General features: G+C 38.6%; 2 protein-coding genes across 4 annotated transcripts; one reads left to right on the top strand and one right to left on the bottom strand.

Moving 5' to 3' along the window:
• Window positions 1-24279: 24279 nt before the first annotated feature.
• On the top strand, window positions 24280-33182 carry METTL21A (methyltransferase like 21A). Its single transcript, XM_036756257.1, has 4 exons — window positions 24280-24326; window positions 27054-27233; window positions 27638-27749; window positions 31948-33182. The coding sequence occupies exons 2-4, from the start codon at window positions 27090-27092 to the stop codon at window positions 32343-32345; spliced, it is 654 nt and encodes a 217-aa protein (XP_036612152.1). The 5' UTR covers window positions 24280-24326; window positions 27054-27089; the 3' UTR covers window positions 32346-33182.
• A 15520-nt stretch (window positions 33183-48702) lies between these two features.
• Window positions 48703-120154, bottom strand: CREB1 (cAMP responsive element binding protein 1). Of its 3 annotated transcripts, XM_036757885.1 has the most exons (8): window positions 119970-120154; window positions 92341-92462; window positions 89098-89244; window positions 74256-74356; window positions 71152-71294; window positions 67412-67594; window positions 65250-65400; window positions 48703-49190 (listed from the first exon to the last, which is right to left on the bottom strand). In XM_036757885.1, the coding sequence occupies exons 2-8, from the start codon at window positions 92452-92454 to the stop codon at window positions 49046-49048; spliced, it is 984 nt and encodes a 327-aa protein (XP_036613780.1). In that variant the 5' UTR covers window positions 92455-92462; window positions 119970-120154; the 3' UTR covers window positions 48703-49045. The 3 variants fall into 3 exon arrangements, with proteins under 3 accessions (XP_036613780.1, XP_036613782.1, XP_036613781.1); XM_036757886.1 differs by lacking the exons at window positions 48703-49190; window positions 65250-65400 and adding an exon at window positions 66210-66278; XM_036757887.1 differs by lacking the exons at window positions 71152-71294; window positions 74256-74356; window positions 89098-89244; window positions 92341-92462; window positions 119970-120154 and adding an exon at window positions 66216-66278 and having other exon boundaries at window positions 67412-67446.
• Window positions 120155-144179: the final 24025 nt, after the last annotated feature.

The following is a 144179-nucleotide window of genomic DNA, read 5'->3' on the forward strand; positions in this document are numbered from 1 at the left end:
GAAAGGGGGAGGTGTTGGGGGAGGGTGGGAGGGTGGATGGTTTTGTTTGGATGGATGGATGGATGGATGGATGGATGGATGGATGGATGGTGGAGAAATCTATCAAAGAAGTCCCAAAGTGGTGTAGCCAGGTGAGATGTCTGAGATGGGCTTTCTTCTTAAATCTAGGTTTCCACCCTCCAATCAGAAAGGAAGAGGGTGGTGATGACATTTTACAGGATGATGAGATTAACCCAATAATGAATTTCCTGGGTCATGGTAGAGATGACAATCAGAGAAGCCCAAAGTAGTACAGCCAGTTAAGAAATTACCTGCTTGATAAATTGAAAGACTAGTTTGATTCTGAAAATGTGCAAGTGTATGTTTTACATTTTTGTTTCAACCTTTTTCTTGTCTCTAACCAGGCTGAAGAGAGATGCTCTAGGTGAGTGGTGTCAGTCTCAAATAGAAACTGATCTTTGCAGGCAGCACATTGACTTAGAAAACCACAAATTCACATTATCTATGCTGTATTGTATTTTTATTCACTTTGTTAACATTTCCCAATTACATTTTAATCTGCTTCAGGCCACATTTGGGAGTTTTGCTAGTTGCATGGAACCTGGAGGCCTTGAATTTGACACCTCTAGACCTTTGTAGCTGCTCAGTCACATTTCTTTGTTTAAATAAATGAACAAACAAAAAATAAGGAGAGAAAAGGAAATAGAAGAAGAAAAAGAACACTTGAGCAGCTTTGCTTTCTGTCCATTTCCTTTCAGCCTTGTCCCATCCACTTGGACTGTGGTTCTAGCCCTACTTTGATTCTTTTTCATCCAATATAACCCGGGGGGGGGGGGGGAAACCACCTTTTTATTTTTCTTAGCCTCCTATGTACTACTTATCATGCTGTGCTGCTCTTGCCTGGGTCTTCCTGTAGATCTTCCATAGAAGGACCATCCAACATTACTTGGAGCTTTGCCTCATATCCATTGACTTTAGCAGTTACCATTGCTACCCTGAGTCCATTTATCTATCAATCCTAGCTTTTCTCCATATGATCAGCCTGGTCCGCATGCTTTTCTAGTCATAGATCTCTTTGACGGTGTCTTTTATGTCTTTTCATGCATGAAAATCTTTATTGATAATATGCTTCAGATTACTTATACAGCCTGTATGTCTTCATTTTCCTTGGGGGGGAATAATAATTTTGACTCTTTTGAGATTGTATTATTCCATGATTCACAACCCCATAGTATCAACAGAAAAATATAGTTACTATAAAGATGGGTTTAAGTTTCAGGAAAAATTTTGGAATCCTTGAAAGTTCAGTATAATGATGATAATAGGGGCAGCTAGGTGACACAGTGAGTAGAGCACCAGCCCTGGAGTCAGGAGAACCTGAATTCAAATCCAGTCTCAGACACTTGACACACTTAGTAGCTGTGTGACCTTGGGCAAGTCACTTAACCCCAATTGCCCTGCCTTCCCCCCTCCAAAAAAAATGATCATAATAATGATGATGGTGAAGACAATAAAAATAAAGGTAATAATATTTCTATAGTGCTTTAAGGTTTACAAGTGCATATCTCATTTGGTCCTCACAACAATCCTTTGCCAAAATGGAGGTTCTGCAAAGAACTTCCCTATAGGAGAAACCCACAAGAGCAGAGTGAGGAAGCAGCTGAAATATGGTGGCTAAGTCCCAAAAATAATGGTTGGCTGGTCTTGGTTACTCCCTAAAAGGGAGATTCTGGGAAGACCTCATCTGTGAGAGAAGGTGCTAGCAGGAGCAGAGTGTGACAATTGAGGTGGAATGATCTTTGGACTGGAAAGAACAAAATAAAAATACTTAGTAGTGAGTTGATGCAAAAGAAAAGTAAGAAGATAATATGAAAGCACTTAATTGCCCTCGATGAGTTCAACTACTTGGCCTAGACCAGGTTTATTTTTATATACAAAACAAAATAACAACGACAACAAAAACCCTAGCAAATGTGACTGTTAAGTCATTGTTAGTAATCTTTGAAAGATCATAGTGAATTGTAAGAGTGCCTCAGGTTTGAAGTCTGGCTAATGTTATTTTAGTTTTCAAGAAATGGAAGAGAATATAATCTGCCCACCATAGGCCAGTGAGCTTGACTTTAATTCCTAGAAAGAATTTCAGAATGTATTATTAAGGAGATGGTTCGTGAACATGTAGAAATGGGAGCAGTGACCACAAAAAATTCCTCAAGAATTGTTCATGACTGACTAACCCTATTTCCTTTTTTTGGCAGGGTTATTAACCTAGCAGAATAGAGGAGTTATTATTTCCCTAGATTTTAGCAAATAATTTGACCAAGCCTTTCATGATATTCTTATAGAAAAGATGGAGGGATGCGGGCTAAATTGCTGGTTCCCAACATTTTTAGCTCTGTAAACTCCTTTCAAAAAAAAGTTTTGCAAAGCCCTCCTAGTAATTTAATACACTACTCATAGTATTCTTTTAGATTTATTCCTTAAGTGGTTACAATGACAATGATAACTTTTGATCAAAAAAATCTCCAAATTAAATTTTATATCATGATTTATAATGATAAAATAGAAAATTTTATTCTACCTATAATTATGAAAACCCTAAATATAAAATTATAAAACTCTAAAATAATAACAAATACTTATGTATAGAAAAATTAGAAGAAGTAAGAATTGTAAGAAATATGAATTAGAAGTAATCCTGTAAGATGTCATATGCTTACTATTATTGGCAAGACTTCATATTAAATTTCTTTTTTTACAAATTTTGTTAAGTAGAAATAATATTTTAATGAAATAAGTTATAACTTGGAATGTGTTTAACACACTACAGCAATCACATGTACAAACTTAATTTTAACATTGGCCTTTTTTATTTGAACAAAGTTGGCAATATTTTATTCAACAGCAAATAAACACAGTCTTCAATCTGGTTCCACATAGAGTTTATTTCCATATTTTGATTCAAAACAAGAATTAATTGAAAGTGTTCATTCACACACAAATATCTCATGGAAAATTGTAGGAGGATTTTATAAGCTTTCTTGGTGAGAGATGAAAATTCATCTTTTATTTTTAGCCACCAAACCAATTAACAAAAATAAATAGTGAGTTATTATGTAAAATATTTACTTTTCTACTAATGATAAGGACTGTGTTAAATAAGTGTACTTAAAATTCAATTGCATATATTGCTTTATTTAAAAATATTTCTATGTAAATTAACATTTGTAAGGAAAGAATCTCTTCAGATTTGAATTTCTTCTCTTCTACCACTGACATACCAGCTATATGCTCACAGAAACACTACTGAATGATTGAATAGTTCATTTGAAAATACACTCAACAGAATAGTAAAACAAAAAAAAATAGTAAAACAACCACACAATAAATTAAATGGGAAGACAGCCTTAGTAATGCAATGAGGCAATCTAAGATTTGTTTCTGTAGAATGTGATAGTCATTGATGGTTTCAAGATGGCTTGTAATGCTCATGCCCAGCAATCATGATTTTCAAAGAGCCTGAGATTGGTGCTGCAAGAATGCAAACATTCATGACACTTTGATCACATGATTACACAGCTGATGAGGTATGATTACAGAACCAAGGGAAACAGGAGCTACTCTGGTGTGGAGAGCAAATGAGGGCATGTACATGTATCTGAGCATCCAGTGGGAATCAGTTTGCACTCTAATGTTGAATGTCAAACTCTTGTGGTTGTTTGGAAACAATCTGATAACATATTGAGAAACTATTTACAGGTTGTTCTGAGTTAGAAGCAACCAGAGTTTGATGTAATTGCTGCCCAAATACCCAATTCACTGTGCACATGATCATGAAGGTTTTGAATCCCTGCAGACACAAACTAATAATGCTTCAAATATTCACATGCTTGTTGTCACAGATGAAAAATATATTTGTGACACAATTGGGCAATTATTTATTGTATAGGTGTCATTAAACTTTTTTTTGCTTGTTTTCATTCCTTAAACCATCACTGTAAACTCAAGGCATTTGCAAACCATTAAATGGGAATCCTCAGACTACATGATGTTACATGGTGGTTGCATGTCAACTTGGAAAGAGGTTTCCAATGGAAGAAAAAAAAGAAAGGGTGGGGTAGGTTAATTAGCATCTTGCTTCTTACTTTAGTGGGTTCAAATAATTTCCTTTCACTTAATAATACTGACCCTGCCTACCTCACAAGATTATTATAAGGATCAAGTTGAAAGGGCTGCTTTAGGAAGTAATGGATTCTATATCCCTGGGGATCTTCAATCACAGGCTGGTTGATGGTTTTTTTTTTTTAAGAATGTCATGGAGGGGATTTTTGAATGTGTGTGTGTGTGTGTGTGTGTGTGTGTGTGTGTGTGTGTGTATTGGACTAGGTGGTTTCTGAGTAGAGCTATAACCAGCATATAACTGGTCTTTGCACCATGACTCCAGTGTGCCAGGCAGTTTCTTAACTTACTCATTTCACATGACCTACTTCTCCACCCTACCTTAGTCACACACACAAAGATGGTCCTATCCTTAATTTTGCCATCACCCACCAATACTTGACTTCCATGTTCAAGAACTCTGAAATTCCTTTATCTGATAACAATCTATTGTCATTCTACTTCTCCCTCTTTCGTAAAACTCCAAACCCTGTTGTTCATCTGTACTATGATCTACGATCCCTAGAACTTTCACTTCTCTCCCAGGTCATCACCCCTGCACTAGCTATACTTTCTTCCTTCCCAGAGTCCAAGCCTGGATTCAGACCCTTACTAGATGTGTGACTCTGGGCAAGTCTCTTAACCTGTTTGCCTCAGCTTCCTCAACTGAAAAATGGGGATAATAATAGCACCTAACATGGCAGATTGCTGTGAAGATAAAATACTTGTAAAGCACTTAGGACAGTTCCTGGTACATGGTACACGCTACATAAAGGCTTATTCCCTTTCCTTTCCCTTCCTACTTCTCCCCTTTCTTTCCTTTTATTGCCCCATTGGTGAATCAGTTCAATTCTACACTCTCCTCTTCTCTGGAGTCCCTTGACCCCTTATATCACTGATCTTGCCTTGCCAAGCCTCAGCTTTGGATTGTTCCTACCAACCACTATCTTCACTCCTACACACGTGCTGCTGAACAAAAAAGGAGAAAATCAGAAAACTGTGTTGACTAGGTCCACTACAAATTTATGTCCATTACAAATTTATGTTACATAACCTTAACTGGGCTCTCACTGCTGCAAGGCAATCTTTCTTTTTACACTTCTCTAATTAACTCATTATCCTATTTATTGCAACAGCTCTTCCAAACTTTTTATCTCTCCTCAAACTGCCTATGCCCCTTCCCCCTCCCACCTTCTCAGTTGAGAACCTTGCCTCATATTTTATTTAAAAATTGCAGATGTTTGCCAAGACCTCCCTCTTTCCCCCTCCCCCTCATCTCACGTCACCCACACATCTTCTGTTACTATCTCTTCCTCCACCCCGTCTCTGGTGAACTTCTCCTTGCCAAGCCACACCAAACCCTTCTACGTGCACAAGTGGTCCCATTCTAATCTATCTCCTCGAGCATATTGGCCCCTCTGTCATCACCACATTCTTACTTATCTTCAATCTTTCCCTGTCTACTGCCTACAGACATGCCCATGTCTTCCCCATCCTCACAAACCCCACACTGGATCAATCCATCCCCACTAGTTGTGGTCCCATATCTCTCTTCTCTTTTGTGGCTAAACTCCTTGAGAAGGCCATTTACAATAGGTGACTCTACTTCCTTTTTCTCATTCTCTGCTCCACCCTCTACAGTCTGGCTTCCAACCCCATTATTCAAACAAAACTGCTCTCTCCAAAGCTACTAATGCTCTCTTATTGCCAAATACGGTAGCCTTTTCTCAATCCTCCTTCAGCTTTTGACACTGTTGTTTGCCCACTTCTCTTTCACGCTCTCCTCTTTAGGTTATCATGACACTTCTCCACCCTGGTTCTCCTCCTCCCTATCTGACTGACCACTCCTCAGTCTCCTTTGTTGGATCTTTGTCAGGTCATACCACCTAAGGGTGGGTGTCTCCAAGGGGTGTGTCCTGGACCTCTTCTATCATAGACTCTGTGATCCAGTGACTCAGGCCTCTTTGTTCTTCCTTGAACAAGTCACTCCAATCTCCCAACTCTGGATATTTTCACTGTCTGTCTCCCATGCCCAGAAAGTTTTCCCTTCTTGTCTATACCTCCTGGCTTCCTTCAAGTCCCAGCTAAAAGACCACCTCCTACAGGAAGCCTTTCCTGATTCCTCCTAATTATAGTGTCTTCCCTCTGTTGAATATTCCCAATTTCTCCTATATATAGCTTGTTTGAACATAGCTATGCAGCAAAAGAAAGGATCCTATTATGTATTGTTAGGTCCCCTGTGTACAGAGGGATAGCCCTACAGGTATTGAAGGCTGTCACAATACAGCTGGAAGAGGGGCAGAATAGACATCCCCAGCCTCTTCACCTCTCACATTCTTCAAGGGAGATTCCTACCAGGAAGGGAAGCAGGAGGTTGGGGTCTGAGACCACTCCCCTCTCTTAGGTCAGAAGTATAATCTGCTTCCTTAAATATTGTGTCTAGGGGATATGATTGGGTTCCATCTAACTTTAACTTATGATTACTTTGTCTTTTTTTTGGGGGGGGGGCAAGGAGGACCTTATATCCAAGTCTCTACCCTTTTCTAAACAAATATGAATTCCACAATGAATACACTTAGTGAATAGCAAAGGAAACTGATTTATCCAAATAGTCAATAAAACAGAAATCAGAGAAGATATATTTAGGAGGCTATATACATGGCAATATGGAGTGAAGGGGCTCTCCCATTGGCAGTGAGATACCAAGGGGAAATTGAAGCCAATTGGGAATGGGCACCTGATGGAGATTTCTTGCTCCTCTTTTGATTTTCCAGAGTCTTTTTCTTCAGCAACCTGAAGCAGGGTTGGCCTCTTCTATCTTGTTTCTCTGAGCTGGAAGCAAGAAATTCCCAAATGTACCCAAGGCCTGAAGAGCCTGGGTGAGTGGTCCAAGAGGACTGACCCTCCCTTAAAGAGTCCTAAAGAAGGACTGCCTGAGAATGGAAGCCTCGACCACTCTGCCCCACCCCTCATACAGGGACAGTCTTATACCAATGGACTTTGAGACTGGGGTTGTGGTTGTTTGCGTGTTGTCAGCCCTATCTTACCTATGCTCTATAAGAACAAGGGCTCTTTTTACCTTTCTTTGTAAAATACAAACATCTGGAGGGGCATAGTGCACACAGTGCTGGGCCTGGAGTCAAAGACTTGGGTCCAAATCTGGCCTCAGACCCTTGCTCTGTGACCCTGGGCAAGTCACTTAACCTCTGCCTGGCTCCTGTTTCCCCAGTGGTAAAATATGGATAATAACAGCACCTACCTCCCAGAGTTGTTGTGAGAATCAGCTAAGATAATATTTGCCAAGCACTTAGCACGGTACCTGGCACGCAATAGGAAATTAATAAATGCTTGTTCCTTTCTTTCCCCCTCTTCTGTCCTTGTATCCCCATAGCTTAGCACAATGCTTGGCACAAAGTCGGTGTTTTGTAAGTGTGTTGACTGCCAAATCGAAAATGATTTTGTGACATTTGCACATTTCATACTCCCAGGGAAAATTTAACAATCAGATCTTTGGTAGGAGATGGCTCCTCCACACTCCCTCCAGCCAGACCACCTCCTTCCTTTCCCAGGGCTACTGCACCTGCAAGCCCCCGGGCCTCTCTGCGATAAGACTTCTGGCTGCAAACGAAAAATGCCTAGCGCAGCTTCTACCTCTGAGGTCCCTTACAACTCTATGATTCTGTAAATTATCGAGTACTTTGACCCTTACCAGTATGGCCTCAGTGGCCTAATTACAAATTAACACCTTGCTGCCAGGGTGTTTGGGATTCATCTAAGAGATGGATAAAATTAGAAGTATTGAGAAAATACACAAAATACTGGAAAACCCTCCCCAAACCGTTCCTTGTTGTGAAACAAGGCCATTTGGTAGAAGCAGCAGCTTTGGGGAGACTTTTTTTTTTTAAATGAAGAAGGGATGGTTTTTCATTAGCAAAATGAAACAGCTGGATTTTGGCATTTCTATACTTTGGTGTCTTGGTAACTAGATGCTGCTTATTTAGAATAGTGCCGTGTGCCCTGCAAAGTTTGCTCTTGTGATTTTCACTTTGCAATTATGTAATATTAAGAAGGTGATGTGAGAGGCAAAAACTGGCTGAAGATGCATATGACTTTGGTGGATTCTTCATGAATTCTCTTCTGCCCTATTCACCTAAGCTTTTCTAGCCTATTCATCACCAGGGAGTGGCCCTCTAGATCCTCAAGTGTGGCCCTTTGATGGAATCCAAACTTCCCAGAACAAATCCCCTTAATCAAAAGATTTGTTCTGTAAAACTTGGATTCAGTCCAAAGGCCGCACCCAAGGACCTAGAAGGCCACATGTGGCCTTGAGGCCGCAGGTTCCCCACCCCTGAAACCCCATGCCTTAGGGAAAGAAGTCCTAAGCAGTTCAAGAAGCTCTTTATGTGGTAGTTAGGTGGTGTAGTGGATAGAGCATTTGCCTTGGAGTCAAGAGAAACTGAGTTCAAATTAAGCCTCATACACTTACTAGCTGAGTGACCCTAGGTAAGTCACTTAACCCTAGATTTCCTTGAGGAAAACAAAAAAGCTCTTCAATTGGCTTGAGAAATATGCAAAAGAACTATATTTTGTTGTTGAAATTAATCTATTTTTTGTGCACAGGCAAGGTAAACTCTAGAATTTATTTTCTTTCATACTGAATAACGGGTACAAAGTTTGTGCTGAAAGTCAAGGGGTGCAGGGACTGAACCTTTGCCTTTGGCCTTCTGGATATCCTGAAAACCTTGACTCTTAAGATGCTCCTAACCGGTGGCAGCCAGAACCAACCAGACAGTTCGTCTAGTATACCGGCCAATGCCACCCAGCTCACCTTCACAGAGAACTCAGAGAGCTGACTTAGAAATGCCACTGCAAACTTATGGAAGCATAGCAGCTGGAGTGCTGAGCTGAGAGCCCTGCCTCAGACACTCAGTTTCCTCATTGTCATCTCGGTAGGGGTAATAATCCCACTGGCCTCACAGAATTATTGCGATGATCAAATGAGATAATGCACATAAGGTGCTTTGTGAGCCTATACTGGGTCGTCCCACAAGTCCTAGTGCAACTTAAAGCTTTAACAACTTAGGCTTTACTAGCAAAAGCCTCAGACTTTTGGGACATCCCAAATAAAATGTTAGCTGTAAATATTATTAGAATGAAAACTCCATGAGAAAAAGGACTCGGTTTTTTTTCTTTTTCCTTTCTTTGTATCCCAAGTGCTTAGAGGAATGTCTGGCACGTATTCACTCCACACACAAGTGGATCTGGGATCTCAATGAGGGAACTAAGTGATGGACTCGGGAGTCAGAAAGGCTTGAGAACAAATCTGGCCTCAGATGCTTACTTGCTCAGTGACTCTGGGCAAGTCACTTGCCATCTGTTTGCCTCAGTTTCCCCATCTGTAAAATGGGGATAATAATAGCACCTACCTCCCAGGGTTGTTGTGAGGATCAGCTGAGATAACATATATAAGGCACTTTGCAAAGCTTAAACCGATATATGAATGCTAGCTGTTATTGATTTGGGTATCCCTTCTAATGATGCAGATTGTAACCCTTTTATGCCTGCCTGTCCTGTGTGACTTTTGTCTAAGTTTTTCCCAAAGCTCATCACAAGGAGGGAAACAAGCACTTATTAAGCACCTATTATATGCCAGGACTGTGTTAAATATTTTACAAATATTATCTCATTTGAACCTCCCAACAATCCTGGGAGGTAAATGTGGTTATTTAACCCCATTTTACAGTCGAAGAAACTGAGGCAGACAAAAGTTAAGTGACTTGCCCGGGGTCATACAGCTTGTGCCCAAGTCCAGATTTGAACTAAGGTCTTCCTGTCTCCAGGCCCAGCGCTCTATACACTGCCCAGTATGCTAGACAAATTCCTTGCTTTCTCCCAACATTGGGAAGGTACCAGTAGAGTTCCAGAGCCATCCACCTCCTAAACAGTGGATCTAATCCTCTCTATTGCCTCCAGGATAGAACACAAAATGTCATTCAAAGACCTGTACGACTGAGCCCCCTCCTACCTTTCCAGTTTTCTTACACCTTAAACCCAGACACTACTCTTGGATTCAGTGATGCTGGTCTCCTGGCTCTTCCAGGAGTAAGACACTCTTTCTTGGCTCAGGGCACTTTCCAGGAGGGGAACCAGGAGGGGGTGATGGAAGAGCCTCGAAGGTCAGTTTGTTCATTCAGTCTCACTGCAGTTTTTAACTCCTTTTGCCTCTGTGAAAGATCTTGGGAAGCTGCAAGAAGGCAGGGGCGTTGTGTTCTCTCTGGCTGTCCACCATGCTGTCTGCTACTGACCTCATTGACTTCCTTTAAGCCCCAGCTAATCCCTCCTTCTCCAAGAAGCTTTCCTCAAACCCTCCGAATTCTAGTGCCTTGTCTCTGTTGATTATTTCCTATTTATCCTAAACATATCTTGCTTTGTATATATTTATTCCATCCTGTCTCCCCCATTAGACTGTAAGCTCACTTTCAATGCTGTCTCCTCCATTAGATTGCAAGCAGATGAGGAAACTGAGGCAAACAGAGGTTAAGCGACTTCCCCCTAAATGTCTGAAGCTAGATTTGAACTCAGGAATGTGAGTCTTCCTGGTTCTCAGACCAGTCTTTATCCAGCACTACCTAGCTGCTGCCCGGAGTAGTACATGATAGGCACACGATATTTAGTGATTGCTTGATCCCTTGTCCTTACCAACTGCCCAGTCCATCTTCACTTCACTTCTTACAATTCCTTGATGATGTCTTTGACCACCGTTCTTCTTTGAAGTTCGTATTTAGTTACATGTTGCAGCCTGTTCACACCTGCCAAACGGCCTTTTCTCGTCAGAATTTTGTTATGAAAAATAAAGATAAAAGTAATGGTGGAGATGTTTCTGTTAGCAAAATGTTCCATGAAACTAACTGAGGCAGAAGGGCTAAAATAAAGGTAATAAACTGTTCTGTGGATCTCTTCTTCTTCTCCTTCCCAAGCCTGGAATGCTCTCCCTCCTCCTCCTCTCTGCCTCCTGGCTTCCCTTAGTCCACCTTCTGCAAGGAGCCTTTCCCAGTCCTACCTCACCTTAGTGCCTTTCTTGTATTGCCTGTCTCCCATTTATCTGGCACGTGGCTTGTTTGTACATAGTTGTTTGTTGTTCCCCCCCACCCCCCACCCCCACCTTAGATTGTGAGCTCCTTGAGGGCAGGGATTGTCTTTTGCTTTTCGTTGTATTCTCAGTGCTTGGCCCACACAAAGAAAAGCAACATGCTAATAAGTCACATATTATAAAGCCTGGGATCAGCATTGTTAAAGGACAATCCAATTATCAGAACTTCAGTCTTTAGAAGGGCCGTTTTAGTTTGTCCCAGTACAATGAAAAAATTGTTACCCATGAAACTCCATGATGACCAATTTAATTTGAGCAACTTTCTTTATGTAATCAGATGGGACCCCCCCTCCACATCCACTGACCCCCCAAACCTAGCTGACAATGAAGTCTTGCTGGGCTCTGAGCAATCTGGGTTACAGTTCAGTTTAAATGAAACGAGTTTCTTTTTCTTTAATTGCCTGCAATATAATTTACCTCTCTCTCTTTTAAACATTTATTAATTATTTACTATGTGCTAGGCACTGTGCCAAGGGTTAACTAAATCATGATGATGATAATAATAAGCATTTATTATTATTAGAATCAATGATGGATGCCATCTCAGATAACAATAACACTGTGCACATTTATAGAACATAAGTTTTTCAGAGTTCTTTTTTCTTTTCTTTTTCTGAGTATTTTATTTTTTCCCAATCTCATGTAAAAATGACTTTAAACATTCATTTTCTTAAAGAATCTGAGTTCCAAATTCCTTCCCTCTCCCTCCCTTCCTCCTCCCTGAGGGAGTAAGCAATTTGTTACAGGTTATCCATGTGCAATCATGCAAAACATTTCAATATTTGTCATGTTGTGAAAGAAAATACAGGCCAAGAAAAAAAATGGGAAAAAAGTGAAAAATAGTATGCTTCAATCTGCATTCAGACTCCATCAGTTCTTTCTCTGGAGGTGGAGAACATTTTTTATCCTAAGTCCTTTGGACTTGTCTTGGATCACCGTATTTCTGAGAAGGGCTGAGTCGTTCATGGTTGATCATTATACAATCTTGCAATGTAATTTCACCAAGATGGTCCAGCAATGCCACAAGAGCATTTTTTTTTGTATTTTACCTTCATGTAGTGCACACATTCATACTAAAAAGCAGAGACATCACTTTGCTGACAAAGGTCCATATAGTCAAAGCTATGCTCTTTCCAGTAGCAATGTATGGCTGTGAGAGTTGAATTGTAAGGAAAGCTGAGTGCCACAGAATTGGTGCTTTTGAATTGTGGTGCGGGAGAAGACTTTTGAGAGTCCCTGGGAAAGCAAGGAGATCAAATCAGTGATCGACACTTAAAGAACTTAATTCAGACAGTTCATTGGAAGGACAAATAGTGAAGCTGAAGCTTAAATACTTTGGGCACATAATGAGAAGACAGGACTCACTGGAAGAGATTCTGAAATTGAGAAAGATTGAAGGCAAAAGGAAAAGGGGATGGCAGAGAATGAGATGGATAGGTAGTATCAAGGAAGCCACAAACACAAGCTTGAACAGACTTTGAGAGATAGTGGAGGACAGGAAAGCCTGGCATGCTTTGAGTCCATTGGGTTATGAAGAATCTGATGTGACTGAACAACAACATATTACATATACATATGTTGTTCTATATACATATATCCAAGTAGGGTATCTCAAAAAGTGCAGTTCAGTTTAAAGCTATTAAGACTTTTGGGAAACCTTTTAATATATATATTATATGCTAAGGATTATATGATTAAAATAACTAGTTTCATTTACACATGAACCAGCCCACACACAAACTGGGGGACATAATCTGCCTAAGAACAGAGTAAAAAGCTTGATGCAAGGTTCAAAATAGTGACTTTAGTTTTATAAGCAAACAAAAACCCACCCACAGTTATTAACTACAAAAGTAGCTAATTAGAATATGAAGCTGTTATTGAGTTGTTAAAATGGAGTTTTTTTTAAGGTCATGGAATTAAAAATAAAAAGTAAGGCTTTAATTGTCTTATATTTTACCTCAATTAAAATTTTTTCAAAACTATTTGAACTCAAGGCATTTTTTTTTATAATTGGCTTCAATACGGGAACTTGATTTGATTTAAATATTAATTTGACAAAGGTTCTGAGGACATTCTGATAATTTAGTTTTGGTAAGGAGCAATGAGGTCCCCTAGGTAAAATGGTGAAGACTATGGAGGGTCTTAAACATTAAGTATGAGGATTTGATACTTGATCTGATCAGAAACACGGGAAGTTTCTTGTGCAGAGGATCTTCTGTGAAACTCAACAAAGAAAGAAGAAAGGAAATAAGCATTTATTAAGCACTTACTATATGCCAAGTACTGTGCTAGGTGCTGGGGATCTAAATACAAGCAAAAAGAGAAACAATCCCAAGAAGGAGCTTACATCCTCATGGGGGTGGGGGGGGTGGGGGTGGGGAGGCAACACACTCCAGGGAGTTGAAAGGAGGTTGCGGGGGGGGGGGGGGGGGGGGGGGGGGTGCGGTGTAGCAGGAGAGGAAGGAAGGTACCCAGCTCATGGGCATGGCTATGAAGTTCGGAAGCCAGGGAAAGGGTTGGAAGGGCAATGGAAGCCAGCTTGAGTGTCTCCACAAAATGGAGGTCCCAGGAGGAACTTACCAGTGCAAGAAGAGGGGGCACAACTTTAAGTGAGATTTTCCAGGTTGAGAAGGCCCATGGGATGGTTGGAAATTCCAGGACAAGGAGGGCCCAGGTGCTGATGAAAGTTCCAGGATGAGGCGAAATCACTAGACATTCTCTGAGCAGCGACTACATGTAAGGTATGCTGGGGAAGTCTGGACAAACATTTTAGGCATGGTCCCTGCCCTTGTGGAATTTACCACTTAGTAAAGGGATAAGACAGACATATCACTATATTGCACGGTAAGTTTTAGAGAGAATTGGAAAACTAAGTACATGTGAGCGCACAGGACCTCCCATTGTGCTTTCTTACCTTTACTTTTTTTGTCTTCCAAATCATCCTTCCTACCACTATCAGATTATCACAATTCTGTCCATAGGTCTTTGGTGGAACCCTTTAGTAAAGTTCAAACTCCTTTGCCTGGTGTTCATGGCCTTCATGGCCTTCCTTCCTTCCTTTGGAACTGTCCTACCCATCCAGACTTATCTCATCCTATTTCCTGGCGTGTTCCGTGCTCCAGCCAAATTGCTTATCTCATACTCTGGGTCTTCCTGTCCTTTCCCACTCCTGTGCTGTTACCTAGAATGGAATACATGTGGAATGTTTGCCTTCCTTCACCTTCCGTCATCGACTTTTTAAAGCCCAATTAAAATATCAGCGTTTCCTTGCACCTTTCCCTTGGTATCCCAGTGAGCTCTTTGTTTGACAGGTCACTTGTGTATAATTCTCTGTAGGGGCAGCATGGACCAGTGGAGCGACAGCCTGGCCAGGAAGACCTGGGTTCAAGTTCGGTTTCTGCTATCTGGGCTGTGTCACCCTGGACATGTCATCACTTCTCAGTGGTTTAAGTAACCACGTACTCCTAAGTGGTACTGGTAAAGGAAGTTTCCCCACTTGGGAGTTCCCAGCACTAGTGAAGTCACGGGTCCATGCCCTATTGCTATATTTATCTGTATATGTATTTCATCCCTTTTTTATACTTTTTAAAAGTATTATATATTATTTATATATAAAACATTATATATTATTTATGTATAATATTATATATTATTCATATATAATATTATATATTATTTTATATTATATGTTATGTATTATTAGATCATACCATATGCCCCATGGAGGCTTCATCCAATCTTTAAATTCCCCTGATGGCCTGTTCTGGATGAAGTGGATTCTTAATACAAAGGCATTGGATGGAGACCTGGAGCCAGGAAGATCTGAGTTCAAGTGCACCCTCAGATACCGACTGTCTGTGTAACCCTGGGCAAGTCACTTAATCTCCATCTGTTTCAGTTTCTTCAACTAATAGCACCTACTTATCAGGGTTGCTGTGAGGACTGAATGAGATAATTGTGCTGTTTCGTGTAATTGTTTTATCAAAGGAGATATTTGGTTTTTTAAAAATATACTTTATTTTAACATTTGTTTTTAAAAAATTTGAGTTCCAAATTCTCCCTTCCCTTCAGCCCCTCCCCCAGCCATTGAGAAGGTAAGCAATATGATATCAATTACACGTATGAAATTCACGTAAAACATATTTCCATATTAGCCATGTTGCAGGGGGAGAAAGCAAGGAAAATAAAGTAAGCAAAGAAAGTATGTTTCACTCTGCACTCAGAGTTCATCAGCTCTCTCCGGAGGTGGTTAGTATTTTCATCGTGAGTCCTTTGGAATTGTCTCAGATGGTTGTGTTGATTAGAGTAGCTAAGTCTTTCACAGTTGATCATGAGATAATATTTGTAGGGTGCTTAGCATTGTTCCTGGTACGTAGCAGGTGCTTAATAAATGCTCATTCCCTCCCCCTTCCCTCCCCTTGCCACTGGCTGTCAAGAGGGTTGCTGCTATGGAGGGAATCAGCCAAATTGAAAGGAAGAGTTAACAAAAAAAAAAAGGAATATGGCCATTCAGGCTAAAAAGAGTGTGAGATGATATAGCGAGATGTCAAGCAGCAACATCCCGAAGACATTTAGAAATACAGAACCAGAGGATGGGTGTGGATATATTCGAAACCATAATTGTGGGTGAGCTCACTACTAAGGGAATGAATGTAGAGGCAAGAGAATGAAGAAAAGGCAGCCAAGAAGACAGACAACCACATGTTAGTGAGGCTTGAAAAAAAAAAGAAGTAAAACAAGGGGGAAGCCAGTGAAGGAAAAGAGTTGGGGGCGGGGCATCACATAAGAAAATATGATGGTCCTGCTAGTGGTAGCAGGTGGATCAGAGGCCGTAGTAGGAAAGGGAGAGAAGAGGCTTTCTTGCCCAGTCCTCTTATTTTCCAGATGGAGGATGTTGAAGCCAGAGAGGTCAAGTGGCTAACATGAGATCACCCAGCAAATCTATAGCCAAGTCAGCAGATGCTCTGATTCTAAATGTAGGCCTTTTTCATTACAGCACCCCAAAGGTTTTGTGCACTAATGAAAATGATGGAATATAACATAATATAGAATATAAATAATAACATTGGGAATTTGGGGCAAGGGAAAGAAAACTTGACTCAAGAGTCAGGAGGCCTGGGTTCAAGGTCAAGCCCTGCCACTAATACCATCTTTGGTAAAGTCACTGTATGCAAATCTTTGTTTATTAAATTAGAGATTGGATCATTGTGGGGTTCTCTTCCAGCTCAAAAAAAAAAAAAAGAAGTTACAGAGAAAAAAGAAGACAAAACAGGGCAGAAGGAAGGGGAAAGAAAAAAATCTAAATAAAACAAAAAAGTTCCATGGAATATTATTGAGCCATAAGAAATACAAAATACAAAAAGAAAGGAAGAAAAGTGAGGGGGAGGAAGAAGGAAAAGAAGGAAGAAAAAGGAAGGAAGGAAGGAAAAAGGAAGGAAGGAAGGTAGAAAAAAGGGAAGGAAGGAAGAAAGAAAAATAGAAAGAGCCAAAATAACATGGAGGGAAAAAGCAGAACCAAAAGCACAATGTATACAGTGATCTCATCAGTGTAAAAGAAGATAACATTAAACAGCAGTTAGACTTACGTAAATGAAATGAACAATACTGATGCTAACTTGTTAAAGCCTAGGAAGATGGTCTTCATAGCTTCTCTTGACAGCCAATAATAACAGACAGCATGGCAGAGTGGATAGAAGGAATGGGACCTGAAACCAGGAGGCTTGAGTTTGAATCCTGCTCTGACACTATCATGTGATCATAGACAAATCACTTAACCTCTTCAAGCCTCAGTTTCTACATCTTTAAGACAGGGAATAAGTAATACTTAGACTGCCTGCTTTATAGGGTTGTAAAGATGTTTTTAAACCATAAAGGATTTTAGACCCTACAAATATGAATTTATTATTATAGCCAAAGGACATAGTTGCATGCAAAATCATTTCCAACTACTTCTTTTATGTTGTTCAACTGTTTAAGGGTTTTTGTTTTATTTTTGCCAAATTGTTTTATTTTTTTTTCTAATTTTAAAGAAAAAATAAATACATTTTAAAAAATTAAAAACAAATAAAAAATAGCCCAAAGAGATCAGGTCAAAATGAAAGGGTAAGATACCAAAAAAAAAAAAAAACCAAACCAGGAAAAAAATTGAACTCCAATCTACTCACGTGCCCTGGCTGGATGGTCTGATGTCTAGGGCATAGTGTCCTAGGTCCCATCTTCATCTTTCCCCCTTGGCCTACCTTATAGGTTCTGGATTGTTGTTTTTAACTCCAGCATCCTTCCTCATCCTGTTTCTCAACTTCACAGTGAGACTTTCGAGGGACATTAGGATAAGCTTCATGTTGGTCACTCTAGATACTTCTTTCAAGTAAACAGTGGCTTGAGAGAGCTGATTATTAAGTTTTCAGTGTGAGCATTTACACCTTGGAAATTGGCAAATGCTATAAATCAGAGCTCGATTTATTATTTTGTTGATTGTCTGGACTTAAGAAAATGATGGAGAAAATGTTAATAATGCAAGTTCAACTTTAAAATGTATCTTATGTGTACCCCCACCCCATCCCCAGATTTGATTGTCAAATATTTAGCAGCATCCTCTAGGATATGGAATTGTATTGTTGGATCTTGAAATTATAGCAACATTTCAGTTATCTAGAGGACCCTTATTTGGCGACCTGGGGTGGATGGGGTATACCAAGGAGGACTAGCACTTCTGGTGTGAGGGCTTGCCAACACCTTTTCAGGGCTGCTCATCTACCTTCAGTGTCCACCTGACACTCAAATTGCACCTGTGGCTCCAAGAAGCTGCGGCATGTACAGTGGCCACTCCCTGGTAAATTATCTAAGCAGATGGACTAAACCAGGTTGAGGGGAACCAATGAACCTCAAACCCATTGGTGAGTTTGGGGGTGTCTACCCCAAGCATGGGAAGACTTCTCCTGGAAGAATGGGTGGACGAGAACAATTTGTTCCAATGGCCACGAAGGCATTTGAAATAGGCACTATGGAGAGCTTAGAGCCTGGTCACAAATCAAAGATGCCAAGGTGCAGCCACTGCATCCTGGACCATTGCCAGTCATCTTGATTTTGTCCTGTCACTTGACTTCAAAGATTCTGGAAGAGGAATCGAGGCTGAGACTTTGTGCAACTCTGCCTCACTTAAATACCATTCAAGTACAAGTCAAGACAGCCTGGGATGTCACTGGTACTCCTAGAAAACAAAAGGGCAAAGAACAATGTGGCAACTTCAACTATTCAGAATGTAGGTGAAAAAAACAAAGAAGCAAAAAAGGTCCTTGAGCACCTAAAATATAGGTCACTAAGTCATAACCTAAAATAACTTATACTCTTAAGAGTTTTCCTCAGCTCCCTTGCTCACAAGCACTGAACACAGTGCTTGGAGTCAGGAGAGCCCCTGACTCTCTTCCTTTTGATGTTAGCTTTTTGATTCTGGGCAAGTCTTTTAATCTTTCTGGGTCTCAGTCTTTTCACCTGTAAAATTGGAAAGATACCATCTACGCCCAGAGATTTCTATATATGTGCATGTGCACACACACACACACACACACACACACACACACACACACACAGAGTCCTTGGATAGATCTATAATCTTATTGGTATGAGTACTCCCCATCCACTGGTGCTGACTGTAACACATCCTGGGAACTTATCCTTCTTATCCTGGAAAATTATATTGCATGTCCTTGCATAAAAGATCGACCCAATGTCCTGGATACCTACCAATGCAACACTTGGGCTATCCAACTATCTCTTATTCTTTACTCTTGTTACATGAGCATGTCACCTCCCTCCTGGGGTATATATGACTTTGCTGCTGCTGCTGGCAATGACATATATGTGTACGTACATATACATATATACATATCCGTAGAGAAAACTATAATTCCTATTCAAAACTGAGGTCACAAACTATGACTTTTCCTTGCTGTCTTTTGCGGGGGGGCATATTTTTTGATTGTCTTTTGTTTTGAACTAATGTATCCTCTGGACTGGCAAATGTAAATACACTGGTGGGGGCTTGTGTACTATGTCCTTGAAGAGCAGCTGACTTGCCAAGTGCCTCCACTCTGAAGTAGTTTTTCTGGGCTCCCATGTGTTGGGGAGCGTGCCCCAGGTGCTCCATATGAAGTAACAGGTACATCCTTTACATATCTCGTGGGGTTTTGAGAATATTAGTTAATTCTCTTTAAATTCCTTGGCTAGATGTGTGAGGTGGGCACCCTAGTTACATCACTGCTGTGCTATCATTCACTCGTCCGTGAGGGGAGGTAGGGTGGGTTGTTGGAGGCTGTCACTGATTTAATAATTTTGATTTATATCCACTTTTTCCATCTATTCTATATTGGTGCATTCTATAATGCTGGTATTTTACTGTTGCTGTTATGAATTTTTCCCATGGATACATGGTTTAGAATGTTCTATAATTATGCCGCATATAAATGTACTAGAAAGTATACAAGGTTTGAGATGCGAAGACATGGGTTTTCCTTGTGTGATTGACTGAATAAATGAAAAAGTATTTATTAAATGTTTACTACGGACAAAGCACCGCAGATATCAATGCAAAAGTCCCTGCTCTCAAAGAGATCACATTTTAATGGGTGAAATAGTACATATCAATCTTAGTTGCAAGTCAGAAGGAAAGGTCCCATGGTCCTTGGAATGCAAAGTAGATGCTAATATCTCTTCTTTAATGTTATTTCCACAGATAAAATCACATCAGTTTCTATATTGAACCAAGTACTTTCATGATAAGAGCTCCCTTTTCTGGATCTTCTGTAGCTATGGTTACAACATCCTCGGAAGCAGTTGCCAAGCCCCATATCCATAAGGGTTGCTTCCCAGGCTGCTGGCAGTTGGTCAGCAGTTGGTGAAAAGAAAGGTGTGTTACTGCTCTAAATTTAGGATCCGATGGTCCTTTTTTTAATGCTATTTAACCATAACTAGGCCAATATGGCTAAACCCTATCACAGTTGGCACTGCTATGGTTCAAACCTCTCTCCTCAAGCCTACACCACTTCCATTTATTAAGTTAGGATGCTGAAGAGCTGGGAGGGGAAGACAGATGCTGGGGTAGTTGTTTGCATGGGACATTTCCTCCCTATAAGTGCTGGAAGGTTAATCTCTTCACTCTTCCATCTATGATTCCCTATCTCACTCCCTCAAAAGCTTTTCTAGACCTTTTCTTCTCTCCTCAAAATTCTGATTGCTGCATTCAGACTTCACTAAGTGGGCAAGCTGTAGCCCCTGATGGGATTGTTGGTACACTTAGCTTCTTTCTCATTCTTTTTGGTACCTCGGACTGAGCTGAGCAAAGAGCATTCTCAGGGAATCTCTTCCATTCTTCACAATGCTCCTCTTGAGCCCTTTTTTGAGCCCATTCCTGTCTCTCTACTGTTTCAATGATACCCAGGCTCTAAATCTGATTTCATTGATTACAAACAACCTCATTTCCTAGTCAACCCTCAGCCTTGACTTGTTATATTCATTCTCATCACCCTGAGTTCTAGGATAATTCAGCTACAGGTTTGCTTACTTCCTCATGAATTAATTAAATATATTTCATTAATTTGTTAATTCATTAATCTCTCTCAGTCAGCTAAGCTTCACCAGTTCACCTTGCTTCACTTTACTATGTCCTCTCTGGCTTCAACAACCATTTTGCTACCTAGAAGTACTTCTGCCTTGGGACCCCACTGTACTGACTGCTGACTGCCTCTCCCAGACCAATATTTCAGGAACTCCCCAGCTACCATGCTTTCCCTTCACTCTCCAGTCTCTGGCCATGTCTTCCACAGCCTAGCAGAAATATGGCCACACTTTTCCCCTCTTGGATTCTGGAATCATGCATAAATCAACTCTGCCACTGTTCCCTATTTACCTATTGCTCTACTTGCCAGAACAAAGTGCCCCTCCCTGGTCACTAAGTCCTCTAGGCAAGTTGTCTCTCCCATTAGAATGTAAACTTCTTGAGGGTACAGACAGTATTCACTTTCATATTTTACATTTTGCTTTTATATTGTTGCTTTTCACTTAAGGCTTAATAAACACACACTCACACCCCCATTCATTTATTTAATAAATGGGAGAAAGCTCTTTTCTCAATAGCAGTTATTCATATCTCTTTCTAGTAAATTACTTAATCTCTTAGGAATAAGTAAATGTTAAAGTTACTGAGCTTACAATTTGTTAACAGTGAAATCAATAATAAAGATATCAATAATTATTTGCAGAATTTTAGCTATGAAAATAATCACAACCAAGGTCACCTCAAACTAGATACGTGCTGGTATATGTTTAATAACTGTCCCTCAAAAAATGCATGCACAACACATTTTAAAGTTTAATCGGAGTTAATATTTTCTTCTCTTAAAACTGGACACTGGACAAAATCATACAACCCTGATTTGTGGGTTTTGTCAGTTTCCAAGGTGGAAGTACTCATGCTGAAAATTTAACAATTTAACACCTCTGCCTCAAACTCTCATTGTAATGGCAGATCACTTCTGAGAATATACTCCCAAATATTTAACTCATGAAGAATAAATAAGTGAAGTCTCTTTGAAAGAATTTTCTCTATGCTTTTTTAAAAATAAAGATTAAAACAATTTCATCAACATAGAAGTCCTTTTCAGCCTGTCTTCATTAGCTTCTCTTTGGCTGTGATAAGAGAACAGTCCCTTCAATTTCCCTCAAGCTATTAATCTAAACAGTTTCTCTCCAGACTCATTCATCATAAATTTCTCTTTATAAAGGTGCTTAATAATAGTTAAGATAATTCTCCTGTGAAAATTTTTCCTTGCTCTATTTCTTTTGTCTCTCCAGAGTTTCTTTCAGACCATCTTCATTGACTCTCTTCTCAGTTTCTCGGAAACTGTCAGCCCCGACTGCCAAATCCTAAACATTCCATTTGGCTCTTAAAGCTGTAGAAACTGTAGCTATGGCTTCTTTGGGATAGGCTTTTGAAAACAGGGTTATACTTGTATTATAGTTATTGGCACCCAACATTCTCCCATGACTGGTACTGACTCCCTCCACATCGCTGCCTGCTTATTTTCGTACATCTTACAAATCTCCTCCATTAGTGTATATAGGATCCTTAAGGGCAGAGGATATCGTTTTAAAAAATACATTATTTCTGTATTTCCGGTTTTTAGCAGAGGAGGAATATAGTTACTTGGACTCTTTCTCTCTCCTCCTCCTCCTCCCCTTTCTCCTCTTAATACTCATCTGTCCCAGTGTGACCCTAGAAATCTCTCTGTCCTGGGACCCTCCTTTCTTAAAAATCACAATTTTCTTAAGAACTCCAGTCGAACTTCACCCCACTTAAGCCTGGGCTCTTTCTCTTCCTCTATTGGCTGTCTGTACCCCTTTCTAGCTCCTCTTTAGGTCTTATAGACCCCCACTAAAATGCGAGCTCTTTGAAGGTGGGGAGTGTCTTGCTTGCTTGCATTTCCAGCACCTGGAACATAGTAAGCTCTTAATAAAGGCTCTATCAAAATTTTGGACAAACCTAGTGCTGAGGTGGAACTTCCAAAATATTTTTTAAAACCAAAAGAAAGATCCAAAGACTGTTGGGTAGACCCTTCAAAAATAATTTTATTTCTATTAAGCATTTATTTTCTCTCCCTCCCTCTTCCATCTCACGAATGGGAAGGAATAACAAACCCTCGAAATAAAAATGCCTAGTCAAGAAAAACAAATTCCCATATTGACCTTTTTCAAAAAACTGGGGCTTTAAACGGGACCTATTTGTACAGCCCTCCCTCAATTAAATTCAATCCAGCTGCATATCATAGCATCACCTCCCTGATGTCATGGTCCTCTTAGAGAATGAAGGACAAACAACAAAAAACAACAACAAGGAACAAGAATTGGAAACCCAAGGGATGCCCGTCAATTGTGGAATGGCTCAACAAGATGTGGCACATGATTGTAAAGAAATATTATCCCACCATATGAAAAGACCAGCAGAATGGCTTCAGAGTGACGTAAAGTGAAGTGAGCAGAACCAGGAGAACATCGTACACAAGAACAGCAATATTGTTGGATGAAAAACTGTGAATGACTTAGCTATTCTCAGCAATACAATGATCCAGAGACAATCCCAAAGGACTCATGATGAAGCATACTTTCCGCCTTCAGAAACAGAATTGATACTGATTGAATACAGACTGAAGCATGCTATTTTCACTTTCTTTTTTTCTGAGTCTTCTTGTACAAAATGACTAATAAGTAAGTGTTTGACATGATTGCACATGTATAGTCTATATCTGATTGCTTACTCTCTCAGGGAAAGAGGAGGGGAGGGAGGGAGAAATAGAATTTGGAATTCGAAACTTTTTAAAAAATGTTAAAAATTGTTTTAACATGAAATCGGGTGAAATGACGTATGTCTGTATGCATGCATGTATATAAAAACTGGGGCTTCTCACTCAGTGTGTTTAGGACATCCTGTCTCTCAGGGCTCTAGAATTACGGTTGGCCATGGCATTGATCAGAATTCCTGTCTTGCAAAACTGTTCGTGTTTGCAGTTTGGTTCACATCGTTCTTGTTCTGCTTATATGAAAGATTTCTAGGAAGGAATAAACATGACTGGAGGTGCGGAGAACGAAAGCCTAGGGAGCATTCACCCCAATGGCATCACTGGCATCAATCAACTAGATTTATTTAGGGCATTCTATGCTGGGTCCTGGGAATACAAAGCACAGAGGAAACACAGTCCTTGCCCACAAGGAGCTTCCATTCTGATATTTGCGTGGGTTGCCACCAAGGCCGGGGGGAGCCACATTTGTACAGCCGAACCTCTAGATTACAGGCCGGGTGGTTCGGTTCTGTCCAGCTGGCAGGAGCTGCCTGACCCCCTCTGTCGGCCTCATCTCACTGCAAGCCCTGAAACTCCTCCCGGATGCCTGGCCCTTTAAGGCAGACCTAGGGAATACAGTCAGCGCCGGGAGGCGGGGAGAGGAGCCACGCTGGCCGCCCGCGAATCCGGTAAGGAAGCGGGGCGCGGGGGCCCGGCGGCAGCTCCCCGGCCTTCGGCCCCTGCACCCGGGGCCGCCTGCTTGCCCCCAGCCCCTTCCCTTGGACCTGGACTGCGAGCTTGAGCTCAGCCCCGTCCTTTACGCCGCAGGCCGCATGGTGGCCCCAGCCCTTGCACCCGGGCCATATGCTTGACTGTAGCCCCTTCCTTTGGTCATCAGCGGCGTGCTTACATTCAGACCGGTCCCTTGCACCGGGTGCCTCCTGCTTCACCTCAGCCCTTGCACTCAGGGCCCGCATGCTTGCCCCCAGCCCTTGCACTCAGGGCCCGCATGCTTGCCCCCAGCCCTTGCACCCGGGCTGCATGCTTGAACTCCCGCCCTTACGCCCGGCCGTCTGCAGGAGCCCAGGACGGGTTCTGTGCTCTCCGCCCGGTGCTCAGCGGCCCTTAGCTCGTCCGCGCGCGCCGGGGCTGCCCTAGCACCCAGGTTTCTGGGCTCTCGGTCCCGGACGAGCGCCCTCGGTTGGCATAGGGAAGGGGCCTACGGGAGGGGCAGTGGCCTGGAGAAGGCCCTGTGGGTCCGGAGCCGCGCGGGGAGGGGACGTAGAGACCCGGGGCGCTGCCGGGAGCACCGCGGTTCCTGGGGCTCAGGCTTCCGGCTAGGGACCAACACAAACCTCGTGAGATCTGCATTAGAGGGGAGGGCAAAGAGCAGCCCCGGGGGCGGGGCGGCTTGGCCATTAAAATACCTTTTTCCCATTAACATGCCTTTGTCCCAAATATGTTGTCCCTGCCCGAAAACATCATCTTCTGCCCCGGAGTCCCTGTGTCCGGAGACTGAGAGCAGGGTTCCTCCTTGGTCCCCCAGGAATCTGGCTGGCTCATTACTTCCTAAGCCTCCCGCAGTTGTTTGTCTTTACGATGCTGTTGTTCACGTATATTTTCCTGGTTCTTCTCACTTCACTCTGCATCAGTTCATACGAGTCTTCCCAGGTTTTTTTTTTTTTTTTCTGAAACCGTCCCCTTTCATTTCTTTCATTTGTTAATATTCCGTCATGCTAAACTTTTTTTTTACACTAAACATTATTTTTGGTCCATTTTTAACCTTAGGTCAGTCTATCCACATCACTTTGCACATCCCTGGCATTTTTTTCTTTTAATTATATTTATTTATTTTGAGTTTACAACATTCAATTCCTCAAGTTTTTGAGTTTCAAATTTTCTCCCCCTCCCTCTCCCTTCTCCGCCCCCCCCACTAAAGTTGGCATGTAATCCGATATAGCTTCTACATATACCTTCACACTAAACATATGTCACAGTAGTCAAGTTATAAAGAAGAATTATAACCGAACGAACAACGAGAAAGAAGAAACAAAAAATTGCTCCTCATTCAGACTGTGTAATTCTTTTTCTGGATGTTTATTCCTTTTTCCATCGGAGTCTTTTGGAGTTGTCACATTAGAACCTTGCATTGCTAAGAGCCAAGTCTATCAAAGTTAGTCGTCATAGATACCATATGTCTGTAATTGTGTTTAATGTTCTCCTGCTTCTGCTCCCCTCACTCAGCATCAGTTCATATAAGTCATTCCAGGTTATTATAAAGTCTGTGCGCTCCTCATTTCTTATAGCACAATAGTATTCACATACCACAACTTGTTCAGCCATTCCTTAATTGATCGGCACCCCCTTGATTTCCAATTCTTTGCTACCACAAAAAGAGCTGCTATAAATATTTTTGTACATACTTGTGTGATCTCTTCAGGATATAGCCCTCAGAGTGGTATTGCTGAATCAAAGGGTATGCACATTTTTATAGACCTTTGGGCAAAGTTCCAAATTGCTCTCCAGAATGGCTGGATCAGTTCACAACTCTACCAACAGTGCATTAGTGTTCTAATTTTCCAACATCTTCTCCAGTGTTTATAATTTTCCTGTTTTGTCATGTTACCTGGCTTTCTCTTCTGACCCAAGCTATCATATATAAATAGGTATAATAGCCATTCCTAACCAGATTAAAATGTAATGAGGAATATTTAACAAAATAAAAATACAGTGAACTGTAGGTAGCATTCCATTTTAAAACCAAGTCAATATTCTGTGGCCTGCAGGAATCCTTATCCCCTGGATTAGGGACACTTAACATTTGAGTTTAACAGCACTGGCTTAGAACACCAAGACTTCCCCAGGTTCCCACAACCAGTATGTGTCAGGTATGGAACTTGGACCCAGGTCTACCTGGGCTCCAAGGCCCAATCTCCCAGTCCTCCATGCCACAGCCTCTCAGGTGGGATAATAGGGCATATACATTTTCAGAAAGGAATAACGTGATGAAATTATTTCATTTGGCTATATTTAATTTATGACTAGAATTGCTCTAGGGAGGAGAGGTTATTGAGAAGTAACAATGATTTTAAAAAAATGTATCAATAAGACATTTAAAACATAAAATAGAAAAATAAAGTGAATAGCAAAATAGTTAATTTTTGAGGATCCTCAATTTCCAGGGGACTGGAGAGATTTTCTTGAGCACAGAGGGATCCAGATTGTTGGACCGTGAGGGTGAAGAAGAGCCATCTGATGCATTTCCATCTCTCTTTGCATAGATTTCAAACCAGAAACAGACCTTACAGTCTTTGAGTCTTATGCCTCTTTTTTTTTCTTTAAGAAATTCTCTCAATTTGGGTTTGAAGCTGTGATATCCAGGACAGAGCTTTATATAGGATTCTCTTTCATAACAGACTGAAGGCAAATCCTCCAGATGGACTAAAGGCAAAATGGCTCTGGTTCCCTACGACTCGGAAGGAATAGGGATACAGAAATTCCATAAACCTCAGGCCACCTATACGTTTGCAAACCGCGTGATCCATATCCAGCAGGACTGGAAGCAACTGGGTGTGGCAGCCGTGGTATGGGATGCGGTATGTATGCCTCTGGATTCTGTATTTCATTAAAAACAACCAAACGACCCCAAACTTGCCTAAAGCAATTGAGGAAGGGAAGACTTGACGGCTCCCTCATTTGTATTTTAAGGATAAGCCTATAAGGCTGAGCAAGATACAGGTCCTGGTCTTCCCAGGGATGACATTAGACAGCAAATTTAGCAGTAAAATCAGAACCCAGACTCAGTCCCTGAATCAGCAGCTCATTGGCCAGCCTTTCTGACTTTGGCTAATTTTTTTAAAGGAGTTTTTACTAAAGTACTGATTCAAATATGACGTGCCCCAAACCCTTTTCTCTACAATACTAAGGTGGCATGGCTCCCTCGTGCGTGTGTGCGCATGCACATAGTATGGCTCTTAATCTGTCTTCTATTTTGGCCCAGGCCGTGGTTCTCTGTACCTACCTGGAGATGGGGGCTTTCAATCTTCAAGGCTGTTCTGTGGTGGAGCTAGGAGCTGGAACAGGACTAGTGGGCATTGTGGCTGCTTTGTTGGGTAAGTTTGCCCATTTCTTTTAAGTTCTCATGGTATTTAAAGTGAACATAAAAAACAAGGTGTTTATGGCATTCATTGTCTTGATTTGGCCGTTATCTTTTCTCAGGAGTTTTCAATCCACATAAATGGTGTCCTAGAAGATTTAACAGCTTAGAAGTGTTCTAAGACTTGTGGAAGACCCTCTTATTTTCTCACTGGATGTAGGCCAGTAGCAGGTTATTATTATTATTATTATTATTTTGGCCACATCCACAAACTCCTTCAGTAACCACATTCTTCTGACCTTAATAATAAGAGCTAACATTTATGTAGTGCCAGGCACTGTGCCAGGCACATAACAAATATTATCTCATTCGATCCTCACGACAACCCTGGGAGGTGGGTGCTACTTAATTATCCCTCCTTTTATAGATGAGAGAAAACTGACATAAACAGAGTGACTTGCCCAGGGTCACATAGCATCAGAGGCTAGATCTGAACTCAGGTCTTTCTGACTCCAAGCCCAGCCCCCTATCCACTGTGCTACCTCTGCTTCCTTTATCCCTGTTTTATGTAGTTACCATCTTAGGTACAAAATACCCTTTTGATTTTTCCTCCCATACTCTTGCCCTTATCGGATATATATATATTTTTGTGTGTGTGTGTGTGTGGATGTAATGGGGTTAAGTGATTTGCCCAGAGTCACACAGTTTTTAAGTGTCTTAGGTCACATTTGAACTCAGGTCCTCCTGACTCCAGGGCTGTTGCTCTATCCAGGTACCACCTAACTCCCTGCTCTCCTCCCTCCCCACCCCTGTCATTGGACATCTTAAATGATTCTCTTTAAATTTCCTAAATCCTTTCCACTGTGTCCCCTTGCAGAGTTTTTCTGAAATTCTCCTACACCTTCTACCTTTTTCACGGGCATTCCTCCTTTCTTGTCTTAGTAACTGAAATTGGGTTTGCCCTGTTTTGACAGCTTTCCCCAACGGAGGCCTGTTCGTGGCTCCCAGGGATGGGGAATCTTCAGCCTGGAGGCCACATGCAGCTCTCCTCAAGTGCGGCCCTCTGACTGAAACCAAGCAGAGCCACATGTGGCCTCCAGGCTGCAGGTTCTCCAGCCCCGTGTGGAGGGAGGTTTGCCCCATCCAGACTGATGTTCCACCACCATCACTCAGCTGCCTTTCTTTTGAAGGCCTTGCCACATGATTAAATCACATCCACCCTGCCTTTCCCTCTCATTAGCTTTGAATAAAGGATTCACGTTATTTTCATCACTGATGTCAACTCTTAGCTCAAAGTCGTCTTCCAGTCCATCCCTTGAGATTATCCTCAGGGCTTTAACATCCATGCAGATAATCCTTCCATTCATTCTTAAGAGTTGTTTGTTGTTGTGGTTGTTGAGTCATGTCAGTCCTGTCCAACTCTTTGAGGTTTTCTTCGCAAAGATACTGGAGTGGTTTGTTATTTCCCTCTCCATTTCATTTGACAGACGGGAAAACTGTAGCAGACAGAAGTTAAGCGAATTGCCCAGGGTCACACAGCTAGTTTGAACTCAGGTCTTCCTGACTTCAGGCCTGGCACTTTATCCACTGCACCACCTAACTTTCCTCCGATAATAATAGTTTATATTTATTTATATAATGTTTGTAGTTACAGATCACTTTTTTAAAACTAAAAATTTCGATTTAATTTTTTCCCTCCCACCTTCCTAAACCCCAAATAGAAAAAGAAAAAAGAAAACCTTTGTAAAAAATAAGTATGGTCAGGCAGAACAAATAACTCCATTGACCATGTCTAAAAATGTACATCTCATTCCACACGTTGACCTGTCATGTCAATCAGGAAGAGATTAATATTTTCTCTCTTTTTTGAGTCTTTTAAAAATATATTTTATTTATTTTGTTAAATATTTCCCAGTTTCATGTAAAAATTTTTTAGCATTCATTTAAAAACAATTGAGTTCTAAATTCTCCCTCCCTCCCATCTATCCCCTAGGAGAGTATCATTCTTCATCACTGATCTCTTGGAATCATGGCTGATCATTGCATTGACTAGAATTCTTCGGGCTTTCAAAATTTTATGCCCATTACATTCATATGTCATAATTTATTCCATAATTCAGTGCCCAATTAATTGATGGCCACCCCTTTAATTTCCAGTACTTTGCCACTGCAAAAAAGAGCTGCTATAAATATTTGTATATACATATGTATGCTTGTGTGTATATATTTGTATGCACACATATGCATATACATATATACATGCACAAACATATACAGACTCAGGTTGCCTCTTTCCCCTAAAACTTGTTGCCTGTTTTCCTTCACGGTAACTGACCTTGATTGCTGCTCCTTGGCTATCCCCTGACTCCATGTTGGACCTTATCATTCCTTCCTATTGGCTCCATCTCCCGAGATTTAAAATCCAAATAGCCCCTCTTCGATATGAGCTTCTGTTGTTGTATCGCTGCTACTCAAACTGCTCTCCCTTCTCCCTGTGACTTCTAGACCCTTTCTTCATCCCATATCCTAGCCCCTTAGCTCTCTTGTGGGTTCACTTGCTTCCATTCTCATCCTATGAATCTTCACCATGCTCTTGCCAGCACCCTATTTGCATTTCAGGGGTTAGGATTGGCAAGGCGATAAAAATATCATGGACTGTGCAATCTAGAAATCTTGAGATGTATTGACAAAGAGGGAGTGACTCATAAGAGCTTGAGGGGTAATAAATAATAATGATAATGATGATGACCACTAGCATTTCTGTACTACCTACTATGTGCTCAGCTCTTTACAAATATTACCTTATTTGATCCTCACAACAACCCTGGGAGATGGGCACTATCATTGTCATTTTATAGAGGAGAAAGCTTAGGCAAACAGAGGTTGAGTTTTGCTCAGGGTCACACAGCACAAAGTTAGGGAAGGTGTTTTTATTTAAGAAAAGGTAAGGACGGAGTATTTTTTAGGTAGGTGGGAAGGAACCTATACAATCAAGTTTCTTAACCTTTTTCTGTATCATGGCCCCTTTGGCAGCCTGTGGATGCCTTCTCAGAATGATGTTTTTAAATGCATAACATAACATCTATCAGATGACAAAGAAAAATCAGATATGTTGAAATAGTCATTGAAATTTACATATACATGTATACCGATACTTACAAAATATACATATTTTTAAAAGTTCACAAGTCCCGTGCTCATAGTCCCTGCTTTAATACAGTGCTACCATTCCTAAGCTTGCAAATTATTTCACTTTAATTGCATTTTAGGTTGTCTGTTTCCCGAGGACTTTTAGGGAGACTAACTTTATCTTTAAGCACTTACCAAAACACATGTAAGATAGGTTAACAGCCGACACATATGTATGGTAATGTTATCAATGGTAGAATTTTTAGCCGTGAAGAACAACCCATATTTCAAGTGGAATATTAGCTTAGAAGCTTAATGGAATGATAGATTAGAAACCAGGATGGTGGAAGGACATAGAGATAGTGTATAAAGCCCCAGAGTTAGGAAGACCTGAGTTCAAAACTCTCCTCAGATACTTACTAGCTGTGTGACCCTGGGCAAGTCACTTCACTCTGTTTGCCTCAGTTTCCTCATCTGTCAAATGAGCGGGAGAAGGAAATGGCAAACCACCCTAGTATCTCTGCCAAGAAAACCTCAAGGGTTCATAAAGAGTTGGACATGACTGGAATGACTGAACAACAACTAAATGAGATTAGGAGCCCCGTGACAGCAGCCTTCCCTTACCTGAAGGCTGTGATGTGAAAGGGGAGTCAGACTTGTTCTGCTTGGTCCCACAGGGCAGAAGTAGGAGTGATGGGTGGGGGTTGTGGAGAGGCAGATTTAAGTAGGGAAAACTTCCTAACCAAAGTGAGATGGGCTGCCCCCCAGCAGTCAGTCGGAAAGCATTTATTAAGTGCCTGCTGTGTGCTGGGCAACATTCCTAAGCCCTGGCATTTGTTCACAATAATAATGATAGGTAGGTAGAAGGCCTCCTTGTTTTGGTATGGGTTGGACCAAATGGTGCCAAAAGCCCTGACTCAGAAATTCCGTGATTATAAAATGATTCTCCTCTACCATACCTGATTGCTTACCTACCTAGCAGAGAAGCTGTTGGGGACATTACTAATTAATTAGGGGACATTAGTTACTAATTAGTTTGGGGGACATTATTTATCATGAGGCTATTTCTTTTGCCCACATTCTAGGTGCTCACGTGACCATCACAGATCGGAAAATAGCACTAGAATTTCTCAAGTCCAACGTTCAAGCCAACTTGCCTCATGATATACAACCAAAAGCTGTGGTTAAGGAGTTGACTTGGGGGCAAAACTTGGGGACCTTCTTGCCAGGAGAGTTCGACCTGATCCTGGGGGCTGACATCATCTACCTGGAAGAGACTTTTGTGGATCTCCTTCACACCCTGGAGCATCTGTGCAGTGACCGTTCTGTCATCCTTCTGTCTTGCCGCATCCGATATGAACGGGATCACAACTTCTTAAAGATGCTAGCAAAGCGCTTCACTGTGCAGGAGGTTCACTATGACCTTGAGAAGGATGTACACATATATAAAGCACACAGGAGAAGCCACAAGGAGGACCTGTAGAGTATAGTCAGAATTATTTGCCATAGACATACTGTAACATTTATTGTGTTATCTTGTTAGGTGAACACTGGATTATGAACTTAATGTTGTGGCATCATATGTAGCTATCTGTGTCACTATTGAGACAAATTCCTTATCTGGCAATATCTTCTCAGGCAGATCAAAGTCAGAAGAATGAAGCATTTCTGCAGCATCAATCTTGTGATGGAATGCTTCTATGGACAAGTGCTCAGACCCATCTGGATAATGTTGAGGGCTAGGGACTGGACTTGTGATTTATGATTTCAGTGGTGTGACTTCAGTGGCCTCTATAATTTAGTGGACCTATGATTTATGATTTCAGTGCTTATGACTTCCAGAGAAGGTAACTCCCTCTACCAACATAGGTCAGCACCTTTCCTGAAACTTACTGTATTGCAGAGTGCCTTAGAGAACCAAGAAGGGAAATGACCCGGCCAGTGGGTCAGAGGTGGCCCATGAACCCAGGTCATCCTGGCTTTTGGGACAGTTCTGTATGCCAGGCTGCCTCTCCTGTGGATGTGGGAAGGCAGAGTTATACAAATGGCTTAGAATTTACTGTGAAATGTTCAGTGTTTCATATAGAGTTTTCAGAGTGTGAAAGAAATTTGTTTATACATTCCCTACTTGTCTTTGTTGGCCCTGCATGGGTCTTTTCTACTTTTGTCTGGTGGCTGCAATTTGTAATTAGAACATATTATACTTCTAATTTCTAATTTCATTTGCATAAAAATATAATAAAATGATTGAAATAAATATTTTATGTATTTTGAAAAATGAGTTTTTAGCTGAGAAAATAAATCAGTTTTTACCCTTTTATGAACTGCTTGTTGAATTTGTTAGATTCTGATAAAAAGATTATGGTCAATTTTTCACAACCTAAACCTAAACTTTTTTATTAATTCTGTTTTTTTGCATATTTCTGTGGGACCTTTCAAAAAGTACACAGGAGGTCATATTGAAAACCAGAATGTGGTAGTGTAACATAGAGGAGGATGGTTTTGCATTTCATTGATTTGCCCTTTTAAATGTAGAAATTTGATAAAGGGTGAGACTTTATTCATAAATGACAATTTTTAGGTCGTGTGTTTTTTTTTTTAAATGAACAGGGCTAGATGTGGTGGCACCTTCCTGTGTGGTCCCTGCTGCCGGGTTGGGAGGGGGAGGGGGAAGGTTTGAGGATGGTAGACAATTTGAGGTTGGGAGTTTTGAGCAGTAGGGCTCATGCTGACTAGTTGTCCACATCAAGTCTGGGACCAATATAGTGGATCCTCAGAAGCAGGGTGGGACACCAGGCTGCCTAAGGTGGGGACTATGGTCCCAGGTTGAAAAAGTGCAGAGTCTGGGGCTGTGACTGGCCCAAGTGAGATAGGGGAACCCAGGCCTCTTCCCTGAAAAAATAAATGAATTGATAGTAGTTTGACACTTTAAAACTAAAGGCTTATACTTTTTTTTTGGCTTGTACTTTTCCATGAAAAAATATGATCATTTTGGTATGGATAATTTTAGAGAATTAAAAATTGATTTTTATTTACTTGCCAAGTAGAATATACCACAGCAACTGGCAAACTTTTTTTTTGCTTATACGCACTGTGTCTTGAAATGACAAAATTTGTAACTCATGGAAAATCTTTTGTCCTCCCACTAGTTTAAAACAAAGCATTTAACTCATTTAAACATTTTAAAAAATGAGTTTTGTCCACGTGAAATTTATTAATTTTACTATTGTTGTTATAAATTTATTAATGTCCATAAATTAATTTACACCCACAAAACTGCTGTGCTTCCAACTTTATTAGAAATGGAAGTCTCATACCTCTTTTGGGGGGTTCTTTTCTAATTACTTCATCCTCTTTACAGTATTGCCTTAGGTAAAAATATCCATACCCTAATTTCCAAATTTGCAAAGCCTCCACTTTCTGCATAAACTGAAGTTACAAATACTCCATGAAGCGGCTGATCAATTCTTTTGTATGCTGTGGTGACAGCCACAAGGTGGCATTGGTGCCCCACACCTGGGCTCTGAAAAAACTGACTGGCCAGCAGAGCTTTTTTCTTTTCTTTCTTTTTTCCTCCTTCCCTTCTCCCTCCTCCCTCCCTCCCTTCCTTCCTTCTTCCCTCTCTTCCTTTCAAAAAGAGAACACCCTCTTTTGATATGTTGGAATTGGAAATCATTAATTATATGTGTGTGTATGTGTGTAATAATTAAGTAACTTTGGACCGCTCCAGAATGAAAAGATGTTTCAGTGAGGGTCTATACTAGATCTTTTCCTAGGTGGCACCAGTTGGTGACATGGGGAGCTGGGGGAGCTGAGTGTGAATTTCATCAGTTTTCCTATTAACTTGCCCATCTTATCAGATGCTGGAGCCAAAAGAGTCTCTTTCCAATTCAACTAGAAATAAAAAGAAGCCAACTATCGAACAAGGAGACACTGATTTAAAACCACCAGTCAGTCAACAAGCATTTATTACGTGCCTATTACTCACAAGGCATTGTGCTAAGCCCTGGGGATACAAAGAAAGGCAGTTTCTGCCCTCACATTGAAATGGAGGAGACAAGTTATGTACAGTCAATGTCCCTCCCTTGAAAACATTTCAGGACCTAATTCTCTCTAAAGGATCAACCTTTAGAGATGGGAATTAAAATTCAAAATCATCTTGGCACGAGCCTGGATGAGATAAAGACTGGGTAATTAGACCTTGGATAACAGACTGTTTTATGTGTCAGTCGGTGAGTACTTATGAAGTGCCAGGCACAGTGCCTCAGCACAGTTTATGTTCATAAAATACCATAGGAATGTAGTTGTGTAAGGCTCAGGAAAAAATTTAGTGTTTCAGTTCTGTTTCTGTAGTCAAGAGTAAAAAATCTTGTGTCAGAGCACTCTGACTCACTTTCCCTCATAAGAAAAATACCAAGTATTTTCCCTTTATTTTGAAAATGCATTCATTTGTCAAAATCTACCTCCACTTCTAAGGCTCCTATACTTGCTCTGGTCCTGACAATATAGAGCTGCCATCCAAGGGTGAGTTTAGGGAGAAGAGAGCTTAGTTATCTCATTTGCAGAGGGCAGCGGGATCCAAGGTTTGCTGAAAAAGTCTTGAGATCATCTAATTAGATCCCCTCATTTTAAGCAGGAGGAAACTGAGGATCGGGTTAAATGACTTATCTAAGTACACCCAGTTAGTGTCTAAATTGGGATTTGAACTCAGATCTCTTGAATCCAGGTCCAATAAGCCAGATTACACTACTGCTGCATATTATTAGGCACTTGCATGTTTGGTAAATGAATGAATTTAGTGGAAGACTTAAGTTCTTTTGGTGTATGAGCCAGGCACGATGAAAGGATAGAATGAGGAAATGGCAGAAGTTCATGTAAACATTTTAAGGCCTAAAAGATCAAAGTGTGAAAAACAGCCAACCCCCATCCCTACAAAATGTTCACAAAAATAAAATCGATGGCTTCCAGTGCCACTCCTAGACTTTCTCAGATTATGGGCACGAGACACACTATTGATTTGGGCTAAGGCGAGGTAATAATTTTGCAGACAGGCAGAATTTTTTTCCAAATATAGAATAGGTAGTTTTTTTTCCCCCACACAGAAGAGAATGCCAATAATAAAGAATCTTAGAATGATTAGACTAGAAATCAGTTAACCTCATTACCAGTACAATTAGTTGAGAGGTTAATCTTCAAGCCTTCACAGAACACAGGCAGTTTTTAGACTATTAATGAGCCAGTTCACCTTTCACCTCCATGGATCAAACACCAAGCAGGATCATCTTCCCCAGGACCTACCTCTCCAATACTATGTCACAAGCCCGATTCTGCTACTGTGCTGCCATTGCGTCCTCTGGGACCGGCACTCATGGGCATCTAGGATCTTTTGACGTTCAGAAGGTTGATGTCGAGGCAGCCAGGGGCCTCCAGTATAATAAACCTGGCTAATTGAGCCTATACTCCTCATGGGAAGCAGTGGCCAGAGGAAGCTAGGTAGGCAGAATTTTTGATGGGTTGGTTTATAATAAGAAATCATCAAAAGAAACAGGCTTATGTGTGGTAAGCAAGAGGAATCTTTTGTTATACTAAATATTTGGGAAACAGAACGAGAGTAAAGGCCTTAAAACATTAAATGTTATGTAATAACTATTCATAGGCCTAATCATTCTTTCAAATATTAACCTGTTTTTGGATATATGTAAAGGAGTAGATGAGTTCTAAATGAGTACATGAAACATACGGGGAGGGGGTCCTAAAAGTCTTAGTGCAGTGTTTCACTAAGGAAGCACAGAAAGACTTAATGCAGTCTTGCACTAAGACTTTTGGGACAACCTGCATATTTGAGAAGTTAGCTGATTGAGGAGGCAGAAAATAGTCGTTTTCGCCAAACACGTCTTAAAATTTTTTGAGGACAGGGATTATGTCATATATGTCTTTTTGTCTCAGCACTCAGTAAAATACCTTATATATATATTTACAGCTTTGCATTATAGAAGGTACTTTATGAGATACTGTGGATGATACAAACATGATTAGTAGTCACCGCTTCCAGCACACAAGCGTGGACTCTGATTTTCTTCTGTTATTTCCTGCTACCTCAACTTTCCCAGTTTAAAGGTGAGATAAGTAAAACTCCTCTCAGATTTGTGGTTGGAATTTTGAAACATTTTATTAACCTATAACCAAGAGAAGCTCTGGTCCTAATACCCAAAGTTACATTAATAAAGATTTTAAAAAGTTAACAGTCTGTTCACAAAACTGTGCTTCTAGAACTTACAAATAGTAATGGAAGGCTCACAATTCTTTTGTGTCTTTTTGGTAACCTCTTAAAAAAACCAAACATGAGGATACAAAATGATTAGCCAGGCTATCAGATAATGGGAATTGTATACAAATTCAAATTCAATAAACATTTATTGGGAAACTACTATACTCAGGGTCGTTTGCTAGGTACTGGAGTAAGCAAGAACGATACAATGTTTTATAAGACAAGGCCTCTGCCCTCGTGGAGCTCACAATCTAGTCAAATTGGCAGGCATTTATTAAGTGCTTACCATGTGCCAGGCAATACACTAAGTGCTGGGGATATGATCTAGGAGGGAACTATTTCTTAAAGATAAAATCCAAAATAATACTTAGGTGCATAAGAGAGATATGGCTGAATGATGGAATCAGGGAATGGAAGAAGTATTGGTATAACTTGGGTTTTGAGGATCAGGTGGGAATTTGACTGGCAGAGTGTGGGCACAGGTGTGTATTTAGCAGTGGGAGAGGTGGTGGTGTTCCAAACTTAGGGAATAGTGTGTGCAAAGGTAGACAGTGCCAAATGTACACATGGGACGGTGAGCAGTCACATATGGCGTGAGCACTGTAGGCACAAAGACTGGTATGAGATAAAGCTAAGGAGGTTAGGAAGGCATTAGGCTGTGGAGTGTTTTGAATGCCTGGCAATGTCTGAACTCTTCTAAGAGCAAGAGGGAATTTAAAAAGATTTCTGAGTGACTGATAGGACTAGAATTATTGTGGTAGCACTGTAAAGGATGGGTTGGAGGGGTAGAGAATGGAAGTGAAAAGGTTATTGCATGCTGAAGGGAGTGTGGAAAGAGGCACATAGATATACTGTTGGGGGAACTTTGAATTAGTCCAAACATTTTATAAACAATTTAAAATTATGTTAAAAAAAAGAGTTATAAGCATACTCTCTGAAAGGCAGACATTCTAAGAAGGTAAAAGGACAGAAAAATCCCATATAGCTCAAAATATCAATAGCAGTACTTTGGGATGGCCAAGACCTGGAAACAGAGATGATGCCTATTGTTGGGGGAATAGCTAAACAAACTGTGCTACGTGAATGTAATGGGATATTACTGGGCTGAAGGAAGCAACACATATGAACAGCTAACTAGGTGATGGACTGTGAGTCCCAGAAATCTGAGTTCAGATCAGGCCTCTGATACTGTGTAACTCTGGGAAAGACACAATATCCCAGCCTTAAGTTTCCTCATCTGTAAAATAGGGTAACATGTACCTCACAGGATTTTTATAGGGATCAAATAATACATCCAGTTCTTTGGAAACCTTTCAGCACTGTATAAATGCTAGCTAATTCAGAGATGTCTGAGAAGGCTTTTAAAAACTGATTCAGAGCGAAGGAAGTATGCTAAACCAAAGAAATGATACAAAACGACAAAATAAATAGAAACACAGCTGATATATTGGTTAGGGTGATCTTTTTTTCCTCTTCTTGAGTCTTTGTACAAGGGAAGGCTCACTGTATGAGGAAGGAGAAAGGATAGTGTAGTCACAAATGAAGGTAACAAAAACAAAAGATAGTAAAAATAAGATTTCAAAGAAAAAGCTCTTCTAGGAATACAGGCTGGTGATGATGAGTGCTTGTACTAGGACAGTAGTGGGGAGATAGTACCACGATAGCAGATCAGTTCTGAACGTGTGGTCTTTGAGTATTTGTATACCGGTTTCCAAATGTGTGGAATCTATGGAAGGTTGAAGCCCCGTGGCTCTTAAATCTTCATCTATTCCACAGAATGACGTTTAGAGCTGTCTGCTCTCTGGTCCCCATCGACCTTTCCAGTATTAACTCCAAGTACTCCTCTTAAAATGCCCTGAACTAACTGCCATTCTCTGGATGCACCATGCATGCATGTGCCACCACTTTGGTCATAGCTCATGCCCTTCTCTTCACCTGGTATATTCTCTGCCTCATTGACTGCTGAAATCCTACCTATTCTTCAAAGTCCTGCCGAAATGCTCTCTTCTATCAAATTCTCTTAAATTGCCAAACTAAAAGTGAGCTCTGTTCTCTTTGGAGGCATTTAAGGCAATCTGCTTTGTGTTATAGTATACGTGTCATGTGTCCCTTACTAGATTGTATGCTCCTTGTGGAGAGAGAGATTCTTAAATAGCCTCCCTAACTCTGGGGGAAAAAATGTACTTGATATACTTTTAAGTTGAATCAGCATTCTTAACATATTTTCAATTAATACAACAATAAGTCAAGCCCTGGTTTGTAGGCTGCCATTTCCAAGGTGTAAGTGCTCACACCAAAAATTTAACAATAGGGGCCTTTAGTTACACCTCTGTATAATTGGCACTTAATGTTTGCTAGATTCATCTTATCTCCTTGGATACTTCAGTGCTCTTTGCTACACTGACACACGCATCTCCCAGTCCTAGGATTCCCAATCTCTATCTTAGCTGTAGGGCCAATGGGTGGCACAGTGGATAGAGTGGTGGGCCTAGGAGTCAGGAGCTCATCTTTGTGAGTTCAAATCCTGCCGCAGACACTTACTAGCTGTGACCCTTGGCAAGTCCCTTCACCCTATTTGCCTCAGTTGCCTCATCTGTAAAATGAGCTGGAGAAGGAAACGGCAAACCACTCTGGTATCTCTGCCAAGAAAACCCCAAATGAAGAGTTGGACAGGATGGAAAACAACAAAAAATTAGTTGTTATTTCATATAACAATGGCCCTTGCCTTTGCACACCTGGCTCTCCATTCACGTTAGTTTAATGATCCCACTGTCCAAAATGTCCTGCATGTATTCTTATATTGGAGCTTCTTAGGTTGCAATCACCAAAAAAAAAAAAGGTGGGAATCATAGCTCTGTAATTACAATGTAACTATGCAAGGTATGGTAATTAGGAGTTAAACAAACACTTATTGACATTAGTGAAAAAAAAACTCAAAACACTGAAGTATCTATATACTACTGTTCAAGGCACTATAGAGTGAAAAAAAAAACCAAAGTACTTGCCTTCAAGGGGCTTTATCTCTGATGGGGGAAGGAATGTGCTGTGCATCTGGGTAAATAGGAGATTAGACTGGAGACTGGAAGCATGTATAGCTAATTTAAGCAGCTATTCCAATAGTTCAGGAGAGAGATGATGAGGGCCTGAGCTTTGAGGAGCGGCCATGTAAGTAGAGAAAATATAGATATGTCTGATAGATGTGGGGGAGGTAGACCTGATAAAACTTGGCAACTGGCTTGGCTGGAAAATGAGGGGATGAGGTAATAAAGAGCAGTGTGTCGATTTAGACCGGGATGTAATGTGGGGGATGGGAAGTTTGGAGGAGGGAAGAGTTCCATTTTGAACATACACATGAAGGTAGAAATATTCAGCAGAATTTCAGTCACAAGGAGCTAGATTAAAGATAGAGATATAGTTCTCTCTCTTGATCGATTTATTTAGATCACTGAATCCATGAGGACAGATGAGATCACCAAGGGTAGCTGGCACAGTGGGCCACACAGGGCATGAAGTCAGTAAGAACCCAAGTTCAAATCTGACCTCAGACACTCACTAGCTGCGTGACTCCAGGCAACTCAATTGTCCACCTGTATTCTCAACTATAAAATGGGGGGGGGGATAATAATAGTACCTACCTCCCAGAGCTGAGGAGAGGATCAAATAGGATACTTGCAAAGCCCTTAGCCTAATGCCTGGAACAGAGCAGGCACTTAGCAAATGCTTCTTTCCTTCCTTCCTTCCAGGATAAGAAGCAGGACAGATAACTGGAAAACAGCTACACAGAGAACTAAAGATGAATAAATGAATATAGCAAAGTAAATAGAAGGACCAGTTAGACTTTAGAAGTCAGAAGCACCTTGGCAGCCAAGGGAGGACGAAGTATGTTCAAAGAAGGTGGTTAGTGGGCTAAACCACCATGTCTAATATTTAAGGTCTGTCTATTAGAAAGAGGTCTAAGGATTGTTGGTAACTTCAGAGTACTGGGATCAGAAACCAGATTGGAAGGAATTGAAAAATGGAGGACATAAAAAGTCAGTGAGTATAGACAACTTTCTAGGAATTTGGATGTGAAGGTCAAGAGAAGTAGGATGCTAGCTTAAGGAGATGACAGGGTCAGCTTGTAAGATGGAAGGAGCCATAGGCACGTTTATAGGTTGTGGGAGGGAAGCCAGTATAGGAGACAAAGATGAAAGAGAACAGTGGATATAAAGGGTAAGCTCCATGACAGTAGTTCTCAAACTTTTTGGTCTTAGGATCTCTAAAAATTGAGGACCTTAAAGAGCTTTTGTTTATGTGGGTTGTATCTACCAATACTTGCCATGGTGGAAATTAAAATTGATATTTATGAATTCATTTAAAAATAACACTAACGAACCCATTATATAACTTTTGATGAAAAACTGTATTTTCCAAAAACAAAAAAAAAATTAGTGAGAAGAGTGGCATTGTTTGACATATTTTACAAATCTCCGTAATGCCTGGGATTGACAGAAAATACTAGATTTTCATTTTTGCTTCTGCATTCAGTCTGTTTATTTTGGTTGAATTATACATGAAGAAAATCCAGACATAGTTGGGGAAAAAGAGGAGTATTATAATAGGCAGGTAACGCCTTAGTATTATCATAAAAAGTTTTGACCTCATGGATCTACTTGAAAGGGTTTTGGGAACTCAAAAGGTTCATGGACCACATTATGAAAACTGTTGCTCCAGGCTAGGAGATAGCATCATAAGCAAAAATGGAGTGGACAGAGGTCCTCTCACAGATTGCCACCTCTTTTTTCAAAGATTAGAGCAAAGGGAAGAGAAACATGCGGGTAGCCTAAATTTTCTCAGTAAAGTAGATAAGGCTATTTGCTAAGAGGAAAGGAATTGGTGTACCTGGTGCAGGGAATAGTTTCAACAGCCACTGTGATAGTCAAGTCCGAGATGATAATTTGAACCTGTAATAGACCCAGGTGGCATGGTTGTGGTGTTACTCGGCTCAAAAGAAAGCAGAGACTGGGGGTCACTACAGATAAGGATTTGGCAAGCTGTCAATGGAAATCCATTCAAAGGTGGGACAGATGGCTGAAGGGAGAACAGTGAGGCCAGAAAAATAGCTGCAATTACTGAACATCAGTTATTTTCCCTGAAGTTGGACAATTAAAAAAATCTTTAAAACTTTTCCACCTTCTAAAGAAAAAAGATGAAGAAATTATCTTCTATTTGCCCTGTTACTTTAAATTCATGATCATAGAGTAATTGTACTTTTTAAAGGTGCCATCTTAAGAGTATATCTAGTTAGTCCAATCTCCCACGTAATTCCTTCTACGATATTCCTGATGGTCATCATTTCTCTTTCACATACGGTCCATTTAACTTATTAACACCTTTGAATTGATTCAATATAAATTACTATATCCCAGTGGAGAATCTTGTACTTAAAAGATGGGCATGCAATGAAGATTTACCACAGTTTTCTGCTATTATTCTACCCAAGGATTTCTTTTATATGACACTTCTATCAGCATTTTTGCTCACTTAACAAAATGAACAAACATATATATTAAAACTCAAACAATGTTGTATGTCACTACTGTTAAAAATATTTGTGTGTATATCCCACCCCCAAAAAAGAGACTTCTAATAAGCATTTTTAAAAGCATGTTTATGTGACTGCACATAAATGTTGGTGTAAAAAGGGCATTATGACAGTTTATACCACAAAGATTACAGTAAGAAAAAGCACTTCTTTATGACAATTCACAAATTCACAAGGATCACTTTAATATACAAAGCAATTACTACCATTCTGAAACACAAAGCAGCTAATATGTACATAGTGTTAATAAAATGTATTATAACTCAGTACATTTTTTCTTTTACATAAAGCACAAAAAAGATTTAAGTAAAAAAAAGTTAAAACAGGGATGTTTCTAGAATGTAGGGAATTTTAATAGAAACTTGTTTTCCCCATTATAGTTCTTTATTTCTAATCCACTCCAGAAGAAATATTAAGAGTTAAGATCAATACCCTGTTTTGTGCTGATGGTTTTGGGTAAAGTAAGAAATGGACAGAAGTAATCTTTAATTTTCTTAAAAAACAAAACAAAACAAAAACAACTCTAGAAACTTCCCTGATCATATTCTTTTTTTTTTAAAAAAAAAGTTTTAAATTATAAATTTGGAGTAGAAATAATTCTTTCTTGGTGATGAACCAAAAAGTGAATAAATCAGGCAGGGACAACTTTACATGTAGAAAACTGATAACCCAGCACTCTTACTCACCCCTAATAAATCCATACTAGCAGGAAATATTGCAGGTCAGACATACGCAAGTTCTACAGTTTACTCTCCCACTTTTAATATAAATAATTTTATTACATAAAATGGAGTGGCATCTGGTTAAATACACATTCTGTAGAGCATTTTACCAATCAAATTAACATAAAATAAAATAAAGCCCCCAAACACATGATAGACTGCTTCATTTGGCCAACTAACAGAAGACCTTTATTTTCAGGGATCGCCACCTCTCCTCACCAATTTCAAATCATCTTAAATGTACCCTTCCCTCAGGCAAGCTATTGAGTTGAGGCTGAATCTTGAAAATTCCATGCTTAAGTAGGCAAGCATTATAGAACATCTACTCCAAGTAGGTTAACTGATTTACCTATTCTTCCATCCTTCCAAAGACATTTCCTGAGGACTGCTGATTTTTTTATTTGCAGGTGAGAAAAAAACTCAAAATTGTCATGATATACTAACCCCCTTCCCCCCCTCCCCTTTACTTCCCCTCCTCCCCCATCTAGGACCTGTACCCACAGTACCAGAATGCAGCAGACAGGTCAATATTTTTTACTTCTGTGCTAAACAATTCTGCCTGTTTATAATATCAACTTACTTTACAGGCTTCACTGTATTTTTTAAGTTTTATATTTTTTAAAAAATAAATTTCAAGCTAAAACACCTGAAATACACTCACTCCTTTCAAACTGTTATCTGGTCCCTCTTAAAATCTGTCTGCCCCTGAGGACACATACAAAGGCTTAAGTTACATTCACTAATTAATGTGAACTTATCATAAAGCAGATGAGACAGATGGAACTTCAGCACCCTGTTTAATTTATTTGAAATCCTTCCAAACTGGCTCAGCTTAATGATATGTTCAAGCCCCTCTCCTAATCATTTAGTCTACAAAGTGAAGGAAACCAGTTCCTAGTACATACAGTTATAGTCAATTGCTAAAGTCAACATTAACAATATTCAGGATATATACCTAGGCCATCAATTCATCTTCACTGCTGCCTAACAAAAAAATCTAGTTGTGCTTTTTACAAATGAATGAACAAATTATTCCATGCACCTTTTGCCTCTAGGTCAGTAAATTTTATTTTTCTTTCACTTGCATTAGACTTTTTCAAATAAATAATCAGATTTAGGCTGAACACAACCAATTCAGAGTGAAAAATTAAGCACAATATTTTATTTGGTTTACACAATGATAAATACTTTTTTTCAATCTGTTACCTAAATGCAATTCAGATGGTTGTTTTGGTATCACATTGACAGTCTTAATGTTGGGGAAAAACAAAAATGGGGGAAAAATCTTGTCAGAAGGAAAAAATTGAATTTGCTACGTGTTGAAAGAGAATAAGATAGGATTTGAGCCAGTCTTTATTCTATTTAGTGGCCCTGACAAATCTCCCACCTTAGCACCTTAATGTAAGACTTATCTTCGGGTACTAATATTTCAAACAACAAAATATCTGTGTTAAAAAACAGTCACATGATTTAATCATAAGGAAGAGAAAGATGGACAATCAGTTCATGATTACTTACTAAAGAAGCTTCTCATATTGTAAATACCCAAGTTCCTAGAAATTGGGTAGTTTTTTTTTTAAAAGTGCATTTTATACCAAACATTTACAAAGAATAGATTGTAAAAAGAACCCAAATAAATATACAACTTTTGTGTCAGGTCAATGGACTATATTCCACTAACAGTTTTCAGAGCTCAAAAAAAGGAAAGAGAGAAGCTCCTCCCAAAACTTACTAAAAAGTCGTATTATTTCCACTATTCCTGAACCCTGAAATGACTTCAAAATTTTAACTTTAAGATAGCAGGTCTACTTAAATTGCAAAATGAAATAACCTTTAAATTTTCTAAATAACTAGAGCCCAGTTTGTGCTGGTGACTGTCTACAACTGCTCCTAAAATAAAAACTGATTTAATGTACATAAAGAAAAATCTAGGTTAAAAACACTTCAAGTAAGTAAAGTATCCTTTTTAAACCAAACACTGTTGTTTTTTCCTAAGCCTTTGCATGATTCCAAATATTACCTCTCCTGGTGTGGTACCCAAGTGGGGATTGGGCCTGAGAAGAGAAGAGAGAAACATCAGCCAGATGACTCCTCCTTGGATAGCCGGCCTGACTGGAATTGTGCTTTCAGATCATAGCAATGTTGCTGACTATCATCAAAACACCATTTCTGATAACATCCTGCCTAAGTGAAACTCTTGAATCTTTCCCCAGAATGGTTAAGAAAACCAGTGGCTCCTTTACAAAGAAATCTTCCATTTTTTTTTAAACCACTGTTATAGCTGCCAGAGACAAAGCACAAAAAAAATGAATACTTTGGGGGGAAGTTTTCAGGCAAGTACAAACATAATTTTTAAGGATCAGCCTAAGAAAACTAACAATAAAAAAGAAAGAAAATAGTTGGAAGAGTAATTAGAACATAAAAAATGCAATCACGAGTGCTGGAATAACACAATCCAAACACTACTAAAAGGATGCAACAGCACACAAAAATGTACGAGCTGTATCTGACCTCAATAGACTATAATACTCAGCATTCCTGACTTTAAGAGCTCTCAGAGCTTCAGATTATATACTGTGTGTATATATATATATATATGTACATATATTATACATATGTATTTTTTCCAAGAATATCTAAATTAACAGAGCACCTCTGACAATATCACAATTGTCAGCCTGGTACTTTTATTTGTAAAATAATGAAAATAAAATAAAATTTGAAACCAAATTTTTGTCCTGTGAACATAATGGATCTAGCCCTTTCTAACCTGCACTTCTGTTAAATCCTACTAAAGCCCCAAAATGCATAACTTTAAGATATAAAAAAATCCCCCCTACACACTTAGTTTTTATTAGACTTGATCCGTCCTACAGATAAAAGTGCCAACAAGCCCTAATTTGCAAAGTGAGCAATATCAATTTTGCTATTTTCTACAACATATGTACAGATTCCCATGTTTTCTTTCCCTTTTGGCCAAAATGAAGAGTAAAGCATCTATTATTGGTAGCCATATGTGTTCTTGGTTAAAAATGATTTCAATGTGGGTTTCTTTTAAAAAATTGCTTTCTAGATGAAAATATCCAGAGATTCCTCAATTCTCAGTTATGTTCTTGAACTAAACTTTTCTAAGTTTTGTTTTAAAAAACAACCTGAAGGAAGTAGCCTGATTTCTATTTGTGGAAACTGAAGTCCTCAAATATATCCGAAATTCTACAGTAAGTTCATCTTAAGAGCATATGCTCTTTTCTCCTCACTACACTGTGTTGCTGATTTCGATTCAGTGTTACAACCCTTAAGGTGAAAAGAGCCAGGTCATTCTTCATGACCCAATAAATAATATTAATATGATTGCCATTATTTAGCAGGAAAAAATAGGCAAATTGTCAATTAACTTCCTAATAAACTGAGAAGTACCAACTTTTGTTGTTGGTACTCCCCTTTAGAGTGGAAAATCAATTTGCTAGGCACTAGGCTATTTACAATTTGTAAAATTTTTTTAATGGAATTCCGCATTTGATCACTTAAACAGTAAGAAATGATTTTACCATGAAAAATAAGTCCTTGGATTCACTTACATTCTTCATTATGGCCTATGTTGAGGAATGACACATTGGTACACTAAAATGCCAATTAAAAAAAATACATAATTTGTCCAAGTAGCTCAGTCAGGTAGAACACTACATTTTAAGCTGTTTGAAAGCCTTGAGAACTTCGAGAATGCATCCACATTTATAAGCTATATCACTTTAAAAGCTACATTCTTTAATGATGTTCCCCCACTCTGCTTACATTAAAAAAACAACCCCCCCCCGCTATGACAATTATAGCTTAAAATATTGCTTTTCAAAATTGATCCAGTAAAAGCCGACGTGACTTTTGCATTTATTAGTAACAGTCTAACACAATTTGATTTCAAATGGTGATGACCCAAGACAAAACATTAATCCTACAATTTTTAGCATCTCTTAAACTCTCTCATAAAACTGAATGCAAAATCCTAACTGCAAATACTGTGACAATGATCTTAAGACAGTATTTTAAAATTCTTGTATTTCATGTGAATTATACCTACTGTAACAAGGTGAATATTAATTTTATTTCAGGTAGATTTAGTGAAAATAATTTAGCAATGAATACTTCAAAAAATTATTAGATAATTATTGTCTGATATGCACATAGCCACACATTTCTTATTTAGGAGTTTAGACATGCAGTTACTTTATCCAATGACAAAGATCACATGCCATAAGGAAAGCCTTAAGCATAATTAACCTTTTAAGGCAAAAACAAAAATTCAAGACTTTGGTGGTTTTGAATGTGCATGTATGTATGTTTAAATGAATGTAACCCAAACATTATAATAGAATTCATTCTTAGACATTGCACTGAAAAAAAAACGCATGCATAAATTAACACTGATGCTTTTCTGAATGTCCTTATAACATTTTTATAGCTTTCAATGATAAGATTCACCCGGTGTAAACTTATACTTAAATGGGCTATTTTAAAATTAATTTCATTTTTCCTATAACACATTTGTTTTCATTAATATAGTATTTCATTTTCTCTCTCTAGCATGTTGAAGGCTTTTTTGGTAATGATAAAATCTTAAGTGCAGAGGGAAAGAGCAGGTATTGAAATGTTTAAAAATAGTAAATGATCACTGTTCTGAAGCCACGGACATGAATATTCATAAAACATCTGTTTAATATAAAGGGGCTATTCTATTCTTTAACAGTTCTCTTCACTAAAAAATTAATAATGCCTTAAGTAAAAAGCTCTTCACACCTGTACTGGTTAACTTTGACTTCACTTTTGATCCAAAGGCTATGCTATACCGTTCACTTGGTGACTTCCTTAAATGCATTCAAAATACAGAGCACACAGAGAATTGCAATTAAGAAGGGACTGACCCAAAAGAGAGCCAGCCCCAAAATGCTTGACAGGTATGAACAAGGTTTTAGCACTGCAGAAATCAGAGAATAGAACATACACAAGAAACTCTTTGAATTAATTCCTCATTTTTTTCTATATATAAATCCCTCCTTTTGGGGTGTATCGTTAGCAACAAATTTAAATAATTTACAATGAGTACACGTCAATTTGGCAATCATCACTTCTTCATTGCACCTTACTTTCTGCATTCAGTCCGCATGATACTTCAAGAGGCTGGGGGGGGGGAGGCCGGGGGAGAGGGAAGGGGAGGAAGAGGGGCATTTCTGTTGCTAAGGCAATCAAGGAGCTCAGCATAAACCCTTGAAATTATATATATAAAAAAAGAATTCTTCTCACCTTCCCCCAGCAATTCAACAAATGAACAAATTATTACTCCTTGAAGAGTGTAGAGGGGATAAAAAACAGAAGTCTCTTCTTCATGATCAGGAAGATGACAATTTCTTGGGGTGGGGAGAAGTGGAGGCAGGTGTCTGAATATTCACAGTTTAATGCAAAGCACAGATGAATGAAATTCTGTAGTTGCTTTCAGGCAGTTTTGCGCATAGAAAAAAAGAGAACTGTTTAGAAAATAAAAAGTTTACTTTGTCTTTCTGGCTGTGGACAAACCAGTCATTTTCTCCACCTTAGGAGGTGAAAACGAAAATCCAAAATTAATCCGATTTGTGGCAGTAAAGGTCCTTAAGTGCTTTCAGCTCTTCAATCAGTGTCTTGTTTTGGTTCTCAAGCACAGCCACTCTGTTCTCTAGACATTTCACATATTCCTTTTTCTTCCTACGACACTCACGTGCTGCTTCCCTACAAACAGAAAAGAACATTTTAAAATAAAATCCAAAGATAGCTCTCTGTGAGGAAGGAAGATGGAAGGATACAGAGGGAAAGGGAGTTAATTAAAAATAAGAAATACCAATAAAATTTTATTTCAAAAATATATAATACAAGATATCTTCATGAGAGCTCATTTTGGACTAAATTAAGTAGACTGAAAACATTCTGAAAAACAGTTTCATGAATTAGACATTCTTAAATACAAAATGAATTAAAAGGTCCTTAATAATGAAATACCAATCTTATTTCCCAACTACTAACTCCAAACTATGCTGCCTCCTTCCCCTTAGGCCATCAATGCCCCCTAAATTTGGACTCTGGCAGCAGGCACAACTCATCTGATAGGTGAGCTTTCCCCTTAATCTGTCCCAAACCAACCCTTACTTCCTGGCCACCGTTCAAAACATGGTATCACACCCCTAACTCTTCCATTCAATCTCCTTTTGATGTGTTGTCTTCCCCCACTGCAATACAGAATGTAAACCCCTAGAGACTGTCTTGCTCACTTGTATCTGTGTACATGGTGCATAGCATACTGCCTGGCACATGGTAGATGATAAATAAATGCTCGTGGTATCAATTTACCAATCAAAATATTCTACTATGTACAGTACAAGTTATAAGTAGCATAACGAGAAAGTTTGGTCACCACATCATCTCAGAAAAAAACCTCTGTTTAAAAATTACCAAATGGTTTTTTCCTTAATCATCCTTGTGTTAACACTGCCTGTCTCCCCAAATTTCTTCCTAACTTTGGCTCTGGATCTCTTATTTCATTGGGATGGGAACTCCCAGTGCTGAAACTTCTCTATCAATGTATGTCTGCCAAAGTCTTGGCAACTTCTGGCCTTAGAAGAGTAGTCTGGAGCACTGAGAAGCTGGATGACTTGTCCAGGGTTACATAGCCATCAGATGTGGGACTTGAAATCCGAGCTTTGTGACTCCTGAGGTGGGATATCTATCCACTATACAACACTTGTTTCTTCCCATGGCACAAGATATTAATTTTCCTATGAAGCTGAAAGGCATTTACTCTGATTTTAAAAGAACTGACAACACATACATGAAAAATACCTGCAACTGAAAATTTTTTAGTATTATTTAAACTTCAAATCTATTCCAGCACACCAGCATAATTCTTTAGGTGTAAAAGTACCTGATCTTGGTACTTGATAGCAGAAGTAGCATTGATCTTGGAGTTAAGAGAACTGTTTTGAGTGCTGGCTCTGACAACTGAGACCTTGGGCAAATCGCTTATCATCTCACTGCTTCAGTTTACTCATCTGTAAAACGGGGGTAATAATAGCTAGTATTTAGATAGCACTTTAAAGTTTGCAAAACGTTTTATTCTTTCATTAGAAAAAAATCCTCACAACAACCCTGGAGGTAGGTGCTATTATGATTGTCATTTTACAAACGAAGAAACTGAAGCAGACAGAGGTTAAATGACTTGCCAAGAGTTAGTGTCTGGGGTCACATCTGAACTCAGGTCTTCCTGTCTCTTATGTCCAGTGTTCATATATCCCCTGTACCACCAACCTGTCTCCAAATTGTACTACTTATTCTTACAGGGTTGTTGTGAGGAAGATGTTTTATAAACCTTAACTTAAAGCACCATTTAAAAAATGTCCAGTGCCCGCCAGACAGAGAGCACTTAGTAAATGCTTGAATTGAACGTGAATACATTAAAGTATAAAATATTACTCCCAAAGCCTCTTTTAAAGTTTTTTCTCTCTGTACTGTTTCTGTCTTCACCAAATCCAATTCCTGTGTACAAATTAAAATTGTATCCTTTTTTGCTTTATCCCTCTGCTGTTTACAGCCACCATAGCTGTTAATTACATTTTTCAGAAGGCTGGCCTTCAAACATTTGAATATAGGCACTGGATGCCCCCAACATCTTTTACTTTTCCAGTCTAAACTTTTCCAAGTTTTCCTGTAATTTATTTTCATGTCACAGATCCCAGATCTCCCATCATCCTGTTCTTCATAAGACGGTCAATATTTCTCTTAAAATGCAGTCCCATGAAAAAAGTTATTATTGCTAAAGTTACACGAAGGGCATGGATTACTCCATTTCTTACTTTTTAAAAAGTCCACCTGTGTTTTAGAACTGCTGGCTTGTAGTAAGCTTTTAATGAACTGAAACAGCCCCACCCCATATAAAAACGGCTTGCAAGTCTGGTCTATCTTATACTTATGTATCCCCAAAAATTAGGTACCAAAAAATATTCATGGGACTTTAGATTTATTTTTGTTAAATGGAGACACTATTTTTATTATTAAAGTACTAACTTTAATAACCATTAACAAAAAATTTTTATTTAAGAAGAATAAGAATTTTATAAAGATGAGCTTTTGAAGTATTTCCCCTACATTCAGTTTCTCCCTTTACTAATTCATCTTAAAAGACAGTTGTCAAAATGAAATTCCTAAAGCATAGGCCTGATCATGTTCTAGAAGCTCCAATGGCACTCCTGCTTCCAGGATAAAATACACACTCTGCCTGTCTGACTTTTAAAGTCCTTCAAAGTCTAGCTCCAGATTCCCATGCAGGCTTAGTCAGCATCCTTCTCCCTCAGTTGCCCTCTACATTCCAGCTGGTCCCTGTTCATTCATCCCATTCTCCTATCTCCACGCCTCTGCATAGGCTGGCATGGCTCTCATGCCTAGAAGACACTGACTGACTACCGAACTCCACTTTTGAAATACAAAGGTTTCTTAAAGGTTCAATCCAAGTACTCATTACATTTCTCAATCTTGTCTCCAAGAAGTTCATGATATTGTCAGAATTATTGCTGTTATCAAGATATACCATGTCTAAGCATTCCCATGACCTAAATCTAAAAACCTTATCAAAAAAGGAAATGAGGTTTGTAAGAATTGCTCTAAAGTAACCATATAAACTCTTTCCTAAAATGGTTATAATCTTTTCTAGAATTACAGTGAGAATCAACATCAAGTTTACTAGTCTTGTTTTCAGAATATCAGTCAATTGAGAAGAGTAGATGCTAAACAGGTACCTCCTATGTGACAGAAACTTTGCTAGGTGCTGGTGGCGGGGGGAGGGATGGACACAAGGACAAAGAATGAAAACAATCTCTACTCTCAAGTAGCTTAGCTTACACTCTAATGGGGGAGACAACAGGTACAAATACAGCAAAAAGCTAATACATACAAATGTACAAAAAGTAGTTAAAAACACGGTAGCCATTAGAGTGATCAGGAAAGGCTTCACATGGAAGAGAGTGTCTGTACTGAATCTTACAGAAATTCAGGCTGAGGTAGGAGGGTTAGAGGCATCCCAGGCATGGGAGCAGAAGGTGCAATGTCCTGTGGAAGTTTGGCTAAATTACAGAGCACAGGTGGTCATATGGTTAGACCTACTTGAGTAAAATTACTTGGTCATCAGTGTGTCAGATGGATTGGAGTGGTGAGAAACCAATTAGGTTGTTGTAACAGTTTGTATGTATCACTTCCTGTTGAAAATCATATTTGATCCCCCTTTAAGCTTTGCACTTCCATCAGTGGTTTCAGGATCATACATATTGTAAGTTCTTTCGGGATACCCTGGAACGAAATTCATCGGGAAAGGAGCCACTCATTTAAAGTTGCGACCTCTTCTCGTAATACCTCTTTGTCATCTCCTTGAATTACAACTCTTTTAAACATGTTTAGTTTAACCATTTTATTTGGAAGCTTCCTCAGAATAATCTTTTGGAAGCTCTTTTATTTGGAAGACATTCCTTGGTTGAGAAGAAGAGTTGTAACTACATAGTTCTACCTTTTCTTGTTCAAGTACTGGCATTACAACCACCTTGCTGAAACAGTGGCCCTTAGATTCCTTTTTCATTTTTGTGCTTCAAACATAACTTAAAAACATTCCTTGTTGTCCTCTTTAACGCTAAAAAAATAGCTTTAGTTCATTCTGGCCTTTATTCTTCCCAACACTACTATAACATATTTTCTAACTTTTCCTCCTATCTTTTGCATAATTTCTTCTAAAGTTTGAACTCATTGAATGCCCTGCCTATACTACTACTTGATTGGTTTCTTCAGCAGCCTTTCTCTTGGGATCATCAGCAATTGTATAGTCAGAATTACATTTTATTTAAAAGATCTTCCCATCTTTCAATCCACTTTCTTTTTTAGAATCTCTGCCCATGGAACTGGAATACAACTATTATCCATTTTTTTTTTTAACAATCTGATTTTTCAAAAACCTAGGGTACATGTTTATGTTTCAAAGTCCTTTCCTTAGCTATTACAAATTCCAAGATAAGATGGTTACTTTTCCCCAACTTCATGTCATTTTCATAATACTTAATAATAACTAGTTCTTCCGAGTTAGTCTGAATGAGCAGAGTCAAAATTAATTCTGAAGAAGCAGCTCCCCTTAGTGCTTCTCTTCTATCTTTTCAGGGATAGAACTCCCATCATAAGTCAAAATTAGATGCTCAGCTTTTAGGACAATCAGATTTCAGAGGCTGAGATAAAGTTCGCTCTCAACATTCCTCCTGCCCCCATACAATTTATTACTTTATAATTTTGTAATTAGCATCAGATAACACATATCCTTCATTTGCAGTTTACTCACCAAATGAAATAACTTTAGCTACAAAATTAAGGTATCTTTTTTCAAGGATGTCAACAAAGAAATTAAATAAAATCCAGTGGTGATTTTCACAAGTTGACAGAAATACTTGTTTGTGGATATACTATGATGCAGATAACTGAAAAGTTGGAGCTTTATTGAATTTTCCAAGTCTTAATTTTAATTTATTTCCCCACCATTATGCAATACTTTATTTGCATAGTTAAGTATAGATAAATAACAGCAGAGCTATTGTCTCACGTAACAGATTATATATATATGTGCATGCAACAAAATTGGTTGTCTAATAAAGCAATTTTAATACATTAAATGTTATTTCCTGACAGGCCAATATGCAACTAACTTAGCATTTATCAAAAGCCTTCCCATAGTGCTAAGCATAAAAAAAGCAAGATGAGAAACAGTCCCTGGCTCCAAATAAATAAAAACGGGTGATAATAAGAAAAAGGAAAATGTGTAACGACTAGGGGGACAGGAAATGCTTCCTTTAAGAGGTGGTACCTGAGATGTCCTTGATGCAAACTGAGGATTCTAAGCTACAGAAGCAAGAAAGTAGAGAGCGGGTGAAAAGGCAGGGAGGGATGACAGAATGCCAAGGTCAGAGAAACAGCAAGTGGCCAATCTGGCTGACTGTTCCAAGAGTTTGGGTGAGACTTGGCTCTCAATGGAGGGAATGTGAGATGCAAAGGAAGCAGAATGGGCAAAATGTAGCGACTGACTGGATGCAGAGAAGAATCAAGAATGATTTCCAATGTTAGGAACAAGGGTGATTGGGAGGACAAAACTGGAAATGTGTATGAAAAAACTTATCAATGTGTTAAAAAAAAAATTCCCACATAAGCCAAGTCTCATCTTGGCCATTCTGTCTGTCTTCTACTCTCTTCCCCACAAGAAAATTCACAGCCCAGAAAGAAGGTACACTTATACAAGTACATAAGTACATTCCGCTCCCCTCCAACTAGTTTAAGCAGCCATACGAGGGAGAAAACGATTCTTTCCCCACAGAATCAGAGGCGCATGAGCTAGTCAGGATCATAAAAGTTCATTTAGCCTAATTTCCTCATTTTTACACAACAGGAAACTAAGAGGTAAATGTTTCTTGCTAAATAGCTATGGTTTCTGTACTAGTCAATTAACATTTACTAAGTGCCAAGAAATATGCCAGATACACAAAGACAAAAATGAAACCATCCCTGTCCTGAAGGAGCTTACATTCCATTGGAGGAGACAACATAAATATATGCAACAGAAATTTGAGATTTGGGATAGAAGGTAGCTTTAGGCAATACTGCATTAGGAATGGTATGAGAACTAGGTAGTTTCCCCTCAAAGAATTCTCTTCTTTCTTAAACAAGTTTGTATTAATACTTTCTGCTTTTTACATCACTCTAGGTGCCCATGTAGCCCTTCTTCCTCAAACTCCGAGAAAGCCATCCAATATGACAAATTTTTTTAGAGGAAAAAAAAAATCTGTTCAACTAATCACTGTTGAGTAAGTCCCAAAACATGTGCAATGTGTAACAACTGTGGACCTTTCACCTCCACAAAGGGGTGAATTGACCCCTACAGATTTCTACACAATCTAGGAACCACAGCTTTAATTGCCTTGTCCCTGAACTGGGCTTTTTCTTTCTTTTGCAGGCAGCTAGGTGGAGCAGTGGATCAAGCACCAACCCCAGAGTCAGGAGGACCAGAGTTCAAATCCAAACTCAAGACACCTGACACTTGCTGTATGAGCCTGGGCAAGTCACTTAACCACAATTACTTTGCAAAAAAAAAAAGAAAAAAAAAAAAAAGAAAAGAAGTGGGGCTGTTTGCTTTTTCATTTGTATCCCCAGAGCTTCACCTAGTGCTTGGCCCTTAACAAAAGACATTAGTTAATTGCTTAAAGATATACTGAGAATTACCAAAAATACAAAAAACTAAGAGAAGATGGCTAAATGGTCAAAGGATACAGTTTTGAAAGAATGGTAAGCTATGACCAACCCTTGGAAAGACTGCTTAAAATCCTTAATGAAAGAAAAGCAAACCAACCTGACTGAAGTTTCACCTTATGGCTAGCCAACTGACAAAGAGGCCAACACATAGTAAGAATCAGTGCTGGGGGGCAACGGCGAGATAGGTACCAATAGGCTGGTGGGAAAGCTGTGAAATGGCCCCACCATGCTGCTCTGGCATTTAATGCTCTTCAGAATCTGATCCCTACCTACCTTTGCAGCCTTCAGCTGCACTGGCCTAACTGTAGTTCCCTGAACATACGTGACACTTCACTTCCTGACCTGTGCCACTGTGCCGGCAGTTCCCAATGCCTGAAAATTGCTGCCCCTTCACCTCTGCCTCCTGCTTTCCCCAGCTTCCTTTCAGACTCCGCTCAAATCCTACCTTCTGCAGGAGGCCTTTCCTTACAACCTCACATGCCCTCCCCTTTCAGATTACTTTCACTGATTCTATAGCTTGAATTCACCTGGATAATCACATGTCTCCTCCTTTAAAATGTATGCTCCTTCAGAGCATGTACTATTTTTGTTTCCTTGTATTTCTTTATATTCCCACCCATAACATAATGCCTGATACACAGTAAGTTTCTGTTAACTGATCAAAGTGTACATGCAGAACATGCTGGCAATACAAGAATCTTTCCAGAGAAAATTAGATCTTTTAATTTGCAAAAACAAGCCTTTAAAAAAAACAAACCACATCTGTGACAATGAAAAAGATTGCTTATATAACATAAGGTTGTTCATACAGAATTTTTAAGTGGAAAAAGCCAAATTTGGTGACAGAAATGTTGCTGTGTCCAGCTGCTAATATGGTTGATGAACGAAGCTACTTGGTGAATCATGCAATGTAGCTTCCGTTAGTGCCAAGTGCATATAATATAGTGGGAAGGAAAATTACTCTCATGTTGGAAGACCTTTTTCATCAATTAATTGAGAAATCAAAATCTTGGTTATTTTCCAAAACAAGAGATAAAGCAGTAGCTGCAGTGAAATTAAGATGCTTACTTGGTTTTATATAGAGTGTTTATTACTGAAACTCAGTGAAGACTTTTTTACTTTGCAAACCCATTAATAGTAATGCATATCAAAAGGAATTTTCAATGTAACTGAATTTTCAAAAAAGAAAAAAAGAAAATTATATATAACATGGGAGAATTGTATGGCACTGTATTAATGGAACTTAATTCATGTCAGAACAAAGTGAAGTTTTAACATGTGCTTAAAATCAGAGAATTTAGAAGTCGGAAGGGACCTCAGGAAAAGCTGTCATGCTGCCTCTGCTTGAGGATTTTCAAGGAAGCAGAGCCCATTATCTCCTGAGGAAATTCATTCTACTTGTGGACAGTTCTAATTGTCAGTCTAAGGCCTCCCTGTATTCTCTCCCCACGTGTAGCTCTTCAATTACTTTTAGGCAGCTAGCAAGACCCCCCTTCTCCTCCCAGGCTTCTCTTCTTCAGGATAAACATGTTCAGGTTTAGATTCATGGCATTTCACCATCTTGGATGCCCGCCTCTAGATACTCTAGATACAAGTTTTTCTACATTCTCCTTAAAATGTATTTTTTCTATAGTCCTCCTTTAACTGTAGTACCCCAAACTGAAAACAGTTATTTCAAATCAGGTCTGACTAGGGCAGAGTACAGTGGGCTTGTCACATTCTTATTCCTAGAAACTACGCTCCTCTTAATGCAGGCCAAGACTGCACAATTTTTTGGGGGGATGGGGGAGAAAGAGGGCTACCTAATCCTGCTGAGCTTGAGTCCACTAACCGCATCCCCCCATCTTTATATAAGTGAAGCACTACATACAGTTTTTCTACTAGTTGCAAAAGTCACAAAAAGTTTCATTAAAAGCGAAGTTCTTCACAAAATTTTGTGTGACAATATGGGGGCAAAGGAGAGGGTGCCTCCACATTGCTATGAAATACACTAGCTGTCTTGTGCCACCATTATATTTCAAAGGTTTCTGAACTAAAAGAAAAATTGCCATGTTTATACTCAAACTGATCTGGAATCTAATCAGTTTTGGAGTTCCCTCCAATGATGTAAATCCCAACTCATCTATTTCTGCCCATCCTTATCCACATCCTCCCCAGTTGTGTTGGACTGGAGGTTCACACAACATGGGTGACATGTTCCTCACTTTGTCCCAACATCATGATATTATCTGTGGAGCATCCTGGCTGTTTACCTGTGATTCCTCTGTTCACTATATGATCAACTAATTTTCTCTTTCTGTCTCTTTGATGACACCCTTTACTATGGTTCTTCAGTTTCTCCTTAGTAATATGTTGCAGTCTGCTCACACCCATCATGCCTCCATTTCCATTAGTCTCTCTGTGATGCTGAGCTCTTCAGAGGCAGTGAGTGGTGTTTCAAATCTCACTGCCATTCACCATCACCAATAAAATATCTGTATTGGAAAAAATGGTCCTTTGCTGTCACAGGAAGCTTGAGAAGGGTGTGCTATCCACAAATGGAGGATATCCTCAGTGAGGGTATTTAATAGGAAACAAGCAAGCTTTTGCAAACAATATTCAACAATACACATCTTTGCTATTCACAAGTGACTGAAAGATGCAGAGAATAAGATCCCATTTTTGCTTAATTTTTTGATTACGAAAAAGCATTTGAGTAGAACAAAACACCTCTTCATGGGCTCTTTTACAGCAAAGTGTCTCCCATCCATATGTCAAGGGCATCTAAGATTCCTTAGTAGATGTAACAATAGAAAAGATTCCTATGGATGGTGAGTCCTCTAGGTTCCTGTTTGCTGATGACATTATGCTGAGTGCAACAAGTCTCAAGACAATGCAGAGCCTTCCTAGAAGAGATGTTTAATCACTGAGTTTGGCCTCTCAATCTACACAGACCAAATGGATGAAGACTGTTTATGTCCTAGTTTTCAATAAGCATCTGAATGGATACTCAATAGAGCATGTCCAAGAAATAAGACAATAGGGATGAACAATGAGCTGGGCCCAAAGCTGAAAAGCATTTTTACATTTTTCTTAGTGCTAAGAATAAAGATAAAGTGTTTCACTTTTATAACAAACTCCTCAAGAAACTCAAGTTATTTGGTAGATATTTTTGGAAAAAAAAAAAAACACAACACAAAAAACACAACTGAATAGCCTAAATAAATCAATGCAAGATACTCAAATTCATACCCTGATCCAGAAAGATAAAAGTAACTGTGAAAAGTTGGAGCTATGAATAGTAAAGTTTAAATTTTTTTAATGTTTCTCAATTTAAAAACCCCCATCACTCCCTGCAAATAAAAGACCTACTTATTAATAATCACTTGCTTGGTTTACAAAAGTAATTCTCATTTTTATTTAAAGGCTAAGATATTTTTAAATATGAAAGTATAAGGAACTCACAGTAAGATAATATACTTTGGTCTTATTCTCCCTGAACAAGAATGTTTAACAGACTTGGTCTTGTAGACTGGCAGATAAAAATATGATAATTGTTAGAGGGGGATGCAGGAAGACAGACACACTGATACACTGTTTATTCACCTGTAAATTAGTACAACCATTATGGAAAGAAATTTGGAATTACGCATATAAAGTGGCCAAAATGTTCATACCCTTGATAGGCGTATACTTTAAGGAAAGACAGTGGGAAATGTAGGTGATGTAAAAAATAAAGTATAAAGGAAAAATAAAGGGGAATGTCAGTGCCACATTAAGAAACTTTGTGCCCACAAATTAACCTATTCTTCATATTAAAATGAAGTTACAATTTTTTTGTTATAACTATGATACTCATAAAAGATTTTATTAATAGCTACATGTTATTTGTTGTTGCAGTTTAGTTGTGTCTGACTTTTCATGACTCTGTGGACCATGCTATCCCTGAGGTTTTCTTGGCAAAGATACTGGAGTGGTTTGAAATTTCCTTCTCCAATGGATTAAGGCAAACAGATGTTAAGTGACTTGCCCAAGGTCACACAACTGGTAGGTCTGAGGCTGAATTTGAACTCAGGTCTTCCTGACTTCAGGCCCAGCTACATGTTACATTTTTATTATATGGTTAAAATGTATGATGTTCTAACAATCTTTATTTGAATAAAACATGGACTAAAATGCTTTGCATTCATGGTTTTATGAAGAGTGTGGGGTGACAATTTTGGGGGAGAGAATAACATAAAATTTGAAAAAGAGTTTAAAAGGAGACTATTTTAGGACTAAATTGTCTTGCCATTCCCTAGGACAGAGGGTTCTCAGGCAAAAAGGGTCTTCTTTCAAATCTAATTCTCTTCTTTCTCTCTTCCTTGCCCCCCAGAAAACCTTAGGAAGCATAGCCTGTATATAGTAAATGGAGTGAGAAGTGCTTCAAAAATAAGATGACAAAACAGGTCAGTAAGGCATAATTTCCCAAGTTAAACAGAGAATTTGGCTGGATGAGGTGGTGTACACTTATAATATAAGGTACTGGGGAGGCTGGTGGGTCTCTTGAGTCTGGGAGTTCCAAGTTGCAGTGGGCTGTGGTGGACTGGGTGGCTAAACTAAATCTGGTATTAATATGGTGAGCTGGGAGGGTGTGGGGATAGAAGGATGGATCAGGTTGTCCTAGGAGATATGAACTGGCTCAGGCTGGAGACAGATAAGGCCAAAGATCCTGTGGTGATCAGTGGCTGGATTTTCTGCCTCATCAGTATGTGTCTGAAGCTTAAAGCCAGGTCTTCATGACTCCAAGTTCAACTCTCCAAAAGCTATTGCAAGCTACCTCTCTAAAACGTTAATGAATCCCTAATTAGTTATTTGTACAGAAATGTTCCTAGAAGCATACAAAGATGAGAAGAGAAAGAGATAAATTATTTTACAACTATGACTATAGGTAGAATGCTCAACCAAATAAGGGATAGATAATAAAAGACAAAATAAACTATTTTAAATACTAAGAAGCTTTTTGTAAATGATGAAATTAGAGGAGAAACAGCAGAGTAGGAAAATACACCAACTATCTCTGATAAAAAGCTGGTAACTGTGAAGTGATCCCAAGGGTTCTGGATTTCTTTTTTGAATTATGTAACAAAAGTGATCACACTGTCCATACCGGCTATCCCACAACTACTCCCATCCCTTCGGTTTTATCTGGCTTTAGGCAATAAAATCTGAGTCACTTATTTATGAAGGATGAAGGCTACCATAAAGGGATGAGATGAGAAGAAAAGTTACCTGATTTTACCCTTTTCACAAATGTCAGAATCCTCCCCCCACAAGGTAAGTACTATTTCTTCCTTAGACTCCAATTGTGGATCTGCATCTAAACAGGCAGGGGAAGGCTGTCATTTTGTGGATGCAATCGTAATACTGCCTCATTCTAGTCAAATAAAACCAGACTATAAGAGAGAAACTTAAAAGTCCAAAAGTGAGAGAAAAAAAGAAGAGAAAAAAAATCCCACATGAACCATGAGAAACATGGAAGTTGTAATAAAACCTCAGTACAGCATCCTTGCACAACCTAAGCAAAAGCTACTTCGAGACTGTTCCATGTTTGTAGCATGGAGGTATGGTTAGCTCAGGTTTTCCTTTACAGCCTAGGGCAGAACCTGGATTTTGCAGCTCATTCTACTCTCTATCTGTAGCTCTGCTTGGTTTCAACTCCAGTGAACAAGATGCTCCCATGCAGGGCACCACCATGCTAAGCACCCTCTGCTATCTCCCCGTTAGATTGTCAGCTTCTTAAGGCAATGACTGTTTTCCCTTTTCTTATTTGCATCCTCAGTGCTTAGCATAGTTTCTGGCACACAGGAGACCCTTAAAAAACATCTATTGAATTGAAAATATATCAAAAGCACATGGAAGCTGCCTCTCCATTATGCTTCCTTATTGTGGGAGACCCCTCCATTTCTGTAGCCTTCTCACTGTGGGAGATTCCTGACCCTGTAGTCCCTTCCTCTGATTGGTCATTTCCTGCTAGGCACCTCTATTTTAAGGAAGGGATACAGGTCAGTCAGGTTCATTCCTTTATTCCCTTCTGAGCCCTGCTCCTGCCTTTCCAGAATTCCTTTGCGACCATGTTTGACCTGCCATCTCACACTGGGAGACAGGTCCCACTGTGTTGGTGGCCCTTTCCTCTGGTTGTTTCCTCCTCCCCAAACCTCCATTTTAGAGAAAAGTACCAGGCCTACCACGTTCATTGCTCTGGGTTCTACTCTTGATGCTTCAGACTTCTTTTTTTCACCATGTTTCCTCTGTGGGTCTCCCCAGCCCCTCCTGTCCACCTCTTCCAATATTTTCAGCTTCTTTTTGTACTATCCTTCCCCATTAGAATGCAAATTCCTTAAGGAAAGGAAAGGTTTTCTTCCTTTTGCTTAGGCTTAATACATGCCTGGCATAAAGCAAGCAGAGAAATACTTGTTGACTTGACACAGAGAAGTGTAGATGATTTCACATAGATTAGCACTGTGGATTTATGCAGGAGATTCTATAGTAAGTAGAAACCACCAGGCATAGGTAAATTCCCTTTGGGCAGAGATGACAGTCCACAGAACACTATGACTATGACTTCTGATACATAAACCCCCTAACTTTGAATAACCTGAAGCTGGTTCTACAATCCTCTCCAGCCACAGATATGACCTGGGCAAGAAAGACATAGGTTAGAAAATGTAATTAGGCTCCAGGGACTTAGAAAATAAGAACCGAAGCTCTGGAAACAGGAGTAGGAGGATAGGAAGCAGTAGTCTGTTAAGAAGAGAGTTAATATTGAGCAAAAAATAATGTCCTCCTTTTCAATCCAAACATACGTGGAACAGACAGGAAAGGAGACAGAGTACTAGTAGAATGGGAGGGGTAAAGTCAATGAATAGAAGGGAAAGACCTATGGTCTGGGATCCTGGTAAAAAGGCAATAACAGGGATGAAAAGGTACAAGGAAAGATGATTAGGGTTGGAGCTGCTGGCACGTCCTCAACCATGATTCTCAGCTGTCCAGACCTGCCTGGGAGGTCCCCTTGCTGACAATTCTACTGTTTGCCGAGTATGCCTTGTCGGAGTTGCAGGGCTGGAGGGGACAATGCCAGCAATACTACAGAAGGAATTAAGAGACATTTAGTCTAAGTGCCTACTATGCGTCAGGCCTAGGCATGTCCGAGTTTACCAAAACAATTTTCAGAATGCAAATGGTAAGATGAAGCTTGGCTCAGGCCTTAAGTATCATTTCTTTCACGTTAACCTTGACTTCTGGGGTGATGAGGGCTCCTGGCTTCCATGGCCTGCCTCTCCCTATCCAAAACTAGAAGCAGAGCAGGTATATAAAAGTCCTTTTTCCTTTATGTTTCTTCCATGTAGGCTGGTCATTTTGTTAGATTTTAATAGTTATGAGATTCCCCCACAAATGCCACCCTACTCAATTTTAATGTAGGATGATCCTCAATGAAAGAGTGGGATGGCTTGTTGAGTGGCTGAAGTATAATTCAGTGTAACACACTGCAGTCTCGATCTTGGTTAGACCCATATTAGGAGATTTATAGATCAAGGAAAAAATCCTTCTCTCAAGTGCAATGAAAAGGCCAACGAGTCAGAACTGAGTACGGCCCTGAAAATGGACAATTTAGAAATCTTGAAGGCTAGACAAAGGACTTTTCAGATGATACAAATTTTATCACTGCTAAGTAGAGAAGAGACAAAAAGGGAAATAAAATCACTTACCCTCTTTCTAGGAAAAACAACTTATAATTTCTAACAATCAAAAAGAAAGATTGTGGAGAATGGGTAATTCCAGAAATGATTCGTGTATCCAGGAGAGTTATTCAATGTCATAACTGTCACAGTCAGCAAATATTTGCTTTCCTTGCCAAGGAGAAAGGCAATAGCGGCAAATCACTACGGACAAGGCTGAAAATATCATGAGTATTACACCTCACAAAATGATGAAAAGCAGTGAAGAGAAAATGAGCCTGTAGTATGGCGTGAGATTCATAAGGTTCTTCAGTGAAATCCAGAGTAAAAGCCACCAAAAGACATTATTCTTCCACTGTGGATGGTTAAATCAAAGTGAATGAAAATAGTATATGTATTACCCAGACTAGAGAGTGGGGATTCGTTGAGTTAGTTCATCAATGTATTCATCTTGGACAGACACTCTAGATGTATAATGTGTTCAGTTATTATATAGCAATGTTCTATACAATGCAAGTATAGAGGTCTCCTATCTCCAGAACATGGTAGGAGGGCACAGGGCTGGATAACAAATGGGAAACTGCAAAATGTTTTCAAAGATCTTGAACTCTCTGTTGCTATAAAAGCCCATCTCTTCAATGCCAAAATTCCCCCGGTGACACTGTGTTGCAGAGGAAAGAGAACTCGATTTGGAGTCAAAGGACTCAGTTCAAATGCCACCTCCAATATTTGCTAGCTTTAAACACAGGCAGGGCACTCTCTGACCTAAGTTTTATTCATCTGTAAGATGGTATAGTAATATCTGTATAGTCTATCTGATAGGGTTACTGTGATTATAAACTCTGTAAACTTTTAAGCACTATGTAAGGTACTATTACTAATACCTGGTTGTGAATTATGGGATATTGTAATCTCAAAAACATCCAACTTAAAAATAACACAGAGTAATGCAAAGACGCAAACAGGTATAAATGGAATTTGAGCACACTGCCAAAGAACAACAAGAAGCAGCAAAACGAACATTAAAAAAAGAGTACGTACGTCTGAGAAATAAGTGTCCAGCTTATACTGTGGTCTTACGGCAAGAACAACAATCAACAGATGGAGGGAAAGCCCGAGTGATGTAACCGGAACCCCAAGGATATTAAGAGAATCAGAAGGGACTACCTAGGACGCTGGATGGCATTCCTCAGGAGGATTTTTTTTAAAGATACGAGCACAGAATAAGAAAGCATGGACCAAGGGGTTGTGATATGCATCTCATTATATGCCTCAGGATCATACAAATAGGGATTAGACATTGTACATGCATAGAACCAGCGTTGTTACTTGAATTAGCATCAATGATGGTAAAATGATCATGGTATAAGACCTTGTATCTATATGCCAGTCATAAAGTGATATATCTGTAAAGTTAATACATTTAGCAGGGAAAACAAAACACACAAATCACCTTGATGTCTTCCAATTTTTAAAAAGAAAAGACTTTCAGTTAGTCCATCTGGTTAGAGCATAGTGCTAATGAGATAAAGTCTATACATCCGATTCCTCGAACAGTACCTATAGAAAAATGAAAACTCTGCATGTACACTGCATGCAAAGAAAGTTATCTAAAAAATCCATGCTGTTGGTCACAAGTGAGGACAGGCAGAAAGAAGTGAGTTAAACAGCTAAGCATATATTTCCAAAAAGACACAGTGTGCATCATCATTCACAAAGGATAGCACATTTAAGATTTAACTGGTTTTCAACTAAATCTAAGTTAATGCATTATACATACCTATTCTTCATTAGACGAACTTCTCTCTTTCGTGCTGCCTCTTCTGCAGGTTGGGTGGGAAGTGCCGGGGATGATGCCATCACAACACCAGGTGCAATGGTACTGGTGGGTGCTGTTCGAATCTGGTACGTTTGTACATCTCCAGAGGCAGCTGAAAAGAAATAAAAAAATTGGGATGTAAGGCATGAGACTTTAAGGCACTGCAATATTCAACTGTTAAACTAGCATCACTATAAACATGACAAAGGACAAAAATGGGATCAGAGGATTAGAGGACTCTGGCATTGTTTGGGTCATCAATGGAAACTAATTCCTAATTTAATGTATCAATGAGTAAAGCCACTTGAATGGAAAAGGAGCTGACCTGTACTGCTATGTATTATCATTTTTCTTTCACTGAAGGACAGTTCTATTGAGTTAACAGGTTTACCAACTTTAGATCTAAAAGGTAAGTAGGAAATAGCTTGGATGATCTTCTGAGACAGTGAGTATTGTCCTCAATGCCTTCTTTTGATATAGGTAAATTCATATTTTAATATTTCAAGCAGAATCTCTTGACAGGATATAAAAACAACCAAGACTTTTCAAACGTAGCAAACTAAAGCATTATGGTCAACTGTTACAATTTTTAAAATGAAACAAAACTTACACTACCAAAAAGTATCGTTGTTTTGAGACAACTAAATTATTCACGCAGACACTGTTTTAATTGGTAAATAAATTCAAGTTGGGTTTTACTAACCAAAATATCCAGTGACTATGGAAAGAAACACAACCAATATTCTTTCCAACTAGGCTCAGTATCTATACTCCCAAAGAAAAGAAATTTAAAGAAATTTCAAAGAATTCCGAAGTTTTCATAAATTATTCATATTTGCTCCCAGACCTACCACCACCTTATCAGTACCAATTAAAATGTGTAGTTTGGGGGAGAAAAGTTAAGATTTATATACTAAGACATGTTACCATCTTCAAACTGACGTTCAGAATTCAAATTCACTGACATCCTGCTTTACATTTTTTGAGTACCTGCATGTAAAGTGAAAAGGTGTTTTATTCCCATTAATATGCAGTATATTGTTTTTCAAAACGTTATTCTTTTTAGTAACAGGATATGTTCTGTAAACCTCCTAGGCTCTTTAAGTAAATTAAAAAAATATGTATGTGATTTTTGAGGATTATTCAAAAGGAAAATATCCAAGTTGAAAAGGTAAAATAGTTACTGCCTGACATGAGGATTAAAGGATTATATCTGCAATGGAACATTTTTAAGGAAATAAGTGATAGATCTAGTATCTATTATTCTAACTTATAAACTCTACTTTTAAAATGACAAATTAAATCTAAAATCTATTGTCCATTATTTATATTTTCAGTGTGGCATGAATTAGTATTCTTGAAAGACCCATATGGCTAAAAAACAAAAACAAAACAACCAATTTTTCTTTATAAGAATTCTAGAACCAAAATAGAGAGAAACAGGCTTTTTTCAAACCTGAAGTTCATAGAATGCAATTTCCTCGTGATGAAACTACATTCGTCCTCAAAATGAACAAAGTTAAATATTACCATTAGAGAATCATGGAAACGAAACTCATACTTTTACCATAATCTTGGCACAAATGTATAAGATTTTTCAGTTTAAAAAAGTATTTTTTAGGAAGCAATTCCTGAACATTAATTAAACAGAAGAGGTGGTAAAATCCTTTCAGGGAAAAATAAGAAAATTTTAAGGCAGAAAGAAACCTTAAAAATCATCTAGTTCAACTTCCTCATTTTACAATGGAAGGTGATACACAGAATAGAAGGACAACTTGCCTAAGTCACACAGCAAATCAAGGGGAAGGTAATTTCATTCAGTGAACATTTCATGACATGATATAACATGACATCTCATCCCTGAATATGCTCAAACAGTAAGAAAGCAAGACCACATTTTAAAGCCTGGAAATATTTGTTTTCTGTGCCATGATATCCTGGTCCAATAGAAATGTTGAAACATTTTAGAAAGAATATTATAGTCTCTATAATGAATAAAAATAAATGTTTAAACTTGGAGCATTCTTTCCAACAGTGATTTACACTGTACTTACTTTTGCTGCTATAGTTTGTCAAGTTACAATCTTCTGGAATAATCCCAACACATTGAAAAATTCTCTTACCTTGAACAACAACTTGGTTGCTAGGTACGAGGATCTGTTGCCCATCAGTGGTCTGAGCATACTGCAGGATGGTAGTGCTGGCCTGAGTGGCAGCTGCATTTGTCATAGTTAATGTCTGCAGGCCCTGTACCCCGTCTGTGCCATTGTTAGCCAACTGTATTGCTCCTCCCTGGGTAATGGCAACTAAAACCCAAAGAATTTTACTGTTACAAATAAAAATAAGAGCCATAAAAGACTACAATATACATGTATTTACAAACAAAGCAAAAACCAAAAAACACCAAATATTTATTGTAACTAAAACCTTATCCCAGCAAATGAGATGTCAAAAGAAACATTCTATCACTTCTGAATCACATATGGAACAGTTCTCACAAAGGTGTCAATCCATACTCATTATTTCATTGTTAATGTAATTATTAACTATCACTTATCTGATGGAAAATAATGTAATCACATCTATGTTATTCAAAAAGAAAACTAAGATAACTATTCATCTGTAGTAAGTATACAAGACCTTTAAAGGTATACGTAGGTGTGTCACTATCTTTATTGTTATTACTATAACAGAGAAAAAATACTTGTACTAGCTATCTCACTGGGCTCTTCTAAGGTAAATATTTTATAAAGCTGTAGTGATACTGAAAAGTGCTGCTATGGTGATTCAACTTTATAGCATTACTTCATAAAATTAAGCACTTAATCGATTCAATGAAAAAACCAAAATAATTTGTTACTATATGTCAAAAAATGACTAGAGTAGCAATGTAAAACAATGTTTTTTGGGAAAATTGCGAAGATATTCTTTAGAAATCAACACTGAAGACCTCGAGAGGCTAAATATTAACCAATAAATTAATCAACAAGCATTTGTTAAGTATCTACTATGTGTCAGCCATCATGTTAGGCACTGAAAGGCAAAAACAAAAATAAAGTCTCCTCTCATTGAGCTTACATTCTATTGGAGAAGAAAACAGGTGTATATAATACCCACACCCACACCCAGCATAAATACAAAATAAGAGGGTTTTGGGAGGGATAAACTAAACTACTAATCTTAAATGATCCTCTGAAGTCCTTCTTCCTAAGGGACAGAAGTCACAAAACGAATATCAGACAACACCACTTTTAAGATAGGATTAAAATTTAACCAAACAGCAGAGACAATATATATAGATTACTGATATTGATTTGTTTCTTACAAGGGAAATACTTAGGACTTCTACCTAACTTCAAGCTTTAAGACAAATCTCTAAATAAGTGGTTTCCGAGTTTTTTGGTCATCTATCTCATCAGTAAAAAAATTTGAATATGCAGCACTAATATGAATATTTATTTATGCATAAATTATATACAAGTATTATATGTTTATATTTATGTATATTATAAAACTTTAAAAGGAGAAATTTTTTTTAAAGGGGGGTGGGGTGAGGGGGAGACAGTATACAGATAGGGAATTAAGCTGCCTGGATAGTGGTTAAGTTTTAACTGCCAGTGATGGGAGAGGAGGGAATAAGGAAGTATTGGATGACAATGTGTAGCCATATTATGTTGGACACAAGACTGACTGGCTGTTGCAGGGTAAATAGGATATGCCCCATCTCTCACCCTACAACTGGTTGATCACAGAGGTGCTGGGGTCATAATAAGCCTTCACTTCTGTGACTACGGGCTCAAATAGACAAACATTCTTTTGCCCAGTCTCAGTGAGTAGCCCTTATGCCAGTGCCCCTGCCCCTTTCCAACTCTACATGAGAGGCAAAGTTTTAACCCTGTATCAGACACTTTACTAGCTGTGTGTCCTTAAACCTCTCTGAGTTTCAGTTTCTAAAATGAAGCGGTTAGACTGATGGCTCTAAGGTCTTTTCTAGTTCTAAATCTACTAACTTTGGAGCCAAGAGGATGTGGGTACAAATCCTGCCTCTGACACTTAATACTTGTATAACTCTGAGCAAGTCACCTAACCTAGTTGGGCTGAAAGAACGGGGGATGTGACAACACATTGCAAAGTATAAAGGTCTACAAAGACATAAGGTATAATAAGTTCTCTGTTATTTTTCCCTCCTTGGTCAATCAGTCTTCTAACAGTTCCCTATTCCCTTTTTGACTGGTATTTTTCCCCTGCCTTAAAAAAAAAAAAAAAAAAAGAACACGAATAAACTTCCCATTATATCCCCATCCATTATTTAACAGTTCCCCCCATAAGCCCCCCCCCCACCTGTTAATCAACTTACCTTCACTTAACTTTCTTCCAATTTAATTACCAAGGCAGTTATGACATAGATTATAATGGATGTAATCACAGTATATTATTGCTATGATTACATATTATAAAACTGTTCTGAAAAAAAGGGCAGTACTTTATTTTTAAAATGTCCTCTTCATTTCCCTTCTCCAAAATTCTTTTCCTTTTCGATCTAAAATTTAGGTAATGGATAAGTGGAAATGTTTCTTTTTCATATTAAAGATACTTTAAAACTCTGTTCCTTTTACCTTGTGAAAAATTTCAATTAGGAAAGGCGAAGTAAGTTCTTAAAGCAATAAGGCCTCAGTGTGGAAGGGGAGCACTTTGAAGATTACTCCTTTAAAGAGTGGCAATTTTTAAAATCAGAGATACTAGACAACTAATAGTACCTGGGCTGAAAACATGACTTTGAGCCAGGGGAGCTGCGAACTTCTATTCATTGTTGAGACACAAAAACTGTTCCAAACAACTGAGCTACACAGAGTTTGGGACATGCATAAAAATCAAATGTAAATTTACTTTAGAGATTCTCGAAAGCAGAGCCAGGAAGCTAAATAATGGGCAGCACTGAGTTTTATATAAAAGGTACAGGAGCTGAAGGGATCTGAGTGAGAGAAATGGACAACAGAAATATAACCACTGTGAAAGGGACTCTCTGAATTTTTTAAGAGGAATTTTATCTCTGAGAAGCAAAAAGCAGGTCCTCTCAATATTTTTTCTATGTTTGGGCCAACATAACTATATCAAACGTTACTTGACACTAGGGATAGATTTGAATATGGCAAGCCACAGCATGCAACTGTAAAAATTCTGAGATGGAGTCCTTTCCAAAACTACACTTCAGGGAAAGAATTCATTTTTAGAGAGGAAAGGTGGGAAGGGTTGCTTTCAAGTCTTAAATGTATTCAAAATAAGTTTCCTTTATGTGAACAAATTCTTTGTACTGTAAGAGTAGAAAATAGGGGTTATTTTGTTCATCTATGAATCTTCATAACGTAGCACGTAGTAGGTGTTAATTTTTGTTGAAATGAATTACTAACTACACTTAAGGAGAGGCCCACCTTTAAAAAAAAAAAGACTACACGTTTTAGTTACACTATACACTTTCAGAAAACAGGTTGTTCTTGTTCGGTTGTGTCTAACTCTTCATAAGCCCATTTGGGTCTTTCTTGGCAAAAATGCTGTAGTGTATTTACTTTGCTATTTCCTTCTCCAGTTCATTTTACAGATGAGGTAACTGAGGCAAACAGGGTTAAGTGACTTGCCCAGGGCCACACAACTAGTAAGTATCAGAGGCCATATCTGAACTTAGGTCTTCCTGACTTCAGGCTGTCACATAGTTGCCCCCAGAAGAGCCCTTTATACAGAAGACAATGGCAAGGGAAATGTAAACAGCTAGACTGGAAAATTAGACTGCATACATTTTATAAACTCAAGAAGAATTTAGTCATTCACTCCTCTCTTAGCTTCTCCAGATATAAAGTGTATTACTTACTGTATTGCCCACTGCTAGTCTGGTAGATTGGAGTTGGCACCGTCACAGTCGTAATGGCTGGTGCTGATGTCTCCTCTTCAGATTTTTCTTCTTCAATCCTTGGCACTCCAGGTGCATCTGAGGATAAGTCATTCAAAATTTTCCTAGAAATATAGTAAGCCAAACAAATCAATATAAAAGTAAAACAAAGTGCCCTAGATAAACACAAAGTGATAAAAAAGAAAAAAAAAGAGTATAACAAAAAGTTGCTAGTGGTTATGACTGATTACACATTTGGGAATCTGGAGATTTAGTAACTAAACAATACATTTTACAAAAAACTCCCAAACAAATAAGAATTGTTAAGAGTTAATACATTGGCTAATTCTAGATCAAAGAAAAAGGCCTCATAGTTTGTGTCAAGAAAGTAACTATTTTGAGGAGGAGACAGCCTGATGCAGTGGAAAGTGTCCTGGCTTTGAAGTTAAAACATGTGGGTTCTAATATTGGCTCTGTCATTTAAAAAACGGAAAGAGAACAAAAAGGCCAAAAGGAAACACAGACAAGCAGGATTGTTTTAAAAGTTACATGCTGAATAGTGACATAAATTTGAATAATTACTGATAGGGGAAACTAAAAGTTAGGAGTTTTCTGAGGATGAGAATACACAGAAGATGACTGACGGCATAGAAGCATAGGACAGGCAGGTGGCACAATGGATAGAGCACTGGGCCTGGAGTCAGGAAGAAACATCTTCCAGAAAGTGAAGAGGAATTAAGAAGCCTTTTGATGAGGGTGAAAGAGAAGAGTATAAAGGCTGGCTTGAAGCTTAGTATCAAAAAAGCTAAGATCCTGGTAACTAGTCCTATGGCTCCCTGGAAAACAGAGGGAGAAGAAATGGAAGCAGTGTGAGCTTTTATATTCTTGGGCTCAAAGGTCACTGCAGCCATGAAATTAAAAGATGCTTGTTCTTTGGAAGGAAAGCTATGGAAAATCTGGAGAGCATATTGAAAAGCAGACATCACCTTGTCACCAAAGGTCCATACAGTCAGAGCTGCGGTCTTTTCAAGAGCAATGTATGGCTGTGAGAGTAGGACTATAAGGAAAGTTGAGCACTAAAGAATTGATGATTTTGAATTGTGGTGCTTGAGAAGACTTTTGAGAGTTCCTTGGATAGGAAGGATGTCAATCAGTCAACACTTATAGCAATTAATTGAGGCTATTCACTGGAAGGTCAAATACTGAACTGAAGCTTAAATACTTTGGAAAAATAATGAGAAGACCCTCATGTTGGGAAAGATTGATGGCAAAAGGAAAAGGGGATAGAAAAAGATGAAATGGATAGATAGTATCATGGAAACAATGAACATGAACTTGGAGAGACTTCAAGAAATAGGGGAGGATAAAAGGTTCTGGCTTGGTATAGTCCATGAGGTCGCCAGAACTGAGAGACTGAACAACAATGGTGTATAAACCTTATGGAACATCCAAGCAAGAGGAATAATAAGGCAGGGAAAGAGAAAAAGCAACTGGAAAAGTAAGAGTAGTAGTTTAGTACAGTATCATGGAATTCAGGCAGGATGACAGAAAGGGATCTATGAAGTTACTGAACATGTATTTGTTGTTCAGTTGCTTTTCAGTTGTGTTTGACTCTTTTTGACCCCATTTGCAGTTTTCTTGGTAAAGATCTCCAGTTCATTTTATAGATGAGGAAACTGAAGCAAAGAGACGTAAATGACTTGCCCAGGGTCACATAGTTATTAGTTAAGTGTCTCAGGCTAGATTTGAACTCAGAAAGATGAATCTTCCTGACTCCAGGCCTCATACTCTATCCACTGTGCCACCTACCTGCCTTGAGCATATATATAACTCTGAACCTTTTTAAAGACTACGAAACTGAGGCCCAGGGAGTCAGTATAACAAAAGAGATGAAATTTAACTCAGGCCCTTCGACTCCAAATCTAGTATTTGTTTTTAGAAAAAAGTTCTAAGAAAAAATGGGTAGTTGATAGCCTGAGAGGAGAATAAAACCTCAGAAAGAGCCATTAGATTTCACAAAATGATGTGTGAAAAAGGAGCTTTGTTCAAAGTGGGAATACCAGATTTCAGGAAATTAAAGAGAGAATGGGGTGGTAAAGAATTTGTAATTTAAAGTAAGTCTTATTGCTAGAGAGAAAAAATATATGTGGCTTGCTCTTATTGCTTGTTTTAATTTGCTTCATGTTAAAAAATGTAGTATAACCTGACCTTATGAAACAAATAAAAATTTAAGTTATAATGCTAAGTTGATATATCCTACAGGAAAAAAAAAGGGAGACTGACTATAAACCGGTAAAAATATACCTGGTTCAAGAAGAGAGTGAATTCGGTTAAGCAAAATTCCTGAAGGCTTCAATATTGGTTTATAAATACAGATTTAGGAACCTGAATTTGGCTCTAAAGAAATGAACTGAACTAATTTGTCTTTAGGCAAATTAAAAAAAAAAGACTACAAATAAGATGCAACAGGTATTCTCCAGTTCCTTAAAAGAACACAGAGAAACACACATGGATGAGATGACCAATAATGTTAGATAGATAGGGTAATGAGAAGCAATGTGGCATAGTGGACAGAGCTGGTTTTGAAGTCAGGAAGGCCTGGATTCAAGTTCTGCCACTGACACATAACAGTTGTGGGACCACAGGTAAGTCACTTAACACAATTTTCTAAGATTCTAAGTTGAACAAATGATGCTGATCAACAATGCTAGAGAAAATTTTTCCACTGGGGTTTTTTTCAGGCTGAAAACACAGGTCCAGGTCTATCCCCTACACGACAGAAAACAAAAACAAAAAGTAGAAAGATTATCACCACTGTCAATTTTAGCAAGGGAATTTGTGGAATTTCCCTTCTTTTACAGTTTGAGCAAGGGGGATCCTCACAGATCAAAGGCCGCTAAGGGCCAGAAGTAGTATTTATATAGGAAAGTAGTTAAAAAGAGCCCTAGACTGGTATGCTACTAACTGAGTTACCTTTACACCTTTAAACCCTTTAATTCTAAAGATGGTGTCCATTATTTCCAGGAGAACACACAGGGCTTTATACATAGTGGAGACTTAGTAACTACTTGTTTGAATTTCTGTACCTGTAGGAGGGCCGCCTTGAAAGAATTTCTCTTCTTTTTTGAGAATCTGTGACACTATCTACTGATTCCTGTGAATCTTCACTCTCTGCAATAGTAGAAATCTGAAAAGAAACAAAATTGTACTGCTTCAACTGAGTTCAGTTCACAGTTACTTTACATAAAAGAGGAAGTCAAGAACATGAACAACATGCGTCAGAAGGAATAAAGGATTCCATGAAAAAGATCAACACTGATTCCTTTTGCCTCAGTCTCTCACCATGTAGAGGGTAAATATTACCAAATAACTTAGAAGACCTATAACAATTTGTCAACGTTAGGATGTACCTAAATTCAACGTTCACAGTCAAACAAAAGAAGTACTGAAGGAAGTTAATCTCGAGTAAACTAGTCATTTAATTTTGGGTGTTCCAGTTTCCTCATCTGCAAAATGAATGGCTCTGGAAGCTATGATTCCTTTTAGCTCTAAATGGATCAATTTCTCTTTGTATCTGTTTACATTTTACTTTCTGGCCACTAAGACCATGGCTTTAAAGGTAGACCTTTTCTAGCTCCAGAACTCCCATGGGGGTTGAGGGGAGGACAGAATTTCACTGTTCCGGTTGGTGGGTATGTCAAGACGCCAGTTTTCCCTAATCAGGCTACCGCCACGTTTCATTTGACTTCCAGAGTTCTTCCTGCCAGTTACCATGTATACCCTCCTCTTTACCTCCAAGCTAGATGTCTAGTTCTCAAACCATAATAAACTTAATTATGCCATTGCTACTGGAAAGGGTACGTCAACCTACTCTCCTATAGATCCATTCACAACGCCTGGAACTTTTCAAACCAAAATACCCATCTCTGGCCAATACTTCTCTTATATGTGTTGTCTCCCTTTATCAGAATGTAATCTTCTTGAAGACATGCTAGTTTTTTGTATTTGTATCCTAAGCTTTTGGCAGAGTTCTTGGTAAAAAGTTTAATAAATGCTTTTTAAAATTTATAACATTCAATTTCATTTAAAGGAAACAAATCAATAAATAGAATAAAATAAAGCATAGCTCTATACCTGATCATAATAAGCCTACTTATCACGTAAACTTCCTTGTTTGTAACAGGAATTGTACCATGTACTAATGGATATTGACAGCTGCTGATAAAAATAGGAACAGTCATGTCATGTTCTGGAAAGTAGTCTTAGCAAGTAAACTCAATTTGTGTTGCATAATATTTCAGCTCTAATACTTCCAAGGATCCATGATTTTGGTAAGGGAGGCACCCCCCTCCACCAACACAGATCACAACTCTTTTGTAAAATGTTCTTTGAAAACTGCAGTGGCCAAAAAAAAAAAAAAATCATCACTCAGCAGCCAATATGGGGGAAAGCCTCTCCAAACTTACTAAGCTTGTCCTTGAACAGCAGGCACAGCTTGTCATTGAGCCTATATGCTAAGCCTTTTCAGCCTGGCAAAACTTATGCTCTAGTGATGTAATATCTAAAATCCATAATTATCTTCACAAGATGATCCGATAGAGTGGTCAAGGACACATACTAGAAGCTATGTCTAAAGTTGGAGAGATCTTAAGATCCACTTGGTACCATTCTTTCACTTTAGAGATGAGAAAACTGAGGTCCAGGAAAAAGGGTGACTAGTCCAAGGTCACAAAGGAATTATCAGGGGCAGGACTGGAAGCTAGTGATTCCCAAATTTTATGTAACAGTTGAAAAAACAGCTTCCACATGCATTGTAAATCTATGTAATGCCTTTTTGAGGCTGGTGTATCAGGGATTTTTCTGTTTTACGAAAGAGGAAAATGAAGCTGAGGGTGTAAGGTTTGTTTCCATATTTCGCAGGCAGCATAAAGTCAATGGCAAGGCTAGACCCTTGGCTCGGCTAGTCCTGCCTGGTTTGGAGGATACTGTATGTTGTACTTCGATATGTCAAGTACTTATGGATACACTTCAATCTCATGCTATACATGGATGAGGGAAAGCTGGCAAGGGTGGGTGAACAGAGATGCAGAAATGGGAGGAGGGGAGAGGCTCAGCAGGCTCCAGGACTGGGCCAAGGTAAACCAACCTTGATACATCAACTGCTGCCTGGAGCTGAGTCTGGGATCTTGCTTATTTATGTTGCCCTTTTTTGAAAGTGCTTAATTTTAGGTTAGAAGCATGGACTAAATGCTGCCAGAACTTATTTGAATGTTTAGGTAAAGTTAAAACTAGAACATTTTGGTCTTGATTTCCAAAGAGAAGAAGATGACTTTTCACTTTGGAAAGTGGAGGTGTTTCACTTTGTTTTACTAACCAAAAAGTCCACTCTTAATCATGTAATAACATCCCCACGTGCTAGAACTTTCTGTGAGCATAGGCATAAACAGTTAAGTACACTCACCTATGTTTTGTAGTCTTCAATACCACTATCATGCATGTTTTTTCTTCTTTATCCCAAATTATCCCTTAAACATGCAGGACCAGCCTTTTTAGTATTGGGGTCACTTAACCCGCAGGAGTCAAGCAAGAACAAGACTTCATAGTCATCGGAATGTTATACAACTGTATAATATTTACTTTACTGTAAATATTGGAAGTGGTCAATAATTTTATATTTTTGCTTTAAAAACAAACAAACAAAAAAAACCTGACCTCTGAAATGCTAGTTAAACTATCCACTTCAGTCTTCAATACTTCTTCATCCTTAAATCTAATCTGCTGAGATTAAACCTTGAATGCTGACGGTCTCAGCAGCTGAACTAGACAAAGCTATTCCCTGGCCGGCCTTGGCATTAAACCATGCATAAGTACTCCAAAGTCTGATCAGATCAAGTCAAGGATGTAGTGGAGGTTCTCCACCCAAATGATGTGGTACATTAGTTTAATTTTGATTCCTTTATAGAAATTTGCTCTAAAGTCAAATTTTTAAGAATGTACTCTCTTAATACATAGTTTTAAGTGCAACCATCACAGAAGAGTAAAAGTTGACATTTGGGTAGGCCTCCTTTGAAACTCCTTTGAAAGATATGTGAATACAGATGAGCTCCACCAGCCTCAGCCTCCCTAATAGCAGAGATTACAAATGTTTGTCACCATGTCTGGTCTAATTTAATTAGAAAAAAAAAAACCCAATAAAAAATCCTACAATTTTTCTTATTTTTAGTTCCAAATTCTCTCCCTCCACCCATTCCCGTCAACACCTCTCCCCCTCTCATCAGAAGGCATGAGATATGATACCTACTACACATATGAAATCATGCAAAACATTTCCACATTAGCCATTTTTGTGAGGGCAGGAAGCAAAGTAAAAATATGCTTTGAGTTGCACTCAAGAGTCCATATCCACCTTTCTGGAGGTGAGGAGCATTTTTTCATCAGGAGTCTTTTGGAATTTGTTGTGGATTATTGAACTGATGAGGGTAGCTGAATCGTTCACAGTTGTTAATTACTATACTATTGCTGTTGCTTAGTACAATGTTCTCTTAGATCTGTTCACTTCACTTTCCATCAATTTATATAGGTCTTCCCTGTTTTTTCCAAAACTATCTCCATTATTTCTTATATCACAATAATAATCCATCATAACTTGTTCTGCCATTCCCCAACTGATAGGCATCCCCTCAATTTTCAAAACTTTGCCACTACAAAAAGTGCTGCTATAACTATTTTTGTACAAATGAGTCCTTTTCATCCTTCTTTGTTCTCTTTGGGTTACAGATCTAGTATTGCTGGGTCAAAGGGTGTGCCTAGTGTTATAGTCTGTTGGGCATAGTTCTCAATTGTTCTCTAGAACAGCTGGACCTATTCAAAGCTCTGCCAATTAACATTATCCCCAGCATTTATCATTTTCCTTTTGTGATATTAATTATTCTGATAGGTATGAGATGGTACATCAAAATAGTTTTAATCTGCATTTCTCTAATCAGTAGAGACTGAGTATTTTTCATGTGACTATTAATAACTGATTTTTTTTATTCTGAAAATTGCCTGTTCATATCCTTTGATTATTTATCAATTGGGGAAATGGCTCTTGTTTTTATAAATTTGACTCAGTTCCATATATATTTGAGAAAAAGATCTCTGTAAATACTTGCTATAAATTCCACATCTCCCTCCCAGTTTCCTGCTTTCCTTCTAATTTTGGCTGCATTTGATTTTGTTTGTACAAAAACTTCGTATAACCAAAATGACCCATTTTATCTCCCATGATTCTATCTCTTAGTTGGTTATGAAGTCTTTCTTCTCTTATCAATAGATCTGCTAGGTCATTTCCCTCCATGTCCCCTAATTTGCTTATTACATCCCCCTTTATGTCTAAACCATGGGCCCACTTTGAGCTTATCTTGATATATATTATGAGATATTGGTCTATAGATAGTTTCTACCAAACTGCTTTGTATTTTTCCCAGCCTTTCTTGTGAAACAGTGAGTTCTCAGGGCAACAGTTTGGATCTTTGGGCTTATCAAACACTAGATTACTATGGTCATTTACTTTTGTATATTGTACAATTGATATTACATGCTTAAACACTCTGCTTCTTAGCCAGCACTAGACTGTTTGGATGGTTACTATTTTATGGTACAGTTTGAGGTCTGGTATTGCTAGCCTACCTTCCTTTCCTTTTTTTTAAATTGATGACGCTGATATTCCTGAACTTTTGTTTCTCTGGATGAATTTTTAAAAATTACCTTTTCTAGCTCTATAAACTAATTCTTTGGAAGTCTGACTGGGATGGTACTAAATAAGTAAGTTAGGGTAGTATTGTTATCTTTATTATATTGGTTTTGCCTACCCATGAGCAATTAATATTTCTCTAATTGTTTATATCTGTCTTTATTTGTGTGAAGTGTTTTGTAATTGTGTTCACAGAGTTTCTGTCTTTTGGTAGGTAGATTCCCAAGTATTTTATAGTGTGTGTAGTTATTTTAAATGGAATTTCTGTTATCTCTTGCTGCTGGAATTTGTTGGTAATACAAAGAAACAGTGACGTAGGTTTAATTTTTTTTCTTTTTTTAAAAATTTATTTAATATATTTAGTTTTCAGCATGTATTTTCACCAAAGTTTGAATTACAAATTTTTCCCCATTTCTACCCTCCCCCCACTCCAAGATGGCACATATTCTGGTTGCCCTGTTCCCCAGTCAACCCTCCCATCTGTCACCCCACTCCCCTCCCATCCCCCTTTCCCTTCTTCTCTTGTAGGGCTAGATAAATTTCTATGCCCCATTGCCTTTGTATCTTATTTCCTAGTTGCATGAAAAAACTTTTTTTGTTGTTGTTGTTTTTGAACATCTGTTTTTAAAACTTTGAGTTCCAAATTCTCTTCCCTCTTCTCTCCCTACCGACCCTCCCTAAGAAGACAAGCAATTCAACACAGGCCACATGCGTATCATTACATAAAACCCTTCCACAATACTCATGTTGTGAAAGATTAACTATGTTTTGCTCCTTCCTAACCTATCCCCCTTTATTGAATTTTCTCCCTTGACCCTGTCCCTTTTCAAAAATGTTTGTTTTTGATTACCTCCTCCCCCCTGTCTACCCTCCCTTCTATCATCCCCCCTTTTTTATCTTCTTCCTCCTTCTTTCCTGTGGGGTAAGATACCCAATTGAGTGTGTATGGTATTCCCTCCTCAGGTCAAATCCGATGAGAGCAAGATTCACTCATTCCCCCTCACCTGCCGCCTCTTCCCTTCCTACAGAACCACTTTTTCTTGCCACTTTTATGCGAGATAATTTACCCCATTCTATCTCTCCCTTTCTCCCTCTCTCAACATATTCCTCTCTTATCCCTTAAATTGATTTTATTGTTTTAGACATCATCCCTTCATATTCAACTCACCCTGTGCCCTTTGTGTTTACATATACACACATGTATACGCATATATACCTATACATATACATACATAGACACACACATATGTGTATATATATGTATACACACACATATATATGCGCATATTCCTTTCAGCTACTATGATATTGAGGTCTCATCAATCATATACATCATCTTTCCATGTAGGAGTGTAAACAAAACAGTTCAACTTTACTAAGTCCCTTACGATTTCTCTTTCTTGTTTACCTTTTCATGCTTCTCTTGATTCTTGTGTTTGAAAGTCAAATTTTCTATTCAGCTTTGGTCTTTTCACAGTACTCTATTTTATTGAAAGTCCATATTTTGCCTTGGAGCATGATACTCAGTTTTGCTGGGTAGGTGATTCTTGGTTTTAATCCTAGCTCCACTGACCTCTGGAATATCATATTCCAAGCCCTTTGGGCCCTTAATGTGGAAGCTGCCAGATCCTGTGTTATCCTGATTGTTTTTCCGCAATATTCAAATTGTTTCTTTCTGGCTGCTTGCAGTATTTTCTCCTTGGCCTGGAAGCTCTAGAATTTGGCGCAATGTTCCCAGGAGTTTTCTTTTTGGGATCTATTTGAGGAGGCGACCTCTGGATTCTTTTAATTTGTATTTTACCCTCTGGCTCTAGAATGTCAGGGCAATTCTCCTTGATAATTTCTTGAAAGATGATATCTAGGCTCTTTTTTTGATCATGGCTTTCAGGCAGTCCAATATTTTTTAAATTATCTCTCCTAGATCTCTTTTCTAGGTCAGTGGTTTTTCCAATGAGATAGTTGACATTGTCTTTCATTTTCTCATTCCTTTGGTTCTGTTATATAAATCTTGATTTGTCATAAAGTCACTAGCTTCCACTTGCTCCAATCTCATTTTTAAGGTAGTATTTTCTTCAGTGGTCTTTTGGACATCCTTTTCCATTTGGCTAATTCTGCCTTTCAAGGCATTCTTCTTCCTCATTGGCTTTTTGGAGCTCTTTTGTCATTTTACTTAGTCTATTTTTTAAGGTGTTGTTTTCTTTTGGGTCTCCTTTAGCAAGTCATTGACTTGTTTTTCATGGTTTTCTTGCATCCTTCTCATTTCTCGTCCCAATTTTTCCTCTACTTCTCTAACTTGGTTTTCCAACTCCTTTTTGAGCTCTTCCACGGCCTGGAACCAGTTCATGTTTTTCTTGGAGGCTTTTGGTGTAGGCTCTTGGACTTCGTTGACTTCTTCAGGGTGTATGTTTTGGTCTTCTTTGTCACCAAAGAAAGATTCCAAAGTCTGAGACTGAATCTGGGTGCATTTTCGCTGCCTGGCCATGTTCCCAGCCAACTTACTCGACCCTTGAGTTTTTTGTCAGGGTGTGACCGCTTGTAAAGAGTACTTTGTTCTGAGCTTGAGGGGATGTGCTGTTGATTTCAGAGCCATTTCTATACATCCAGCTCTGCCACACCAGCACTCCTCCTTCCTCAAGAACCACTAATCTGAACCTGACTCAGACCTTAAGCAGGCTCTGCACTCCTGCTCTGATTCACCACTTAATTCCTCCCGCCACGTGGGCCTGGGGCCGGAAGTAACTGCAGCTGTAGTTCTGTAGCTGCACCTCCCTCACTGCCCCTGAGGCGGTGGCCGAACCTCGAACTCTGTCCCCTGCAGCTTTTCCCACTAACCTTCTCTGTTGTCTTTGGTGTTTGTGGGTTGAGGAGTCTGGTAACTGCCATAGCTCACTGATTCAGGGTGGTAGGGCCTGTACTGCCCGGCTCCTGGTCTGGCTGGTCCTGCTGCCTCCCATGCTGAGCTCCTCTCCCCTCCCCTCCATGTGTGATAGACCCCATCCAGCGACAATCCAGGCTGTCCTGGCCTGGATCCCTGCTTCCCTGTGCTATTTTGTGGGTTCTGCAGTTCTAGAATTTGTTTAGAGATATTTTTTATAGGTTTTTGGAGGGACGTGGTGGGGAGCTCAGGCAAGTCCCTGCTTTCCAGCCGCCATTTTGGCTCCACCCCTGGAAGTAGTAGGTTTACTTTATATTCTGTAATTTCACTTAAGTTGTTATTTCGACTAGTTTAGCTGAATTCTCTTAGGGTTCTTTTAAGATTCTTCATTCTTTTAGGGTTCTCACTATATCATCTACAAAGAATTCTACACTTTATTTCCTTGTTGCCTATTTCTTTTTCTTGTCTCATGGTGATAGCATTTCTAATATAACACCAAGTAATAATGGTGATAATGGGCATCCTTGTTTCAGCCTAATCTAAATGGAAAGGTTTTTACTTTATCTCCATTACAGATAATGGCTACAGATATATTGTACTTATCGTTTTAAGAAAATCTCCATTCATTCCTATGCTTTCTAATGTTTTTTTTTTTTTCAAACAGGAATGGGTGTGGTATTTTGTCAAAAGCTTTTTCTCATCTATTAATATAATCATGATTTTTGTTGTTTTTGTTATTGATACTGGCCAATTGTGCTTGAAGTTTTCCTAATATTCAATCAGGCCTGAATTCCTGATATAAATAGAACCTGGTCATAGTATGTGATCTTTGTGATATATTGTAATCTCTTTGCTAATATTTTATTTAATACTTGTAGTTAATATTTTAAAATTTTAAAGTTTATTTGTATCAATGTTCATTATATTCATTGGACAAACTGGGTTATAGTTGTCTGTTTTTGCTTTCCCTGGTTTAAGTATCAAAATCATATTTGCATCATAAATGGAATTTGGTAGAAATTTTGTGGAAATTTCTTTGTACACTTTACCAAATTTCTTGTACACTTTACCTATTTTTTCAAATACTTTATATAGTACTAGGATCAATTGTTCCTTACGTGTTTGGTAGAATTCACTTGTAAGTCCATCTGGTCCTGGAGATCTTTTCTTAGGGAGCTCATTGATGGCTGCTGAATTTGTTTTTCTAAGACAGCTATTAAAGTATTCTAGTTCCTTTTCTGTTAATCTGGGCAATTTAATATTTTTATAAATACTCATCCATTTCAATTAGATGGTCAGTTTTGCTAGCATTTAAGCTTAGGGTAAAATAATTCCTGATAATTGCTTTAATTTCTTCTTCATTGGTGGTGCAATCAACCTTTTCATTTTTGATACTGGTAATTTGGTTTTCTTATTTTTTAAAATAAAATGGTATTTTATTTTTTAAAATAAAATTAATGGTTTATTTTATTGTCTTTTTACCCCCATAAAACTATCTCCTATTTGGATTAGTTCAATTTTTTTTTAAACTTTCAATTTTATTAATCTTTCCTTTGATTTCCATGATTTCTATTCTGGCGTTTAGATGCGGATTTTTTTCTTTTTCTAATTTTTTAGTCGCATGCCTAATTCATTGATCTACTTTCTCTTGCTGATTTAAGTATTTAGAGATATAAATTTTTCCTTTTGTACTGCTTTGGCCGCATCCCACAACAAATTTTGTTATGTTGTCTCATTGTTGTCATTATCTTTAATGAAATTGTTTCTATGATTTGTTCTGACCCAGTCATTTCTTAGGATTATTTACTTTCCAGTTAATTTTTAGTCCATGCTTCTAAGGGCCTTTATTGAGTTTTTATTGCATTATGGCCCCCAAAGTGTGCATCTAATATTTCTGTGTTTGTGAGGTTTTTATATCCTAATACATGGTCAATTTTTGTGAGTGGGGCATGTAGAGCTGGAAAAAAAGGTATACTCCTATCTATTCCCACTCATTTTTTCCCCAGAGTTGTATCATATGTAACTTTTCTAAAATTCTATTTATCACCTTGATTTCTTTCTTATTTTTTTACGGTTGGACTGTCTAAGTCTGAGAGGGTTAGGTTGGGGTCCCTCACTAGTATAGTTTTACTATCTATTTCCTCCTGTAATTCATTTAACTTTTCCTTTTAAGAATGTGGATACTATGTCATTTGTTGCATATATGTTTAGTCTTGCTATTTACTTGTCTATGGTACATTTCAGCAAACTCCGTTTATCTTTTCTAATTAGGTCTATTTTTGCTTTTGCTTTGTCTGAGGTCATGATTGGTACCCCTGCTTTTTTTTTTTTAACTTCAGTTAAAGCATACTAGACTCTGCTCCAGTCCCTTATCTAACTGTGTATGCTTTTCTGTTTCAAGTGTATCTTTAGTAAACAACATATTAGTGGATTTTGGTTTTTAATCCATTCTACTACTTTCTTGGCCTTTATGGGTGGGTCAATTCCATTCAAATTCAGTTATGATTGCTAACTGTGCATTTCCCTCTATCCTATTCTCTTCTATTTTCTTTAACCCTGTCCTCTGCTTTAAAAAATCTGTTTAGCTTCTGATCACTGACTCCCTTAATTTACCCACCCCTTGCATTCCCTTCTCCCTCCTCCCCCCGCCCCTTTAGCTCTTTCTGCTTCTCTGTTGGATAAGATAAATATCTATAACCCACTGTCTGTGTATATAGATTCTTTAGATTAGAGTGAGGTTCAAGTGTTGCCTGTTCCCTCTCATTTTCCCCTCCATTGTAAAAACTCTTCCTTGTGCACCTCTTTAATGTGAAAAAAATTTCCCCATTCTTCTCCTTTCCCCCTTCTGCCAACACATCTTTTTTTCTCAACCTTTCATTCCTTTTTTTAAATCATCCCAACATAATAGACTCATACCTATGCCTTCTGTCTCCTTCTACCTTTTTTTTTAAAGTTTTTTAAGTTTTTAAGAGTTACATGTATCACCCTCCTATATAGAAATGTAAACACTTTAATCTTTAATAAGTTTTTCATAATTTTTCATTCAAGGTTACCTTTTTAAGTTTCTTGTATTTAAATTTCACATTTTTTTATTTAGTTCTGTTCTTTTCATCAAGAATGCTTGCAAGTCCTCCATTTCATTAAACATACATTTACACCCCCTGTAGGATTATATTCAGTTTTGCTGGGTAGGTATACTTGGTTGAAATCCTAACTCTTCTGCTATTTGGAATATCATATTCCAAACCCTCTGCTCCTTTATTATGGTGGATATTAAATCTTTTGTGATCCTATGGGTCCATGGTGTTTGAATTCTTTCTTTCTAGTTGCCTGCAGAATTTTCTTCATGACCTGGGAGTTCTGAAATTTGGCTGTCATATTCCTAGGAATTTTCATTTTGGGATTTCTTTCAGGAGGTGCCTGGCAGATTCTTACAATTCTATTTTGTACTCTGGTTCTATGCTATCCAGGTAGTTTTACTTTATGATTTTCATATAGTCTCTTAAGGTGTCTAAGGGGTCCCATGACAGCCTCCACCAAATTTTTGCTTACAACTACCTTTTCCTATCCCCAATGCTTTATTTAACCCGTGTCCATGCCAAAGGGCTCTTTAGCTCAATTTATAGCTTTACAATTATTTCAAGGTACTTCATTTGAAAATAAAATTTTAGTTTATCCTATATAGGGATAATAAAGTCACTGCACGACATGTTAAGTGTTTATTAAAAATTGAAGTTACGTGCATTTATACAGTGGAATGGGTTGTCTTTCTTCAAGTGGCCAGTTATAATTATTTTAACAGATTTGGGATCTCACTGGCATCAGTAATTCCGTCTATTGGTGCAAGATCACAAATGACCCATGTTGTTTTATCCAGTGCAATGCCTGACCACAGACTTTCATAAATCTTCTCTTTGTTGTTTACACATACTGGTAATAAATGATAAGGTAATGTAATCAGAAAACAACTTCACCTGCTCACTTTCTTCCTTTCTACAACTCTATTAGGCTCTTCTATAGTTACTATGCTAACACTGTGAAGTGTTCTACACTTGTAATATTATTCATTACCCTGATTTAACAAAACCACATCTCATTAGCATACATACTGCTTCTACCAGTATACATCACACTCAAATCTGTTGCCTCTCATCCTGAATATTCGTTGCCTGTATCATTCTATAGATCCTGTACTGAGAATACATCTGTGCCAGAAACCTTTCTAAGTCATTTAAAGATTTATAACCATGATTTTAAGATATCTTCAGTCATGCTTTATTTCATTCTCTTCTCTTTGATTCCTCTCCTCTGTAGCCTCTTTGCCAATAGACTCAAGGTGCAGAAGGAGACATATTTTTTGGACAAGACCACTGTGTGTATTCATTTTGCTTGAGTATGCTTATTTGTTACAAACTTGTTTTCCCTGCCTTTTCCTTTTAAAATTTCTCCTGGTTTTTAGTTGAGGGCTGACTTGGTTGGGGATAGGAGGAGGGGATGATTTTGGGGGAGTTAAACCATTCTTTTAATTATCTCTCCCTGACCAGTTTTCCAGGTTTGTTTTTGATGTCAGGTATGTTTACATTTGTTCATTTTGTCCTTTGGAATCATTGTTTTCTGTTTGGTCTATTCTAGTTTTAAGGGAGGTGGTTACTTGGGTAAGGCTTACCACTTTCTCTTCAAAGCTCTTTACTCTTCTTCTAATTCTTTGATTAATTTCTTCTAGATGTTCAGATAGTCCTTGTAGAAAAACTGTCTTCTGAGTTACTGCTTGCAGTTGCTAGGTAGCTACACACTCCTTTTGAGAGATCTCTATCTCTACAATAATTTTTTTATATTGCTAGGTATTTTATTGATTTTTTTCATCTCTCTAGCTTTAGATCTTGAAATAGTGCTTTTGGGTGGTGCCCTGGGTCCCCTGGGGTTTCTGCACTGACTTTTATTTCCTAGGGTTAGGTCCTTATGATCTTTGAGATTCAGAATGCTGGACCTGCAGTGCCCTCTGTGGTGTTGCAGGATACAGTGCTAGAAACTGCCAAACCCCTAGATGCTTGGGTTTTCCCAGTCAATGAGCTATCACTCTCTGGGGCAGCTAAGGTCTCAAACCTGGAGCTTTCTCAGGGGACTCTTCACTTTTAATACCTCTGGACATACTCTTAAAGGTTTCTGCGGTACTGATCATGTTGAGAAGCAGGATTTATTTGCCTGCATAGGGACTGGCTTTGCTGGTGGCTTTCTTATGATCTTGCTTATCTTATCTTGCTCACAGGACTCTTTCTGGCTGACATTTTATGCTATTTTAGGGTATAAGAAGTCACTTACTGTAGTTTCTTAACCAATATTCAGTATAGTGCAAATTTCATTGGAAGCACATTATGTGGGAACTGGGAAGTCTATACCTCTTATTCAGACAGGCATCTTAGATCCTTTTATTTTCATACGTAAATGTTCCCTGAAAATATTTACCTTAGCTAGCATTTACGTAAAGCTTTTTTGAATTTGACAATTTCTTGCTGTTTGATGCAACGATACTGTTTGTAATTTTCCTTTCTCTTCCCTGATAATGTTTTGCAAAAGAGTTTATACTCTAAGCTAGTGTTGATCTTGGCTGCTATGTCTCTCTGCTTAGGCAGAAGATAAAAGTAGTTGGTGAGTTTCTAGGCTCTTTTGGTCTCCTCATTTAGGCAACCACTTCATATTGGTTAAACTTCCTTAAGAAATAGTGATAATCAGAGTTAATATCTTTACCTTAGCCACTTTCACAGTTTTTTGAGTCAACACCACAAAACTGATCAGATGGGAGTTTCTGTAATTGAGCATCAGTGGCTTCATATTCGCTTGTTAATGAATTTGACTTTTGCTCTAATCACTTTATGTTCTGGCTGCATGAAAAGAGCCAAGAGTGAAATGGATTCATGTGAATCATTATAAGTCCCTTCCTGTATGTTAAGATATAGTCAATTTCATTTATTTTGTGATGTTGTTCGATGTTTGATATTTTTAATGATTTTGTTGTTTAAAAAAAAATATTAATGATATATCAGTGAGAACAGTCTTAGCAGCATTTGACCCCTAATTTCTTCATTCTGAACCTTATCTTTCAAAATCATTTTCAATGTTTCCTTTTTTCCTCATTTTTGTACTTAAGTCAATGACTATTAAAGCAAATGCTGCCTTTGGCAGGGCTAACGTGTTTTGAGTCTGAGAGGAAAAAACAGTACTTAAAAATTTGTGCGTGTGTTTTTCTAATATTTTAAAAATCTTTTTTATTTGATATTTATTTTCCCCCCAATTACATGTAAAAACAATTCTTAACATGTTTTTTTAAATTTTAAGTTCCAAATTCTCTCCCTCCCTCCTTCAGAAGGCAAGCAATTTGATATAGATTATACCTGTTATGTCATGCAAAACACATTTCCATATTAGTCATTTTGTGAAAGAAAACAGACAAAAAACACAAAGGAAAATAAAGTTAAAAAAAGCGTGCTTTGATCTGCATTCATACTCCATCAGTTCTTTCTTTAGAGATGGATTGCATTTTTCATCTTTAAGTCCTTGTGAATTGTCTTAAAATCATTGTATTGCTGAAAATAGCTACGTTATTCACAGATGATCACCGTATAATACTGCTGTTACTATGTACGATATTCTCCTGGTTCTGCTCATTTCTTCTTGCGTCAGTTCATGTAAGTATTTTTCTGAAAGCATCCTGTTCATCTGTGCAATACTATACAACAGTATTCTATCACAATCATATACCACAACTTGTTTAGCCATTCCCCCAGTTGATGGGTATTCAATGGTACTTTTTTTTTTTTTTTGCATCTTGTCAGGATGTTAAATACTCAAACTAATTAGATATCTATGAGCATGGTCCCTGAGATTCTCATTCTCGGCTAAAAGTTTTTCTGCTACCCCATCTAATTGAAGCAGGGACATTTCACTTTAGAGGAGTGGTTGAAGTCAGTCAAAGTTTGAATCAAAATTTAATACCATATTTAATACCATAATAGCTGTCCCTTCAATACCTTAACCAAGCCAAATGCTGAGAGCTGAAATGCCTGGTAGAATAATACAGTCTGATTCTGTCTCTACATTATTTGGGAAGTATGGTAGATACAAGAGAATAGATACTGACCAAAAGAAAAAAGGAAAAAAAATCACAGCAAGGAGGGGTAGGCACAGGAAACAAGTGTTTACTCTAAGATAAGATCACACCACCATGTATGTTTGAATTGTCACTGGTTTTTAAAAAAGGAGATCAGTAAGGTTGTATTGCAGCTTATACCTGTGCAGACCGAAAACTCCTTCATATGCATACCTGAACAGTTTGGACTTGTGGAGACTGAATAACTGATGGCTGGGCTGCCTGAATAACTCCATGGACTTGAACAGTTTGCCCATTAGGGAGCTGCACTAAGGTCACTGTTGGAGCAGATGAAGTTGCATGAGCTGCTGGCATAGAAACCTACAAAAATAGAGAAAATGTTATAACAGATACATTAGGGCTAATAATAGTAGCTCAAAATCACGTAGCCCTTTATTAGATAGCAGTTCACGTGACAAAATTTAAGAGTTTTAGTGAATTTTACAGGCTCAATAAGCCAACAGTATGATACAGAAGCAAAAAAAAAGCTAATGGTATTATAGACTGCATTATGAGTGGCGCAGTAACCCAGGTCTTAGCCCAGTGCTTCTCACATAGCACTTAATTCACATAGTGCTTCATAAATGTTTATGGAGTGAATGAATGAATGAATGTAGTCCCCTTGTATTCTGCTCTGCTTAAAGCATATCTGGAGAACTGTGTTTAGTTCAGACTCCAGAGTTAGGAAGGGTAGCAATATGATGTAGAACAAACAGGATGATGAAGGGCCTCAAGTTTATGCCACATGAAGAATAAATGGACTGGAGATGTTTAGGCTGGAGAAGAAAATAATTAAGGGAAACAACAGGATTTGAAAGGCTGTCACATGGAAGAGGAATCAGAAATGTTCTTCTTGGCCTCAAAGGGCAAGAATAGGAACAATGGATATAAGTTGTAAAGTTAATTTAGGTTTGATGTAAAGAAAAATCTTCTAATAATCTCAGTAAAGCTGTACAAAGGTAGAATGAATATGCTACCTTGGTTCCCCTTTGCTGAAGGTCATCAAGCAAGGGATTGACTACTCCCTATCAGATTCTGTTTTCAGAAATGGTTTGAACAAGATGGCCTTTAAGGTTCCTTCCAATTTGGAAATTCTGATTCTGTGTACTATTTTCACAACAACTCATGAGCTTATTAAGTGCCAAGCACTAATACCCTTATTTTACCAAGATTAAGTGATTTTCCTTGAATCACAGAAGTGGAAAAGATCAGTAGGTCCTAAAACTTTAAAATTCTTCCCTCTGTACCAATCATTTTCAAAACTAAAATTATTTTCAACAATAAAAATATGATATCAATTGAGAAATATTTTACTACATACAAGAAAACAGTTATGAAATGTCATTTTTAAAAAATTACTAAATATACTTGTTTCTTCTTCTTCTATTATTTGATCTACAGAAGACCCTGCAGGAACAAAATGAAGCACTTTGCATAGTTTCAAACTTTGGATTTAGCTTTAAAATGACATCTCCATTATCAATGTTAGAAGTAACTGAAATGTAAGAATTAATTTTTTATACTATTAAACATTATTTTGTAAAGTTGTAATAAACAAAGATACTCTCAAAGGGAGGTTAAATGTTTCTAAAACAAATTTACAACAAAAGATTTAGTTAAGTTATATATGTAACTTACAAATAAATTGTTAATCATTTAATTAATGTAAAAAATATTCTATTACAAATGAGTCCAATACTTCTCCCTTGTAGATCAGTAGACAGTGTGGGAATAAACCCATGTTAAAAGTCCTTTGTTAGTCTGGGATTAACACATATAAATACGAGATTCTTTTTTCTACTTGGTTTCAGAGAGTAAGTTGATATAACCTACAGAGCTACAAGGGAAATGGGTGAATTTCTACCTAGACACAATGCTTTTCATGTATCTTTAATTCATGAGTTTATATTAAAGTCTCTTTATATGTGTAAATAATGCTCAAAATATATTAATAGTTTTTTCTTGATATTAAAGAATAACAACGACCAGAAACATAAGGAGGAAACTGATGTCAACACAGAATACACATGTTTAAAAACCTCGAGGGGTGAATGAAAAAGGTGATACTTCATATTTAGGAAATAAATAATGAATATATCTTAATAGGCCTATGAAGATATAATTTCATAGGTAGAATGGCAAATATAAGTAGCCAGGACAAAGTCAAAGAAAAGACAATACTTTATAGGGGATTATTTTTTGGTCTTGACTTGTGATTTAATTGCTATGGAACAATTAAACCCCCCTTCAACAGAAGCTTAAGAAACTCCTACCAATATGAAGGGGCAATTGTTTGCAACTTTCAAGCTTAGAGAACTGGCTAGGTCATTGCAAGTTTAAGTGCCTCACTCAGGTTCACAGCCAGCTAGTATACAGAAGAGGTAGGTGGTAAGAAGGCACCAACCCTTGACCTTCTGTCTCCAAGGCTGGCCCTTTATTCATATGCCACTTTCTTATGTCTCTTTAAGTTTGTTATGTTAAAATGTGTTTTAATAATAATTGATTTATATAGTGCCTCAAGTTTGCAAAATGTTTTATGTCCATTCCCTCATCCACACCTCTTAACAATTATATGAGGAGGATACTATATGGTGATTATCAGAGGCAGGTGGATGGTACAGTAGACAGTGAAAGAACTGGAATCAAAAAGACTTGAGAACAAATCCAGCCTCAGACTCTTACTAGCTGTGTGATCCTTAGCAAGTTACCTAACTTATGACCACCTCTATTTCCTCATCCATAAAAAGGTGATAATACCAGCACCGATACTTCCTAGGGTTGTTGTGAGGATCAAGTGAGATATTATTGGTAAAGCGCTTTGCAAACCTTAAAATACTATATAAATGCTAGCTATATCATCATCATCATACAAACAAGGAAACTGGTTCGCACGAACTAAATGTCATGCCTATGTTCACCTAGGCTACCATCAGAGATGAAATTTTAATCTAAGCCTTCCTACTATGACTACTCCACTATCTATCATATTATATTGTTTTCTGTTTGTAGACAAAAGATATGAAACTACTATTTTGGAAACTTACATGTTTGAATAAAGTAATGAAGTTATTTATTACTTGTCCTGTCTTCTGGGTTATAAACAAACAGCACTCCAGAGAAACAGAAATAATGAAAAAAGAATGTTTTCCTCTAAACAGACAACACTTTCTAAGTATTAGGAAAAAAGAATATTTAAAAATCATAACTGTAGAATTATTAAACTTTGTATAACAATGGGTACGTTTCAGTTTTGTTATGTGAATAGCAGTTTACAAGAATTATGTTTATCTAAAGGAAAATAATTTTTAAAATTGTGTTTCTCCATTCATTCTAGTTATTCCACTATAATAGAAATTTTGTTTTAATTCAAAACACACAATTATACAGCTTAATGAAAATTTCAAAATTATCTTATACCTGTGCTAATGTTGCAATCTGTGGTTGTGTTTGTACAGCCATCTGTTGATTTTCTGCCTCCGTTACAGCTGCATCGCCACTCTGTTGGGTCTCTGCACCAGATTCCATTGTCATTTAGTTACCTATAATCATAGTGAAATATATTCTTAAATATTGATGTGCCTTTTTAATGGTTCTATAAGCATTTCCTGACTCATGAATGGGTCATATTTCAAAAAGCATTTGTAAAAAGTTGTCTAGAGCTCTGACTAGTGAGGCTCTAATAATTGTGTTTAAGTTCCCAGCGATCTCAAATACCCTACTTCATGAAATATTGCAAAAGTACCATGCAGTTTCTAATTATTGTTATATAAAAATAGGTTTGGAGTTGCAACTGGGAAGTAGGGATGCCAGGAATACAATTTTCCTGCTAGACCTAGACATCTGAAGAAACTCTTTCTCTTCCTTCACTCCTCATCTTAGAACTGAAGCACAGAAAATATTTTGATGATATGTGAAGCAGGTGGGAGTTCTGGGGGTGGGAGGAGGGTAAATAGTAGACAAAGAGCTCTCATAAGAGATGGAAAGGGCACAGAGGCTCACACCGCCATGAATAGGGGTGCTTAAGAATCTGAGTGCCATGACTGATGTCACTTGGGGGAAGGAAATTAATGCCTAGAAGCAGTGGTAGTAGAGAGAAGGAATGGGATGGGCAAGTCAGAGGGTTTAAAAAGGACCCTGATGTCCAATCTACTATCTCTCACCAAATGCAAGAATATCCTCTACAAACATCTCTGGCCAGATGATTGATAACATAGCTCCTGCTTAAACAATCTGCCGATGAGGAAAACTCAGTAACAAGGCCACTCATCCTTCTCCACTCCATGAGTTACGTTCTTTTTTCTACAGTTACACAAAGTAAATCTATTTTTCTTTTTTATGAGGAAAAAATATTTGAAGACAATTATTGCAGGCATCATTTCCCCCTGTTCTTATAACTGTTCCTCATGTAACATTCAACGAATTCAATTCAATTATTAACCATCTATACATTTAAGGTATTGTGCTGAAAGATGAAAAACAACAATTCTTATGCTCAAGGACCTTACTAAGTCTAGCATATTATACTACTATACAGTTTTATAAAGTGTTTCCCTCACAACAATTCTGAAACTTGGAATCTGATAAGGTAAGTGACTTGCCTGGCTCACAGCTAGCAAAATGGCTAAGTCTGGGCTTAAACCCAGTTCTTCTGACTCCAAATATAGGGTTTTTCAAACCGCCACTGCACCACTGGCTACCTTTTTCTAAAACATGCTATAAGCATGTTGCTTTTTGTTATTGGTTCCTCTTAAAATGGGGTTCCTACAACTGAATGTAATATTTAAGATCCATTTAGACCAGTGTGGAATTTAGTGGGACTATAAACTGCTTTAATCTGGACAGTATACTTCTGTTGATGCTGCTTAACTTTATCAGTTTTTTAGGCAGTTATACCACACTATAGTCTATATGTAGCATAGCTTGTAGTCAAGTTTTTCCCACAAGAATTGACATCAAACTATCTTTCAAATCCTGTACTTGTACAACTAATTTCTGGAACTTAAGACAAAATTTTATATGTATCTCAATCAAGCAACGTTTTATTGATTTTACCCTATCATTCCAGTGATTTTTCTGAATCTTGACTCTATATTCCAGCTTATTTCTTCAGCTTTGTGTAACTTTCAAATATGAAAGGCATGGCTTTATGTGTCTTTATTCAAATTATCTGTAATATGAATGGTTCTGGACTAAAGACTCAGTTAATAACTCACTTGTGTACTTCAATTTAAATGAACAAATATTAATAAATATTCTTTGACTTTTCAACCTGCTTAGAAATTCACATAATATCCTAAGTCCTGTTGAAATTCAGGTACAATATGTATCGACAACACTATGCTAAGTCAAATGTTTTTCAGACCTGAAATAGATCTAATGAGCAAAAGAACCAATCACTTCACAAACATTCATTAAAAGCCCACCTACATCCAGGGAAACACCGTGCCTCTTTCCAAGGAGGGATTGTTTCTTTTCCAGGTATTTCTGACAGCTGGTGTTTAGCAGTGCTTTAACATTTGCAAAGTGCTTTTTTACATGCATTACAGCACTTGGTTTTCACAAGTCCTGTGAGTGCAGCTATTATCTCCATTTTAGAGATGAGGAAACTAAGGCCAAGAGGAAAGGGCATGAGAGGATCACTTACACTTATGTACATATGAATTAGTAACTAAATAATTGTGCTCAGCACTTTACACCACCACGATGTACTGCTTGCTCTTCAGTATTATACTTATCTTAAAGACTACTATACCTGTTTCTAGCAATGGAAGTAACATTTTATGGCAACTAATTAAAATGGAAATGGAAATATTTCTACTTGCAGAAATGAATATAAGTATTTTGAGAGTAAAATGAGTCATATGTCAACCAAGAATATCTCATATCACCTCCAATGCTTAAGAAATTCAAAGCATCAAGAATAAATTTCAAACCATAATTCTGATAGCTTATTAACCGGATATTTTTATGAGCAATTATCACTAAAATAACATTTGACTTGTGGCAAACTGTCATCACAAATTCTTGCATTTTACATTCACCTACAAATAAGCTTTACATAGGCTAGGGGTTTTGTTATTTTGGGGGAATCGGACCTGTCATTTCACGAATATAGGGTATTCTCAAATGAGGAAAATCCCTCTACATTCTGATCAGCATTTAAATCTGTAACTATAGTCAGTCTCCACAAAGAGAGAGATGCTTTGAGAGATTATGTGACTCATTCAAAGTCATCGAGATAGAACTTGAATATGGGTTTTCTGACTCTAAGTCTCTCTCTCTAACCATTAGGATGCTTCTCTGAAGCAACTAATACTCTTAAGAGTTGTGTTAGGTGGAGTCAAGATGGTGGCTGGAAAGCAGGGACTTGCATGAGCTTCCTGCCAGGTCCCTCCAAAAACCTATAAAAAATGGCTCTGAACAAATTCTAGAACTACAGAACCCACAAAATAGCAGAGAGAAGCAGGGATCCAGCCCAGGACAACCTGGATAGTCGCTGGGTGAGGTCTATCGCACACAGAGCTGGAAGCAGAGCTCAGTGTGGGCTGCGGCAGGACCAACCAGACCAGGAGCAGAACAGGCCCTAGCGCCCTGAATCAGTGAGCTGTGGCAGTTACCAGACTTCTCAACCCACAAACACCAAAGACAACAGAGAAGGTTAGTGGGAAAAGCTGCGGGGGGACAAAGTAGAAGGAGTTTGCGGTTCAGCCCTCCCCCCCACCCTGGTGGAGGGGGTGGTGCAGCTACAGAATTACAGCTGCAGTTGCTTCAGGCCCCAGGTCCACCTGGTGGGAGGAATTAAGTGGTGGATCAGAGCAGGAGTGCAGAGCCTGCTTAAGATCTCAGTCAGGTCCAGGCTGGTGGTTCTTGGGGAAGGAGGAATGCTGGTGTGGCAGAGCTGGCTGTATAGAAATAGCTCTGAAAACAACAGCACATCCCTGCAAGCTTGGAACAAAGTACTCTTTACTCTACAAGCAGTCATATCCCAACAAAAAATTCAAGGGTCAATTAAGTTGGTTGAGAACATGGCCAGGCAGTAAAAACATACTCAGATTCAGTCCCAGACTTTGGAATCTTTCTTTGGGGACAAAGACGACCAAAACATATTCAGCCAGAAGAAGTCAACAAAGTCAAAGAGCCTACATCAAAAGCCTCCAAGAAAAACATGAACTTGTCTCAGGCCATGGAAGAGCTCAAAAAGGATTTGGAAAAGCAAGTTAGAGAAGTAGAGGAAAAATTGGGAAGAGAAATGAGAATGATGCGAGAAAACCATGAAAAACAAGTCAATGACTTGCTAAAGGAGAATCAAAAAAATATGGAAAAAAATACTGAAGAAAACATCAACTTAAAAAATAGACTAAGTCAAATGACAAAAGAGCTCCAAAAAGCCAATGAGGAAGAATGCCTTGAAAGGCAGAATTAGCCAAATGGAAAAGGAAGTCCAAAAGACCACTGAAGAAAATACCACCTTAAAAATTAGATTGGAGCAAGTGGAAGCTAGTGACTTGATGAGAAATCAAGATATTATAAAACAGAAACAAAGGAATGGAAAAGTTTAAGACAATGTGAAATATCTCATTGGAAAAACCACTGACCTGGAAAATAGATCCAAGAGAGATCATTTAAAAATTATTGGACTACCTGAAAGCCATCATCAAAAAAAGAGCCTAGACATCATCTTCCAAGAAATTATCAAGGAGAACTGCCCTGATATTCTAGAGCCAGAGAGTAAAATAGAAATTGAAAGAATCCACAGATCGCCTCCTCAAAAAGATTCCAAAAAGAAAACTCCTAGGAATATTGTCACCAAATTCCAGAGCTCCCAGATCAAGGAGAAAATACTACAAGCAGCCAGAAAGAAACAATTTGGGTATTGTGGAAAAACAATCAGAATAACCCAAGATCTAGCAGCTTCTACATTAAGGGACTGAAGGGTTTGGAGTACGATATTCTGGAGGTCAATGGAACTAGGATTGAAACCAAGAATCACCTACCCAGCAAAACTGAGTATCATGCTCCCAGGCAAAATATGGACTTTCAATAAAATAGAGGACTTTTAAGCTTTCTCAGTGAAAAGACCAGAACTGAATAGAAAATCTGACTTTCAAACACAACAATCAAGAGAAGCATGAAAAGGTAAACAAGAAAGAGAAATCATAAGGGACTTACTAAAGTTGAACTGTTTGGTTTACATCCTTACTTGGAAAGATGATGTGTATGATTCATGAGACCTCAGTACTAGGGTAGCTGAAGGGAATATGCATATGTATGTATATGTGTGTGTGTGTGTGTGTGTGTGTGTGTGTGTGTGTATAGAGGGTACAGGGTGAGTTGAATATTAAATATGAAGGAATGATATCTAAAAAAGTAAAATCAAATATAGGGATGAGAGAGGGAGAAAGGGAGAGATAGAGTGGGTTAAATTATCTTGCATAACAGTGGCAAGAAAAAGCAGTTCTGTAGGAAGGGAAGAGGGGGCAGGTGAGGGGGAATGAGTGAATCTTGCTCTCATTGGATTTGACCTGAGGAGGGAATACCATACATACTCAATTGGTCATCTTACTCCACAGGAAAGAAGGAGGAAGAAGATAAAAAAGGGGGGGATGATAGAAGGGAGGGCAGATAGGGGGAGGAGGTAATCAAAAACAAATATTTTCGAAAAGGGTCAGGGTCAAGGGAGAAAAGTCAATAAAGGGAGATACGACAGGAAGGAGCAAAATATAGTTAGTCTTTCACAACATGAGTATTGCGGAAGGGTTTTACATAATGATACACATGTGGCCTAGGTTGAATTGCTTGCCTTCTTAGGGAGGGTGGGTGGGGAGGGAAGAGGGGAGAGAATATGGAATTCAAAGTTTTAAAAACAGATGCTCAAAAACAAAAAAAGTTTTTGCATATATCTAGGAAATAAGATATACCAGCAATGGGGTGTAGGAATTTATCTTGCCCTACAAGAAAGGAAGGAAAAAGGGGATGGGAAGGGAGTGGGGTGACAGAAGGGAGGGCTCACTGGGGAACGGGGCAACCAGAATATATGCCATCTTGGAGTGGGCGGGAGGGCAGAAATGGGGAGAAAATTCGTAATTCAAACTCTTGTGAAAATCAATGCTGAAAACTAAATATATTAAATAAATTAAATAAAAAAAAAGAGTACTAGACTTTGAGTTAAGATCTGGGTTTGATGAATTTTGATCTGCCACGTACTACTTGTATTACCTTGGATGAGTCATTTAAACTCATTGTGCCTCAGTTTCCTTACCCACATATGAAATGAGGATACATATTCTGCCTGATCCCTAAAATTGCTTCAAGATCTACATGTGTAATTCTGTAACTCTTATTATTTGGACATTTGCCAAATTCAAACTTGAATCAGAAAATAAAAAGCTATTTTTTCTAATTAAAAGGAAAATTAATCTGGGAAAAAAAAAGAGTTGTGTTAGGGTACTGAGTTGTTAAGTGACTTGCCCAGTTTTCTGGTAAATTTTTTTAAGGAAAGAAGCCATAACATTTTTAAATACTCCTCTAATCCTAGTAAAGTACTTAGCACAGAGTGGTAAGTCAAATATTTCTTGCTATTTTAGGCATATCTATTTTCCTACTTTCCTAACATTTATGAAAATGAAATGTATTACCATATGTGAGAAAGTATTTACTAAAGCGTATCTCAAGAAAAAAAATAAATGTGATATATGTATGTAAACACATACACACACACACACATATACCATACTTCCCCAGGTATTAAGACACTCCCATGTATAAGACGCACATTAATTTTGGGGCCCAAAATTTGAAAAAAAAATGTATTACATAAAGTTATCGAACTCAAGTTTCATTTATCTGCTCATAGCTTTCAGGCATCTTTTGGGCAAGTCTGGTGACCCTGAAGCACCATTTGTGTCCTCCTTTGAAATCAGTAAATTCTTTTTCATCAGCAACTCTTCTTGCCTCCTGCTGCACCATCTTTGTGGACACGGAAATTCCAATTGCCCTTTGCTCTTCAATCCCCTCCCTAAATCAGGCCATTTTGCTGACTTGCCTCTCATGGCCTTCTTCTCCTGTGGCGTTTTCAGTAGGGTTTCCTCTTCCTGTAGCCAGTCTCGGCTTGTTTTCTCACTTGGAGGAGGACCAAACTTACGTTCGGCAGCACGATTTCCATTCACTTTTGCAAACTGGATCACTTTTAACTTGAATTAAGACCTGTACGACAGTCTTTTCTGAGTCATTTCTGGGCAGAACGTGGCAAAATGTAACCTAACGTACCAGTAACAAATGCGAAACAATAAGCGCAAAGACAACAAGAGTGAAAAAGCGGGAAATGCAAGTAAAAAAAAAATCTACAACCATGTATAAGATGAACCCAGTTTATAGACCCCAAATTTTTTAAAAAAGGGTGTGTCTTATACATGGGGAAATAAGGGACATATAAATAAATCTGAAAATAATAGCAATGCCTTTTTAAAAAAATTATGAGACTTATCTCATTCTCTCATTGTGAGAAAAATCAAATTGAATTTTTTGACAGGTTAGTAGCCTTAAATAGGAAAAAAGGGTTCCCAATTCTATTATTAAAAAAACCCTTCAAGTGTTTTAACTATTCTATTTTTTGTTGGTTACTTAATTCAGTTGGTTAGAATGCAGCACTGAGATAAGGAACAAAGTTTCATGATCAAAGACTGCCTCCACAACTCCATCACAAACTATCTAACAAATGTGTGTTATGTACACACACATACGTCCGTATCTAAGACCTTACAAGTACAGACAAGTCAGTACATTTTCACATCCACCACTGGAAAAACATTCCAAATGAATAACTTACTCATTAACGAGTAGCATATTTACAAACAATAATAGATAACAAGACATTATTAAAATATACTAATAAAAGGCACAGATCCAAATCAACTCATTCCATTGATCAAAAAACCTGCAGTGGCTCCATATTGCCTCTACAATAAAACACAAATTCCTGATCCCAATATAACTCCAACCTACATCTCTAGCCTCATTTCATCTTATTTCAGTTCATGTACTCTGTGTTCTGGACAAGTTAGAGTACTAGCTGTTTTCCTGAACTCAACGTGTTATCTCACTCCTTTCTACACTCATCCAGGTACCAGTTACATCTGTCCCCCTCCCACTTTTTTCCCCAAGTGAGTTCACTTGTGCTTTTCAGAATCCTTACAGTGCCCCTTCCCTTGTGAAATCTTTTATGATCCTAACTACACTTCCCTCAGCTAATAGTGTGTTCTATCTCCTCAACTATTCCTAAAACCATTATGATCTCTTCTTTCCCTTTTCACTCCCTACACTTATATTTATCTGTATGGATGCTGTATTGTAAGTAAAATATGATTTCCCTGGGGGCTTTTAAATGCCCTTGTGTTGTCAGTATTTGATAGCATAATGACTGGAAGAATGGGTGCTTAATAATTAGTCCAAAGGAAAAACATTAAAAATAATTTCTAAGCTACTGTTAACATAAGCTTTGCCTGGCACATAGGAGATGCTTAACACATGTTTACTGACTGTTTTTATAACAAAAACTTGGTAGAAAAAGAATTATGTCAAATATATAAGAAAAAGAGTCATTCCCTTGTAGGTAGTGGTCATAGGATATGAAAAGGAAATTTTCATGAGAAAACAAAGCTATTGGCATTCCTAGGGAAAAAATACCCTAAAATACTAACAAGAGAAATGCAAGTAAAAATAACTATGGAACACAGTAACCATAGCTGTAAATGTGAATGGAATGAACTCACCCATAAGATGGAAGCAGACAGCAGAATGGATTAGAAACCAGAATCTAACAATATTTTGTTTAAAGAAACACACTTTAAAGAGAAAGGCACACAGAGTTAAAATAAAGAGCAGGAGCACAATCTGTTATGTTTTAGCTGAGGTAAAAAAGGAAAGGGCAGCAAAAACAGATCTAATTAAAGAAGATAATCAGGGAAAACTATATTACGCTACAAGGTACCAGAGAAAACGAAGTAGTATCAATACTAAACATAATGGCACCAAATGGCAGAGCATCCAAATCCTTAAAGTTGTTCACAAACAAAACCAATGCAGCCGAAATTAAAAGGAAAGCAGGAAATGGTGTGAGGAGATTTTTTACATTAAGTTTCTTTAATAGAGTCTCATTTCTCAAATATATTTAGGGAACTGAGTAAAATTTATAAAAATAAGAGCCGTTCCCCAATTGATAGTCAAAGGATATGAAAAGGTTGTTTTCAGAAGAGGAAATCAAAGCTATAGTTGTGAAAAAAGTGCTTTAAATCACTATTGATTAGAGAAATGCAAATTAAAACATCTCTAAGGAACTACCTCAGACCTATCAGATTGTGTAACATGACAGAAAAGGAAAATGACAAAGTGGAAGTGGAAAAATAGGGACAGATAGTGAGCGAAACATAACCTTTTTGGGGGTCCCAAATCTATAAATCCCTAAATCTGTAAACTGAGGGGACTGGACTAAAAGGCTTCTATGGGTCCTTTGAACTTTCAATCTATGAAACCATAAAACACAACTTCAGAATCATCACAATTGCAGCTGAAAATGTAAGTTCAGAGGCCATCTAGTCCAACCCATAGTCGATAGAGACTCTCCACTACAACAAACCCAGTAAGTGTGAAAAATAGCCTTTGCGTGAAGACTTCCAACTTCTTGAAATAGTTCATTCTTTAGATACAGCAAATCTAAGTTTGCCTACAGTTCATCATATAGATACAACAAACCTAAGTTTGTCTATTTAGAATTTCCACCCACTATCACTCATTCCAGTTTAGAGAAACCAAACAGCAAAGTCTCTCTTCTACATAATATCCCTTTAAAACAAATAGATGTCTCCCCTAAGGCTTCCACCAATCCTCATATGGCATAAACTTGAGGTTTCTCCCAATTCCAATTACCTTTTCCAGAATACTGTCCAGGTTAGAAATACCCTGAATAAGCTGTAGTACCCCAAATGAATATGATAGCCTAGTTGTGGTTTGACCAGGAAAGACTACAGAGGACTTTCATATCACTCTTTTCCAGGAAGGTATGCCTCCCTCTCAATGAGGGAGATTGGATGAGCCTTTTGAGCTGTCATGTCATTCATTCACTTATGTTGGACTTATTGTCCATTACAAAACTCAATTATTTTCAAACTTTTGTCTCCTCATGTCTCTGTCATTTTATAACTGCTCAGTCACCCTGTACATTTATACTTAATCCACTTTCAACCTGCTTTATTTGGCCAAATGTTCTAGCTTGCCAACAGCATTTGGGATTTTATTAACCTCTGTATTAACCATCTTTGACAAGCAAAATCGCTTGTGAACTTGAGAGGCAATGCTTTTATCCAAACCACAGACCAAGAAGGATGATTATGAATTTTCCAAGATTATATATCCTTTCCCGCCTTTGTGTGTTCATCCAGGCTCTGGTACAGAGTGGGAACACAATTCCTCATTATCCCTCCTCTTTGAAATCCTTCAAGGACCAACATAAGCAGCACCTTTCCAACCAAACCATTCATTCCTGTTTTCCTCTTCCTGAAAGTAATTTCACTCTCAAATTTTCAGTGGCACTTTTGACAAATCTCTCCTTTGCCCTTATTACATTTTAACTAGGGAAAGCACAGTCAGTATAAGGAAAGAGTACTACAACAAAAGTCAGGAGAGACTTGAATTAGAATCCCATCTCTGCTAATTATTAGTGTTTAAGGTATTAAAAAATCATTTAATCTTTCTGATCCTTCATTTGCTAATCTATAAAAAAGAGAAAATAATACCTAACAGGGCTGTGAGGATCAAATAAGATAATGTCTATATAGTGCTATATAAATGTCAGGTGTTGTTACTACCTTGTATCATGCCTATTTGTGCAGTTTTGTCCTCCCCCATTAGATTAAAATTCCCTTGAGGGAAGGGATGAAACAGTTTTTCAGGATCTATCATAGTATACTGTATATAGTAAATGCTTAATAAATATTGCACTGAATTCCTGTTCAATGAATCCTAGTTTGATCCTTACCTCATTATGGACTATCTTGGGTCTGCTCCCTCAACCCCAAGCCCATAGCTAGAATAAGAGATAAGTACTTAAAGAATATAAGTATCCATAAGAATAGAACAAATCCTCTGAAATAATATAGAAGGGGAAAACACTTTCGCATAAACAAATTCTGAATGACAAACAGTATCCCAAGATTTACTAAAAATAAGCCACAAACTCCCCCAAAGCAAACATCCAATACAAGAAACTGGCATCATCATTTGCTTTCTCCTGCTTTCAGATTTTGACTTGAGGTGGTAATCCTAGAAGCACCAGCAACTTGATCTTTTAAACAAAAATCATTAATATTTTAAAATGTATATTATCAAGATAAAACAAAATTGAACTTTTCTATTTTTATTCACTAATCCCTTTTTTTAACCCTCTACCTGGTAGTACCTTCTTTCTTTATAGAAGGGTCAGTCTAGTATGGTACTGTGGATTCCCCACCCGGAAGTAAATTATTTGACCTTTCTGAGCCCTGGTTTCCTCAACTCTAAGAGCAACATTCTGTAAGAAAGCAGAATACCAAAGTAAAACAAACACCAACTTATTTTACCACGGAGGCCCACTTACCCCAGCATTTGCTGAATGAGAAAATAGACGTGAAGGGCTTGCAAACTTGCCATATGTAAGCCATTATCTTTTAGAAAGAGTGGTGACCAGCATATAACAATAGGTAAAATAAAACAGAGTTTGTGCAGAACAATACCAACCTAAATGTTTATTAAGATAAAGCTAAAGTTCTCTTTAGGAGCCTTTTGCATACTAAAATGGTGCTTGCTGATACAAGTAAAATAATTACTGTTGGAGAACAGCTGGTTGAAGCAGTTCAGTCATTACGATTTATATGGAGAAAATACTAGGTTCACAAGGTAGTATGCTAGATTCCATGGAAATAAACAGATTTATTCAGGTGGTTTATGATTTAGTTGGGGAGCTAAGCCATACTAAGAATAAAATATCATTTACTGTCTTGTATTGTCAAGTACACTATAAAATGACAGTCAATAAGTACTCTAAGAGTTCATAATAGACAAAAATCACTTCTGGCTTCAGTGGTCACCATTTTTAGCCTTAGTTTCCTTACTCATGAAGTGGGGAAAATACTTACAGTATTTCATATTATGTGTGAATATTTCATATTCATATGTGAAGAAACTCTGTAAATCTTAAAGCACCATATAAATGGGAGCTATGATTATTCTTGGATGAAGCAGAGGGGGAAAGGGAAAGAAACACTGCAGGATTAGAAAAACAGTATTGTTACAGCATGGGGTAAGTGAACATGTGGCCAGAGTAGGTTTTCTCACATTGGAACTATGAGAAAGAAGGTTGGTACTCTGTATAATGGAACGGCTAGAAAAGCCTACTAATAGCAGCAATCCCACAAATCTGAATTTAGGGTCTGCTGTTCTTTAAAACATATGTGACAAGTTCTGAGGACAAGAGCTTTATCTTACTTATTTCTGCAATTCCCAAGGATATATAGGACCTAGTAGACACTTAATAAATAGATGAACAAAGTATCAAGTAGAGCAGTGGATTCTGAATCAGGAAGACTTTGGTTAGAAAGAATTCTGCCTTAGACACTTAGACAAGTTCTGAGGACAAGAGCTTTATCTTACTTATTTCTGCAATTCCCAAGGATACAGGACCTAGTAGACACTTAAATAGATGAACAAAGTATCAAGTAGAGCAGTGGATTCTGAGTCAGGAAGACTTTGGTTAGAAAGAATTCTGCCTTAGACACTTAATAGTTGTATAACCCTGAGCAACTCACAACCTCTCTTGTGATTCAGTTGGACTTCTCTAAGGTCCTTTACAACATTATATCTATGTAAAGTGATAGTTGTAAAGTCTAAAAAAAGCAAGATATATCAACAAGTCTGTTACTATATTATGTTGCCAAGTGTCCTGGGAGAATCTGCTGCTTCCTAAGAGCAAAGAATAGGCTCATCTTTGAACTCCCAACATTTTCATTAGTTTTATCAATATTTATTATTCATATTATTCGTTGTAGCTAGCCATAAATTATGTTATGCGGTAACTGAAAACATTCTGTTCATAATGAAATATTGATATGCAAATACTTTGAAGGAGAATTAAATATAATCATATTGCTAAGAAAATTTTATAGGTTTTTGTAAATTTGCAAGTTTAAACACTTTAAACCAAATTGTGATCAAGCAAAATCTGTAACACTCCAGCTTTTGCCCCAAGAGCTGTTAAGAGAAGACGTATGCTGTATGACTCAATATTTTGAGTTTGAAAGCCAGGAACAAGCAGGGGACATCCAGTCAGTTCTACTTCATTGGAATCTCTAAAAATCTAGGTCCATGAAAAACAACTCTCTCCAGGATAGTGCACTAGGTAATACTGAGTAATGAATTATAACCTTGTGGAAAGTTAAATGCAATCAAAAAGATCTCTGGCTTTTTCCTGTACTTATTTTGTTGCTGCCTTTCTTCAGTTCACTACCTATATTTAAAAATACTTGTCATTCACCACCAATCTAGCAAAATTGAAGAGTATGATTTCAATACTAATATGTTAGCTGTACTCCAGGACCTTGGTGCTATTATCACCTATTATTCCAAAAGCCAGACAGAACATTTACAGCAGGTTCAAGTCCCAAATATATAGCCAAGATGTTAGGCTAATATGTCTAAACTTAAGATCTTTGTCATTCACAGTACATCACTGAGGGAACATACTGGAGGCACTCTCATCAACAACTAGAATAATTTTGGTAAGTCTCATCAAGACAAATGAATTTTTGACACTGAAGCAATATTTGCTTTGTGAATGCCTCAGTCTCCCATTTAAATCAAATTCACAAATCTAGCTCCCTCTGGAAGTTAGATCTGGGATAAAGTAAACAAAGATAAAGCAAAGAATGGAGTGGGGGTAGGCAGCTAGGTGGCACAGTGAGTAGAGCACTCGCCCTAAAATCAGGAGGACCTGAGTTCAAATCCAACCTCAGACACTTACTAGCTGTGTGACTTTAGGCAAATCACTTAACCCCAATTGCCCTTCCTTCCTCCCAAAAAAAAAAAAAAAAAAGGGAATCGTGTGGGGAAATTGTGTATGAGATAAATCACAAAGCAACTCTACTTTATGAAAATATTTGCAATGCTCTAGGGAAAACTATATTCAATTGTTTTCTTGCCAATTATTTATGCTTGTAATTGGTTGAAAAAAATTGTAATAATTCATAACTCTAGTTTAATATACATAGAGGATGGCATAAAATATTTAATCACTGAAAATTTAATTTTTTTGTATTTGCTTGGATATAATTACAAAAATTTTTGTAATAGTATATTTTGTGATATATTGGGGTCCTGAATTATCACCAGAATGTTACAATTTTGGGGTGAATTAATAGGATTCTTATATTCTGAAGCCTAGAATTTTTTTCCGAAGAAAATCATTTAGAGCAAGAATCAAGAGGTTTGGATTTTAATTCCAGATCTGTCATTAATTAAATTTGATAGCCTTGGGTAAATCTTTTTACCTTTCTTTGGGTCCCAGTTTCCTCATCTGTAAAATGAAAGAATTAGACTAGATCACAGATTCCCAAAATGGGCAATACTGCCCCTTAGGGACCACTGGACAGATTCTGGGTGTGGTAATAGCCTCAGGTGCAATTGGGGGGCATTGAATAAAAATAAGGGAGCTATGGAAGCACAAGGAAAGAAGAGAAGATAATTTTAAAAAACTGTTGGTACACATTTCAGTTGTTGTGTAAGTCATAGTGATTACATTATTTTCCAAAAAACCACACAAAATGCAAGTTATAACCTATCAGACTTGCCAATAGGTCTTAACAAGCAACTGTTGGCAAGCAAGTATACTGCTGTCTAGAAGTCCAGCATGCATTGGCAGCAACACGTGTGTGTAATGACTTGTTTACAATACACTATATGGTTACATGACGCAATACTGCATCATCAAAATTTCAAATCAGAAAAAAAAACCCCACAAATTTACAATAGACTAAATTTAAGATGTCATTAATTTTTTTTTAAATGATGCATATTTCAAGAAAAAAATTGTTAAAGGGTTAAAGAAAGTAGTTTTCCAAGGGAGTGCTGAGTAAATTTTTTTTTTTGAAAAGGTGGGTTAGGTCAAATAAGTTTGGAAACCTCTAGACTAGATGATTTCTGAAATCCTTTCTACCTCTGGGATGTGTTTAAAGCTTTTGTTGACATTTATTTCATAAAATGAAATTTAAAAATCTGCATGTCTCTTCTGCAGAAAAGTTTCATCGCCTTGTTCTAATTTCCCAATGAACTGAAACTAAAATGTCATAGTTATTTTTCTATCTACTTTTCCAGGTTCCTTTGGAAAATGAAGTGAATCCTTTTTCACATACAAAAAAATTTACTAATAAAAAAAAAGGTGAAATGTTTTGCAGAGCTGTAAAAGCAACTGTTTTTTTTTTTAAGTTGATCATCTGCTTTCTGAAGGTCCTTCCCTACCTTTCATCCCTTTTATTTTTTTTTTGATACTGACCAACTCATCCCAACCTGCCCTGTCTTTTCTCATCCCATCCTGCTTCATCCCTTACCCTTTCCTCTAAGCTGAGGACCACATTTCATTACTAAGAGATCATCAATCTTTGATGTGTCATCAATCTCTCATTTCTTTCCTCCTTTACTCCAGTCTCTGATGATTCTGTGTTCTTTTTCATAAAGGACAACCTCTCTACTTGTACCCTTGATCCCATTCCCAGATTACCACCATAATAAAGTACTCTATAACTCTTAAACTTTCCCTATCTGCTGGTTCCTTCCATGATGCTTACAAAAGGCACAAATCTTTTCAATATGGAATAACATTCTCACTAGACCCTACCATCCCTTTCTAGCGATCTTACTTTCATAGTCCAAATCCTTAGGAATAATAATAATAAAAAGGTTGTCTGCACTTCTTGCTTGTATCTCCTCTCCTCTCACTTCTTAACCCTTGGCTTCTGACCTTGTTTACTTAACCAAAACTGTTTTCTCCAAGATTCTGTTAAATCTGATGGCCTTTTCTCAATTCTTATCCTTCTGGACAACATTTTGACACTAATAACCACCCTCTCCTAGTCTCTCTTCATATTTTTGCTTGATTCTCTTACTCCACCTCAGTCTCCTTTGTTGGCTCACAGTCCAAGAGTATGTCCAGGGCCTCATCTATTCACTCTACATTCTGTCATTCAGCAACTTCAACAGCTTCCCAAGATTACCATCTTTATGCAGGTGGCTCCCAACTCTATATATGCAGCTCTAGTCTCTCCCGAGCATTCATTTGGGCAATTACAGGGTATTTCAAACTGGATGTCCCATGGCTATTTCAAGCTCGACATGTCAAACACGTAACTCATTAGCTTTCCCCTGAAACTCACCATCTTCTGATTTCCCTGTTTTTATCAAGGGTACTATTAACCTTTCATTCACCTAGGTTCGCTCAGTATAGCCCTCAAATACCTAATTCTTCACCCCACATAGCTAATCAGTTGCCAAACCTTGTAATTTCTACCTTCACAATCTCTCTAGCAGCTATGTCCTTCCTGGTGTCTACCCCAGTTCAGGCACATCACCTTTTGCCTGGACTACCACAATAACCTAATTAGTGTCCCTACCTCAAATCTCTCCCTTCTCCAATCCATCTTCCACACAGATGCCATATTTCCCACAAGTTCAAGAATGACTATGTAACTTCCCTACTCAATAAACTCTAGGGGTCTCTGTTGCCTTTAGGATCAAATATAAACACCTCTGTTTAGCTTTTAAAATCCTTTCAACCTGGCCCAACCTATCTTTTCCAAGTTTATTACTCATTGCTTCCATTCCTGTACTCCATCCAGATGAAATGGACTTCTTGTTTCTCACACATGACACCCCAGCTCTCTCTGAGCCTTTGCACTGGCTGTCACCCATAAATGAAATGTATTTCTCATATACTTCTGCATCTTATGTTTACTTCTAAACTCTGCTCAAGTGCCACCTTTTACCTAAAGCCTTTTATGATTACTCTAGTTACTAGGATACCTGTTAATTTTGTATATTTTGATTCCCCTGAATACTCCTTTATAATGGGACTGTGCCATTTTTATCTTTGTATCACCACAGGTATTTGTCATAATTTACAAGGAATGTTCACTATAAATGATCTTTGTAAAGTAACTTAAACTTTATGGACATACAATAAATACACACAAAACTTAGTAAATGATCACAAATAATAATGAAGACAAGTGTCTATGAACTTTAGCCATGGCTCCCACAGAAGAAAAAGAAAGTTTCGTTTTATTGTCTGTGTTCATTATTTTTCAATGGATTCTGGAAAGAGGTGAAGTACATTTAAAAAAAAAAAAGGAAGGTAAATGCACAGCAATTTTTGTATCCACTAAAAAGAATAAGGTTTTTCAAAATAAGTCCTACCAGGTCTGGTAAAATTAAGAATGAACCAAAAAAGTACTACTGAATGTAAATATTTATTTAATTATTGTCCTACATAGACCATAAAATGATAGTTTGTTCCACGGAATTTAATAATATACTTTAGAATTTGGCTTTAGAAAAAAATTTTTCCCTTGGTTAGTTTCTTACAAAATGGCCCTAGGAAAGTGAAAAATATTGGTTTCCTTGAGGAGGCAATATGAAAAGCACAGAATTGAAATACTCAGGAGATCTGAGAGATTTGTCTCAGGGGTCACATAGAAAGTAATATAGCTGAGATGAAAACTCAATTCAAAATCCAGTGTGTTCTTTCCACTGTGTCAGTAAGTATATTCACATATACTCTGTCTCAGTCAATGCCTATGTGTTAAGTAGGATATCTTATTATTTCCAATTTAAAGATAAGAAAACAGAGTAATCATTAAGTGACTTGTATAAATTCAAAGTTATTTGTGCTATAGCCAGAACTAAAAACCCTTGGTTTTCAACCTGGCTGTAGAGATTTCTGTATTGCCTCAATTACCTAAAAGAATAGATATTATTAAAAGTTTACCAAGTTACCTTACTAATTATCTTAATAGCATAGTTGGCTTTGGCTAGGTGTATGTTGAATAGAAAGAGAAAATGCCCCAAGATCATACTTAGTGTGGGGAGGGAAGGGTCAATTTAAAAGAGAATTGACCATAGATAACCCATAAAGTTAATCTACACAGAAAATTTATTTTTTCTATATATTCTTTACTGCTAATAAAGTACAGGGGTGGAAGTGTAGGAAAGTGGCACAGGGAAATTAAGTCTAAAAAAATGCTGGAGTATAAGAACATTTTCAAATCTATATTCCTGACTTAATCAGGGAATGAGGAACTCTTTCTTTTAATCTATAGAGGCTCCTGGTAGCTTAACTTTCATTATTTTATTAATTGTAATATTGCATACATTTCAGAGATGAAGATAATGTTAAGTTAATAAAGCATTTGAGTTACTGGAAATTCATAATAGAGGAAATTTCCATTCAAACAGAGAATGCCACTTAACTTTTACACTGCATGCATATCATAAAGGGTGTGATAATACTTTCCTAAAATGACCGGAATACAGACATTATGGCAGGTACATTTAGTTTTTTAAGCCAAAACACTATTCTAATCCAGTGTTATGAATTTTGAACTGATATTTACATGCATGTCTCCATTATCCTATGCATATATCAAAAACTTATGAGTATTAGACCTGACTTAGCAATTTATCACATTAAACATTATCTAAGTGTTTTCTAAATAAGTGGTAACAATTTTGCCAGCTCGAAGCACTTTTAAACTAGTCTACAGTAATGTATGTATAATAAAAGAAATGAACTTTTTTTTAACTACTAGCCTCAAAGTTTTTCTGATTGTTAATAAAAGTAGCAACATTCATGATTATGTCAATAGATGTCTAAAAAGCTTCTGACAAAATACAATACTCATTCCTATTAAAAATATTTGAAAGCATAGGTATAAAGATTTTTTCCCTTGAAATGGTAATTAGTATCTACCTAAAACCATGAGCTTATCTGTAATGGGATAAGCTAGAAGTCTTCCCAATAAGATCAGGAGTGAAATAAGGATGCCCATTATTACCAATATTCACTATCATACTAAAAATATTAGCAATAGCATTGAGAGGAAAAAGAAATTGAAGGAATCAGAAGGGCAATGAGGTAACAAAACTATCTCTTTTTGCAGATGATATGATGATACACTTGGAAAATCCTAGAGTCAACTAAAAAGCTAGTTGAAACAATAACTTAGCAAAGTAGCAGGATATAAAATAATCCCACATAAAAGTTATCCTGACTGGACAATTTACAGAACCAGTATAACTTTCAGACATTTTTTGTACTTAGTGAAACAGTATTACTAACTTAAGAGTCCCAGGTGCACCAGCTGTGACTGTAAGTCACTTTATGATTCGTAGTCTAAGCGACCTAAACTCTTTAACGACCCTTTTCCCAGGTCTAAATTATGCCTCCTGATTGTTAAAATGGGGATAATATCGCTTGTATTTGTCTCATGTGTGTGTGTGTACACATACACATGCATATACACATGTTTCTCCCATTAGAATATAAGCTCCTTGAGAAAAAAATTAACATAACTTTTCACTGTCATTGTATCCCTGTCACTTAGCACAGAGCCTGGCACTTGCTGATTGCTACTTCATATGATTTTTGTAAAGAAAGCACTTTGTAAAACTATATAGCAACATGCAAAAATGAAACAATGTTATAGGTTCTAAGGCAGGATATACCCTACAAGTTTCATGAGGGCATATCGAAGTATATGAAATAACTAACTGGGATTTGGATTCAGGGCCTCTGACTCCAGAGTCAGTTCTCTTTCTATTGTACCATGTAGCCAGGTTGGTCTGTAGCTGGCAGAATTAAGACGACTGGCTGTATCCTAATACCTTTATTCTTGAAACAGGTTTTACCTCTAAAAATATATTTATTCCCTATCCCATTAGCTCTAAATGCCTCTATAGGAAGACATGTATGAACATGAGGAAAACACGTATAAACAATGAGGCAAAATCTGCATAATGACTATAATTATTAAGCATCCATGTAGGCCAGGCACTGGAGATACAAAGACAAAAATGAAGTAGTTCCCGCCCTCAAGAAGCTTATATCCTATTATATATATATAATGTAAATAAAAATGGCACTTTGATCAACTGTTACTGCTATCTTGGCCCCAGAAGATAGATGCTGAAATACAAGATCTCACTAGTGGTCTGTCATTTGTGTATGTGTGGTTCTATTCTGGGTCCTCCCATAGGCCAGAAGTACAAGGGTTACTGACAGGCCTGAACCCACTCTGATTGGCCCTTCAACCTGGGCTGATCCATCCCTCCTTAGGCCTCTGGGAGGTTGCCCCTACCCTCTCCCACCCTTGCAGGGCTCACCACATCAAATTTAGTGGGGACATCTAATTGGTTGAGTCTCACTGAAGTTTAGACTCTTGACTTCAAGAGTTCCACCAACTTCAGCTTCCCCAGCAGGAGGGATTACAGGCATTACACCATCAGGCTTGGCTCTGTAATTTGTAATGCTCCAGCAGAATGGGTCATCAATGATTGATCTTACCTTTTCATATTAGAAGGGAGGATGGAATTGTTTGTGGAAGGGGAGGTATCTATTGTAGATGGTCTTCTCAAGAAGTTTAGCCACAAAGGGCAGAAGAGATATTAGAAGGATTAAGTGATGGTTTTCTGAGGATGGAGTAGGCATAGGCATGTTTATAGGCAGTAGATAAAGATCCAGATGAGGGAGAGATGGAAAATAAGTGAAAAGAGTGGATAGGAATAAGGAATTGGATGCTGGGGAAAAGGGTTTGGATTCAGTATCACTGAGATGTGTGGGTTATGACCAAGTGTAGGTTAAACATTAAGTGCCACTGCTCTTCTTCCTAGAGGAGAATAAAGATCAAGCAAGAGACACAGGCACCAGACAGAAGGCATACAATAAGATGGGATTCACATTTTCTCTTTCCTCTGAAGGCTGAAGAACAGGCAGAAGATGGCACAGCAGAATGAAATCCTGCTTCCCAATGTCTTTGCTGTAGTGGGAGATAGAAGACTCCAGGTCAGAAAGGTTACTCCTCTTTGAATCCAGAAGCTCTCCTCACCGCAGGACACAGGACACCACGCTGGCATGAGACAGAAACTGTCCCTCACTAGTGCAGATGGAAGTCAAACCCTAGACCATGCCACCTCCCCAACGGGACACAAGCAGCAGGAGATAAAAGGTTATTCTTCTCACCTGAAGCTGCAGATGAGCTAGGTGGAGCAGGAAGTAGAAGTCTTCTCTGAGGGGGAAGGATTTAAGCTGTGGACCCCCTCCTGCCTTCTTTTAGGAAACACCAATAGCAGGAGATGGAAGGTGAGAGTAAGAAGAGAATCTGTGCCCAAGTCCTAGACTCAAGGCCATTCTTCTTCTACTATACCACACCTAAGTCTACAATTTAAGCATTTTGGAGAGTTGTCTGGGACTCAGAGAGATTAAGGAACTTATCCTTGGCCATATAGCTAGTAAGTATCAAAAGGGAGATTCAACCCTGCCTGGTCTTCCTAATGCCGAGTCTGGTATTTTGTCCATTAGCTCAGACTGTTCCTAGAAATAATTGTTACTTATTTGAAAGTAGTGTTCATTTAAGAGTACAAGTAGATCTGAATGAACAATGCCTTTCAGGATGACTGAATAGTCTGAAATAACTGAGACACCATATACATGTGAATTATTATTAAACAACTTAAAATAGTTTTTTTTAAACCTCCAGTGGCACATTACCCATATTACAACAGGTAAGAAAAATTACTTCAGTCTAGATCAAACTTTTTTTAGCTAGAGCTACAATGTCACAGTTAAAATCAAATACTAATAGGCCCATCGCTAGCTCATTAAATAAAATTGTTGAAACACACAGTAGAGAAACGAAAGCACCAAATTAGGAGACAGAAGACCTCAGTTCTAGCCTCAGCTCCACCACTATCTACAGTTTTGGAGTTTGGTACATCCTTTCACCTCTCCAGAGCCCATTTAAAAAAACAAAATTCATGATAGGGAAAAATACTGGCTTGTCTTATTTTACTATTGTGAGGATCAAATGAAATGCATAAGTTGCTTTATTTATTATGAGGGACTCATGGGGTGTTTAACACTGCACCTTAGGCCACACCTGGTTGATGTGTGAATTAGTTTTGCTGACATGTTCCTTTTCCCACTTTTAAATCAAAAGGATTACACAAACACAAAATATTGCTCTACATGTTCAGCCAGAAAGAGTTTCATTTTTACCTTTGGTAGCAACTTTCAAAACTTGGTGAAAGTTCCCTTCCTGAGACTTAAAAAATAATTTAATCAGTCTCTTTTATTAGCCTTTTCTCCTATATCAATCCTTACAGTTGACAACTAAGTCTTCTAATTCTAAATTGCAATTGCTTAGCCTACTGGTATTACTTCCTGGTCCTAAGGACACACACACCACCTAGAACCAGAGTATAAGAAATGGTGACAAATGGCTTCAGGTTAATGGTCAAGACAGTTTTGACTATTTAAGATACTGAAAGCTTTTTTCTTTTTTAAAGTAAGTATCCTGGGGCAGTTAGGTGGCAGAGTACATGGGCCCTAGAGCCATAAAGACCTGAGTTAAATTCAGGCCGGTTACTTAACACCAACTGCCTTTAAAAAAAATTTGGTATCCTTACTCTCACTTACGTTCCAACAGTGCTTATTATATTTCTCCATCCAAGCTGGACACTGATAAAAGATACTATCTGAATTTTTAAAATTTATTATGGAATAATGATTTTCAAAAAGAAGAAAACCAAATGTCAATGTTTCTAGGTGATTTGTCCCTGCCTAAAATACAAAGCATAGTACGATCAATTACTGGACTGTTCAATTAAATACCACTAAATTTACATAAAATAAAAAGGAGAGGGGTTCTTTTTAAACTAGGTCAGTTTCTAACACTAAGCATCAATGTCATTGCTACACTGATACCTTGAAGTGGCTGGCAGAAGCAAAAAGAAAAAAAATAAGTCAAATACTAGAATGAAGGAGGAGTATTTTCAATATTTGACTTATGTTGCTATGTGGCATCAATGTTATGGATTAACAGTAGTAAACACACAACTATCATATTTTAGGCTAGAAGTAGGCAAAAACTAACATTGTAAGTCTAAGGTGATAAAAGTATGAAGGAAAACGTAACAGGATTGCTGGTGTATGGTAGGCTTCTTAAGGGGAACTGTCTCACTTTTATATTCTTATTATCTATTATCTCGTCGGGCTGGTAGCAGGTGCTTAATAAACAAATTTTGACTGATTCTTCTTATCAAGATAACCCTGTAAAGCCCCCTTTATAGGTTAAATGAAAATAGCTCCAAAGGGAGCCTTCGGTTGCTTTCACTGGTGAAAAAAACATTTAAATATATCAGAAAACCTATAAAAATGTTTGTGCTTGCAGATGTTACAAAAGGCAAAAATTACAATATGCTCAAAAAAAAATCACCTTTAGTATAGGGTATCATTTTAAATAATAAAAATCACAGATCATCAGCTAAAATAAAAATAGATATAAAGCTAAAAGAATCTGAATTTTCAACATATGTAATTTCAGCGTACAAATGACAACTCCAGCATTAAGGTAGTTGCACTTAAAAGATCACAGGACTTAGAGATGAAAGAGGCATTAGCAATTAATCCAATCTATTTTACAAATACGTAAATTAAGGCCCCAGAGAGTTCCTCCTCAGTTGCCCATGGTCACATAGCTACTAAGTATAATAGTTGACATTTGATTCAGGTCTCCTGACCACAAATTCAGCACTCTTTCTACCATACACATTGAAAAACCATTTTAGAACTGGAAACGAATACATTGTTGTTTCTTGGTAAGTTACTTATAAAAATCATTATTAAATTCAGAAAAGAAGTAATGGATCCAAAAGAGCACCATAAGTATGTGACACCTTGGATTAAAAAAATGTTCACAGGACTGCTAAAGTATAACATGGATAAATGGCTTTTGTCTCTTAATTGAGTCATATACACTGTATGACATAGACGGATTTCCAAAATAAATACTTGGATGAAAAAACCTTGTATACGGTAGAGCTTTACATATCAAAAAAAGTTAAAATTTCAGTTTGTTTGGGAACCAAAGTTAAAAACCACATTAATATCTCTTTCTGAAACACAGAAATACTGGTAAATCATCAAGAAATCTGATGTGCAAAGGCCATCTGAGGAATGATCACTAAACATAAAAATGCTGAGAAACTATGTTTGAGGAACTTTTATGACAGTATTTCTTACCACTATAGGAGTTAAGTATTATGTGCAACTATAAGAGAGAAAAAAATCCCACAGAAAAAGCAGGTAAGCCAAAAATATCAACTAGTTTAGGGAAACAGTTCTGCTTACTATAGTGTGAATTTGAATGGAAAATGGTGGTACTCCCAACTTCCCATGTTTATCCACAGTTGTATTAACTTTTCTGTGGAAAGTAAGGTTTCTTTTAATTCAGAAAATCAGTTGTTTTACATCAACTGATTTTCTGCTGTTCAAAGTTTTTAATGAAATCTCTCATCCTTACACAAGATATACTGCCTAAAAATCCAGATGTGTATGTACATAATGTGTGTGAATCCCTTTGCTATAAGTAAAAGCTCTGGAAACTTAAGTTCCTATTCTTGTTATCTTGGGGCATACAACTAACTGTAACAGGCACCATGAGGGCAGGAAAAAAAAAACTTAATATTTTTCAGTCGTTAGGTAGGTGTACATAACAGATCTGAACCTTACCTTTCAAAGAATTGAACTGCTGTTTCAAATGTGCCAACAAGTAATTTTCCAAGAATACACACACATACACAGTTGGCTGGATGTGTACATACAATGATACATGTCATGTATAAATTACAAATGAGTCAATTTTTGTTTAGATAAATGCTCCAACATGAAATTACAATTAGGAGATGGAAAGATAAAATTTACTTTTTTTCCTGTAGCTGTGGTTTAACTTATCAAAGCAAAAACAGAAATAATGTATACTTGTTTAAGAAAACTAGTTACTGTTTCTCTACCTATTCAAAGGGCCTATGATGTTTCACAATATTCAGAACTAATCAAAACTGGCATGCCAGAAAGATTAAAGAATCAAGTGAAGATGAAGGAAAGTCACTCGCAGCATATGAATTATCCCAATAGTAAAATTAAAATTGTCTAAGTTGATTATCATATTATTACTAAATTTTATTTAGGTTACACTGACGAAATTTCTAACAGCATGTTATCCCTAAATCTAGATTAAAAACAAACAAAAATACAAGCAAAAAAAAATCCACTACTGGAAAATCCAAAGGCATAAACTAAGTAAAGCTTTGGATTTAAATGGAATTGCTATTGGAATACTTCCAATTACAACACTTCCCTCTCCCTGTCTTTTTTGCTTATAGTACATTTGCTCTGCCACTTTCAATAGGTAGAAATCAATTGTTTAAAAACAGACACTTGGGAAGATACGAAATCATTTCAATTCAGCACTATAAGTGCATTCAAATATTATTCAGACAATTCCAAGAACTACAAATTAAGAACTTACCTATTACTCAAGTGGGGCTACAAGAAAAATAATCTAAGAGCAATAAAATGCTTACGTATTAGAGTCTGTTCTTAGTTTCTACAAGGGGAAAAAGTACTAACATTTGCTGGTCAGGCTAGTACAATGTTTGTGCACTATAATGTTTTATGAGCAATTTCCTTATCAAGTTTCCTGTTAATAAAACCAATGCTGAAATAAATTGTCCCAAAGATGACAAACTGAGAACACGGAATTGTAAACATACACATATGTGTGTGTATATGTATGTATATGTGTGTGTGGTTGGGAGGGCTGTCTAGCTGTCACATAAAAATATCTGATTTTTATGTAGCATTTTAAGATTTAAAAAGCACTTACACACGCTCTCATTTGATCATCACAACATCCCTGTGAGACAGGTACTGCAGATAGTATCACCTATTTTACAGATGAGGAAACTGAGGCTCTGACATTTTGCAAAAGGTAGTTACCACAACTTTGTTAAGTCTCTAATTCTAGCTACAGATCATAATGTTCATCAATTATTCTACTGATGGGTAAACAATGTAGTTTTATCTTGACAAACAAAATGCCTTTGTCAAGTTTGATAGTTCCTTCAAATTATAAAGACTTAGAGATACATTTTTTCGCCAGATAAGTCTAAGGAAGAGAATTTTAAAACAAGAAACTGAGGTGTATGTAGAAAAAATTTAATTGCAGGGTCAGATATATTCTAAACTAAAAACATGTTAGAAGCTTGCATGCAATTATTCTCATCTGAAATCCTAATTCAATGGTGTGATGAAATACAGGTAACTGAAACAAATCATACTCAAAGTTACCAAAAAAAAAATTTTTTTTCTGATAGCCAATGTGCCAATGAACTTAAGACATTTTTCTTGCCCCCAATTAAGAGAAATAAAAATGTGTAAACAAAAGTTGCTTTTTTACTCCATGATGAAGGGTATGTGTTATATAGGGAAAAACCAAAAATGTGTAAACAAAAGTTGCCTTTTACTCCACGATGAAGGTTACACTGTGCTATAGGAGGAAATACATACTATTTTAAAAAAAACCACACAACTTCAGGGCTTTGCTAAGTTGCCACCACTTCCGACAGTTAAATTTTGTCAAGAACATTAATTTGGGGGTCAGGGGAATGTGGAGAAGAGAGATGGAAACCTACATAACACTTTGCAAGGTTTGGAAGAAAACAGCGATGTTCATCACCCCCATAAAGACTCAGAAAAACGGTTTTTTTTTTTTTTTAAAGACAAGTTTCAGAATGAAACGGTGCAAATGACTTTTACCTCAAAGGGTTAAATCCGAAACTGCCCCAGGAGCCGTGGCTTCCCTTTTACAAAATAGTTTTTTTTTTTTAAACTAAAAAGAGTTTCTTCGTTGTTAAAAAAAAAAAAAGAGAGAGACGGACAGACTTAGGTCAATGAACACCGGGCTCTGCACCCCCCGCCCCCGGCCCCCTTCTTAAAAAGGAGGGAAAGTCAACTAAAATGAACTGCAACATTAACTCTCATCACAACTGCGCAGGAAAAAAAACCTCCACAATTTCCCCAAAGGGGGTGGCTGGACACGGGGTGAGTAAAAAAGTGCAGCAATAAAAATACGATACGAAAAACGCCTTTGGTTCGGAACTTTATTGCACAAAAGAGCAAAGAGAGAAAGACAGCAGGTTAAACGTTGCCTTTTTTTTTGCACCCCCCCCGAAACTGGTGTGGTAGAGGGGTTTTTCCGGAAGCGAACCCCTTCGCCAACACTTTCTGCCCCCAAAACTTCCTTTTCCTCACTCCTCAAAAAAAAAAAATTAATAAGGATGAAAACAACAAAAACTCCCGGGGCCTGAAGCCGCTTCTTTCCCTGTGACCCGGCGGTGCAGGAGGAGAAGCAGGCGAGAAGCGCACGGGGTGGGAGGGAGAGGGGTTCCGCGGGGGGGAAGGGGGGGCTCGGCGGTGGTTTCCCGCACATCCCCCCCCCCTCCCCCCCGCGGGAGAAGCAGGGCTCGGGCTCCCCGCCGCGGGCGCCCCTCACCCCTCCGCGGCGCGCCGGGGCCGCGGGGATGCGGGGGTCCCGCTCCCGCCGCCCCCTCCCCCGCAGCGCCCCTCCCCGGGTGCCCCCGGGCCCCCCGCCCGCAAGCTTGCCCCCCGCCAGGAGCGCCGCCGCTGGCTGCAGGCAGAGTCGCTGCCGCCCCGGCCGCCGCTGGCTCCAGTCCGCCGCCATTATTCTTTGTTCGCTGAGAGCGGCGGCGATGTGGTCGGGCTCGGGCGGAGGCTCCATCTTTAACGCGGCCCCTCCTGCGAGGGGAAGGCCCCGAGCGCGGGTGTCCGGCGCCTCCCCGTCCCCCCTCCGTCCCCCCGGCTCTCTCGGGCTCCTGCCTCCTCCTCCTGCTCCTCTTACCGGTGGTACTGGCTCCTCCGTCACTGCTTTCGTTCGCGGCCCGGATCTCGCTGGAGTTTTATTCTCTCCCCCACGTAACACACCGCGTCAAACTACACCTCCGCCGCGTCACTCACCAACACTCCGCTTCTCCCAGCCGCCCGGGCCACAGGCAGCAGCAGCCGCCGCCGACTGAGGAGCCGCAGCCAGGGAGCCAGCCAGCGCCGCCCAGTGCCGAGTGCGCAGCGGCGGCCGCGCACGGAAACGCCCGAACTCGGCCGGAGACGCCCGAGTGGCCCCGCCTCGCGGCTCCCGAGGCGGAACTTGCCGAGCGGCTTCGGGAGCCCCCGGGCCCACACCAGACTACGACGGGGGAGGGGAAGCGGGAAGGTGGTTGCGGCATCCGCCGCGCTAACCCCGTAGGCTCAGCCTGCTGGGGAAGGGAAGGACCGTTTGTTTGTCACCCAGCGGGCCGAAAAAACGGTAGAAAGGGAATTCCTCCGAGGTTATGGTTCTTTAAGGCAGCTCTACCCTACCCACTTTTCTCCCTCCCCAGTCTCTTCCCAGGAGGAAAAGCGGTGGACTCTAGGGCAGCTCTGTCCAACTGACCCCGGCGGAGGGACACACGGCTCCCGACGTGGAAAGAGAACTGTCCGCCGTACCCCGGGAACATTCAAACGCCGAGCTGCGTTGGCATCCGCAGGAACGGGGTGTTGGTACCTTGGGGGCGTCAGAGGTGTGGTTTGCACCCGCAGCCAGAGTGGAGAAGCTGCGGGTCCTCATCCTCTCTGAGACACGTGGTTGCCCCCCCCCCCCATCCACAAGTCTAATTTCCAAGTAGTGGTGAACTTGGTAGATTTCACACACACCCCAACTCCAGCCCCCCACCCCGGGATTCGTCGTGGACACTCCGCTGAGCCCAAACAAGGTTGCCCTGTCTGAGATGGAAAGTCTGCTTTGTCCATCAGCCGGGGTTGACCTGGGGTGAGCAGCCAGCATCTCTTGGACCCGGTCCTGGTGATGATCTAACTTTGGAGTGTTTACAGCTTGGCTTAATGATACTCTGAATGGTTGACCCCGGCTTTTACTTTGGTTCTCTTGTCATCCTAGTTCATCAAGATTGCTTGCATCACTGGGAGGGTGACTTCCCGATGTAATCTTCAACAGATAATGGCTCTCCCCCACCCCAATCCCCGCTTTCCTTTAAAACTGGAATTCATGCCATCTTCTGCACATGAAACTGCCGCTCACCTAGGAGCCCTGAACTCCTCTCAGCTGCTCATGCCTGGGCTCCCAAAATTATATTCATTTTGTGTATATTCTTTATGTGGTATAGCTGACTCTCACATTTATCAGGGGACTGGGGGTGTGTTTGTGAGTGAGTGTGAGAGAGAGACAAGGAGATCAGAATAAATATATCTCGATTCTCCTGCTTCCACACTTTTCCATGAGATATTTCAGTTCCAGCTGGGAGGAGGTTGCAGTCAGAAGTTGGCAACTACTGTGCTGTCCTCGTAGAGATATGTATAGAGGGTTTGAGTAATATCCTACCTGCTCCCTTAAATATTGTTAGACTAGAGGACGTACTTTTCAGATTCATAGTTATTTCTTAAAGGGGAAAGCCCTAAGCTTTATATCCAGGGCTTTACTTCCTTCCAAATACCAGTTCCACCATGAACACAACAAGTAGCAAAGATGCATTAATCCAAGTAGATAGCAAAACAGAAATCAGAAAAACTATTCATATGAGAATATATACCAGACAATACAGATTTAAGGAGCTCTCCCATTGGAAAGTATGCCAGCTCAACCAGGAGAAAGAGTCCTAGATTTCCCAAAGGGAAATTCCCTGAAGTCTCTAATGTAGCAAGTGGTGAATAGGGACATGATCAAAGTTGTACAAGTAGGCTTCTTCCCCAGAGCATTTTTTTTCCCTTTAGTAACCTGAAGTGGCATGGACATTGTTCATCTTTTCTCTTGAGGTTGGAAGTCAGAAGATCCCTAAAGAGACTCAAGAGATCAGCTACCCTTTCCCACTCCACAAAGGTGTGGGATATTGACCTCCCCAATGAGGAGAATCCGGTACCAATGGGCTTTGGAGCTCAGATTTCATGTATATACTTGTATATGTACGTGGGCAGAATATAAACTTGTTTAGGCCAGGAACACTTTCACTTTTGTCGCTGAGGCAGCAAGGTGGTGGTGCAGTGAATCCAGTGCTGGACCTGGGATCAGGAAGGCCTGAGTTTAAATATGGCCTTAGGCACTTAATGCTGTGTGACCCAAGGCAAAGGACTTAGTTTCAGCCTCAGTTTCCTCATCTATAAAATGGGGATAAGAATAGCTTCTACCCCCAGATTTGTGAGAATCAAAAAAGATGTTTGTAGAGCCCTTTGCAAACCTCAAAGTGCTGTATAAATGCTAGTTATTATCATTGGTATTATATTTCCAGACTATGCAGAATGTCTCCAGTGTTGTAGGTGCTTAATAAATGCTTGTTAATTGATTAACTGTAAAATGAGGGTGTCCTTAAGAATCCTTTCCACTCTTGGCTAGTCAGACTTCTAAAGAATGGTACTCTCTCTAAACCTAATTGCTTCTCACCCACTCCCCCTTCAACCAACTTCTCTAAAGCCTTTCTTACCATCCTATTCACTTGTCACCTCCCCTTTATCCTTACCATTCAACAGAAATTATTTCCAAAGACCTTTTTGTTAGATTTAATGGCCTTTTCTCAGTTATTCTCCTTGAAAGCATTTGATGTTGAAAACGCTGAAGTTCTCTCTCTTGTCCTCTAAGACAATGCATTCCTGGTTCCCTCCCTAATTCTCCAACCACCTTTGTTCTCTTTACACTCTCTTCTGAGAGTGGTCTTCCTGCCTCAAGTGTCTTCCCATCCATTCTGTCCTCAACTCAGCTACTGTTTTAGTGGTTTTTCTAGGCCATGTTTTCCCTACTGAATAAACTCCAATGGCTGTTGCTTCTAGGATCAAATATATATCCCTTTCTTTGTTGGAGGGTCCCAACTTACCCTTCCAGCCTTATATATTATTCACCTTCCCACATTCTACAGACCAACCAAAATGGCTGTTTTATTGTTTCTTCCACACAACACTCCATCAACAGCTTTTGCACAGACTATCCCCCCATGCATGGAATGCATTTTTTTTTCTTCATGTCTGCCTCTTAGAATCTTTTTTCCTCCAACATTCAGCCCAGGTATTACCTTCTACGTGAAGTCTTTCCTGATCCTCCAAATTGCTACTGCTCTCCTCCCCTAAATTATTTGTATTTCTGTTTTATATGTACACGTACACACCTACGTGCATGTGTATGGGCATACATACACATGTACATGCATACATATATATTTTGTGTATTCTTATTCTCTTATCCCTGTCCCAATAGTATGTAAGCTTCTAAGGGCATGGACCACCAGGAATGTAGTAAACTTTTAATAAATGCTTGTTGATTGATTTATTGTATCCCCAACATGTGATACCAAGCACTTAAATGTTTGATGACTGATTAAGAGCTTATCCAAGTTCATGGTTTCAATTATTCTCTCAACAGTGGTCACTTCCAAAAACCTATCTTTAGACCTATTCTCTCTCACCTGAACTCTAGATCCCATTTCTGAGTCCCTATGACCTCTTTTTTCTTGGTTGTCTCAACCACATTTCAAATCCAATATATTCAAAATTGATCTCACTACTTCCCCCAGTTTTCCTTTCTGTGTCATCATCATCCCAGACACCTAGACTTGAAACCGTGGAGGGGTCACTGACTCATCCATCTCTAATATACAGTGAATCACCACATCCCAGTCAGTTTTTCTTTTAGAACATCTGATAGCTATCTTTTTCTCCCACTGGCACTCTCCTACCTTGCCTTTCTGTCTCCAGAACTCTGCTCAACCCTCAATTCATTTTGCATCCTCCTAATCTTTCTTAATTATTTTCATCATGGCACCACCTTCACCAGCAATCATTTATCATTATTTTGCTTGACTATACTTACTTGTTACAAGAGAGGGTTTTTATTATTTGGAGGGAGAGTTGGGGTGGGTGGTGGCTAGTGGCAGAGATGCAAAGAAAAAAAAGAATAGAAAAATATAAATAAAACATTTTTTTAAATACTCAGAAGAAAGCAGAAGGAAGTTCAGAAGGAGACACAAACAAACAGGACAATGTTGGTACTACAGTATTTAATATATATTCAACAGTGCTTACCCTACCCCACTGTGCTTGAAGGTCAAGTATGTCACACACACCCTTCTCTTAAGGTGTATGGGGCTGTCGAGTCTCTCTGTCATTGGCTCAAGCCCCCATCATTGATATTCTCCCAAATTTAGGGATTCCCTGCATTCCATTTCCATGCCTCCGCCAGGATAAATTCATCACCTAAAATTTCATCATTTTGGAGATTGATTCAGCTTTGATACACAACACCTTGTCTGCATCCTCTCTGATTGAAGGCCTCAAAGGCTGAGCAATAACCCAGGGGCTCCCTTTTTTGAGGGTTCAGAATTTTCCAGCTAACTTCATTTACCATCAGCTCCTCTGCTTGGTTTCAACTCCATGAATATAATGTCACTGCAACCTTGTAACCTCTGATTCCTCCTTTTCCATTTTCGGGTTCCTTTTGTGTATTGTTTTCCCCCATTAGATTATCAGCAATGTGAGGTCATGGATTGTTTTTTTTTTTGCTTGTATTGTATCTCCAGCTTAGTACAGCGCCTGGCACATAGGTGTTTACTAAATGGTTTTTGACTGATTTTAGGGATTCCCGGCACTCCAGTTCCATTTAAACCTTAAACAATCAGTTTAGCTCTCACAAAGAATCCTTTAGTTCACGTCAAAGGTATAGCAAGAACAAACATAAAACCCCAACACCTAGGGACATAATGCTCCCTTATACCACCTCAATCTGGGGATGGGAGAGGAATTAGGTTGATAGCTTTACTCAGTTCCTAAATTTGGTCCCACCAAGTTCCAAGTCCTCTGGCTTCTCAGGGGTTCTCTGCTGGGGCATCAGCAACATCCAGCCTAGAATCCTGACTCCAGGCTTGTTGTGGCTTGAGTAGAAGCAAATGTGTTGAGGAAATCAGATGGGATGGAGAGTAAGAGATAGAAAGCTAGCCTTGGAGTCAGGCAAACTCAGGTTCTAGTACTTCCTCTGACATACTAGATACATAATCATAAGAAAGTCCTTTACCATTCCTGTGCCCAAGGCACATCTCAAAAGCTCCAGTTTCAGGTTCTCCACCTCCTTGGGGAAAAAATGAACTAAGTGTATGCAATTAGGGAGCACACACTGGATTGGGGCTCATGACTAGTGGTGTTAGAGAAAGACACCCCTGATCCTTAGGGTTTATTCTTAGAACTCCGAGGGGAGCAGTACCTTTGCTCTGGAACCCAAGCTGCCAGTGGGAGTTGAGAGTAAGCCCAAAGTTTATTACCTGTATAATTCTTTTGTTGTTGTTCTTTGTATGTGGAAGTGTTCATGTTTGTTGATTTTTGTCAAGTCCATAATTTTTTTAAGAAAAGAAAATTTGGGAAAATTATTAATCAAATATTTATCAAGTACAAAATCAAATACTCCTATGGAGAGGTAATCTTATCGATGTGGGCATTCCTCCAACTATGCCACTGGTTATGTATTCGTCTTGTCCATGTCTTACTGTAAATTCACCACAGGGCATTATTCCAATGTACTAGGGTTTTCATTTATTTCTCCCAATATCTATGGGGATACTGATAGAATATACAGACCTTCTGGCTTTGTCATTTGACCAGCTTTTTTCCACTCATACACTATTATTTTTTTCATGTCATCCTTAACTCTTCTACTCCACTTCTTCAAATTTCTTTCTTCGTACTATTGCTCTGTGGGCAGAAGTATGCTGGCAAATGTTTAACTCTCTCCCCTCACCACCAAATGTGTGCAGGATGCACTTGTCAGTTTAACCTGCCTTATTAATATTTTTTCTTAAATCTAAAAATCAACAGAACACTAAAAGAAGCCCTGATTCATAGGTTTGCTGATTTCTGAGGTAGAAATACTCACACTCACACTGAAAATTTAATTGGTTCTCATGAGGTGGTTTATGCTGACTCCAGCTTACCTTTGCCTATGGGTGATTTTCAAATTCAATTCTTCAGAGAGAGTAATTTTCTGTGACTCAACCACACAATACCATCAGAAGAATATTGGTATTAAAAAGATATACTATGTTCAAATCGTTTTTGTCAGTTTTCTAGAACTGTGATTTCGTCTGTGTAGGAAAATTCCAGCAAAGAAACTCCTCTTAATGATGAAGGTTAACAGCTGTCTATACCTTAAAGCTTCGGAGAGGTGCCTTGGGCACAGGAAGGGTAAAGGACCTTCTTATGATTATGTAGCTGGTATGTCAGAGGAAATACTAGAACTTGAGTTTACGTGACTCCAAGGCTAGCTTTCTATCTCTTACTCTCCATCCCATCTGATTTCCTCAACACATTTGCTTCTACTCAGGCTGTTTTCACTGTCCCACAAGGGTGGCATTCATTCTTCAGTATCTTTGTCCATGTTCAGAATACCTTTCCTTTTTTCTTTCTACCTATTGAAGTGCTACCCAGATCAAATCTTCCTTTCTCTAATAAGCCTTCCCCTTACCACCACAAGTTTTCCCATTGATCTTCCTTTTTCTATATTCTTATGATATTCATAATCTGAACCAAACAATGTGGCATTTGATTATATACCATTTTGTATGTTTCACTCCTTTTTTATTTGCATTGAGTTTGCCAATTACATTGTAAGTTTCTTGAAGGCAGTAGTAATTCTTTATTCTTCTGAATCTTTCACAGGGCTGATCACGTGGTAGGTAATCAGATATTTCACTGGTCCACCCCAGATCATTGGAGTGTTTTCTTTTTCTCCTGTATTTACGAAACAGAGACGTTGCAAGTGCAATGCCCCTTGGAATTTTTTTTAAGATGGTAATTATTATTTCTCTAGCTCCCCAATGGGAGGTTTGACCTTGTTGGTTGCTATTCCTACTATAATGGGCACCTTTCTGGATAGTTAAGGTTTCTAGTCAGCTTACAGAGAGGAGTATCAATAAAAGTAGTGAACATTACAGGAAAAGTAAAGGGTCTAGTGAAATGATCACTACTTAAGGCAAATTAATTAATTATGACAGCCACATTCCCTATCTGGCTGACAATTTACCCCATATCCTGAGGCAAAAACTAAATTCCTTGACCACTAATCTCATTGAGAGGTCACCAAACAAATGGTGGTGGTGGGGGGGCTTATTTGATTTCTGTTCCAAGAGAGAAGAGAACAAGTTGGACAATCTCTAGTGATTTACTTGGGGCCAGAGGTAGGGGGTGTGGTAAAGTCACTTAATGGGATAAGTGTGCTGCTAGGTCCTTCCTAAATGCCAGAAGCAGGCCTGGTCACTGACTGTCAGTTTCCAGAATATCTATGTAGATGGCCAGGAAGGGTCAGATGGCTATCTACTGATTCTGTAGCTTGATTTTCTGTATTCAATATGAGTAAAACAGAAACTAGAACATCCAGTTTTGGAGAAGAGGAATCATTATGTAATAATACCCGAGGCACCGTTGGGAACCCTAAAAGTATTTGTAGAGATGCCGCGTAAATAATCATTCTTCTTTTTTTTTTCCTGAGTAACCCCACAGAGCCTTAGAAATTTAATAATAATAGTGATAATGATAGACATATGAGGGATAGTGTGATTTAATGATTAGAAATCTAGTCCCCACATCAAACATCTCTGGGTTCAAGTCTCAACTCTGACACATACTGACCCTGGGCAAATCACTGAACCTCTCAGTGCCCAGGTATCTCCCTAACACTTTCCTTTGTAGCATAGTTATAGGTCCACATCCTTAGATGGAATTTCCTCACCAAAAGTTCCTTGAATCAATGAAATTACAAATCCAGACTGAAAAGAAAAACAACACTCACAAACTGACATATGGATAAACAGACAATCATTGTGCAGACTTTAAAGTACTACATATTGTCCCCCAATTTCCTGAAGTGGTCACTGTATTTGAATTTGTATTGCATTTTTCTATTAGGCTGGAACCAATGACCCTATTCTACATAATTACAACTTCGAATAGGGTACATCTGAATACATGTGGCCACTTTTGGGGATTCATTATGCACGCTAATCAGGACCTAATTGTATACGTGATAGAGTGTTCTGGAAGTCTTAGTATAGTCTTCAGCCACTAAAACACAAAACTGCACTAAATTTTGGGACATCTTGTTATATAAATAATATACATGACATAGATGGATATATAGACAATACCTATTTTTTGATATGTAGATATACATGTCAGTGTGTTTTTATCTCTAATATATCTATATCTCCCTAATTCTTCAAGGTAAGTACCATGAGTATTATCATTGTCATTTTACAGATAAGGAAACTGGCTAACTGACTTGTTCACATAACTGGTAAATAGGGGAGGTCTCATTTGAACCCAAGTCTTTGCTACTTCCATGTTCAGAATTCTTACTGAGACTGGACCAGAGAGAGAAAGAGGTGGTTTACGATAAACAGAAATCAATATATGTAGTGCGAATGGAATTGTGATTTTCATGATAATTGATATAATACGTGTAATGAATGTACAAATAATTTAGATTTCTCAAGAGCTGCCTCTGGCTTGGGAGTCATACTTAAAATGAATGCAACTTGAAATGATCAATCAAACCGTTGACAGTGCTCTCACAATCACTGCATTCTTGTGCCTGTGTACCTTAAGTGAAAATCAAAGATTGTAGAACCTGTTCCCATCACAGAACTCTGGTTCTGTGCCCTGGGTGGGGTGGTGGGGTGGTGGGGTTGGTCACGACAGGACCCCCAAAGACTTGACTGCCGAATTGTATTGTTTACTCATGAGCTTGTCTGTGGCAAACCACTCAGGTCATGGGAAATGATTGTTTGTAATACACTTTCCCCACCCTCCTCCTTCCCCACCTGTGATTTATGTATATAAGCTGTGCTTTTACTTCAGCTTAGAGAACATTCCTCACTCGGAAATTGATTAATTAAACCACTGCTTGATTACTGGCACTCCCATCTCTAGGCCTTCTTTGTACAGCTCTGAACATTCTCAGGTTAGAGACTGGCTCAGTAAAATCCTGTTAACAGTAGTATGATATAAACAATATTTTATAATTGTGATAGACCATCTTGGTATAGATACTTCCAATCAGTTAAAACTAGCCATAGGCTGGACATTTTTTTTTATTGGGGCCAGACAGATTGCCCTCCAGGTTCTGTCTTGTCCATTATTAATTTTACAGAACAGCATTCAGTTGTCATTCATATGTATTTTTGTGTATGTGTGTCTGTGTGCATGAGAAGATTGAATTGGCGTCCACCCCATGGAGTTACTGAAGCACTATGCCCTCTTCCTTTCTACTAAGGGACTTCTCTCAATCACTTCCCATACATGGGGACCAAGTTCATTCCTGGTGGAACCTGACCATCTAAAAAATGCTAGACTGATAGAGTGGAATGGAGCATAGAGTGCTGCTCTTGGAGCAAGGAAGAGCTGAATTCAAATTCCATCTCAAATACTTACCAGTTGTGTGACCATAGGAAAGTCATTTAACCTCTGAGAGCCTCGGTCTCATCGTCAGTAAATTAATAAGACTGGACTCAGTGTCTGGTAAGACCCTTCTGTGTCTAAATTTATGATCCTACAACCTTAAGGAGGGTCAGGCACTTTCTTCCAGTCTTTATTTCTCTACCCCCTCATCCTGAAGCTTCAGGGGAAAATTACCTAAAACTTAGGTTTTTGACTCATGTCTGAGGTCTCCCCAAAAAGAGGTAGTATGGAAAGGTACTCGATGTACAATGTAGACCGGGTATAGAAGAGCTATTTATTTCCTCTATGCAAAAGAGTTGCTTAACACATATAGGACGCAGAAGTGTACATTGACAAAAGACTTAAAACAGGATACAGTAACATATGACTGCTGTTACACTCTCCTGACAGGTTGATACTTAAAATATCAAGACAGGATACCATTTGTAGGACTGTTGAAGAAGCATTTTATATTTTACCTCAATTCATGTGTGGTCTAAACAATTCCTTCCAGGTCTGTATTTTCTGTCAATCTTGCTTAGGGAGTTAAGCTCCTCCCTCTGTGGGCGGTTACCCTCTTTGGTCCAGAAACTCCCCCTGCTGACAGCTGACTCTGACCAAAGGCTCCAGAATCTACATACCTCTCAAATTCAAAAGATAATCTCTAGTGATAGATATGTCCATCTTGTGATCACTGCTTGGTTATCTTTGAGCAAGGATGAAAATGAACCCAGAAAATGAACCCAGGAAAAGGCAGTCTGTGACCTAATCCATTGTGGGATGTGTTTGGGGCTTTGCCCTGAGAGGGGTGGGTCCCCCTTTTTCTGGGGGTCATAAGACAATCTCTGAAGCCTCTGCCTATGACCCTCCCCAATACCAAGCTAATGCGTGGCCATCACCTCTTTTTCTTTCACTTTCCCTAGCTCTGAAGACCAGGCCTGGGGTGGGGGGATGGAAAGCTAGACCTTCTTTTAGAAACAGGGGCCTGGGAGGGTAACTCTAGGAACCCTAAGCAAATGTCCTATTAGGAGAGAAGATCCAATTTCTTAGCATTCTTCCCAACATACCCCATGGCATGTCCTTATCAAGGTCTATTCCTCTCTCTTAATATCTTCTATAGCTTTCCCTTCTTGGTCTGGTCCCTCTTCATCTCTTCTTACTCTACAAATAGGAAACTGACTGCCATCTGAAGACATGGTTAGTGGTACTATACCAGGTTTGAGTCTATGTGTGTCAGTTTTTAGTTTTCTTCTTTTTTCTCTGTCTCTGATATTGGAAAAAAGTTACAAATCAGGGCTTGCTTTACTATTTTATTGATTGTCTCTAGACTTAAAAAAGTGATGGAAAAATGCTTATAATTTAGATTAAACTTAAAATACTTCCTACATAATTTTTTGGGGGGAAAACTGGATGTTAAACATTTACTAGTGATACCATTCCAGGCACAAATATGAGTTATTATGATCACAGTGGGTTTAAGAGACTTCTGTCTCTGAATGCTAATCTTTAAAGACACGCATACACATATACATGCATACACATATGCATACACACACACATATACACATGTATGCTTTTTATTTCCTCTGATATAAAAGTACCTTAGAAGTTTCTTTTGGGGAGGAGAGAGGTGAGGCAGTGGGAAGAGGGGAAAGTCTAGAGCAGGCCTATACAACCTGTGGCCTGCAGGCCAAAGGATTTCCTCTACATACAAAGGATGTTTTCCTCTACATTTTTCACTGGCAGCCTGAAATCCTTTGGCCTGCTACTAGCAGCCAGGGCTGCAGGTTGTGCAGGACTGGCCTAGAGACTTTTATCTCTATGCTTTGAAGGGCTATAAGTGAGAACGAGAATAATTAAAAAGTTTAATAACATGCTCTCTCAGTACGTACAGACTTTTTCTAGTGAGAAATTTGAACTTGACAGATGAATTCTTTTGTGCTTTGTTTGACAACCTGGTTTTCTAAGGAACCTGTTAGAAATTGCAATAAATTTACCCCATGTGTTGGTGTATTTTATGTCTTCACTGCTGAAGAGGTTCATTTCAGGAAATCTTTTCTTGTCAACATAACTTGAAGGCAGACATATTTCCCCCCAGAGGGACTAGTAGGTTTTTTTTTTGATTTTGCAGACTTTTTGATTGTATTTATAGATCAGAAAATTTTCAGTCCTATCTGAATCTAGTCCCTGTAGGCATCTCAAAGTCAGTAATGTCCAAAAAAGAGCTAATTTTCTTTCTACTCAAACCCTCTCTTCCAAACTTTCCCTATTACTGTCGAGGACACTACTATCTTCTCAGTAACTCAGGTTGGCAACCCTGGTGTCACCCTTGACTCCTCTCTTTTATTCACCCCATATAGCCATTCCCTTATCAAATCTTTTCCTTACATTTGTAGCATATCTTGTATACATTCCATTTTCTCCACTTATATAACCACCTTCGTTTAGGCCCTTGTAACAACAATGCTACTTGCTGCTGCTGTAGCTGTGTAAAACCAATGATACCAGAACACAGGAGGGCTGCTAGCACACGTTCTTTGATCAGCTTTTCTAAGGAAAGCAACTTTAAGAGGTTTACAATCTCATTTTAATTAAACATACATATATTATTCACTTAGTTCAGGGGAAGAAGTCAGTGCCCTGAACTTCAGAGAAAACACAAACAGAAATTACAAGCAGAAAGTATATAAACAGAGCAAATAACACAAATCAACAGACAGGCTTCTAGCTGTCTGACCAAAGCTATACATACATAGTTACCAGAGAGAGAGGCACCAATATCTGGGTTTTCAAAGCCAGTGGGGGGGGGGTAGGAGAGGGGGTTCCTTAATGACTACCCAGAGTCTCCACACCAACACTCTTCCAATGAGTGAACCCCAAGCAAAATGCTAACCCAAATGCTTCACACCTCTGGAGGGCTTCACACCTCTCATGACCTAATTAGCAAAAGGTTGTGGGCCTTCCTTCAAAGAAAGGCAAGACTCAATCAAAGGCACTTGATTGCCTTAGTGCTGAGAAGCACTCTAAAACAAAGACAACAAAAAGTCCCACTTTGCTTGCCATTACAACCCTCATCCCCTCTTTTTTATTTTTAAAAATTTATTATTTATTTCAAGCATTCTTTTCTTTTAGAATTTTGAGTACCAAATTCTCTCCCTCCCTCCAACCTCTTCCTCCATCTGTCCCCCACCAACTGAGAAGACAAGTAATATGATATCAATTATACATATGAAACCTTGTAAAACACATTTCCATGTTAGCCATTTTTTTTTTTTGAAAAGCAAGAAAAATAAAGAAAGTGAAAAAATTATACTTCAATTTGCACTCAGTTCATTAGTTATCTCTCTGGAGGTAGACAGCATTTTTTCTCATGAGTCCTTTGGCATAGTTTTGGATCATTGTATTGATCAGAGTAGCCAAGTGTTACTGTGCACAATCATATCCTGGTTCTTCTCACTTCATTTTGTATCAGTTCATATAGGTCTTGCCATGTTTTTCTGAATTGCCTTCTCCCCCTCTCCTCCCAGCTGCTTATAGTATTTTTTCTTTGACCTGGGGACTCTGGAATTTGGCTATAATATTCCTGAAAGTTTTCATTTTGGGAATCTCTTTCAGGAGGTGATCAGTGGATTCTTTCAATTTCTATTTTACCCTTTGTATCTAAGATATTTGGGTCAGTTTTTCTTGATAATTTCTTGAAATATGATACCTACTTTTTTATTTGATCATGGCTTTCAGATAGTCCAATAATTATTAAATTAATCTCTCCTTGATCTATTTTCCAGGTCAGTTCTTTTTTTTTTTTTGTATTCTTCTATTTTTTTCATTCTTTTGACTTTGTTTTACTATTTCTTGATGTTTCATGGGATCATTAGCTTCCACTTGCCCAAGTCTAATTTTTAAGCAACTATTTTCCTCAATGAGCTTTTGTACCTCTTTTTTCTATTTGGTCAATACTGTTTTTTAAGAAGTTCTCTTCTTCAGTGGATTGTTATACCTCCTTTTCCATTTGGCCTATTTTGCTTTTTTAAAGAGTTCTTTTCTTCAGCGTATTTTTGTGCCTCTTCTACCATTAGGCCAATTCTATTTTTTAAGGTATTTTCTTCAGTATTTTTTTTTGTTCTTCTTTTACCAAGCTGTTAATTCTCTTTTCATAATTTTCTTGCATCACTCTCATTTCTTTTTCCAATTTTCCCTCTGTCACGCATCTCTTTTTAAAAAAACTCTGCTAAGAATTGCTGTTGGGCTTGGGTCCAATTAACATTTTTCCTTGAGGCTTTGTTTGTAGCTATTTTACATTGTGGTTCTCTTCTGAGTTGTTTATGTCTTAATCTTCCCTGCCACCATGGTAGCTTTTTTATGGTCAAATTCTTATTTTTTGCTGTTGTTGTTTGTTCATTTTTCTTGCCTATTCCTTGACTTTGAACATTATGTTAAAGTTGGGCTCTGTTCACCTAGGGGTGAGGAGACATTGTCCCAAACTTTAGACTTGTTTATGCTGCTATTTTCACAGCTAGTTCTGGGGGGTCTGCAAGTTTTTGGTGCTTCCAAAGTGGTGTGATCCAGGGAGAGGTGTGGGCCCTGTTCTCCTGGTCTGTATACTGATCTTTACCCAGGAAGGGCCACTGGTCCCCTGCAGCCATAAACACTAGTGTTCTCTTTGTCCTGAAACTATGACCAAGTCCCCTGCTCCCTTGTGACTGATCATATATGCTCTCTCTGCCCTGAAACTGACCCAGAACTGTGTATGGGAATTGAGTTGCCAATCAGTGCCAGGTCTACCCAGTGCCAGCAAAGGGTCCCTATGACCAGTTGTCTGAGCCCCTCATCATCTCTGGGCCGAGAGCTCCCAAAGCTGCTGGTGCTGCTGCTGCTGTTGCTGCCAGCACCTATGTGGGCTCTGGACAGACTTCTGTCCCAGTGTCACAAACTTCTCTTGCCAACCTCCTAAGTTTTCTTAGGCTGGAAAAATGTCTCATCCTGACCTTTTGTTGGCTCTACCTCTCCAAAATTTGACTTGAGGCATTATTTTAAAGTTGTTTGGAGGGTAATGTTGAGAGGGTTCAGCTGGGTTGCCTCTAATCTGTCATCTTGACTCTGCCCCACCCTTATCCACCCTCTTACCTGGATTATTGCAATAACCTTCTATTTTGTCTGCCTGACTTATCTCTCTCCACTTTAATCCATCTTCCACTCACCTGTCTGTTAGACAGATAATACATAGGAGGCACTGGAAGTTTTGGACTCCAGCCTCTAACAGGTTCACTCTTGATCTGGTCAGACAGAAGAGACAGCTTCAAAGGGGTTGATAATAAGCTTTATTCTAGTCTAGTCTCCTCTAACACAGCATTGCTGATAACAGAAGCACCACAAACTCCTACAGCATTCCCTAATCACCCTTCTTGCAGGGGCCAGCAAGAAGCGGTGGGCAACTACCCCTATGTCTCGATGCGGTCGATTGAGACAGGCACAATTTGTGCATCCCCTAAATCCCCGCAAGCCTCAATGGGGGCCAGTTGAGGCAAACATGGATTCCCCCCTCCCAAGCCTTGATGGGGGTCGGGGCTAGTCAAGGCACACAGCATTCCAGCTTGTACATTCAACCATAAAGTTTCCCCAACTCACTAACTAATGCCCACCTATTTTACAGGGCATCAGACAAAGAAGGCATATTGCCAGCAATAGTTGACATCACCTCATCCCTGTATCTCAGTGTGCAGTTGCAGTGGATGTTTACAGTTTCAGCACACATATTTATATTATTTATCCTTATATAATGTTGCGCAAGCGTAGTAGAGATGTTTTGAACCATGAGCCTGGGAACTCATACCTAATACCTGGGAAACAGGGATTGTTATGGCCACGCATCCTGGGAAATTGAGGTTGTTATGGCCATAGATCCTGGGAAACTGAACTCTAAGAAATAATAACAAAAATCTATTTTACACACACTAAAATTCACCTTACTGGCACTGCCAAAGGGGTTTTCCTAAAGTCTATATCTGTCCATGTCATTCTCTGACTTAATAAACTCCAGTGGTTCCTTGTTACTTCTGTGATCAAACATAAAATCCTCTGGCACTGAAAGCTCTTCACAACCTGATCCCTTCCTGTCTTTCCAATTTTCTTTCACTTTATTCTTCCTCACACACTCCATAAAACAGCTACTCTGGCCTAGTTGGCAGTTCTGTCTTCATGCCTTTGCAGGGCTGTCCATGCTTGTCTATACCTCCTCCTTCCTCTGTCTGTTGGCTTCCCTGGCTTCCTTCAATACTCATCTCTAATCTTGCCTTCTGCAAAGAGGTCTTTCCAAGTTCCCCCAGTTTCTGGTGTCTGCCCTTAGAGAGACCCTAGGTCTCAGAAACACCCATAAATTCTAGACATTTTGGACAATCACAAACCCTGACACATAACTACAGTAGCATTTTGACTTGTCCCATATAAATCTACAGTTATGATGATTTTAGCTCTATGTAGTCAGTCAATAAAATATACTTAACGAATGTGCAGAAGTGAAAAAAGGGTGGTGTCTTTCCTGAAGGAATTGGAAATCTAGAAGAGGAGATAGAGCACTTGAGCTTTGGAAAGTTACTACAATGTCTTGAGACAGGATTGTTGACAATACAGAATTTTGACAAATTTAATTTTAGTCTTCATGCATTGCTTGATTATGCATGTATAAAGAATGGCAAAAAGATTTCACAATGCTGAATCTTTCACCATCAATCAAAAGGCATTTATTAAACACTTTCTATGTGCCAAGCTAAGTGCTAGGGATAGAATAAAAGGTAAAAATAATCCCTGCCCACAAGGATCTCCCATTTTAGTATATAAATAACTAAGTAACATGACAATTTATGCTGGGTAGATTCGTCCTGGTGAATATTGTACCACTGGACCCAGATGGCTCTGGAGGAGAAAGTGAGGCTGGTGACCTTGCTCAGCCCTCCCTCATTCAAATCAAAGTCAACTGCAAATCATGTCATCATTTCCCTGATGTCATGATCCTCTTCAAGGACAAAGGACAAACACAATAACAACAATGAAGGGTAGATGAAAAATGATCTTAGAGGTAATTTTGGTGGGGGTGAGGAGAAAGCTCTAGGAGTTTCCTTTAAGAGTGGTATTTGAATGAGTTTTAAAGGAAACTAGGGATTCTGAGAGATGGAGGTGAGGAAGGAGTGAATTTTAGGCCTGGGGGAACAGCCAGTGAAAAGGTACAAAGAAGTGGAAGATGGAATGTTCTGCATGAGGAATAGCCCAAAGGCTAGTATGAGTGGACCATAGAGTATACACTCTATGGAGGGAGGAATGTATTAAGGCTATAAAGTTTGGTTGGGGACAGGTTGTGAAGGCCTAACATCCCTCATTCTGATATTTTCTGGAAATTTCCGTACAATGCTTATAATCCTATTTGATTCATGGCCAAATACTTAGCCTCTGCCTGCTTATGATATCAGAGAAAGGAAACTGACCAGGTGTGCTGAAACAGAACTTAGTTCCTTCCTATAAAGCTACAACTTAAAAAAAAATCTTAGTGAATTTCACAGTGTGAAGGCAAAAATAACTCAGAAATCCCTGTGCCAAGTAATAGAGAGGTAGTATAGTAGGGTAGGGTATGCCAATTTTGTGTGTGGTTTCTTCGAAGGAACAAGTGGATCCCTCTTTCCCCTTCTGATTCCTATAGTGACCTAAAGACCATCATACCTGATGATGTTGGACTGAGATTTAGAATTGAAGGGAACTTAGAGAGATTATCTAGCCCAATCTTCTCATTTTACAGATGAGGAAACTGAGACCCAGAGAGATTAAATATTTGTCTAGGGTCATGTAACCATGAAGTAGTAGAACTGGTATTTGGAACCCAAAACTGTCTGTCCACTTCAACTTTGCCCTCACCTCCCCACCCCATATTCCTGCCCACATGTGTTTCATTTTAGGCCCTGAGTCTCATGTTTCATGAGTCTGACCATACCAGTCTCATGCTTAAGAAGCTTCAGTGGCTCTTTATTGTTTCTAGTATAAGATGCAAATTCTTCTTTTTGACTTTTGGAATGCTTTACAATCTGGCTTCAGCCTATCTTTCCAGGTGTGTGTATTTAGGGTTAGGGTTAGGTTTTAGGGCGGGGGTGGGGAACTTGCAGCCTTGAGGCCACATGTGGCCCTCTAGGTCCTCAAGTGTGGCCCTTTGACTGAATCCAGGATTTGTTCTGTGAAGTTTGGATTCAAAGGGCTGCACTTGAGGACTTATAGGGCTACATGTGGCTTCGAGGCAGCAGGTTCCCCACCCCTGCTTTAGGGTTAGTCTCTTCCATACACTCTGTATTGGAGCCAACTTTGTACATTTTAGGGTTAAGGTTAAAGTTAGGGTTGGGGTTTATTTCTTGTATTGTATTGGTTGGGGACAGGTTGTATCGTAGCCAAATTTGCCTATTTGCTCTTAACTGAACTTGGCGTTCCACCTCCATGCCTTTGCATGGGCTGTCCCTCATACCTGGAACACCATCTCTCCTCACTTTCTCACTTTCCTCACTGCTAGCTTACTTCAAGGGTTAGTTCAAGTGCTGCCCTATACAAGAAGCCTAGCTTAATGACTCTAGTTGTTTGTGCCCCTCCCTCTCCAAAATTCTTTTGTATTCATTCTGTGTGTATTTTTATGTGTTTATATATTTATCTTTTATTTTTCCCCCTGATAGAAAATAAGTTCCTTGAAGACAGAGACTTGTAATGCGGTAGTGGCTTGTACACAGACCACTTCTGATGGTGTCTCCACCTGTGCAGAGGCTATAGAGACCCTGCCTTTGGGAGATTCATGATTCCATGCCATGGAAGTGGCTTGGAGGGAGAGTGGGGAGTATGCAGACATGTACCAGCTAACCACAGGGTATATTAAAGACTCTTTGACTGGCTGCAGAGACATTCAAAAGGGTGAGAGTCAGACTCGCCATTTTCTTTTCAGTTGTTGTGCACTTGGTTTCACTTCCTCACTAACAACATCCAGGGACAGATGAATCTGTAGGTCTCTTCCCCCAATGCTCTGTGGCTTTGCATTCTTGGTCAGTTTTGGCATTTGTTCTTTTTCATTTCGGGTGAAGAGAAAGGAGGGTTCTGATATCTCAGCATCTAGGTTTTGTAGCCAGCTCAGTGTTGATGTCCCAAGGCACAAAGCATGATCTTTGTGACCCAGTAGGAGCTAATTTGAGGATTCATCTGGCAAAACTGTTGTGTTTAAATGTGAACTTCTTGGGAACAATGTAATGTAAAACCTAAGCTAATAGTGAACATACTCTCCCAAGAGACTGGTATGGTGCAGGGATAAGTATATCTCTGAGGTATTGGGAGAAATATTTGTATTTTTGTTCTTATTACATTTAAAATTTTTTTTTGAATTTTTATTTTTTATGTATAAGTGATTTTATTTAATATTTTAGTTTTCAACATTGATTTCCACAAGATTTTGAGTTACAAATTTTCTCTGCATTTCTATCCTCCCCCCTATTTCCAAGATGGCATATATTCTGATTGCCTTGTTCCCCAGTCAGCCCTCCCCTCTTTCACCCTGCTCTCCCCTTGCTTCCACTTGCTCCAGTCTAATTTTTAAGGTAGTGTTTTCTTCAGTGGTCTTTTGGACCTCCTTTTCCATTTGGCTAATTCTGCCTTTCAAGGATTCTTTTCCTCATTGACTTTTTGGAGCTCTTTTGACATTTGGGTTAGTCTATCTTTTAAGGTATTATTTTCTTCAGTATTTTTTGAGTCTCCTTTAGCAAGTCATTGACTTGTTTTTCATGGTTTTCATGCATCACCCTCATTTCTCTTCCCAATTTTTCCTCTGCTTCTCTCATTTGCTTTTCCAAATCCTTTTTGAGCTCTTCCATGGCCTGAGCTCAATTCGTATTTTTCTTGGAGGCTTTTGATGGAGTTTCTTTGACTTTGTTGACTTCTTCTGGTTGTATGTTTTGGTCTTCTTTGTCACCAAAAAAGGAATCTAGAATTCGAGTTTGAGTCTCAGTTTGAGTCTGAGTTTGTTTTCACTGTCTGTTCATGTTCCCAGCCAACTACTTGACCCTTGAGCTTTTTGTCAGGATATGACTGCTTGTAGAGTAGAGAGTACTTTGTTCCAAGCTTTAGGGTCCAAGCACTGCTGTTTTCAGAGCTACTTCTACTCCACCGTCACCCCAGGCTCTGTCACAGCAGGGCTCCTCTTCCTCCAAGAACCACCAACCAGGACTGCAATACAGATCTAAGCAGGGCACAGCAAGAGAATCTGCCTTTGTGCCCACAAAGCACTTCTTGTACTCCTACTCTGATCCACTGCTAGATTCCTTCCAGCATGTGAGCCAGGGACTAGGAAAGCTGGTGCTGGTGCTCTGGAAGCAGCCTCAGGTACTTCCTGCTGCTGCCACAGCCACTGCAGCGCCACCTCTTCCACCCCCAGAGCTGGTGGCCAGACTGCTCTGAACTCAATCCCGAAGTTTCCCCCTAACATGCTCTTTGGCGTTTGTGGGTTGAGAAGTCTGGTAACTGCCACAGGTCACAGTTTCATGGCCGCAAGGCCTGTTCCGGCTGGCTTACTCAGGGTCTAGTCTGTCCTAGTGTGGCCCATGCTGGGCTGCCCTCCACTCTCAGCACTGTGTGATAGATCCTTCCCAGCGGCCATCCAGGCTCTCCTGGGCTGGAGACCTGTTTCCTCTGCTATTTCTTGGGTTCTGCAGCTGTAGAACTTGTTCAGAACCATTTTTTACAGGTGTTTGGAGGGATTTGGGGAACACTTAAGCAAGTCCCTGCTTTCAAGCTGCCATCTTGGCTCTGTCCCCCTTATTACATTTTTTGAAGTAAATATCCCTTTGTAAAAGCTAATTGATGTTAAGAGGTTAAATGGGACAAATATCCTAGTCACTGGCACCTAATATTGGGGAGGAGCATAGCTAGGGGGAACTCAATACAATGAGAGAAGAGATACGGCACAAATACCTCAGCATTCCCCTAAAATACTGAGAGGAAAGGTATATCATGCCTCAGTTTGGCAGAGTGAGCCCAGAATATAATATATATCTATGAAATATACAGAAAATATACAGAATATGTGTCTATAGTCTTTTATGTGTGTCTTTACACCCCTAAGGCCAAGCACAATGACTGGCAAACAGTAGGCATTTAATAAGTACTTGTTAAATTGTACCAAAATGAAAGGTTATGGCTAAATAGCAATTGCAGCCCATATTTACAGTGGACAGGAATTTTTAGCATTAATGTGTGTGACTGGATAAAACTGTAAATGTTAATTATGATATTGGATGGCAAGTGATTTTAATTCCTAGGTTATTTTAGCCAACATTAGCATTAAATCTATAACAAATACAATTAGGCAACAAGCATTTATTAAGTGCCAACTGTATGCCAGGCACTATGCTAAGCACTGGCATAAACAAGAAAGGCAAAAACAGTTCCTGCCCTAAAGGAGTGTGAATTCAAAACACCTTTTGAAAATATCTATAACTTCAGCCCAGGATACACAGGGGTCTCAAATAATGACATACCCAGTCATCTGCTCCTTACCACTAGAAGCTAGTGATGTTGCTCTAAAACAAATGTTTAGAGTGAGCTTGTTTTTGAAAAATGTCTTGATGACCATATTTTAATATAATTGATTTCCTTTGTAACCCCAAATATTTCATATATTTAAATTTAAAAAAAAATATTTATTTATTTAATTTAAATTTTAGCAATTACTTATTTAATTTTAGTTTTTAACATTCACTTCCATAAGACTGTGAGTTCCAAATTTTCTCCCCATCTCTCTCCTTTCCCTCCCCCACAAGATAGGATGGGATGTGTAAAGAAGAATTAGAATCAATGAGAGTAACAACAACAAAAAAGAAACAAACAAAAGGAAGAGAGAGAGCAAATAACATGCTTCGATCTACATTCAGACTCCATAGTTCTTTTCTGTATGTGAACAGCATTTTCCATCATCAGTCTTTTGGAGTTGTTTTAGATCCTTTCGTTGCTAAGAACAGGTAAGTCTATCAAAGTTAGTCATCGCACAGTGTAGTTGTTACTGTGTACAATGTTCTCCTGGTTCTGGTAACTTCACTCAGCATCAGTTCATATAAGTCTTTCCAGGTTTTCCTGAAATCAGCCTGCTCACCATTTCTCATAGCACAATAATATTCCATTATATTCACATACCACAGCTTGTTCAGCTATTCCCCAACTGATGAGCATCCCCTCAATTTATAATTCTTTGCCACCGCAAAAAGAGCTGCTATAAATATTTTTGTATGTGTGGGTCCTTTTCCCATTTGTATGATCTCTTTGGGATACAGACCTAGAAATATTGCTGGATCAAAGCGTATGCACAGTTTTATAGCCCTTTGGGCATAGTTCCAAATTGCTCTTCAGAATGGTTGGATCAGTTCACAACTCCACCAACAATGCATTAGTGTTCCAATTTTCCCTCATCTTCTCCAGCATTTATCATTTTCCTGTTTTGTCATGTTAGACAATCTGAAAGGTGTGAGGCAGTACCTCAGAGTTGTTTTGATTTGCATTTCTCTAATCAATAGTGATTTAGAGCATTTTTTTCACATGATTATAGATAGCTTTAATTTCTTCATCTGAAAACTGCCTGTTCATATCCTTTGGCCATTTACCAATTGGGGAATGACTTGTATTCTTATAAAGTTGACTCAGTTCTCTATATATTTTAGAAATGAGACCTTTGTCTGGTTGTAAGAATTCTTTCCCAGTTTTCTGCTTTCCTCCTAATCTTGGTTGCACTGACTTTGTTTGTGCAAAATATTTTAAATTTAATGTAATCAAAATCATCCATTTTACATTTCATAACATTCTCTATCTCTTGTTTGGTCATAAATTCTTCCATTCTCCATAAATCTGACAGGTAAACTTTTCCTTGCTCTCCCAGTTTGCTTATAGTATCAGCCTTTGTGCATTTAAGAATAGTATTCTGTAAAGGGGGCCTTAGGCTTCACCAACCTGCCAATGGGGTCTGTGTACCTGAAATCTCATGTACCAGCTGTTGCTGTTTTCTAAACAGTTTCAGTCCTACACTTGGGAAGGTAGGCTTGTGTGGCAATGTCAGCAATGCAATGGCTACCTTTCAAAATCCTTACTTTTCTTTAAGGCTTAGTTGCCATACTCTCCATGAAGCTTTCCTTATTACTGCTCTCCCTCAAAAAATACCTAGAGTGAGATCTCTTCTTTACAACCTTCATTGTTATCTCCTTGTGCTAAAATAATAACCTACTGTTAAAAAGTGAGCTCCTTAAGGGAAAAGATTGTATTATTTATGTCTTTGTAGTTCTAGCACCTTGGACAATGCTTTCCATATTTTAGGTGTGTTTAGGAAACTCAAAGCCACACCCTCACCCTCACTCCTACACCCTTATTCCCCCATATATTACATATATTATCTCATTATCTTCCTTTAAGTCCCAAATAAAAGTTTTTCTTTCACTGGAAGTCTTCCCTAATCCTTCTTAATTCTAGGGCCTTCCCTCAGCTAATTACTTGCTATTTATCCTGTATATATCTTCATTTGTATATATTTGTTTACATGTTGTAAGGTCTTTGAGGGGAGGGTTTGTCTTTTTTCCTCTTTGTATCCCCAGTACTTGGCATAATGCCTGCTCAATAAATGTTTTTTTTAGAGGGGAAGTCAGGGCAATTGGGGTTAAGTGACTTGCCCAAGGTCACACAGTTAGTAAGTGCGTCAAGAGTCTGAGGCCGTATTTGAACTCAGGTCCTGACTCCAGGGCCAGTGCTCTACTCACTACACCACCTAGCTGCCTCTTAATAAATGTTTATTGATTGATTGCCTTGGTCCTATGGACCCAGCAGAAACAAATTTTCCGGTGTAGACTGTTTAGGACAGAAGGCCAGCAGAGAGCAAACCTAGGAGCACAATGACAAAACCAGAAAATATCTGAGGCTCTGCTGTGTTGGAGGTGTAAATTACCCCTCAACCCATGTGCTTTGGTCACCTCTATTCCCTAAGTGTGTGCCATTACTCTTGTTCCGCAACCGTGTAGATACCTGGTGCTTGAGGTGTTATAAACATGTTTATTCAATGGAGTTGAAATTTAGGGGTAAATAGTTCTACAGGGCCACTTGTCTAAGTAAACTCTGTTCCATTGCCCAGTAATAATACCTACCATTATAATAGCGCTTCGAAGCTTGCAAAGTGCTTTATAGAACATGATTTTATTTGAGCGTCTCAAAAAACATCAATGCAGGTATTATCATCTCCACTTTACAGTTGAGAAAATTGATGTTCAGAAAAGTTAAGTGACTTGCCTGTGGTTATATAGCTATAAAATGTCAGAGGCAATATTTAATCCAGAACCTTCTAAGTCTATCTGTTGTTCTATTCACTATGCAGCATTGCCCTTTAAAATCCTGAAGGTGAACCAGCAACCTACTTCCCAGCTTTCTCATCTCCATTATCCATAGTTGCCATTCCAAGCATCCCCTCTGGGACCACTTCCTCAAATCCCATTTGTGCAAACAGGTTGTGTCTTCAGAGGGGTGACTGATTACTTTTTCCTTTAGAATCCTAGAGGGTAACCTCAAGGAGCTATAATTT

Source organism: Trichosurus vulpecula, chromosome 4, assembly GCF_011100635.1.
Source record: "Trichosurus vulpecula isolate mTriVul1 chromosome 4, mTriVul1.pri, whole genome shotgun sequence".
Lineage (NCBI taxonomy): Eukaryota > Metazoa > Chordata > Mammalia > Diprotodontia > Phalangeridae > Trichosurus > Trichosurus vulpecula.

Bases quoted from the DNA above. Each gene is read 5' to 3' on its own strand.
- METTL21A (XM_036756257.1), top strand. From the start codon at position 27,090: ATGGCTCTGGTTCCCTACGACTCGGAAGGAATAGGGATACAGAAATTC. The intron at 27,234-27,637 runs GTATGTATGCCT...ATTTTGGCCCAG, and splicing joins CAGCCGTGGTATGGGATGCG to GCCGTGGTTCTCTGTACCTA. The intron at 27,750-31,947 runs GTAAGTTTGCCC...CCCACATTCTAG, and splicing joins CATTGTGGCTGCTTTGTTGG to GTGCTCACGTGACCATCACA.
- CREB1 (XM_036757885.1), bottom strand. From the start codon at position 92,454: ATGACAATGGAATCTGGTGCAGAGACCCAACAGAGTGGCGATGCAGCT. The intron at 89,245-92,340 runs GTATAAGATAAT...CTATTTTTGTAG, and splicing joins AGATTGCAACATTAGCACAG to GTTTCTATGCCAGCAGCTCA. The intron at 65,401-67,411 runs GTAAGAGAATTT...ATTTCTTTTCAG, and splicing joins CAACCAAGTTGTTGTTCAAG to CTGCCTCTGGAGATGTACAA.